The 144,179-nt window shown below is 42.3% G+C and overlaps 2 protein-coding genes and 1 long non-coding RNA gene across 6 annotated transcripts; 1 reads left to right on the top strand and 2 right to left on the bottom strand.

Moving 5' to 3' along the window:
- Positions 1–19,458: 19,458 nt before the first annotated feature.
- Positions 19,459–27,022, bottom strand: LOC143329167 (uncharacterized). 3 transcript variants are annotated; one of them, XM_076744939.1, is made up of 17 exons: positions 26,314–27,022; positions 25,679–25,799; positions 25,389–25,475; positions 24,960–25,167; positions 23,618–23,969; positions 23,292–23,524; positions 23,023–23,201; positions 22,847–22,939; positions 22,369–22,713; positions 22,117–22,234; positions 21,949–22,040; positions 21,719–21,836; positions 21,446–21,562; positions 21,084–21,272; positions 20,792–20,944; positions 20,127–20,326; positions 19,459–19,809 (listed from the first exon to the last, which is right to left on the bottom strand). In XM_076744939.1, the coding sequence occupies exons 9-17, from the start codon at positions 22,624–22,626 to the stop codon at positions 19,741–19,743; spliced, it is 1,314 nt and encodes a 437-aa protein (XP_076601054.1). In that variant the 5' UTR covers positions 22,627–22,713; positions 22,847–22,939; positions 23,023–23,201; positions 23,292–23,524; positions 23,618–23,969; positions 24,960–25,167; positions 25,389–25,475; positions 25,679–25,799; positions 26,314–27,022; the 3' UTR covers positions 19,459–19,740. The 3 variants fall into 3 exon arrangements, with proteins under 3 accessions (XP_076601054.1, XP_076601056.1, XP_076601055.1); XM_076744941.1 differs by having other exon boundaries at positions 20,127–20,206; XM_076744940.1 differs by lacking the exon at positions 21,446–21,562.
- Positions 27,023–46,245: 19,223 nt separating this feature from the next.
- exoc3 (exocyst complex component 3) lies at positions 46,246–142,816 on the top strand. 2 transcript variants are annotated; one of them, XM_076744932.1, is made up of 16 exons: positions 46,246–46,533; positions 48,498–48,701; positions 51,304–51,523; positions 53,087–53,259; positions 64,845–65,057; positions 111,651–111,829; positions 112,858–112,974; positions 113,801–113,918; positions 115,561–115,686; positions 116,564–116,664; positions 117,701–117,811; positions 132,141–132,282; positions 140,295–140,417; positions 140,677–140,838; positions 141,084–141,205; positions 142,378–142,816. In XM_076744932.1, the coding sequence occupies exons 2-16, from the start codon at positions 48,558–48,560 to the stop codon at positions 142,580–142,582; spliced, it is 2,256 nt and encodes a 751-aa protein (XP_076601047.1). In that variant the 5' UTR covers positions 46,246–46,533; positions 48,498–48,557; the 3' UTR covers positions 142,583–142,816. The 2 variants fall into 2 exon arrangements, with proteins under 2 accessions (XP_076601047.1, XP_076601048.1); XM_076744933.1 differs by having other exon boundaries at positions 46,247–46,303.
- LOC143329861 (uncharacterized) lies at positions 88,394–90,464 on the bottom strand. The gene is made up of 4 exons (XR_013077906.1): positions 90,368–90,464; positions 89,883–89,933; positions 89,013–89,092; positions 88,394–88,483 (listed from the first exon to the last, which is right to left on the bottom strand). It is a non-coding gene; the product is annotated as an uncharacterized LOC143329861 (long non-coding RNA).
- Positions 142,817–144,179: the final 1,363 nt, after the last annotated feature.

Below are 144,179 nucleotides of genomic sequence, written 5' to 3'. Positions count from 1 at the left end.
AACCAAAAGAGAAACAATATCTCTGCACTCAAAATTGATGATAACATAATCACTAACCATTTGGATATCTCAAAATATGTTGGTTCATTTTATAGCTATATATACAAGTCCAATTCTAATATCGGTGACTGTGATAGATTTAGTTAAAAATTTTATACCCACTATCTCAGAACACTTTAAAATTAATTGTGAATGACCCATCACAAAACCTGAAATTTCAGAAGCAATCCAATCAATGAAAAAAGGCAAATCTCCAGGCAGCAATGGACTCTCGGTAGAATTTTATTTACATTTTTGGGATATCATTGTAAATCCTTTATTAGAATTATTTAGAGAATGCCTTGATAGAAAAGAAATGTCCACAAGCATGAAACAGGGGGTTATAACCTTAATTCCTAAACCTGACAAAGATCACCTACTGATAGAAAACTTGAGACCTATTACCAGGGTTCTAAATTAACTTTAGAAGATCACCAGCCAATGTGGCTGGTGATCTTCTAAAGTTACCAGCCAATCAGAATTTCCACTAGCCAAATTTTTTCCCGGTGAAAATAAGAGATTATGAGTGCCACTGAATACATTTGATCATTTTATTTACATTGTTGGCATGAAAAATGCACAGAAAATACAACACATGAAACAAAATATACACAGAAAGTGCAAACATTTAATTTATACAAACAAAAAATGCTGTCAGATTTATTATTTTATAAAAGACATTTTTCCAGTAAGTATTTAGTATCATGACATTCCTAATAAAATGTATTTTTCCTTTCAACTTAAAGTGTTTCTACTTTCCTTCTTTAATAAGAAATATATATAAGTAACAGCCATGACTTAAACACTTGCAAAAAATTGCATTGATAATAAATTGAATTATGTATGTACAACTAGAAAACACAAATAGTGCAGCAGTCAGTACTGCAGACTCCTTCGGCTCTCCTGATGACTTCGGGCACTCTCATGGTCCTTTACTGCCTCGACTTTAAAATTATTAGTCCCCACCACAAAATTATTCGTCTTGTTTTTTTCTTTCGTGTACATGCGGCAGTCCTTACAAAACATGACGGCATTTTCGTGATCAAACACAAGCCATTAACGACCTGTCAGCCATTTAGCGTTAAACTTTCTTTTCTTCGTTTCGCACGCTTTATCGACATTCTCATCCCCTGCCTCCTTCCTCTTCTCGCCCCCAGACGTCTGTCCCAACCACCGCAGCATTTAGTTTAACTTTACTTTTTACTTTTAGCTAGCTCAGTCTCCTTTTTTACAGTTTATACGGCGCCGTTCATTCTTCTTCTTCTTCTTTGTGTTTGCGTTTCTGTGGTTTCTCGCGCCGGTTGCACTACAGACTGTAGTGTGCATTACGACAGTGTTCATGGGAAATGTAGGACGGACTGTCCGGGGGACAAATGACCAAGAACTGTAGAGCGGCTCTGACTGACATGATTGCCTAATGCATTACCGGCCAAATTGGCTAGTAAGTTTTTATTTACACCCGCCAATATGAATTTTAACCCGCATTTGGCGGGTTGGCGGGTGTTAATTTAGAACCCTGCCTATTACACTCTTAGATTATAAAATTATCTCATTTGTCTATGCTAAAAGTCTGAAAAAAAATCTTGAAGAGATCATAGGTGAAACACAAACTGGATTTATGGCCAACCGTCATATTAGTTCAAACGTAAGATTTGTTCTTGATTTATTAGACTACTCTGAAAATATTGATAATGACTGCCTTATTGTTTGATTTGATTTGATTTTTATAAAGCTTTCAATATGGTAGACCATTATTTTTTATTTAAAGCACTCCAAACTTTTGGTTTTGGTCCAAACTTTGTGTCAACTATCGAAATGCTTTATAAAGATATTAACAGTTGTGTCATACTATATCCAAACACTACCAAAAGATTCCTAGTCATGAGATCCGTCCGTCAAGGTTGTCCAATTTCGCCTTTTTTATTTTTGATTGTGGTTGAACTACTTTCACTACATATCTTAAATAACCCGGTAATTGAAGGTTTATCTATTTTTGGCAAGGAAATCAGACTGACCCAACTAGCGGATGATACTGCATTATTCTTAAAAGACAAAAATTAGATTGAAAATGCTATTTCATTAATAGATTAATTCTCAGCTGCCTCTGGGTTAAAACTAAATAAATTGAAATGCGAAATTTTATATTTGTATCAAACGAATGTTAAAACCTTATATGATATTCCTGTCAAAAAGTGTGTTAAATAACTTGGTATTCATGTCTGTAAGAGTGTTATGGAGCACCAGCAACTCAATTTCTCCCCCAAAATGAAAAAAACTAAAACTGTTTTGAACTTATGGCATCAAAGAGACTTGTCAATCTTAGGAAGAGTCCTCTTGACTAAAGCCGAAGGTGTTTCCAGATTTGTGTACCCTGCCCTTTCCCTCAATGTCTATGACTCCACGTGTAAGGATATAAATAGCATGTTTATTAACTTTGTATGGAAGAATAAGCACCAGCATCTGAAAAAAAAAAAAACCTTGCTTTCTGGACCTAAAGATTATACATTTAAGGTGAAATGACTAAAAGAATGCTTGAAAGTTCCAGAATCATTATGGCATTTCATTCCACACAACATATTTGGGAATGTTGGAGGTCTTCAGTTCTTATTGTCATGTAATTATAGCATCTCAAGGTTACCACTTAAGTTGTCAGAATTTTATCAACAAGTATTGTTAGCATGGAAAATATGTTATTCACATAACTTTTCTCCACATAAATCTATCATCTGGAACAACAAATATATCACTAGAAGGAACAAGTCACTCTATTTACAGAATTGGATTAATAAAAATATAATTTATGTAAAAGACCTATTAAACTCTAATGGCCAACTACTTAGTTATAAAGATTTTCTTACAGAAAAAGCATTCCCTATCAAATTTAAAGAATTTAGCTCAGTAATAAACTCAATTCCCAGCAGAATGATAGAGTTAATGAAAAGCTATAAAAAAACAGAATGTGCAACATACAACTGTTAACACTCTTTATATAAATGGTATTGACATCTTGAGTAAAAAATGCACTAATAAACATATTAGAGAATGTTTCTATAATGCTAGGAAAATAACAGCACGAGGAAAGTTTTTTTGGAATGCTCTTTTTGTAAATATGAATTGGCATAAGGCGTGGCTTATTCCTTTTAGATTTTGTATCACAGACAGAGAAGTAGTAGAACAGAGAAGTACATTTAAAAATACTACATAACATATATCCATCTAACACATATATTTCAAGATTCCGTAACATTGATAACAACTGTACATTTTGTAAAACTGAACCTGAAAGTGTAACTCACTTGTTTTATGGTTGCTCATGTAGTAGTGCATTCTGGAAAGAACTTGAGAACTATTAAAACTGCTTCGGCCTACCAACAGAAAAAGCCTGCTGGCAGCTAAAGCTAACTAGCACCAAGATGCCTCCTTTCTCCACAGATGACCTCTGCAAACTTCTGCAGCAGGTTGCAGTGTTGGAAACTAAAGTTCAGCGTCTGGAAATAAACGCAGAAGTGAACGGACCTTGTGGAAATGACAGCACTTTGCCACTGACTCAAAACAGCGGACTGGAGAATGCTAACATCCAGCTAATGATACAGCTCCCACGAAACTAAAGGGCTGTGTACCAGGTAATAAATCTGCCAGTATCAGTCCTCCCTGGAATGCTCTCGGGGCAAAGCCCAAGAGTAAATCAGCTGATATGGGGAGACATCCAACAGGTAGAACCCAGTGCCCAGAGGTCTGTGATGCGACAGGCTGGCCTGCGTTATCATCCTCCTCAACACTTGTGCAGAGTAAGACACAGCTGTGGATAAAAGCTAAAGGGAAGATGAGCAACAAAGCTCCCAAACCAGCTAGTGTGCAGTTAGAAAATCGGTTTGCTCCTCTACTGCAGGACCCTGGATCTCCAACTGAAAACCTGGATAACTTCTCGGACTCACAGAGAAGGGTAAAGCCTGACAGGAAGTCAGAAGCTAGAAAGCTACAAGGAAAGCTACTGACTGGTCCTGAGACTCTGGTTGTTGGTGATTCTGCTATTAAAGATGTGGGAAGCATGTACAGCAGAAACACAAAAGTGTTGTGCTTTCCTGATGATACAGTCTCCAACATGACTGACAGAATCCTCAGTATTGTTGCAGAAATTTCAACTTTTAAATACCTTGTACTGCACACAGGGGCAAATGATATTGTGAAACAACAATCTGAAGTGCTCAAACGAGATTCAGATAAACTGCTAAATGCACTGAGCTCTCTGAATGCTGAGGTCTTCTTCAGTGGGCCTTTACCACCAGTCAGAGGAGGAGGAGGAGAGATTCAGCAGATTGTTGGCAGTAAACAGATGGCTTTCAACTGCATGTGATGTCCACTCAGTGTATTTTATTGACAACTTCAACTTTTTCTGGGACCGCAAACATTTTTTCAAGGGAGACAGACTTGCCCTAAACAAGCCAGGAGTAAAACTTTTTGCTTCCAACCTGTCTTTCTTCCTGCATAACACTGTTCCCACTCCCAAGGACAAGAGACAAGAGGAATCCAAACAAAAGCAGCAAAAAACAAAGCATGAAGGAGAACCAACTCTCCCCCCGCCTGTATGCTCGAACCATGAGGGATGCCAGAGCAAAAAAGGGAATGCCTCATATCCTCCACCAGAGACCACTGCTCGTGAGGATTCACCGACTCCAACCACTAAAACTCCTCCTAGGTCACCATCTCCAACCACTAAAACTTCACCTAGGTCACCATCTCCAACTGCCCAAACTCCATCTAGCTCATCATCTACACTGGGTATCCCATCACCCTCCTCCCCCCTGCTGGAGTTTACTGACCAAATGAACAAACTTGTCAGGGCTGGTATCAGGCTCACTCCTCACCAATCTAGGATCCCGTCCCCCCAAATTCCACCCTGCCCCATACAACCACCCTGTCCCCCTCCACCACCTAAGCGCCACACCACCTCCACCCCCTCCACGGCTTGATCTGAACCTACTCCAGTCCCCAGAGCCCAGCACAGCCACCTATTTGTGTTGGTAACTGATGTGTTCTGGGTCCAGCTTTTAAGGCAAATGTTATGCCTGACTTTTCCCAGGAAAAGCCAGGGCTCATTGGGCCGGAAGCTTCATTGATTCATGTCTCAATAGGTAGGAGGAGAAGATCGGCCCATCTCTCCAGAAACATCACATCATCGAATTTAACATGTATTCCATATCAGCCACAGTATGTTCTAAAACATGAGGATGTTGGACTTTTTAGCACATTTAATATAGCCCGTTTAAATGTTAGATCTTTGGCAGGCAAATCATTCTTAATCAATGACTTTATCATCAAGCACAAGCTTGATTTTATGTTTTTAACTGAAACTTGGTTAGGACAAGATAACAGCGCAGCAGTTCTCAATGAGTCAGCCCCTCCGAATTTCAATTTCATAAGTGAAGTAAGAATGCATAAAAGAGGAGGTGGAGTCGCCATTTTGTTCAATGATAGCATTCAATTCAATAGAGTCTCTTATGGTCAGTTTGAATCTTTTGAATATGTTGCCATTCAATCAAAGTCTCCCTGTCGATCAGTCTTCGTAACCATCTACAAGCCTCCAAAATACAATGCAAAGTTTTCCGATGAGTTTGCCAATCTACTGTCTGTTGTTTGTATTGATTTTGACTGTGTTGTGTTAGTGGGTGACTTCAACATTCATGTTGATAATCTCAAAGATGGATGTGCTAAAGAACTTTTAAACATCCTGGATCATTTTGGCCTATCTCAGCATGTAACACATTCAACACATAACAAAGGGCATATATTAGATTTGGTTATTTCCACAGAGCTTAATATCTCTGAGGTTGTGGTGATGGATGTTGCTCTTTCTGATCATTACTGTGTGTCATTTAAAATGGCCACACCTGCTATTCTTAACAAAAGTGGGACAGAGGTAATCAAAAAGCGTTATATTAATGATAACACCAGTCTTTTACACCATCACCAACACTGCCCTCAGCTTCAACTGATGACCTTGTAAAATCGTTTCAGTTCCAAAGTTATGACTAGTATTGACTCCATCGCCCCAATTAAGACAAAAGTTTTATCAGGAAGGAAAAGCACACCTTGGAGAAACACCACACTGGTCAAAGTCCAGAAAAGAGTCTGCAGGCAGGCAGAGTGCAGATGGCAAAAAACCAAACTCCAGGTTCATTATGAGATTTACAAAAACAGTCTCCACACCTATAACCATGAACTAAAGAAGGCAAGGCAAGCATTCTTCTCAGAGATTATCAACAGAAACTGTAATAATGCCCACACTTTGTTTTCTGTTGTGGATAGACTGACAAACCCCACAGCATCAGTCCCTCCTGAACTGTTATCCAACAAGTCATGCAATGAATTTGCAGCCTTTTTTACAGATAAAATTTCAAGGATAAGACAGTGTGCAGGTCCAGCTCAGGCAAAATGATAAGTCCATCTGTGCCTTCTTGTTCTCCAGTTAATCTAGCACATTTTAACCTTCTAGATCATTCAAGGCTGACAGAAACTGTATCACAGTTAAAATCCACAACATGCTGCATTGATACTCTGCCAACAAACTTTTTAAAAAATGTCTTTAATTGCATAGCTCCAGATGTGTTGCAGATAATAAATAATTCTCCTCAGTCTGGTCACTTTCCCCAGGCCTTGAAAACTGCAGTAATAAAACCTCTCCTAAAAAAGACTAATCTGGATGCTTCAGTAATAAGTAACTACAGGCCAATATCAAATCTTCCCTTTCTGGGAAAAATTATTGAAAGGGTTGTTTTTCAACAAAAGCATGCTTTCATGATGCAGAACAATCTTTTTAATGCATTTCAGTCTGGATTTCGTCCACACCACAGCACTGAGACTGTACTTATCAAAGTTTTAAATGACATACGTCTGAATAATGATGCTTCCAAAACCTCAGTCTTAGTATTATTAGATCTCAGTGCTGCCTTTGATACAGTTGATTATGACTTACTTCTTGACAGACTGGAAAAGTGGGTGGGACTTACTGGCACTGTACACACTGGTTCAAATCTTATTTGCAAGATAGAGACTACTTTGTGTCAATTGGTGAGCATGTGTCTGAACGAAAAAAGATGATGTGTGGGGTGCCACAAGGGTCCATTCTCGGACCACTTCTTTCAATATCTTCATGTTGCCCCTAGCTCAGATTATGGAGCATCATAATATTTCATATCATACTTACGCAGATGATACACAACTTTATATTTCTGTGTCATTACATGATTACTGTCCCTTACTTTCACTGAGTGAGTGTATTCATCAAATCAATGAGTGGATGTGCCAGAATTTTCTTCAGCTTAATGCAGATAAGACAGAAGTGATTGTATTTGGGCCCCAAAAATGAAAGGTCAAAGATCAGTGCTTATGTGACAAAATAGTGTAATCAATCACAGAATAATTCATCTCCTCCAGGTGAAATTTTTGATTTAAACAAGTTTTATTTTATCATTCTTTCGTACAGTTAGTACCCCGTGTTCATAAGTTACCTGTAATACTTGTTATCTCTAAGATACACAGCTAGCAAAACACATAGACGGACACAGATAAAAGATGCAGAGTGGTTTGATTGCTCTGTGATCTGTTAATAATGCCTTGGGGCTCCGTAGAGGGAATCGCGCTCTGCTTCCTCATTCAATACAGATGAGTGAGCGGAAGAGCTGCATTGCGTGGTTTTTCCTCATTCCTCTCCTACAACTATCCCCCTTATTTAAGGTAATTACTCTACACAAAGCACTGTAAACTTGAGAACACGTTATCAATGCTTTTACATGTGTTATTGCAATGCTGTATGAGAGAAAAGTTATGTTATATATAGTCATTGTTAAAAAGAGTTTCGTGCTAATTTTCATCACGTGTAAGCTAGCTCCTGGAGACCACATGGCGGCGCGGCCGTATTAGACTGTCAACTTCAGCAACTGTGCTGTTGAAGCAACTTACTGTTCTGTGTTTACTGCTCTGCTGTAATGTAACATAGTTTATTTTTGTAAGATTTGATGTGACATTTAATAAGTTAGTGGGTTAAAAGAGCATTTCATAATACACCGGTTATATAATAATTTAGTTAAAAAGACATTTTGAATAATTTAGAGAATGTTAAAAAGATGTATTTGCGGTGATATCTGCCGTCCTGATATTTAGTGTGTTGTAGTGATGGGAATTACGGCTCTTTTTAGAGAACTGGCTCTTTCGGCTCGGCTCACTAAAAAGAGCCGGTTCTTTCGGCTCCCAAACGGCTCTTCAGATTTTTTTGTTGCTTTAATCGATATATTACCAATAATAATGTAACATTATGCACAAAATGAATGAATAATGTAAAAAAAATGTATTATACTACTATATTATAAATATGCCTTTATTTTTTCACTCTACACTGAACTTTTAACTAATTTAAACTTTTAACTTTTTTATACTAAGCAACTTTAAAGTCAAGCAACACAGAATCCCTGAAAAACACGACACAACAAAATGTAAATTAAAAATATTTACTTTTCAGTGCAACAATAAATAAACTATGAAATACAAGAACAAACTTTTAGCTTTTTTATACTTAAGAAATTAAAAGTCAAACACAGGATCCCTGAAAAACACACAAGAGAAGAGCAAGTTGCAACAATGCACAGTCTGCTGAATGATGCTGTTGACACTGCAGCAGCAGCAGGGAGCAGCAGCAACAGTTGCAGATGACACACTGGCACCTTCATTAATACCAGGTTCAACTGGTTGCTTCTCCAGTGGAACTGTTGGATGGACAGTTCTTAGGTGCCTGTGGAGGTTGTTGGTTGAGCCGGCTCAATATGAAATTTTTGTCTTGCAGACAATGCACTCTGCTTTGGAGCCATCAATATAATTAAAGTGAGTCCAGATTTGGCTCCTTTTCCTGCTTTCACTCATTTCTGGACTTACTTGTTGTTGGTAAATGTCCTCCGTTTTGCACTCTCTCTCCTCTCTTGACCCGTTCGTGTGCTGCTGCTGTGTGTGTGTGTGTAACTGCCGCCCCTCCCCCCTCTGCTCAGCGCACTAAGCAGCGCAGACACAGAGACGACACCACGCATATTGACCAATCACGTGCAGCTTCAAGAGAAAAAAAGCGAGAGAAAAAAAAGCGTCCCATCGTTCACTTCAAAGAGCCGGCTCTAAGAGCCGTTACGTTCGCGAACGACACATCACTAGTGTGTTGGTGTGATTGCCTGAGCATAAACTAGTTTTGTTTCAATTATATAAAACATCATTCAATACAGATGAGTGAGCGCAAGAGCTGCGTTGCGTGGTTTTTCCTCATTCCTCTCCTACAACTATCCCCCTTATTTAAGGGCACAACACTAGATGCTATGGCGTAACACAGCTGTGCGGCCGGAGGAGCGACCTGATGTCCCCCGCGAGTTAAGGAGGAGGATACGGGTGTGCCGCGCTGGGATCAAACGCCGCGACAGGAGGAGAGCTTATAGACCAACTCTCCTGTCCGTCATCATGGGGAACGTAAGATCTGTCTCCAACAAGATGGACAAGCTAGCGGCATTGACCCGACATTATCAGGAATTCTGGCGGTGCAGTATGCTATTGCTTACTGAGACATGGCTGGGAACGCAGCACACAGACGTGACTGTAGCGCTGGAGGGATTCTCACTCATACGGGCAGACCGGACAGAGAAGAGCGGTAAGAGGAAAGGAGGAGGGCTGGCAGTGTTTGTGAATGAGAGATGGTGTAACTCCAGGCACATCACTATCAAAGAGCAGCACTGCTGCCCGGACATTGAACTGTTGGCTGCTAGTTTGAGGCCATACTATCTGCCACGGGAGTTCTCACATGTCATAGTGGTGGCTGTGTATATTCCTCCCTCTGCAAACGGCAATGCAGCTTGTGACGTCATCAACACCGTGATCAGCAGGCTGCAGACTCAGAAACCACAGGCCCTCTTACTGATCTCCGGGGATTTTAATCATGCCTCTCTGTCCTCCACTCTGCCCAAATTCATCCAGTATGTCACATGTGCCACCAGAGACAATAAAACACTGGACTTATTCTATGCCAACACCAAGGAGGCATACCAATCATCACCCCTCCCCCCTCTGGGAAGAGCTGATCATAACCTGGTTCATCTCCTGCCTGTATACAAGTTCCTTGTTAACAGGCAACCAGCTGTGTCCCGCACAGTGAAGAGGTGGTCTGATGAGGCGGAAGAGGCTCTGAAGGACTGCTTCAATACAACAGTGTGGGATATATTCAGTGACTCTCATGAGGAGGACATTGACAGTCTGACAGACAGCATCACGGACTACATAAACTTCTGTGTGGAGAACACTGTACCCACCAGGACTGTACGGTGTCACTCCAACAACAAATCCTGGATCAATCCTGAAAGACTCTCTTAAAGGAGAAGAAGAGGGCCTTCAAGTCAGGGAACAAAGAGGAGCTGAAAACTGTTCAGAGGGAGCTAAGAAGGAATATCAGGGAGGGGAAGGACAGATACAGAAAGAGAATGGAGGAACAGCTGCAGGAGAACAACACCAGGGGAGTCTGGAGAGGCTGGAAAACCATCTCAGGTCACCAGGAGCCAAACTCCCAGGTGGCTGGGGATCCAAAGTGGGCAGATGAGCTGAACACCTACTTCTGTAGGTTTGAAGAAACATCTGCCCCTCCCCCAGCTGCACCAGCACTGCAGCAGCCCTCTTTTGATCTGCCAGCATCCTGCCCGAGTAGGAGACTGGGAAGGGTGCCACGTCTCTGGAAGACATCCTGCGTGGTACCTGTGCCAAAGACCCCACATCCCAAGGACCCTAGCTGCTACAGGCTGGTGGCCCTAACATCTCACCTCATGAAGGCCCTGGAGCGGCTGGTCCTTGCCCACCTGCGCCCCCTGGTGAGCTCGTCCATGGACCCGCTGCAGTTCGCGTATCAGCCTGGCATCGGAGTGGACGATGCCTTCATCTTCCTCCTCCATCGAGCTCTATCTCACCTGGAATCGCATGGGATAGTGGACTACCTTTCCAACCGCCCACAGTATGTGAGGACACGGGACTGTGTGTCAGGGACTGTCCTCTGCAGTGTGGGGGGCCCCTCAGGGAACGGTGCTGGCACCGTTTCTCTTCACCCTCTATGCAGCTGACTTTTCCCACCTGTCACCCACTTGCCACCTGCAGAAGTTCTCTGATGACTCTGCCATTGTCGGCCTCATCACAGATGGGGACGACAGGTCATACAGAGGACTCATCCAGGATTTTGTGGACTGGTGCCAGCAGAACCACCTCCAGATTAACGCGGGTAAAACCAAGGAGCTGGTTGTGGACTTTCATCGGCGCCTGCACTCTTCACCAACACCAGTGAACATCCAGGGAAGGGACATTGAGATGGTGACATCTTATAAGTACCTAGGTGTTCATCTGAACAACATGCTGGATTGGACTCATAACACCACTGCACTTTGCAAAAAAGGACAGAGCAGACTCTATCTGCTCAGGAGGCTGAGGTCTTTTGGGGTGCGTGGGGCACTCCTAAAGACCTTCTATGACTCTGTTGTGGCCTCTGCCATTTTCTATGGTGTAGTCTGCTGGGGGAGCAGCATCACTACAGCTGACAGGTAGAGGCTGGACAAACTTATCAGGAAGGCCAGCTCTGTCCTGGGATGCCCTCTGGAACTGGTGGAGGAGGTGGGGGGGGGGGATGACAGCCAAGCTGTCCTCTATGACAGACAATGACTCCCACCCCCTCCAAAACACACTCACTGCACTGAGGAGCTCCATCACTGCCGGGATGCTACATCCAAAGTGCGTGAAGGAGCGGTATCACAGGTCATTCCTCCCTGAAGCTGTCAGACTATACAATAAAAACTACTCCAAGTAATCAGTGCAATAGTCTGGTCAATAAGCTGTGCAACAAAAACATGTACATAACAGTCTGTAAATACTATCTACAATTTCTTACAATTTTTTACAATTTCTTTCTTTTTATTTTTATTTAAAATCCTCACTCTTTTGTATATACTGTTTTTGTTTCTAATTTGCATGCACTTCTTATATTAATCTTTACTGATGCTGCTGTATTCTGGAATTTCCCCTCGCGGGACAAATAAAGGAATATTGAATTGAATTGAATTGAATTGAATTGAATTGTATACCTTACTATACCTGTAAATAACTCAAAATGCCCCCTGTGAGACTTGTTGGGATGTGGGATGGATCAGTCTGTGTTTGATTATGTCAGTCAGAGTGTATTTGCCTATTCTGAAAAAGGAAAACAAAGAAAACCCTTGTTTCAGATCATGGGTCATGCTAACAGGCACATTAGCATCACAGTCAATACTTTATTCATGAACCCAAAGGTGTGTTATTCATGCACCCAAAGTTGTGTTATTCACCTGTGGGTGTGTTATTCATGCACCCAAAGGTGTGTTATTCACACATTATTCAAGCACATCATCAGGTTGGTGTGTTATTCAAATTAATAGCAGATGCTCACATTACCATATCTAAACCTCCCATTACAGCTTATAATATGATCATCTGATCTAACATAAGTTTCGATGTGCATATCATTTGCATTTTAAAACGACAATACTGAGCTACCTAAAAACAATGTAAGGTATAGCCAGAGCATCTAGCATGAAAGAACAGTTTGTAATCCCTGTATGTGACTTTGAATGAACACTAATGTAACGTTCAACAGTGTATTAATCAACCACAGAGCAATATACAGGCATGTATGTGTGTGGCAGAAGTATTCAGTGCAATCCCTCAAAGTGACAGTCCGCCCCGGTTTTCCGCACAGTTCAGTTCAATCCAGTGTTTTCCTTATCAACGAAAAGTACATTCAAAGATCCGCTCCGAGTTTTACCACGTATCTTCCCAACGAAATCAAAACAGGAAATCAAAATGTTGCATACCAGGATAGCGTCTCTTAGCACCGTGTTGGGAATCAACATTCAGCCATTATGGTCCGAAGCTTTGGAACAGCCTGCCAGAGGGCATCAGGACCGCAGAGACCGTTGGTGTTTTTAAAAGGAGGCTCAGGACTCACCTTTTTAGTTTGGCTTTTAATTGATTTCTTTTACTCTTTTAAATTAGACCTGTTTTACCCTAGCCTATTGTCTTTTAGCTTTTAGGTCATTTTATTCTATTCATTTTTAGGCTTTAGGTCTTTTTATTCTATTGTCTTTTAGGTTTTAGGTCTTTTTATTCTATTGTCTTTCAGGTTTTAGGCCTTTTTATTCCATTGTCTTTTATGTTTTAGCTCCAGTGCTTCCTCATGGGGGGCCTCCACGCTGGGAGGTGTGTCTGGTCTGCCCGCCAGGGTGTCGTCATGGGGACTCCTCGGGCCCGGAGGACTGGGGGGCTCTGCCCTGTGTGTGGAGTCCACCCTGGTCCACCCTGGCACTATGTGTGGGGTCCACCCTGGTCTATCTGGGTCGGGGGTCTCTGTTGCGGCGGTGCTCCCTGTGGCCGTGGGCTGTGATCCCTTGCAGTGTGGATGAGCTCTCCATATGTGGTTTTTTCCTCTCATGATTCCTCAGTGCCCTGCCATGTTATTACACTGACTGTTTCGTTGGGGTGTGTGTTTGTGTGTGTGTGTTTGTGTGCGCGCGTGCAAGCGTGCGTGTGCATGGTGTGCTGTGGTTTTGTAGGTCTGTGGGTGTGTTCTTCTTTCTATTGTGCTACTGTTTCATGTTTTTATCTTTTGTCAAGCACTTTTTGTTGCATTTTTATGTATGAAAGGTGCTATACAAATAAAGTTTGATTGATTGATTGACCAAAGAAGAGAGACATGAAAATGAAAGATAGAGAAGCTAACGTTTGCAACGATAGCATTTACAAAGCTATTCAAACAGTACTGCAGAGATTTGTCACACAGGACAAGTGTCTCAAGAGTTTTGAACTCCACATAGAGGCTAACACACAAGCGGTTAAGGAAAACAAGGAGGAAATTGAAAAAATGAAAAAACAAAAAGCCTCCCTGAAGAAAGAAAACAACATTTTGACAGAAATGTGCAAAGACAATGCCAGATACAAGAGGAGATGGGATCTGAGGCTACTGGGCTTGCCGGAGAAAGACAACGAGGATGTAAAAGAGGCTGTAATTGGGATCCTGACCAGAGTGATTCCAGTGGCAGTGGACAAAATCCGGGAGTTGGTCGACACGGTTCATCGTCTGGGCAAGAAAAATGATGCAGCGTACAACAAAATGCTGAGGCCCATCATCATTCAGTCTGCAATGCGGACAGCCAGGAATGACATCTGGAAGAAGTCCAAAGATGCAAGAGTCTGCAAAGAACTGAACATCCACTTTAGGGAGGACTTTTCCAAAGAGGATCGAGAGGCCAGAGCCAAGTTGTGGCCGAGAGTGGAAGGGGCCAGGCGTAACAGCAGAAAGGCTTTCCTGAAGGAGGGATATGCTATCATCGATGGCATACGAGTTGAGCCCTGACAAATGGACAAAAAAAGCAAAGGTCTTTATCTCAGGTAAGTGAGATAAAGAAGTAAGTTAAGTGCTAATAACAACAGAACTGAGGTTTTACATTATAATCTATACTTGTGTTAGATAAGTTAATGAAAGGGGGAAAAAACGCTCAGAGAAAAATGTTTTCTGTTTGAAATTTTGTTTTCAGTGGAGAAATAGTTTTCAAAGAAGAATATTTTCAATTTAGGACTACATAAACATTTCTGCGTCTGGTAGGGTTAAAAGGCACATTCTAATAGGAGTTTTTGGAGTTATAAATGTCGGCATCTTTTGTTTCTATAAATGTCAAACAAATTGGGGACATACATATGGCTAAAGGATGGTAACTTGTTGATTGTCTGCAGGAATGAAGAGCAGAGAGAGAGTGGGCTGGCAGGATTAAAGAAATTGGACGATTTTAAGTGGTAAGTGTGAGTCGTATTGACAGTGGAGGACAATGGGTTAAGGGGATGATTTAGGGAGTGCCAGTCGGAGTCTCCATGGAGGAAATTAAAGCTAATTTAAAGGAGGAATTGTGAGAGGTGCTCGGCGGTTCCAGGTAACCCGAGAAGGGGTGAGGAAAGAAAGTGAGGGCATTGTGCTGGATTTTGCGGAAGAATTCCTCTCAAGGAAAGTGACTCTAGGCTTCCTGAGTTACAATGTAAGGGAGTACATACCAAGGCCAATGAGATGTTACAACTGCCAAAGATTTGGTCATACTGCCAAAACATGTCAAGGTAGGATAAGATGTGCCAGATGTGGAGAGGATCATGAATATGGGCAACATAATCATGAACAACTAAAATGTTGCAATTGTGGAGGCAACCACAGTCTGGCATATGGAGGTTGTGTTGTGATGAAAAGGCAAGTGGAAATACAGCAGGTTAAAACTCAGAACAAGTTGTCATATGCAGAGGCTGCAAAGATGGTAAACGAAAGAAGAGGGGCAAATTGAAAAAGAAGAGCAGGAAATCAAATCTCAATCGCAAATAGTGGCAGTCAGGCAAATGAAGGGAAAGTAATGGTGGATTTAAAGAAACTAGTCACTTTCATAGCCGGAGTAATAAATGCAACAATGGCGGTTAAATCCAAAACCAAAAGAATTCAAATAATTGCCAAGACGGCAACTCATCACTTGGATCTGAGTGAGATGACATGGGAGGAGGTGAGGAATGACCTCAGTGTTCAAGCAAGCCAGGATCAGGCATGGGTTGGTTCCTAGCTCTGATCATGGTCCTCCTGGTGTGATGGAATGTAAGAAGTTTGCTGGCTAACAAACAGGAATTTAAAAAGTATGTAGATCATTTATCCAGTAAACCTGTTGTGATTTGTGTGCAAGAAACATGGTTAAAGCCAAGGCTTGAGTTTAGGATGGTTGGGTATAATTCCATTAAATGTGATAGGAGGGATGGAGGAGGGGGAGGCTGTGTAACATTTGTGCAAGAGGAAATTTCATTTAGAGAGGTAGGTATAGGAAAAGATCAGGAATATGTATCAGTGGAAAAATGAACAGGTGAGGGAGAATTTGTCATAATTAATTATTATAATCCATGCAGAAAACTTTGAGTAGGTTAGCACAAATTGAGGGGATAGGTGGTACCAGGGCGCTATGTGGGGACTTTAATGCATAACACGTTATGGGGGAGGAGTGAGAACGGGGTGAGGTGATTGAGGAGTTACTTGATGAAAGGAATATGGTGTGTTTAAATGATGGAACAGGGACTAGATTAGAAGTGCGCTCAGGGAACACCTCAGCATTAGATTTAACCATAGTATCACAGAATTTAGTGGGAATATGTGAGTGGGCTGTATCAGAGGGTTCAACAGTTGGTAGTGATCATTTTCTAGTGTTATACAGTATTCTACTTAGAAATGATAAGAAGCAAGGGGAGGTACTGGGGAAATGGGTGTTTAGTAGTGCAAAGTGGGAAATGTTTAAATATACATTCAAGTATGAAATGAACAAGGTAGAATTAAATTAAGAAATTGAGGAGATTGATAAAATGATTAAAGCAACATTGATAGAAGCTGCTAGTCGGACAATTTCTAAAAGTAAAGGGAAAATGAAGGGAAAACCAGATGGACAGATGAGTGTGATAAGACAGTGAAAGAAGGGAATAAAGCTCTTAGGACAGTGGCGTAACATCATGGTGATAGGCCCCGGTGCAATTTTTTTTTTTTTTGGGCCCCCCCCCCAGCCGAAACACAAGTGCTCGTGCACACTGCACACACACAGCCACTTGTAGGCTAATGTTACAGGTGACTGGCCACACACTCATCCTGCATACCAGCTTTTCAGCACCACAGACAATGGCCGAAGCTCCATATCAACACTCAGCCTGCCCTGACCTGGGCTCAAACTACCAGAACCTGATTATGCCTTCAAACTATCAAACAAATATAGTTGACAACAACAAAGCTTCACAAAGATATATTGCACAGTATGGCCAAAAGCATAACCATCAAGAAAAACACAGACTTAAAGCAGGCTCTGAATGCAAGGAGTTGGTCGGGGAATATTGAGGATAAATCCCTGCTGTAGTGGGTGCCGTGCGTCCTGGTGAAGTGCGTCATCCTACTTTGCTCAGTGTGACCGGGTGGATAGCGTGGAACACCTTGTTAGTTTCACACACAGAAATGAACCTCTGTGAAAGCTGGCCGATAATGATGTCCAAGCTGGTGTTGAAGACATTTATTCTGAAATAGCTTTCACCATCACTAAGCCTTTTATCTTCACAGAGTTCATCGAAGTAGCATTTCACTCTTCCTTTGCGCATTTTCATGAACTCGCTCTGTGCTCCCCATTTTGCCGCAAGATTTTGAGCGGTATGCTTGACCTGGTCAAAGTCATGTCGGAATGCAGAGAGGGTCTGAATTGTCGACATCTTTTGCCTGCAACCTCTTTGACACTGCATTCACGTTTTCCAGTATTTTTGTTTTAGGACTAGGAAAATAAAGCAGAAATTTTCCATTTGTTTTTTTAGGGCTATAGCTTCATCCCGTTCCTCTCTTTTTTCGCTGGCGAGGGTGATTTTAGTTAAAGCTTTCATGACATCTGCATAATGGTACCTCAGGGCAGCAAGGGCATCATACCTTGAGGACCACCTGGTGGGGCAGAAACTTTTTAGAGCAATGTTACCATGCTGTTGTTAGGCAGTGCTCGGTTTCCTCCTCTCTCTTCGTGTTTCCCTGTGTTTCCCTCGGACCCCTTTATTGTTTTTACAGGAGCTTCCACCAGCTGGTAAGCCCTCAGCCCAGCCCTGCCTTTGCCTGTGAGAGGAGTTTGTTCGCGACCCGCTTAGAGTTTTTTCTTGTTCTCTCTTTTTGTTCCCATTTTTGTGGACACCCTTTATTAAAATAAATCATTTGTTCTTGTTATCTGCCTGTCCTCCCGAGTTATCTCTGAGTTCATCACTGTGAGTTGCCTCATTCTGGCCCGAGTGTGTTCCACACACGTAACAGCTGTGAGAAGTCGGATGAAATTATTCCAGAAAGGAGTGACCATCTCTTAATACTTTGGCCGAAAAAACTATAAAGACCCCTCAACAGTGTCATAAAATTGACGCATCTCTGCTAAATTTTTTACAGAGTCATTTAGTGTCAGATTCAGGTTGTGTGCAACACAGTGCACATATTTGGCAAGCGTCTCTATCTCCATAATCCTGGCCTGCACACCTGAATATACTCCACTCATGTTGGCCGCGCTGTCATATCCTTCCCCCTGACACTTGCTCAGGTCAAATCCGTTACTCCGTATGCTGTCCAGAATTTTCTTCTGCAGCTCACGGGCTGATGTGTCCACTATTTCCTTGAAACCTAGAAAAGCCTCATTTATCAGGATATCTTTGGCGTTGTTTTCATCCCTCTGGATAGTCACATACCTATAAACCTGGCTCAGCTGGTCTCTTTTGGAAATAACTTGGGTGGTGTCCATAATAACAGAGAAAAACGGAGCACTGTTTATTTCCTCTTGAATGTCGTACTGCACCCGTTCTGCAATAATGTAGATGATTTCGTTTTGAATAGCAGGACTTAAGTATTTAACAGAACCTTGTGGTCGCTCAAAAAGTTCTTTCAGAACTGGATCATAACGTGCTAAGAGCTGTATTATACTGAGAAAGTTCCCACTGTTAGCCTGTCAAATAATCTCTCTGTGTCCTCTAAAAGACAAGTTACAAGTGGGAAGAGTGATTATAACATTCATAATACGCTCAAGTACCTGTCTCCAGTAATTGGCGGCGTTCCTCACGTCTTTCTCCATGTTTGTGTCACTTCTCCTGTTTCTCTTCCACTGTTCATATATGACACACGCTCCAGTATAAATCTGAGACTCTGCATATGAGTCAATCCTCGCAGATAAATGTTGCCAGTCTCGTACTCCCTTGACCCACGCATCACTGTAGAAAGGCACACTTCGGACTGCAAACATCCAGCAGGGCTCACAATATGCACAGTCCACTGTGGGCGAATAACACAGCCATGGTCGCGGGAGTTTGATACCTGCCTTGGAAGTGGTGGTGTAGTATTTCTCTGAGAAACACCTGTTTCCTTGCTTTTTGTCTCTGGGGAATGGTCCAGTAGGCCTACATGAACCAGTTGCTATTATATAGCTTTTGTCTTGGGCTCGGGAGGCAGATTAATGTTGTAGAGTCCTCGATCTGTGTTCAGAATAATCCCTGCAACAGGTCCACTTGTGGGCACAGGTCCACTGGTGGGCACAGCCAAGTCCGCCGCCTCCAACCTCTGAGGCTGCGGTGGCGGGGAAGTCTCCCTGTGGCTGCTCGGAGAAGCGGGACGCAGCGGTAGGGTCGATGCCGCTGCTTCATTTGTGGAGCTAGCTGGCAAGCTACTGCTAGCCTCCGGCGGTAGCTGGAGTGGGACGCAGGGGCGGACTGGTACAAAAAATCGGCCCTGGCATTTTGGACCAGACCGGCCCACCACATTCGATAACACACACCTTTTCAGTCTCTTGAATGTGTATACCAACCGTGCACCTCTTTAAACCAAGTACCTTAAGCCATGCAATGAGTTAAAGGGAATCAGCGAGAGTGGACACATTAAATACTTCCAAAAAGTGTAATTTATTAACACTACAAAAAAGTATACTCCACCACTTCATCACAGTAATGGATCTTTAAGCAGAATTCACCCTATTGGGTGTACCTATGTGTTTCAGGGAGGAAGAAAAGAGAAAGAGAAAGAATAGAGATGAGAAATGATGGATCAGATGCTAACTCTTCCAAGAGTAGTACTCAATAAATTGTGAACTTACCCAGTCCAAAAGGATGAACGTAGCTGAACTCCTGAATGAACTTTGAACTCTGTGTATGTATGTTTGAGAGAGGGAGAGAGAGAGAGAGAGAGAGAGGTTTCATTACTGGTCAATATTCAAAATAAAAATAGCAGTGTAGAAACTGAAAACTTAAGAGGGATGATGACACATGAATGAGGGAGAGGGCTACATACACAATGTCTTATAAATACCTGTGTATACAGGTATTACAAACTCACTGGAATACAAACTAACCTGGCCATAGAACATTAGCCAAAAATATGTATTGACGTTTTATCATTATCAGATTTACCAAGGGGTTGGGTTGCTCTACTCATTACAAGTGTTACAAGCAGTCCAGCTTACCGCAGGTTTTACTGCATGTCCCTGATCAATGTCGCCACCACCACCACCACTGTCATTGGCCACGGGAGCTGATGAAGGCCCTGCCATGGCAAACATATCAGAAATTTTTGCGCATTTGGCAGCATTGGTTTGAAGAGCAAGCTTCTTGTCTCGCAGTTTCTCTGCACCTCCTTTTCGTTTTCTCTCCATTTTTGAAGATCCTAACAGATTACGTTACCGACACAAAAGAGGCGAAGTGTGTCATGATATGATCGGGCATGTGTCAGTGAAGAAAATAACCTATGGGCTGCAGACCAGTGTGTGTCGAAGGCAGGTCAGTGGTTATGAACAAACTCTTGCGCTGACTTTTTTTTTTGCTGAATGCATTACGCCGGCAGGACCAAAGCGAAAGGGGTTGGTGTTTAACAATGTGATTGGGCCAGCCTAATGTCAATCAGGCCGCTGATCAACTGTCTGGTATTATGGGCTGGTCAGACCAATATTTAAAATTAAAAAAAAAGTTCCGGGTACTAGAGGTTCAGGAACTAAAGGTTCCTGGAACTTTCGGTGGAAATACAGCTTAAGATGTCTGTCTGCTGTGACTGACACTGACTTCGACTTATTTCTTTTAATCTTGAAATCTTAAAAGCCACGCTTTCAATAAATACCTTTTTGTTTCAGCTTACCATTCTCAGCCACCTTGTTCTCAAGCTCCTCTGCCTGCTTCTGCAACCATGTACAATGTTGCGCCATCTCCAGCACCAAAATGTTCTTTTCCTCTTGCAGTCGCATTGTTAGCATCACCTGGTCGTACAGTCTCTTCTTTATCGTGATGTTTGCTGAACACAGTAAAATTAAAATACATCCACAAACCTAATGAATATCAAAACACTTAATATGTTATTAGCATGATTTCATTCAGTTCTAAGTAGAAGAATTCAAAATCAATTCTTTTGAAGCTTTACAAAACTGAAATACCATTGCCATGAACCTCCCAGGGCCACAGAAGGGACACAGTGCTTTCTCCAGCAAATGCATTCTCCACAACAGCCACATCAATTGCTGCAGAGTCTGGTACGAGGCTGTTGTACCTTTGCATCGCCTGAAGAAGTAGTTTTTTGTCTTCTCCCAGCCTCCTTCGAAGGCGGTGGCGAAGCTTGCTGCTGTCTAAAGAGACATTAAAAACAAGAACCCAATCTAGATTATCATAATCAATGATGACAGTTTAAATAATGGACAGATATAGTAATTCATGAATTGCACGTACATGCTTTTGTTGGTGGAATATTAATACTATTAAATACAGCAGATGATTTTATGAACTTATTTTACTGTTATACCATTCTGGCGGTAGAGGGTTTGCTTCCATTGCCTGACACTAAGGTAGAGTCCCACAATGGACTGCTGAAGTTCGGTCTGTGTGGTGCCTTCAGTGGTATGAGGTGCGTTTGGTGTCTCTATAGAATAAAAGTTAAAGTGAATTCAGTATAGCAGAACACACAACACTAAATGTAAGTGTTTGTTTTGGTCTACATATAAAAGCCATTTGGCTGTAAACCATGCTATGTGCACTCTCTGCACACTGTTGATTTCTGTTATCTGGTGTTGCTTACCTCCAGCTGCCCATTCATTCACCTCAGGGATCCACTGTGATGCCATTTCATCTGAGCAATGGAGCTCTGTTTTTAGCACAGCTAGCCTTGCAGTCTCATCTTGGAGCCTTTGACATGTCTGATAAACAGTGTTGTACAATAATCAGGTTAAAGCTCTTTGGGATTGACAAGCCAAGTGAACAACAAATGTGTCGACAAATGACTCAACAAATCCATAAATACAGACTTACCTTTACATATCTGGTGGAAAGTGCCTGGTGTAGAGAGGCCCTTTTCTTGTGGTTCCACCCCAAAGCATGCAATGTAAGCATGTCCACACGTGCTGATGAAAACAAATAATGAGTTTATGAAATGCAATCTAATAAAGGGTGCAAAGACATGGTAAACAGATTAATCACCTGCTTTCGACATATATTTCGTCGTCAGGGCACAACGAGATAGGTAGCTGTTCACTTGCTCCACCTCCTCACCAGCAGTTGTCCCTGCTCCTTCCTGGTTCCTACCACTCCATTTGATCTATAAGTAAGTAAAGGTGTTAATATTAATGCAAAAGGCTACATACCATAGTTATACACAGGCTTAATTTGTATGTTATTACTGTGCTTTTAAATATTAAAAATGCACACATGACACAAAAATATTACCAATACCTCACACTTTGTTGCATGAGCCCTTGCATGCATAACACTAAGGAACGGCTTCATTTTTGTCAGCTCCTGGAGGGCAGGAAGGGCACTGGCAGCTTTTTCTAGGTAGGGCCAATATTTGCAGGCCACATCCATGGCAAAGAATTGAGGCTTGGCCGGCATCAGCTCTTTTTGAAGGTACAGGGGGTAAGCAAATATCTCCCCCCTGTACATATTAAGGGCTTTCAAAAGGAAGCCATGGCGACAGACAGCAACCTCCATCCCCTCTTCATCCAATTTGGAAGCCCTCTTTGAACTCTCCCTTGCTGCTGTCCACTGGGAATCTCCACATTTCCCTTTTCCATGTGTCTATGACATACACAACAAACATAAATAAAATGAATGTAATTGGGTCTGCTATAGAGGCCAGTGTTTCTCTCAATTCAATTTCGGTAATATTTCAGTAATACAGCTATTTTGTCACATTATCAATAATACTTGCATTTTCACTGCTTTTTGGATGGTCTCGGTAAATGTGGACACTTCACTGTCTTTTGCCACAAAGAGGCCCTCAAAAAAGGCAGGGTCATCAGAGCTGAATAAGAAAGAAAAATAGACAGATCCATTAAACACATGGGAATATCAATTAATCACTAAAAACACTGGAGAAAAAATCACCTTCCACTTTGGCCAAAGCGATATAGCTTTCTGTTTCCATTTGCAGAAACAGCCAACATTTCAGGTGTGCAGGCTGGGCAGGTGAAATCAGCACCACAGCACAGCTGATTTTCCTCAAACGAAGAGTATGAAAACTCTAAGAAGCTGCGCTGCAGTGCATCTCCGTTGATATGTCCAGACTAGAAGATACAGAGAATTATACATTTTTGTGATGTTGTCTGCCTATGTAAACAAAGTTTTTTAATATGGTTAGGAACAAATAAACTTACTCTTCCTCCGCACTTTGTGCGATGCTCCAGCAACTTTGCAAAGGCCTGTCTGGCAAAACCAGGAGAAATGACCTTCAGTTCCTTAAAGGAGCTCAGAAGGTCCAGCGTGTACAAAGTACACACATTAAGAGAGGCCGGCCAATATCCGCTCCTAATGAGGTCCTTTAAATCAGGAGTCCACTGCCTCTCGCATGTTCCACACGTATATAGAGGCTGATGCAAGTCATAACGCCCTTGGAACATAAAGCAAATAAACAACATCATGAATACATACCAACCACATACTTAATACACATGATCTGTGTAGTGTAGTAATTTGTTCTTACCATTGATGGTAATTAAAATCACTGGTTTCCCAGGTGATGTGATGACATTTGTGCCCTCACAAGAACAGCATGTTGCCTTCACAGCTGGCAAAATGCATGCTGACAAAAACAAGAAACCACTCCATTACATTATTTGTAACAAGCTAGAAACACATATGGAAAAAATAAGTCTTAGATTAAGACATGATGAAGAGTGCAATATCCATCCTCCTGTTTAATGATGTGGGTAGTTGGAGGAATTGCTTTAAAAAACCCATCAATAACGGATTCCCTGTTGTGGAGTGGCTGCTTTTTGTGATGCAGTACATCACAGTCGCCACAGAACCACTCCTCGGGAAGACAATCTCTGCACCTAGGAGGGAAAGACAAAATGACTATAAATAAAATGATTTCATGAGAATAGTGATAAGTAGGGGTGTCAACATCTACATGTGTAAACGGGTACACGGATAACAAATCATAACTGTTTAGAAAAATCAATAACCGTGCACATGTAATTTTTTTTCTCCTCCTCCTCGTTCATTTCTCACCTATTTATTTATATAGTATTTAGGGGTGATAATATTGCCTGAAAACTTCAGGTAATAACATTAACTATACACTTACTGTAAATGTTCCCACTAGTGAAGTTATCCGCATACATAATAGATGCATGGGGCGCAATGTTACGTTGATATAAAAAAAACACCGCAGCCACAGCCAGTGATATGATATTACTTCAATTCAAATTGACTCGAGGATGTGATGGCGGCGAACAAGAAGTGGAGCACTGTGTGGCAGTTTTTAAAGTTAAGTTGTCGCTGAGAATGTTTTTACTGAATGATCTGTGTATTCTGTCAGATTTAGGATGTGCGCAAATGGCCCATGCCTGTATGCGGTGCAGAGCGATTACTCGGTGCAGTGCTCACTGCTCACACCAATAACTACATTTTGTAAAATCCCTCAGGATGTCAGGATGATTTCGCTTTGAATAAACATTTGAATAATGGTGAATAACGTTTTTGTCTGATAACTACTGGAATGGCTTTGATTTAATGGGATTAGGAGGTATTTGAATGGAGACAGAACCCTCTAGTGGTTACAGCGCAACTGCGATAGAAAGAAATCATTAATCCCCGACGTGTAACTGGGTACACAACGTTTAGCAGGCCCGTGTACACGAGTAGAAAAAATTGTAAACGTTGACACCCCTAGTGATAAGTACTATAAATTCAACTTAAGATATTCTGAATTAGGTGGGATACAAAGTTTTATTAAATTGGGATATGTGCCTCAGGGTTTAGTCCCTTACAGTTTCCCTTCTGAAATTTTATAGGTTTTCTACCAGCTAAAGAATACCAACCGAATGACAGCAGGCTCATTGTAGAGGCAGCACAAAGGATGACCAACAGCCTCTTTCTCTATGAGGCATTGGAGGTTGTGTGGTCTCGACGCTTTCCAGAGTTCTGAGGCTTTCTGCTGACGAAAAGACCAGGAAGTTGCTGAACTTTTTTGAGGCTCACCAGAATGGCATGACGCCAAAATAGCAGAGAGCCTCTCCATATTTTTCTCTGTAAAGAAAATATAAACTTGAGTTATACAAGATGATTTAAATAACAACCATTAAAATAATTAATAAACATACACATAGTATACACATATTTTCACTATGAAACTGGCTCTAATCATTAGTGTTCATATTCAACTGTAAATGTTAAGGTTTGTTTCAATCTTAAATTCAGTTATACACAGAGATTTGAAGATTTAAAATTCTTTCATCACTGTGATTTACCTAATGTCGTCAGAGGACTTGCTGAAGGTAAACTAGGCAGATCTTCCACACTGGATGACAGGGAGCACTCAGTTGGAGGCTGTGACACTGTAAATAAGCACATAGAAGAATAAGAATGGATTAAGGTAGGATTAGGACAGCAATCGTGTTTTTTCTACGTACATATTAATTAACAATAAAATACAATCAGACAAACTATATTCACATGAAAGACTTGGTCATGACATTTACTGTAATGCCACTGAAAAAATTATCTACTTTTCGATACATCAACAATTTACACAAATAACCTGTAGCTGAGGCTCTGCGTCGACCACCACGCCTCCCCCTGGGCTTGCCTTGTCCTTGCCTTGTCCTCTTTGATGGAGAGTCTCTTCCAGGGCATGCCCGTTTCCTGATCTGAGCTGCTTTCTATGTTAATAAATAACAGTCTTGTCAAACCGATGTGGTTAAAGGTACTGGAATCAAAAACAGGTGACAAGTTAAAGCAAACCCCAACATCTACTGCATTGAGGGATTTATACACTATCTGACCCTTACCATAATATACCTAATATGTATCCCCCTCTGTAGTTAAGGACAGTTACATTTGGAAAACTTGCTCTTCAATGTTTTGCATACATATTTCACTAATGCAGAAGCACTGCAGTCATGAAAGGTCTGCCTCTGGCATCAGTTTCCTCATTTGTTTAGTGAAGTCTTCTCCATAGATCTAAGAGCACATATTATTCACTGCTGATACAAAGACAGCATCATCTGGGCCTTTTTCATCATGTCTAAACATGCCATAGAGCATGCTTGGATGTTAAATACTCAACTGCCTTGTTTAATAAAAAAGTATAAAATCTTAGGCACTCATATTTCTACTAACATTTAATATAATTTGTCACCCACATGTCAAGTAAAGTATGATATAAACACTAACCCTGGCTTCAGCGAGAATCTGGTCATGCCTCAGTTCAGCAGCCATTCGCCTCCCCTCTTTGTATTGGGGATTCTGGCCGTCAAGGGTATATCTGTCCATAGTACACAGACAGACAAACAGGCAGACTAACAAACAGTTAACAGATAGAGATAGACAGAGAAACAGATAGAGGGATAGGGGGATAGATAGATAGAAGATGGCTCTTAAAAGTGCCTTTGGGTTTATTTAAATGGTTCAGATGCGGTGCTGGGGGATGGGTTGACAGAAACTAGGAGGAGAAAAGAGACAAATATTTAGTACTGCAGGCTAGCTATAGTCTACCTGTGTTCCTATTCATACAGAAAGGTTTAAAAAGTGTATGCAACTGATTGGACCATGATTATCCCATCTTTTGAATGAATACAAAAGGTCACGTTTTTTCTAAATCAATACACAGTGTTTAAGGGGGCCTAATGAGACATTATGCCTCCTGTTATTGCATAACGTTAACGTTACTCTTTGGTGATGCGGCACACACGCGGGAATACCGTTACAGTATGTACAGTAACTATTAGCGTACACATAGCTGTCTTAAGCTAGCCAGACAAAAGTTACAAGACACGGCTATTTTTCCCCTCACAAGTCAGAAGGTCGTTTTCATAGTCTTGTGTTTAATAATGAGAACACTGTTAATCATCGCTTTAATATGTAAACCGTGTGAATAATGGAAAAGTAAGGCATCAGCTCAGAGAAAAACCACACATCTTACCTTGGGAAGGGTTAGCGGTAGAAGGGCAGAATGCTTCCGACAGCAGGTGGCGCTAACCATGGGGGGTGGGGGGGGGTGGGGGGGGGACTAGGATACTTTCACAATAAGAGTAAGAAAATAAGATATTAAACTAATATCAGATGGCATTGTAAACGTAGTGGTACCTTAAAAAACGTAGTGTATTTGCCGTTTATGAAAAATAAATGCATTTAGGACAAAGCAGGATACAGATATTAACAATAACTACGGTGGCCCTGAAGTGCAAAACGCTAACGCAAAAGAGAAAACACGAACGCAAAAAAGAAAACACAAACACAAAAGAGAAAACATGAACGCAAATGAGAAAACACGAACGCAAAAGAGAAAACACGAACGCAAATGAGGAAACACGAACACAAAAGAGAAAACACGAACGCAAAAAAGAAAACACAAACACAAAAGAGAAAACACGAACGCAAATGAGAAAACACGAACGCAAAAGAGGAAACACAAACACAAATGAGAAAACACAACAACATTAACTCTAACGGAAGAGGTAGGTACCTTCGGGTGGCATGACTTGACGCTGATTGGACGACGTCTCCTGAACAATCCAGCTTCCTTTAAACGACTCTTCAGTGTACACAAACTTATTTTAATGTTGTGAAAAGTTGACAGCATATCTAGTATGACGTCATATGTATGCCCGGCATCAAAGTACTCTTTGATAATACCAACTAAGTCTGAATCACCAATCGCGCTCATGTTTTGAAACCGATGCGTTGAGGTAGGTTTACTTCCTGGTAAAGAGACGGGCAGTGACGTCGTCCAATCAGCGTCAAGTCATGCCACCCGAAGGTACCTACCTCTTCCGTTAGAGTTAATGTTGTTGTGTTTTCTCATTTGCGTTCGTGTTTTCTCATTTGCGTTCGTGTTTTCTCTTTTGCGTTCGTGTTTCCTCTTTTGCGTTCGTGTTTTCTCATTTGTGTTTGTGTTTTCTCTTTTGCGTTTGTGTTTTCTTTTTTGCGTTCTTGTTTTCTCATTTGCGTTCGTGTTTCCTCTTTTGCGTTCGTGTTTTCTCATTTGTGTTCGTGTTTTCTCTTTTGCTTTAGCGTTTTGCACTTCAGGGCCACCATAAAATAACAAATAAAATAACAATAAAATACTTTTTTAATCACAAAATGCCTGAATCCTGTAGCCAAAAAGAAGAATAAAAGCATTAGATCATAAATATGGGACCTGGGACTTAAATGTACAGGCTTGAAGTTATATTAAAGCTCAGGGAAAAAAATACTTATGAGCTAACGACCGGAGATCGCATTCAGCAGTACGTGAGTGCATGTGTAACCCAGTGGTTATTTAGCCAGCCTGTTATTCAGTGTCAATAGGCACACTGTCCCTTTAAGAGCCGCAACAGTAAGCTCTGCTTTACGGCTGTAGAGCAGCTATCTCAGAGCAGGAGGGTTCGCGGGTTGCACTTGAATAATGCTGAGAGGGGAGAAGACATGGCCGAGCTGTAGCCAGTCTCCACTAGCCGTCTTGCACATCAAGTCACCAATTATACTTTTTCCTGCTAGGTGAGCACATATATTGATGTTATGTGATTGTGCTTGTGTTGTAAAAGGAGGCTGCTGGTGTATGTGTAAACCTGAATGTGTTAAAGTGTATTTTTCGATGTTAGACGCTAATCGCGAGCTAACCGCTAATTCATAGCTGAGAGCTAACAGTAAGCAGGCTTGTAAACGAGTCACTGTAATGATGCAGTTGTTTATATGTATTTACTATTGTAAACACGGTATAGGGTTTAAAACTTTGCACTTGAATAATGCTGAGAGGGGAGAAGACATGGCCGAGCTGTAGCCAGTCTCCACTAGCCGTCTTGCACATCAAGTCACCAATTATACTTTTTCCTGCTAGTGGGTGGACCGGAGCCAGGCAGAGATCGCTGTGTCCCAGGACTTGCCGCCAGCCATTACCCAGCTCTGCTCGTGGACAACTTGAGTATCAGAAAACCTTTTCTTTCTATAGAGCTCTTTAGTATTTTTTTTTTTTTTTTGGGTACCCAAACTTTGTTTCCTTTGCTAGGAGTTTTTTTTTTTGCTAGGAGTTTCCTTTCTCCTGGATTAAGAAGTAACAAATTGCGGATCGCCACAATTTGTGGAGAGGATTGACTATTCATTGCTCAAAATTAAAGGACTGATTTACCTTTGATAAACACTGCAAAGAGACTGACTGAAAAGGGACATTTCACAAGGTTTTGATTTGTGATATTTCATTTATATTGCTGGCAACTATTTGTGTTGCGGGACTGAGTCAGGTAATTTATTTATTTTATTGTATTTTATTTTTTTAATTTTTTTAACATTTTTTTTTTGTGCTTGTGTCACTACAATGAAAGAACATATTTTGATTTAAACAAACAGACACTGATTTAAAGGGAAGGTACATTCCAGTCCATAAAATCTTTTATTTTATTTTATTGGTAGCATACTACTGCCAGACCCAGAATAAATTCCTGCTGAGTACATTTAAATCTGCTCTCATTTTTGTTTGTTGTTATTGAAAGAGGGACAAATTGATACTTGGTTACACATGCATGTCTACTTCCAAAACACAGCGGTTGCTATGGAGTTCAGTGCGTTTGATTTAATGCACTGACCCTCTCCTGGACCCCCTGCAGTTTGCCTACAGAGCCAACAGGTCTGTAGACGATGCAGTCAACTTGGCCCTCCACTTCATCCTCCAGCACCTGGACTCCGCAGGAACCTACGCTAGGATCCTGTTTGTGGATTTCAGTTCTGCCTTCAACACCATCGTCCCAACTCTGCTTCAGGAGAAGCTCTCCCAGCTGAGCGTGCCTGACTCCACCTGCAGGTGGATCACAGACTTCCTGTCTGACAGGAAACAGTGCGTGAAGCTGGGGAAACACCTCTCCGACGCTAAGACCATCAGCACCAGATCCCCCCAGGGCTGTGTTCTTTCTCCTCTGCTCTTCTCCCTGTACACGAACAGCTGCACCTCCAGTCACCAGTCTGTCAAGGTCCTGAAGTTTGCGGACGACACCACCCTCATCGGACTCATCTCTGATGGCGACGAGTCCGCCTACAGGTGGGAGGTTGACCATCTGGTGACCTGGTGCAATCAGACCAACCTGGAGCTAAATGCTCTAAAGACAGTGGAGATGGTTGTGGACTACAGGAAGAACTCAGCCTCACCCGCCCCCATCACCCTCTGTGACTCCACTATTGACACCGTGGAGTCTTTCCGCTTCCTGGGAACTATCATCTCCCAGGACCTCAAGTGGGAGCTGAACATCAGCTCCCTCATCAGGAAAGCACAGCAGAGGATGTACTTCCTGCGGCAGCTGAAGAAATTCAGCCTGCCAAAGACAATGATGGTGCACTTCTACACAGCCATCATCGAGTCCATCCTCACCTCCTCCATCACCATCTGGTACGCTGCTGCCACCGCCAAGGACAAGGGCAGACTGCAGCGTGTCATTCGGTCTGCAGAGAAGGTGATTGGCTGCAATCTACCATCTCTTCAGGACCTGTACGCCTCCAGGACCCTGAGGCGTGCAGAAAAGATTGTGGCTGATCCCTCTCACCCCGGACACAAACTCTTTGAGCCACTCCCCTCTGGCAGGAGGCTGCGGTCCATCAGGACCAAAACCTCACGCCACAAGAACAGTTTTTTCCCGTCTGCTGTCAGCCTTACCAACAAGGCCCGGAACCCCCCCTGACACTCTTCACATTCCACCTCGGACTCATTCTGTCACATTGAGTGATATAAATATAACTCTATGCGTTACATTAACGCTCAACTGGGACTTCTTTCTGAAAAACAGTACTGTGTTTCTAACAATAACAGACTTCTGTATATATATTTAAATTGTTATTTTTTATGCTCTTATTTTAGTAGATGTGTCATATTTTAGTAGATGTGTCATGCACCAATTTCACCAGAAAAAATTCCTCGTATGTGTAAAAGCATTCTTGGCAATAAAGCTTTTTCTGATTCTGATTCTGATTTTTCTGATTTCCACAACTGGTCCACAGACATCAAGATACGCCGCTTGTGTCGGGACAGGACGAACAATAAATCTGACAAGTTTTCATAAACAAGCTTTACTTGCCTGGATGTTAACAAATTATGTTAACAAACATAATTTTTCACCACATAAGTGTCTAATTTGGAACAATCAAAATGTTAGATATAAGAACAAATCTTTGTTTTATTAAGAGTTGGTTTCATGAATGAAAATGGATATCTGTACACCTGCGCTGCGCTGTCCCTTGTTCTGAAATGGTGCGGCGTGTTGCACTACAGGTAGAAGATTTGCCCCCTCGCAATTTTTAATTGCCCCCTCAATAACTTCATCCTGGCGCCAGGCCTGAGCTATATTGCAGGCTATGGGAAAAAGGCAGGAAGCAAAGATTAAAAATAACCACAAAAGAGTTGTCTGATCATAATACCTGAATCCGCAGCAAAAAAGAAGAATAAAAGCATTAGATCATATGACAAGGAAGCCTGCAATGAATTCATGCTTGACGTAAAAAAAAAAAAAAAAAAAAAAAAGTAATAGCCTACCTGATGATGGAGAATGTCGTATTTAGTTGCTCTCAAGGCTCAAAAATTCAATAAAATCGAACTCCTCCTGTACGCCGTGGCATGTGATTGCCGTGCTTGGACGCACAAAATAAACTTCCCATTGAAATACATTAGTTTGAAATGCGTTCTGGGTAGCACGAAAAAAGTGAGAACATCGTGTTGGCACGCACGAAACAATAGATTAATTAACGTGACAGTTTCACGACTTCCTGTGAGACTGGGTTGGATCCCAAGATACTTAAACTCCTCCACTTGAGGCAGGATCTCTCCCCCAACCCGGAGGGCAGATTTGAACATTTCTATTTTAAAAAAAACCTTGTCAAACTGTTAACAGCAAACTCAACTATGTTCTTGTACATTATACAAGTGCCTCTGTGATAATTTAAGTTGTTTTATACTTAATATACAATGTTGTTAAGAATAGTTAAATTTATGTTACACAATGAGTGGCTTAAAATTGACCCTGTGATTGGTGATTGGTATCTTCCCCAAAAATCCTGATTGGAGCACCCTTAGTTGTTACGTTTTATACATTCCCATGCTCACACCCTGCATGTTGTTATTGGCTGGGGGCTACACATCACTGCCCAAAGACTGACGCCCAGACTTGTCCTGAGCACAGCAAAATAAGAAAAAAATACAGGCAGAAGGTGAGATGCCGCCACACACTTCTAGTGGGTCTTAAGTGATGACTGAAATGGATTCTATACATTGGTTTCATTTTTGTTTTTTTAAGAAAATCCTACCCATTCTATCTTTAAGAAGATATACTATACAGGATTTTCCAATAGAAAAGAAAACTGAAGAGACCCTGCCCTCTGCCTGTATTTTTCTTCTTATTTTGCTGTGTTCGGGATGGCTCTGGGTGTTAGCGATTCTGGAGAAAGACAGCTGATTGTTGAGTCTCACTCCCAGGTGGGAAAGACAGTTGACAATCAACTGTCTTTCTCCAGAATCGCTTAATGTACCTTTGAATGGTGTGTTTACAAACAGCAGCTGGCAAATCCTACATAGTGTGTTAATTACCACTCAGATGGTTAACCAACCTTTTATGCAGATATGCCTTTTTAAGGTCACCATACGACTTGATCCAACTGAGTAATCAGCCAATGGACAGTTGTTATTGAGTTCACTGAGTGCCACAAGCTTGGTTTCTCTTGATGGTGACAAGTTTAATAAGGCTCTGCAGTGTTCAGTGTACCACCCACACAGCATTTCCACAATGAGGAACAACTCCTCATTTATAACACACATCTGCATGATCTCAGCAAACTCTGGTAATCCACTTACTGAACCATGGACAACTATCATACCTTTGCTGTAGGCTATACCACTACTTGATGCACTCTTGGCAAGATGCACTTCAGATGTGTTGGGGTATTTTGACTTAATAGCCTGAGCCACTTCCTCTTTCAGTACATCAACTGGAACTGTGGACACAGTAGATGTAGGCTAGATTTACCATAGTCAAGTCAGAGGTACATTCTTATAGCAACTTCATTCATTCATTCATCTTCTATACCCGCGTATCCCTTTCAGGGTTGCGGGGGGCTGGAGCCTATCCCAGCTGGGAAATGGGCGAGAGGCGGGGTACACCCTGAACCGGTCGCCAGCCGATTGCAGGGCAACATAGACAGACAAACAACCATTCACACTCACACCTATGGACAATTTCGAGTCACCAATTAACCTAATGAGCATGTTTTTGGTCTGTGGGAGGAAGCCGGAGTGCCTGGAGAGAACCCACGCATGCATGGGAAGAACATGCAAACCTCACACAGAAAGGCCCTGCCCGACCCGGGGATCGAACCAGCGACCTCCTTGCTGTGAGGCATGCGCACTACCTGCTGCTCCACCATGCCACTCTTATAGCGCTCTTATAGCAGCACGGTGGCGCAGCAGGTAGTGTGCGTGCTTCAAGATCTGCTTAAAGAAGCTATGTTTGGCTTCAAATTGCATCGTCCAGAGTGCGACAAGTGGGCCAAAACACCTTACCATCTGAGGGTAGTGCTCAAGATAGTGGTGCTTAGGTAGAAGTCTGACACCAGGGAACAGCTCCTGGTACCTCTATCTGTGCTCAACTATTTTGCTTTCAAGGTATGAGATGGATTCATCAGTACCCACAGGAGCAACAATCAACTCAACAATATCTTTTAAATCCATTAACACTAGCCATGCTGGCTCACTTTCTGGCACCAGAGATCCAATCAAAAATGGGAGAAACCTCAGTAAACTCCAGTTTTCATAAGATAAGATAAGATAAGATAGACTTTATTTATCCCACAATGGGGGGAAATTCACATGTTACAGCAGCAACAAGACAGAGTGCAAGAAGTCAGAGGACAAGAAGACAAGAAAAAGAAAGAAAAAAAGTGTTATATACCCTATATATATATATAATATGTACACCCTTATTTACTTATATATACTACTCATTTAAAATGATGATTGCACATGAAAACAGGAAAAATGTGAGATGTGATCAGTACAATTTTCATGGGCATTGCCTCCAGTAGTTTTCCGATCCAAAAAACTCTGTGGTACAACATGTGGCTTGTTTGTTTTGTGCAACCATTTATAGGAGAAAGTCAATATGGCTTTATTCAGGTCATCTAATGTAAATAACTTCTTTGATATCATTGATGCCAGTAAGCCAGCTCGACCGGCACAATACCCTCAAATGCATCATGAGCAACGTCAGGAGGAAAACCAGAGACAACGTGAAAATGAAACAGATTTCTGGTTAAAACACAATCAGCCACAACACTATGCACTGTACCTGTAGCAGTATGATATGCTGCTGGGGCTGAATACAGGTGGGTCGGCTGCTCTGTATCCTACCTGGCGCATTAGCCTATCGGTGCAGAGGGCGAGGGTGTGTCCCTCCCTCATCCTCTCTCACTTCCTGGCTCGAAGGCCCTTCCGCTTCCTGGCCTTCCACTTCCTCCTGTGTTCTCCCTATGTGGGTAGGTACGCGGCTGCATTACCGGCAGGTTACTCTTAGCTCCTATTAGCTCATTGAATGGTTCAACTGTGTGTTTTAGTGGTCCATCGTGGTTGGAGGGATGGTGGCGATCTTCTTTGTTTGCCATAACCACTAATTAAACCATTTTCAAAGTTTCTGTGGTGAGAGCTACAAGAAAAAATGGACCAAGCCGAAGAAAGAATTATCGAGGAGGTACGCAAGTACGACCACCTCTACAACTCCTCTTCGCGGCAGTATAAAGACTGCCAAATGGCCAACAATTTGTGGAGGGAATTCTCGCGAACCACGGGGATCCGACAAGAGCCCCCCGAAACCATACAAAGACACAGCCACACCCCCCTAGCGGCTTGGCGGTGAATTGCGGAGCAGTGCGTTCCCTCGACGCAGAACTATGAATGCTCAGTGACGGCGTGGGGTGTACGCCGTAGGTACGGCGTCGCCGCGACGCAGAAGCATAAACCAGGCTTAAAGAGACAAGGTACGGACACATTAGTGTATGTTCAGTCCAGCAATAGCCTGCTAGCCTAGGTGTCAAACATTTCGCCAGTCTGTTTCCACAGCGGATCCACAGACGCTCCCCTTCGCACGGAGCCGTGCAGAGTCTCCTCGTCTTTCTTCTCACCGGGAAGACGCTGGCTGATCCGGACCAGTGGATGGACTCTGAGACTCTAGATGGGATTAGGCATTATCGTCTGTTTCTTTTGAGTGTATTGTGTTATTTTGAATCCATTGGTTGGTTAATTATCATTTAGTTTCATTTCGAATTAAAGTTTATGTACATTTGTTTAGTATCTCTGGCCAGAGACTTGTGTTCTTTGTTTCCTTTTTTTTTCTTTTTTTCTTTGTTTGTTGTTGGTTTTCCTTTGTTGTTTGTTACTTAGTGTATGCCTTTTGTGGCTTTTAACAAAAACAACCAATAACATTGTAAACTGTGTTCTCCCCTCTCTTTTAGTTGTTGGGAGCCGATGGTGGTGGTGGTGTCCCGGGTGGTGGTGTCCCTTGTGTGTGGTGTGATCCTGGAGTTTAGTTTGCGGTGTATTTCACTTTTGGGCTGGGTGTCACGTATGAGCGGATAGCACTTTAGTTTCCTTTTTAAGTCTTGTTTTTTGTAATCTTGAGTATTACCTGTTGAATAAACTTAAGTTTTGGCGACATTGAACCACACCTGCTGCCCTTCCTTGTATTACTTACCTGCGTGCCTCTCTACTACAACCTCTATTTACCCAGAATTCCCTGGGTGAAAAATCCCAGGGTGGCGTTGTCAGTTTCCTTGTCCAAAATTCATATACTCAGATCTTGTCCATAAGACTGTATCAGCCCTCGTAAGCCAGCTCGACCGGCACAATACCCTCAAATGCATCATGAGCAACGTCAGGAGGAAAACCAGAGACAACGTGAAAATGAAACAGATTTCTGGTTAAAACACAATCAGCCACAACACCAGTAAACACCACAAAGCTTGTGTTTCTTACGAGAGGTGCCTAAGGGATTGCAGGTCTCAAAATCATCCACGTACAGACGCAGTGATATTTGTAATTCCTCTGCATTCAAAAAGCTGTTTTCTTTAAAATGCAAGCCATCTCCAGGGGACCTGAATTCATAAGAAGGGTCAAGTTCAATATCCTGCTGTCCTCTATGATTTTCAATAATCTTATCAAGAATGACTTTGCAATTTAATATTTGCTGCAAGGATTTTAACAGTGGGACATACCGAAAGGTGCGTTTCTTTTTATGATCAAGTATGTAGGTAATTGGTTCCACAATGCTTAATTTTTCCTTGTAATATTGTTTACGTTGATATGAAGTACTGAGAGGGCCACCTTTTCCAATTGCTCTTTGAAATGGGTTAGCTGAGCAAACTGCTATGGTGATTTCTTTTACTACAGAGTCATCAACTTAGAGGTTGTGCCACTCAAGGATTTCACTTACAACACATCTAAATAATGGAAAGGATGCAGAGCTTATCAAGTAAAGTTCTTGTAAGAATTCATCAATAGCTGTACCTGGCACATGCACTAAATACTCCAACTTTAACAAGGCTGCTGCAAGCTGCTGCTCAATTACACCTGGGAGTGCCTTGTGTTGACCTTTCCAATCTAGGGATGTATCAGAAACTTCCTCTTCCACACACTCCTCGTCCTGGTAATCAGAAAATGAATCATGTAATGATGGCGACGCTAATGCAGTCATTTTCTCGATACCTGGTATAAAATCAATTAGGGTGTGAGGTGTGTGTCTGCGACTCTTATGAGACTTAAAGGTTCCATAAATATTGGTTTGAAAACTACAGCCAACAAACATGCAACACAGAAAGGCCCTCCTCGAGCAGCAGGCACCGAAGGCATGGTGGAGGACACACCCGGTGCCCGCAGCGAGATTCGAACCCGGGACCTTCTTGCTGTGAGGCGACAGTGTTGCCACCGTGCCACCAGACAAGTAGACAACTGCTTTTGAATCTGACTAACTTGTGCGGGATGAACTCTGCTTTGATGTACGATTAAAGCATTCCATGTCTTAAATGTGCACGGACATTTCAAATATGTACATGGATAGTGGATGGTGCATCCAGTGGATGTTTGAGTTTGTAATGGTTAAGCAGTTCTGACCTACTTGCAATGACTACTGAACACCCCTTACACTGCCACATTCACTGGGGAGGAGAGAGAGAGACAAATTACAGGCGAACCAACCCAACACACATCCAACACAGCTTTTCCCACAGAATATATCTAACACTGCTTCAGTTATTCTGTACTGTCACTCAAATGCATAAACTCACTTACCAGTTTATTATGTGCACCTAGCTAAAGCTAATGCAGTAAAATACAACAGTCCTGCAATAAATCCTACCTTGAAGGTTATAATGTTCAGTGTTTGTTGGAACGGTTTTTATAGTGGTGTTGATTCAACAAGTCATTTTGGAGGCTGTAGTATGTGGTGCAGTTGAATTGTTTTTTGGAAGAATTTCTAATATTAAGTACACCCCATTTAGAACAGCCAGGCTACACTAAATATTAGACATACCTCTTTAAAACTGTTTCTAAAAACACTGAACACTACAAGCTTCACAATGGTAGGATTCATTGCAGGACTGGTGTATTAGACTGTATTAGTTTTAGCTAGGAATGTGGACCCAGTACATTTGAAAATATGCATATTCTTGCAAATTTTAATAATACTCACCATTTACTCCAGAACCTTTCTAACAGTGCTCAAAAGTGGAGGTCACCGGTCTCTCAACTACAGGAACACCAAATACCTATCCAGAAGAAGAAAAAAACTAAATAAATTAAATTTTATATATACACTCCTGATCAAAATTTTTAGACCATTTGAAAAATTGCAAGAATTTACATTTTGCACTGTTGGATCTTAAGAAGGTTCTAAGTAGAGCTTCAAAATGCAAAAGAAGAAATGGGAGTGAGACAAAAAAAAATTGAGTAAGCAAATTTTTTTTCTTTGTTATTTTTAAATGTTCCTACTTCATTTACTTATTTACTTTATTTATTCACTTTATTTTGTTCCTTGGCTTTATTTTGTTCCTTGGCACAGCAGGTAGTGTGCGTGCCTCACAGTAAGAAGGTCGCCAGTTCAATCCGGGGTTGGGCAGGACCTTTCTGTGTAAAGTTTGCATGTTCTTCCCGTGCATGCGTGGGTTCTCTCCAGGAACTCCGGCTTCCTCCCTCAGACCAAAAACATGCTCATTAGGTTAATTGGTGATTTCTCTGTCTCTATATGTGGCCCTGCAATCAACTGGCGTCCGGTTCAGGGTGTACCCCGCCTCTCGCCCGTTGACAGCTGGGATAGGCTCCAGCCCCCCTGCAACCCCGAAAGGGATAGTCGGTATAGAAGATGAATGAATGCTCCTTTATTTCTGTAATAAATTGTTGTATGTATACTCTACCGTTTACATTCGATGCTGGATTTACAGAACTGTGGGGTGGGGTGGGATTGTGGGAGGGATAAAAAGATAGGGAAAAAAAAATGATTGAATGGAAGTCTTCTCTGTCACATTGTACTGTCATGTTGCTACCTGTGAAATTGCTTCCAATAAAGAAAGTCAATTAAAAAAAAAAAAAAAAGAAAAGCTCAAGCTAATAAAGAATCTGTAATGGCTGTTTTGTCAGATGTAGAGAAAGCATATGATATGGTTTGAAGGAAGAATTATTAATAAAATTAAATGAAATAGAAATATCAGGTAGAACATACAATTGGATTAAAGATTTTTTATTTAATAGAGTTATACAGGTAAGGATAGGTACGGCACTGTCATAAAGATATGCTGTGGATAATGGTACAACTCAAGGAGGTGTCATCAGTCCAATTCTGTTTTCCATTATGATAAACAATGTATTTTCTCATGTTGAGGATGATGTTGGATGGTCATTGTTTGCTGATGACGGAGCCTTGTGGAAAAGGGGGGAAAACATTAAGCATATAGTGAGAAAAATACAAGAATCTGTAAATAGGGTAGAAAAATGGTCATATTCCTGGGGGTTTAAGTTCTCTGTTGATAAAAGGAAAACAGTGTTGTTCACAAAGAAAAGAAATGTGGAGACACAGGTTAAGATGCATGGCCAATTAATAGAATAGGTGAATGTCTTTAAGTTTCTTGGTGTGTGGTTAGATTCAAGACTTACTTACTTAATATTAACATATTAATAAAATAAATGATAAATGCAAAAAGGTCCTGAATGTAATGAGGTGTCTAACAGGATCAGAATGGGGAGCGAGCAGAACTGCAATCAGACATATTTACATATTTACATAGCACTGATCAGGTCAGTGTAACCTGTGTATTGCTTATGGGTCAGCAGCAGAAACATCACTTAAGAAGCTGGAACTGATTCAAGCCCAAGCTTTAAGGTTATGTTGTGGTGCTTTTAAACAACTGCTGTGTCGGCTCTGCATATTGAGATGGGAGAAATGCCACTGCATCTCAGAAGAACGCAGCTTATGCTGAATTATTAGGTAAACCTACAAGGCCATGCTGAGAACCACCCTACAGCAAAGGTCCTGATCCCATGTTGGGAGACAGAAAGAGCCAAGCGAGAATGTTTTGCATGGGTCAGTAGTGAAATGGCTGGAGACATGAAATTAAAGCAGAACAGATTTACTCTGACAGTTTCATTGTCAGTAACACCACCCTGGCTGTTTACCCCAGTGTTGGCTGGTTTTGTTTTATGGATAAGGTTTGTAAGGGAATAGGACATATTACTGCTTTAGTTGAAGACAGGTTGTAAACAGTATACCAAACTTATGTCCCAGTTTTTACAGATGGATCCAAAGATTCTGCCACAGGCAGAACAGGATTTGCTGCTAGTATTCCAACATTAAATGTCTCTGACAAAAGCAGAACTACAGATCATCTTTCGGTATTTACTGTGGAGATGTTGGCAATATTAACAGCACTGCAACGAATAGAAGAACTCTGGATTAAGAATACCATTGTTTGTACAGACTCATCTTCTGCTTTAATGTCATTGAACTCATATTCATCACAAAGTAGACAGGAGATTGTTAATGAAATATATGAAATGTTGTGCCGATTTAAGAGTTTAAATATAGTTATAACTAGTGCTGCACGATTTGAGGAAAAAGTGCGATTGTGATTATTGTGGACAATATTGCGATTTGGGATTGCGATTGCGATATTATAAATGAATGGTGTCATGAGTCTACTTGCTTGAAAATCAAGGACAACACAGAGAGCAACGATATTTTGTAATTAATTAATTAATAATTTTGTTAAATTATTTTAAAATTTTTATTTTATTTAAGATTGTGAAAGATTCTATTGTGTCTTTTTGAGGTCTTTTCGTATGGCCTTACACTTGCAGATGTATTTGTGCGTTGTGGTTGTTTCTTGCGGTTTCCAGTTCTGTTTCTCACGTTACTTGGTTGGGCTTTGATTTGTATGCATTCGTCGTATTTTTCTCAGTGTTGTTTCAAATGTTGATATAGACTGGTCGTATTGCCTCGGGACGTGGCGACTTTAGCTTTGCATGTTTTACACAGCACATCTTGCTGTTCAGTGTCGTCGTACCTGAACCCATTGTATCGCCATACAACAGACGTTGCATTTTTTTTCGCCACCAACTCCGCTTGTCCCTCCTCGTTTTTCTTTTCGGCGTCCATGTCGGTCCTGTCTGCTGAAAGCCGGGTAGTCACGTGACATACCTGCGGCTGCGTGTGGATGTGACGACACCGCGCTCCACACGCCACAGGAGAAACAGTCACAGGCACACACGGGCGTATTTGTTTACGTTAAATCGCAAATTGCCGTCTTTTATGCGGTTATGTAATCGCACAGGGTCATATTGCGATTGCAATTCGATTAATCGTGCAGCACTAGTTATAACCTTCATGTGGGTACCAGTTCACAGAGGGGTAAAGGGGAACGAAATAGCCGATTCACTAGCAAAACAGGCCCTTAATCGGGAGATAAGCATGGACATATTTCTCAGTAAGAGTGAAGCAAAAGCATAAATTAAAAAGCACATTATCAAAGAGTGGCAGCACAGTTGGGACACAGAAAGCACAGGGCAACACTTCTATTCAGTATAGCAAAATGTGGGTACAGTGAGGACAGACAAAAGATGCACAAAAGAGGATAATATTCTAACCAGGCTGAGAGTACAGGGCTGGACAAAGCTCTTCATCTAATAAATAAACACCCCACAGGGCTGTGTGAACAATGTCAAGTAGAGGACTCAGTGGAGCATGTCATTCCTCATTGTCAGAAATATTCAAGACTACAAGAAACTTTGGAGAGGGAAATCAGGAAATTGGGAGTTGAACAGATCACCTTAAAAGACATTTTTACCACTGGAGGTAGTTTATTCAGTTATCTCACTGAAACAGGGCTGATCCAAAGAATTTACTGTTTTTTGCTTTTTTTTTTTTGTCTGTTTGGGTTTGTTTGTTTTATGACAAGGAGTAGTTACTCAGGTCCACACTCCAACATAGTAATGCACCATAACACTGGTTGCCACTCACCATAAAACAGAACAAAGAAGAAGAAGAAGAGTTCATAGGAGGAAGCGGATGCGATGAGCCAAAAGCGGTAGGATTGAAAATCGAAAATTATTTGGCGGATTTGCATAAACTGTACTCTGACTGTAACATCATGTCAACTACGTCAGATTGGTGTAGTGAGAATGAATTTGAGTGGACGATATCTCGGTCTTCGAGGCTGAAAAAAGACTTGAGAAAAAGAGAGGCAAGATAGAATGGAAAGTTGGTCAGAGGGGAGTGTGTCGTGGCCTAGTAATTACAAAAAAATCAGGGAAAAGCCTGACTAAGCAGATACAAGTGGATCAAACATGGGAAAGAGAGTTGAAAGTAATGATTGAATTCAATCAGGATGGTGGGCACTACCATCCAATCAAACTCACAAAAGCAACTGAGAAAGAAATGGGGAAAATCAAGTACGACAAGTTTATGAATAACAAGCGAGTACCAATACCTGCCGTTAGTTGACAACAACAGGAAAAGATACTCAGAATGACATCACTTGAAGGGGAAAGGATGAAGGCCTATATCCCTGGAGCACTAGCCAAACTGAGAGGTGTAATCTCAAGAGTACCACTGAGTATGACAATGGAGGATGTTAAAAATTAAATCAAATGTGGTAAAATAAGTGAGGCCACAAGAATTAAAAGCAAAAGGGATGGTGTGCTTAAAGAAACATTGTCAGTTATCCTAATGTTTGAGAAGTCACTCCCTAAATCAGTGCAGATGGGGTACATGAACTATAATGTGAGGGAATACATCCCCAAGCCACTCAGGTGCTATGCATGCCAGAGAATGGGACACACAGCGCGACAATGCAACGGAAAGCTAAGATGTGCAAGATGTTGAGGGCAACATGAGTATGGGAAATGTGAAAAAGATGCCAAGGTAAAATGTTGCAACTGTGGAGGAGAACACAGTGCAGAATATGGAGGCTATATAGTACAGAGAGAAGCCTGAGAAGCCCAGAGAGTTAAAATAATGGAAAAAGTGTAATATGCAGAAGAAAGTTAGAAGTGAGGGAGCAAAGAGCAGGAATGATGGTGGCGTGACTCAAAGTAATGCAGGACAAAGGAAAAGGAATGCACAGGAAAATCAGTCTCCAATCCATTTAGCACCAGTTCACACTCAGAGTGCCTGTACACATAAATGCAAAGTGGATGAAAACATAATGGTGGTGAGAAAGGTCAACTTTGTGGCCTTTATCTGTCACACCATTAATGTCGCAGCAATGATGAAAAAGAGAAGTGATAAAATGAAACAATTGTGGAGGCAGCTGTAAAATTCCTTGACATGAAAGACATCAACGCAGAGCAGATACATGCTATGTTAACAACAACCGAAGTAGCAGAGAAGGTTCAAGATGAGAGTTGAAGCCTTAATCATGGTTCTGTACATATTACAATGGAATGCAAGGAGCCTCATAGCCAATGGCCAAGAACTTAAAAAATATATGGTATGTGTGCAGGAAACTCACATATATGACCTCAGTTAGATTTTGTAATTCCCAGATTTAGTACAATAAGACATGATAGAGCTAACAATCAAAATGGCGGAGGATGCGCTACATTCATTAAAGATGGGTTGGCCTTCAGGGAAATTCCCTCCCCAGAAGACTCAGAGTGTGTGATAACTGAGATTTGTAGCCTAAAGAAAGATGGCAATATAAAGATAATTAACTTTTATAATCCATGTAGAAATCTTACCGTAGACATGTTTAGGGAAATAGCTGGGACAGTACACAGATGAGAATTATGGTGTGGAGACTTTAATGCTCATAACAGCTTATGGGGCAGCAATCACTCAGACAGCAATGGGAAATAATGGAGGAAATGATGGATGAAAGATCACTGGTCTGCCTTAATGATGGACGGGGAACAAGAATAGATATGAGGAGAGGGACAGAGTCATGCCTAGACCTTACACTGGTATCAGGTATATTGGTGAATGCCTGTGAATGGTGTGTCAAGAGTGACTGCGCTGTAGGGAGCGACCACTACCCAATATGCATACAAGAGGGCTATACATTCACCAGGTGTTGCTTTGGTAAAGCTGAGTGGCAGAAATTCGGGATATGCTGTGAGGAGTCTGCAAAGTTGATAACACTTGATGGATGCATTGAAAAATGTACAACACAAGTAACTGAACATATTTTAAGTGCTGCAAATATGAGTATCCCAAAAAGAACAACAAAGGGCGGGAAGAAGGTGGTTCTTTGGTGGGATGATGAGTGCAGCAGAACTGTTAAAGAACGAAACAAAGCATTCAGAGCTCTATGGAAAAACATGACGCAGGAGAATCTGATTGATTATCAAAGGAAAAGGACAGTGGCTCGTAGGACAATTAAAGATACAAAAAGCAAAACTTGGAGAGAATTCTTCTCCACCATAGGCAGAGGAGTTAAATTAGGAGATGTCTGGTCTATGTTTAAGCAAATGAGTGGGAAAAGGAAGTCAGTTAAAATCCCAGCACTGGTTAATGGAGATCAGCTAGCAGTGACAGATCAAGAGAAGACAGAGGTACTAGGAAAGACATTTGCAGCAGTGCATAATGGCGAACACCCTGACAACATCCACAGGCAGCAGAAAGAGCGAGTACTCAGAGAGAACAGAAATGTGAGGGAGAAGAGAGAGGACTTCAGATCAACATTAGACATGGATTTTACAATGAGAGAACTCAAAATAGCATTACAAGGTACCGGGTACACAGCCCCAAGACAAGATCAACTTTATTATGCCATGTTCAGGCAGCTCCCAGAAGCGTCACTAAAGCTAGTACTGAGACTCTTTAATAACATCTGGAGAGATTGGATGATACCAAGTTGCTGGAAAAGGGCAATAATCCTACCATTCAACAAGCCAGGGAAGGACCCTTCAAATCTTATTAACTATAGGCCAATAGCACTGACATCTCACATGTGTAAATGGTTGGAGAAATTAATAGTGAGTAGGTTGACATATGTAGTGGAACAGAGAGGGCTGCTAAATAATTATCAGTTTGGGTTCCGAAAAGGTCGTTCCACTGTGGATGCACTTGTCAAAGTGAGCAATGACGTGGAAAAATCACTTGAAATGAAAGAAACAATGGCAATAGTATATTTTGATATAGAAAAGGCATATGATTCAATGTGGAGGGAATGGTTACTGATCAAGTTAAGTACAATAGCTATTGGGGGAAGGATGTACAAGTGGGTAATTAACTTTTTGACAGACAGGAAATTAGAGTCAAGGTTGGAGCAGTTTGTTCAACGGATTTTGAGATCAAAAATGGCATCCCACAGGGTACTGCAATTAGCCGGCTGTTGTTTAATATCATGACAAATGACATATTTGAAAAGGTAGATGGATGTATCAAATCAGCGTTATATGCAGACAATGGCGCTATATGGATGAGGGGAAGAAATGTCTTACATGTGATAGAGAACATAAAGAAAGCAATAAATAAGGTAGAGAAATGGTCATATGAGTGGGGTTTCAAGCTGTCAGCAAGCAAGTCATGTTACATGATATTCACAAATAAATGCAAAGTCGATACTGAGAAGCTAACACTGTATGGTCAGTCAATGGAGATGGTATCGGAATTAAAGTATTGGGGTCTGTGGTCAGATTGTAAATATTCATGGAAAACACAAATGAAACACTTGGAAACAAAATGTAAAAAAGTAATAAATCTGTTGCAAGCAGTGGCTGGATGTGACTGGGGGGCAGACAAGCAATGTTTAGTAGACATCTACAGAGTACTTATGAGGTCAGCAATAGATTATGGGTGCATAGTGTATGGAGCAGCAACCAAGACAGCATTACAGAAAATAGACCGATTACAGTACAGAGCACTTCGTATATGCACTGGAGTCATAAGAACAACCCCCATAAATGCAGTACTCATAGAAGCAGGGGAGACACCCCTGGAGCTAAGGAGAGAAAAGCTGGCATTAGCTTACTGGGTAAAACTAAAAGGAAGTGGGGAAGAAAACCCTGCAACAAAAACAATACAGAGATGGTGGGAATACTCCAGATGTGATGTGGCTTTGGATGGTCAGAGGAAAAAATGGCAAAAAGTATGGCCTGGAGGCCAAAGAATTCACAAAGTCCACTCCAGTTAGCAGTGTACCACCATGGCTTGTCCATGATGTTAAGGTAGACACAAGTGTTCTGGAAAAGAAAAGAAAATGGCATTTGAGTCAAGTGGGAGTCCAAACAAGTGTGTACCTGAAAAACGCCTTCCACGGATATCTCAGAATATATACAGATGGTTCTAAGAACAAGCAGGGGTGTGTGGGAATTGGTGTGTACATACCGGAATTCAAAATATGTACCCCACTGGTCTGTGCGAACACCAATCTAATGCTCCACACTCCAGTCCGGTAGGTGGCTGTAATGCACCTAGAAGCTGGTTTGCCAACCGCCAATAAAAACAGAAGAAGAAGAAGAAGAAGAAGAAGAAGAAGAAGAAGAAGAAGAAGAATACGTAATTGACATATGTTGCACACCCTTGTACAGTAGGTGGCGGTATGCACCTTTCAGCTGTTTGCGATCCGCCAAAAATCGGAGAGGAGCAGGAGAAGAAGGAGAAGAAGAAGAAGAAGAAGAAGAAGAAGAAGAAGAAGAAGAAGAAGAAGAAGAATTCATAGGAGGAAGTGGACCCACAACATCGTAATATTAATGTTACATTTATGAAATGTGTTTAATCTTCCCCATGTTTATCCCTTGAGTGCCCGAGATAAGAATCTTTGTTGGGTTTGTAACGTGTTGGGTTTGTAAGGTTATAGGGTGTTTGTTTCACAAGCGGTGAGATAGTGATAGCTTTTTCTCCTCTGTTCTTGGCGTCGCGAGTGCTATTAAATTTACTGAGCTGGGAGATTCATTGGAAATTCATTTGTGCGGTTAGTTAATGTCTTCTTTTACACGTTATATGTCACATTGGATAGCTTGTGTGCCTGCTGTTTAGCACCTGTCAAAACAAAAACAACGCCAACGCTAGCTTGCTAGCTGTCATTCAGTTACATCGTCACCCTGTAGTTAATAGCGTTACTCGATGCTACACTGAAACTAGCGAAGCCGTTTAACAATATTTGACAGCTGAATAGCTCGAAGAAAGTTTGAGACAGGCTGCGTTATAGTTTTCCCTTTTGTGAAAAAAAGTGTCTTGCTAACTGTCTGCGGTCAGTAGGAGCCCAGTCGGATAATGGTATTAATGGTGTAACATTAGCTATTGTGTAACATCTATGGTGAAAGAAAAGTAGTAGCTACAAGCAACACGAGTAACACTTATTAAACCAGCCTTATGATTTCACAGAAGACAGCTGATCGTAAATAACGTACCCTGTCTTGTTTCGAGGCGATCCATGTCTTAGTGGCGAGCGACCATTGCGAGTGGTTAACCCTTTCAAATTAATGTCGAATGAAGGCTTTATTTCGAACATGTAAAAGCAATACAAACAGCAAAATCAAAAACAAATGAAACCATATTAACATGTTCGAAAAGGAGTAGGAAGAAGCAAAAGCTTATTTAATCTTACCCCTTCACCACTTAGTAATTAATATGTCTACTTCCTCTGTATCCTGTGGGGTTTTTTTGTGAGCACATATTCACAAACACAATAGATAAACATATTTGCCTGTGCCAGCAATAGAAAAATAAATAAATAAACACATAAACAAGTAAACAAACAATATGTGAGAACCCTAGTGTTTGTCACACCCTTCTTCCTCCCTGTACATTGTGAATACCATATATGTGTACTGCTGTTTGGACTTGCTCATGTTTGGACATTGCCTTAGCTCCACCGACAGATTGTTCCACAGTTTCACTGCACATATAGAAATACAAAATGTTTTTAAGGTTGTGCAAGCACAAAGAAGTTTGATTTTCAGTTCCCCCCTCAAATCATATCCCCCCTCTCTTTGAAAAAACAGTTTTTGAATATTACCTGGGAGTAGGTTGTTTGTTGCTCTATACATGATTTGTGCTGTTTGAAAATGAACGAGATCAGTGAATTTCAATCTTATTGATTTTAAGAGGAATAGAGGAATAGAGGATTTGTGTGTTCTCTGTAACCAGTGTTATGAATTATCCTCATGGCTCTTTTTTTGCAGTATAGACAGTGGTTGTAATGTACATTTATAAGTATTGCCCCAAATCTCTGCACAGTAATTCAACCGTAACATAAACGTCAACATTCAGCACCACAGCGCTGAAAGTTAGTTACTAGGTTAATTCACAGGACAATAACAGCTACGCACCTTTGAAAAAAACAAAACGACAGTCATCCAGGAGCAGCTTGGTACAGAGGTCGTGAATCCATTCGCTAACAAGAAAGTTGTATGCCTCCGTGTCTCCGTTTTGTATGCTTTCATTTGTTTTCTAGAGTAGAATGACGTCTGAATGACCAGGTAGTTGTTTATATATGCTGCCTCAGTAACAAGCAAAACTTTCAGTTCACCTGTAAAAGGGTCTCATTCAACGTATGTTCTGATTTTCTGTGTGTACCTGTCTCTCATAATATCATATAAACTAATCCAGTAAGAACTTTCCTTCATCTCTCCCATTTCAGTTTTCCCCTCAGCCCTTTGTCTGAATTTAACGTAACGTGACTGCAAACAACCTATTGATTTTTTTTGTTTTTTGATTATTGGTGTGACATTCATTCAATAAAGAACAAGAATTATTCCTTTTCAGTCAAAGTTGCATGTATCAAAAGCTGCCAATGTGTTGGTGTATAAAAGTGTATAATTTGAACAAAGAGTTAGTTTTCAAGCGTTCAATATGTGATCGATGTGCAGGAAATGTACAGATGAAAAGCCATTCAGACTGAGACATATGACATTCTGTATTTTTCTCTTTCAGCTCAAGTGTTTGCATCAAGTTTTGGGATATGAGTGGTACTTTATACTACTGAGCATTACTATGGAGGAAACAAGTCGGGAGGCGGTTGCCACGGCAGTGCAGCGTGTGGCAGGGATGCTGCAGCGATCGGACCAGCTGGACAAAGTGGAGCAGTATCGAAGAAGAGAGGCCCGCAAAAAGGCCTCTGTGGAAGCTAGGCTGAAGGTGATGTGTTTGCACACAGTACACTACTTTTCAGTATACTAAATTTTACACATTTGTTCAGTCACTGCTGTATTAAGCAACAACTATTTTGTCAGTAAAATGTCAGCAGGCCAAACCTCAAAGATAATCCATTTAACATTAGAATCAAATGGAGAAAACCAGCAATTCCTGACCAGTCCTCAGAAGTTGGAACCACGGAATTGTTGGTATTTTTGCTTGATGAATGATCCTGTGTTCAATATCAAAAATTGTTGAAAGGATAATTTATGAACAAATAGACAGTTATTTAGCTGAACAAAACCTCTTATTTGACTTCCATTCAGACTTTAGAAAAGCCCATTCCACTGATACCTGTCTACTTTATCTTACCGATTTTATTAGGAAAGAGGTAGACAACTTTTGTGGCATGGTGTTAATAGACCTTCAAAAGGCCTTCGTCATGGTTCAGTACGATATCTTTTTGAACAAACTCAAAGCTCTTGGATTTTCCCATTCATCTCTTCAGTGGGTGAGGTCATACCTGGTTGGCAGAGAACAGGTGGTGGATGTGGAAGGGACCTTTGTTGTTGGTTATAAGGTTCAGACTGGAGCCACACAAACCACAAGGATGCAGAATTGCCTGGACTTAATACTTGTTTATTATGATTTTAATGCTTGGGTTGAGAGGTGGTGTCACCGAGCCATGGTTCTATAGGAATAAAAGAAAGAAAGGAAACAAGTAACTCATGCCTGCTACATATAACTAAAGTACCATTAAATTAGAATACAATCCATCTTATAAATTCGTGATCCATAAACAGATCAAACCAAACGATTAGGCATGTTACAATTCTTAACTTACTTAAACTTAATGCATTAAAATAGGTTTGGATGTACTTATAATGAACTGAGGTCAAATACGCATGGCAAGGTGAGCACCACCAGTACACACGCACACACAATCTGGAGACAAAGGGAAAAAGGGGGGAAGGCCTCTACTGAGCCTCTATTTGTAGAGTGGGAGGGACAGTGGGAGGTGCTCACATGCATCTCCTGCTCTGCTCTTCTGCAGACAGGAGTGCTCCGCCTTGGAGTTTGTGACATTTGTCCTCACCACTTAAATTAACTTGTGGAGTTCCCCAGGGGAGTATTTTGGGCCCTCTCTTTTTTTGTTATATGTTTATGATATGCAGTCAGCCATAGATTTTAATTTGTTTTTATTTGCAGATGACTCAGCAATTCTAGTTTTAGTTTTAGTTCTAGTAGTTTTTTGTCTTGTTTTTACTTGCTTGATTTCTTTCTTTCTTTCTTTCTTTCTTTTTTTTTTTTTTAATTTTATTGAACATTATAACACACATTCTGCATACAACTGGTACACAATGATTGAGTTTTTTTCTCTTCTCTTCCTCTTTTTTCTTTCAAATGCAATATCTCCAAATTAAACATGATACTCCAGGGAAAAAAAATCCCCAGTCTTTTACTTACTATTTTTTACTTTTTTTTATCAAATAAGGAATAGCCATACCTTTTCATATACACAAATAAAATTATTCCCAGGACATGGTGGTCACCCACATTCTACCATGTATTCTGATCGGTCAAACCAACGATACTCGCTTGATTTCATTATTGGTTGACCCCTCTTCTCTTTTGTCCTCAATGTTTTTAGTATATGTGTTGTTACTCCCTTTCCATCTTTGTGGACCACAATGGAAAGAAGCCTTTGGGCTTTATTGTGTTATTGTCCTTTTGAACGCTTCTTGCTGAATGTTGTTCAATAATGTTTTCAATCAATCAATCAATCAATCAATCAATCAATCAATCAATCAATCAATCAGTCAGTCATGATTAAAATTGTTTTGATCCTTTTTTAATTAAATGAAAAAAAAAAAAAATTAAAATTGTGTAACCAATTTAGTGCTAAAAGACTTTATTGAGCAGTCGCAAAAATTTGATAGTTGCTAATAAAATGAAGTTAAGATTATCAACAAATACATTTAAGGTTAGTTTCATGTCACTTTTTTGTTGTATTGGAACAAAATCCTCTCTCCTCTTGCTCTCTCTCATCTTGCCATGTTCCCTCCCTGCCTTTTGTCATTGCCTGTTGCATCCATCATGATTCTGACTAATCCACTCAATTCCACTTGAAAAGGGAACACCCTTTTCTGTCTGGTGGGCAATACTTTTAAATGTGGATCTCCAATGACAACAGGAATATGTTTCAGTATTTTTTATTCTTTTTTTTAAATTCCATCCACTTCTGATCTTGATGTCACAATGTTATTGTCCTTCCATCAGATGGGAACCAGTGGATTCCAAATAGCATGTCACCCTCTAGTGCAACCTTTTTTCCATTTGTAAACAGTCTTTCATTTTTGTATCTTCCTCAAAGTTTGTATAGAGATGAACCTTATTTGCGCTTTATTGCAGCTATGTAATAATGCTTGAATCTATTTAAAAGTGACCAAGCATACATTATACTGTGACACATGCTCAGTAATAAAGCAACCATTTATCATATACCACATTAGTATTAATTGACACAAAAGGTGTAATACTAATAACAGTAACTTTAGTAATTAATAATAATACCTGTCTCTTGATGGCCCATGATGTTCTTCAGGCAGCCATCCAGTCCCAGCTAGATGGAGTTCGCACTGGACTCACCCAGCTGCATAGTGCCCTGCTGGACGTCAAAGACATCCAGAGCTCACTGGCTGATGTGAGTAAAGACTGGAGACAAAGCATCAACACCATAGAGAACCTGAAAGATGTCAAGGATGCTGTAGTTCAACACAGTCAGCTGGCCTCCGCTGTGGAAAACCTTAAAAACATTTTCTCTGGTAAGCCAAGCTCAACCCTGCCTAAAAGTCAATGATTGTGTTTCCCTTAGGGCTGCGACTAACGACTGTTTGGAGAATGGATGAATCTATTATTGCTTCAATTGGTTATTAATTTGATTATAAAAACGCTAAAGGCTTTCCAGCATTTCAAAAAACACTTATTCCTTTTGGTTTTTCTGATGTATTGTTAGTCTCTGCCTCTGCCATTTTTCAAATGCTTATCCCAGAGACAAAGCAGATGGTGTCATTTCCTGAAATTCATCATGTGAGCTACAGAGGGCACGGCATTAGCTTGTGACAACTCGAATAAGTTGCACCATACGTCATCCTCTGTTTATACCCTGGATGCAAATGTTCTCTCACCCCATTCGCTCCCAGCTCGCGGCAGTTTTTAAATACTTCCACATCCGCCTCCACTGAGGGGGGGCTCAGAGAGAGAGAGAGAGAGTGCGGAAGCGTCGGAGCAGCACGCTCGTAAAGTAGATGTAGTAGTACGGTAGAAAAAAAATCTGTTTTCTCATGTCCGTACACTCGCACCAGTTCGTGCGCCGTCTCCGTTCTGTCTCTCGCCGATCAATTTGATTCGTCATTGGATCACTCCGCTGTTGTCGGAGGCCAGTCAGCTTTCCACGCCGGACGCCCAGCGGCCAGACCCGGACCGGATTCCGGACTGACTAGACTGACTGACTGACTGACTGACAAGCCGGTGTTAGTGAGTAGATGATTTCTTTTTGTTGATATTTAAAAAAAAAAAAAAAAAAGGCCTATGAACTGAACTGGACTGAACTGAACTCAAGTGAATGTTTTTTGGTTGTTTTGTAATTGAACTGAATCGTTTTTTTCTCCTTCTTTTTGATTGGGCTGTTGGAAAAACCCGGAGGGGAATTTTGAGTTGGAGTTTTGCCTTGGTTGTGGATTGTTGTTTTTGAGTTGGACTTTGGGGGAGGGAATTTGAATGTTTCTGCCTCGGTTTTTTTCTCAATATATGATTTTGCATTTGAATGATTTGAGTGTGTGTTTTTATTGTGTGTTTAATGTGCAGGGGGTCTGTATAACTATACTGGCATCTTTTGTGTAGGTTTGACAAACATGAACTAAATAATCAAAATAAATTTAAAAGAAAAACTGAACTCAACCGACTGACTGATTCAGTTAACATCTTAAATGCCAGGAGAGATACCTGGCTGGCACCCCTAAAATCACCGTCAAAAATAATATGAAATTAGAGTTTCCAGACTAAACCTGTCACAAGCTGGCTTACTGCCTAGCCTTATTAGATGTTGCCACAGTTTGTTTCGTGCATCATAATACAGATTCAACTAATTGATAATGAAATTAGTTGCCAACTATTTTTATAATTGATTTTAATCAATTACTTGTCGCAGCCCTAGTATCTCACCACAGAAAATATACTGTCACTATAGAAACATCCTGGGGTATTCATAAAGTTTAACTCGTGAAGGAAGAGTTCTGGTTTTGACTATATCATTGACAAAGTTTTCCCCTGCTTTCTGTTGTTCTTTGTACTCTTTGTGTGTCTTTGTCACTTTACTGTGTGTACAGTACCAGAAATTGTGGCAGAGACGCAGCAGCTGATAGAGCAGGCAGAGCTGCTTCAGGCCCACAGGAAACTGATGGAGCTGGAGTGTTCACGGGATGACCTCATGTATGAGCAGTACCGCATGGACAGCAAGAACACAAGTGACATGAACCTCATCTCCATCTACTTTGAAGATGTAAGTTCCAGTGATAGAGTATTAGAGTGTTTTAACATAACTGTGACAGATTGTCATACGTATCATCAATATTGTTGGGATTTACCAAACTGACCTTTTTCTCTCCCCAGACACTGATTACAATATAGATACATAAACTCTGGGTATTCTCTAAGAACACTGATCTGATACCACTGCTGTTCATTTGTTATATAATTTAAAATATCAATTCAACATGTGAAAATTTCATTACTACATAGTGCCATCCATACCACAACAGCAGAGAGAACCAGGTACACTGATGCTATGCCATTGGTGTTTGAGTGGATGACACTCGTAATGAGCAGGCTTAGCTGCCGTATGAATGTGTGTGCAAACGGGTAAATGCAGATTTGAATTGTTAGAGCGCTTTGAGTGGTCTTCAGATTACTGTCTGAGTGTCTGGACACATCATCGGTGATGTGCCTGGTATCATTGGATGTTTCTGGTCTTTCAACATCATACGCCCTCCTCCAGGTGACCCAGCCGGGGATGATCAGACCCCTGCTTGTGTCCAAATGGCTAACTAGCTACCATTACTCCATGGCTGTCCTCTCTTGAGCCACAGCCATCTTGAGGCCCTCTCTGCCGCATCGATGGTACTGCGGATGGCTCTCCTCCTTCTCTCGCCCTCAATGCCCAAACTGCTAAAGGCCCTGATCAGGGAATGGGCTGCAAAGCCCCTGCATCCAACCTCCACTGGGAGACACCTTGGTCTCCAACCAGCCTGCTGACAGTCACTGACCAGTCCCACGTACTTGGAGAGCTTCCTCTCAAAGGCTTCTTCCAGGCGGTCTTCCCATGGGATGGTGAGCTCCAGCAGCACTACTTGCTTGCTAGACTCAGACACAAGGGCAGTGTCTGGTCGCAGGGTGGTGACTGCAATGTGGCTGGGGAACTTCAGCTGATGTTTGAGATTCACCAACAGCTGCCAGTCTTTTGCAGAGGTCAGGATCCTTGCAGATGTTCTTCTGGCAGGGGTTGGCTGTTCCCCAGCTCTGACAAAGGCGATGGTTTTCTTGGAGAGCCGGAACCGCTTCGCCCACCCAAGTCCTTCGCTAATGATGTCAGCAGTGGTCTTAAGAACTTGGTCATGCCTGCAGTGGTACCATCCATCTCTAAGTGCCCTTGTGCAGCAGCTGAGGATATGTTCCAAGGTTACTCGCTTGGAGCACAATGGGCATGCTGGTGTCTCGGCTATACCCCATGTGTGCAGGTTTGATGGGCTTGGAAGCACATCGTATACTGCCTGGATGAGGAATTTAATGCGGTGAGTCTCGGCTTTTCACAGCTCAGCCCAGGTCACTTTTCTCTCAACTGTGTTCTCCCACCCTGTCCAAGCTCCCTGTTGCTTCATTCCCACTGCCTTGATGGTTCTTGTTTCTTCCACTGCAGCTCTCATCCCCTCCTGAACAAGGCGGCACCTTCCTTCCTGCTGGTGTTCATTTGGGGAGTTGGAAAGGAGCCTAGTCCAGCTCTGCCTCATGTGACCACTCCCGCCAGGCTTCTTTGACGCATCCTTGCCTCTGCCTCTTGAGCTGCGTTCTCTGCCCTCCACTTCCTTCCAGTCCTCAATTGGATCTTTGCTTTAGCCACCTTCGGATCACGTGAGTCCCTGTACTGAACCACTTCTCTGGCTCTTGTAACCTTAAACTCGTCCTCCAAGGATTTGAAGGGCAGTTGCAGTTTGTTGGTGTTCCCATAGAGTGCAAGACTGCTCAGGCTCTTCGGTAATCCAAGCCATCTCCGGAGGTGATTACTTACCCTCCTCTCTAATGTCTCCACTGTTGAGATGGGGACTGCATAGACAAGGAAGGGCCACAGAATCCTGGGAAGAATGCCATGTTGGTATGCCCAGGCTTTGAACTTTCCAGGTGGGCCTGACTTGTCCACGGATTTCAGCCAGCCATCCAACTCAGTGCAGGTCGACTGGATGGATGTTGAATCTCTCAGAGAGCTGTCAAAAACCTTGCTCAAGCTCTTGACTGGTTTCTCTGTGATGGTTGGGATGGCTGTGCCTGATGTTAAAGTGGAACTTGTCTTCCACCTTCCCTTTCCTCAGCACCATCGACCTTGATTTGGCTGGTTTGAATCGCATCCTGGCCCACTCCATCACCTTTTTGAGTCCCTTCAAAATCCACTGGCAGCCTGGGACTGATTCTGTCATCACTGTGAGGTCATCCATGAATGCCCTGATGAGGAGTTGCCGTTGTCCTGTTTTTGATAGGGGCCCTCTGCACTCTGGCTCAGCAGACTTGGTGAGCATGTTCATGGCTAGGGAGAATAGTGTCACAGATTGTACACCCTGTGATGATACTGATCTCCACCTTATGCCACTGTGATGTTATCGCCCCACCTGAGGCATCATTGTGCCTACTTCAAGCTCGAGCGTTCTGCAGGAGCTTGAGGAGTCTGCGCAGGATCTTGGCTGTTCCCAGGAGTGCGCTCTTCTGGACAGAGATCTCAGATGTTCTTCCTGGTATCTGCTGGAGCCATTCTCCCAGCTTGGGGGTTACTGCTCCAAGTGCTTCGATCCCTACTGGGACCACTTTTGGCTTTATGCCCCACATCTTCTCCAACTCCTCCTTGAGACCCTGGTATTTCTCCAGCTTCTCGTGCTCTTTCTTCCTGATGTTACTGTCACTTGGGATCGCTACATCCACCACTGTGACTGTTGTCTGTTCTTTGTCTACCACCACTATGTCTGGTTGGTTCGCCACCAGTTTGTCTGTCTGGAACAGGAAGTCCCACAGGATCTTGGATCGGTCGTTCTGGATCACCTTTGGAGGCATCTTCCACCTTGATCCTGAGACCTCCAGCCCATATTCGGTACAGACGTTCCTTTGTACGATGCTAGACACCTGGTTATGACGCTCCTTGTTTGCCTTCCCTGCCAGGATCTCACACCCCACTGTTATGTGCTGGATTGTCTCAGGGGCATCTTTGCACAGCCTGCACCTGGGGTCTTGTCTGCTGTGGTAGATCCCGGCCTCTATTGACCTTGTGTTCAAGGCTTGCCCTTGTGCAGCCATGATCAGTGCCTCTGTGGTATGTTTTCAATATGTCACCCATTTCCTCAAGCTGTTGATGGTACATGCCATGTTGTCCATGCCAACCCTTCTGGCTCCTCCTTACTGGACTGTGAAGGTGAGGTGAAGTTGGTGCTTGACACATCTACTAAAATTAAGCTATTAAAAAAGTAAAAAAATATAACAATATAAATATATATACACAAGTCTGTTTTTTTCAGGTGCTTCCTGACAAGGGGCTTCCTTGTCTTGATATCAGTGGCTTCCATTTGAACGACCTCCATTAGGTTAGCTTTTTGAGCCAGTAGGTGTGGATCGTGTCGGGCCCAGGTGCTGTCGTGCTCTTCATCTTAGACACTCTTTCTTGGATGTCTGCAGTGGTAATTTCTACTGGTTCCTGTTCTGGGAGGCTATTGTGTTCTGCTTTCAATTCGAGTGACCACTGGGCATTGGTGTTATGCGATGCCTCCTTCTCCCAGATATTCTTCCAGTAGAGCTCAGTTTCTGACTTTGGTGGGTCTATCTGGGTCTTCTTACTACCCTGCCATTGAGAGTAGACCTTAGCTGAGTTGTTGGAGAACAGTCTATTTATTCTCCTGGTCTCGGCTTCTCTGCTGTATCTCTTAAGGTGGGTAGCCAGAGCTGTGAGCCTCTGCTTGGCGGTCTCCAGAGCTTCATCTATGGGCAGCTTGTCTTATCTCCTTGGCACTTCCTTCCTGGTCTTTACACCTTTCTGTAGCTCAGTTAGCAAGCTAACCTCCCTCCTTGTTGCCATGATCTTGCTCTCCAGTCTCCTCTTCTATGGAGGGTTCCCCTGCTCCTTCCAGCTACTGCTGTTCATCTTGTAGCCTAGTATGCGCAAGGATGACTGTTGCCGCTGCATACATCAGCTGATTGGTCTCGGTGATGGTGTCTGTGGATATAGTCATCAGTGCCATGTTCACATCTTCCAGTAGAGATTCATCTGGTATTTTGTCTCTTAGCCTTGGCAGGTAGGTAGTTGTATTCCCCCAGGATTCCGTTATCTGTTCTCTCAGGTCAGCTGCCCTTGTGTTCAGGGTGTCTGTGCTTCTTGGGGCTAGGTACCCAATCTCGTTATTCGGGGATGCAGATGTCATCCCTGCACTGACCTGTTGTCCTGGCTCCCCCTTGCCGTGGCATCTTCGTACCGTGGACGAGGCACCTTGTACCTCATCAATCTCTAATTGCGACAGTAGGTTGTTCTTACATATATATTTTTCATGCTTGTTATGCAAATAAATTGTTTGGCTTGTTAACAGATCAACTAATATTTGTTTAAAAATACCATCAACATAAAGTGACTACATTTATTAGGTAATTGGGCTTAATAACACATGGATACTGTGTAATACGTTTACAAGTCACCTGTAACGAGAACAGTGTTGTGCTCAGTGGTAGCAATGAGGTTGCACTGTGGCCTGCAGGATGGCTGGCAGGTTGGTAGTCAGTTTGGTGGTTGAGATGCGAAGGATGTCACAGAGATGGTCTTCGGTCTTTTTGGTTCTCATCTGCTTTTGTTCAGCGTCATCAGAGAGATTGTTTGCTCACATACGTATGTTGAGACAAACAGACTGATCATTCCTTTGGTGTGGTGTCTCATCAGAGGAAACTTGACTTCTTCCAAGCTCCAGTAGAAGTCAGTGTGGGGGAATTAGGCTGTAAACTTCTAAAGTAATGTTGCATTCGTTAGTAAAATACGGTGCACCAACCTTCCTCAGCTAAGAAGGATTTTATTTATCATGTCTTATAATGCTGATGTAGTGACAACGAATGAACCAACAGTAGATCAGTCTGATAATCTAAGGCGTAAATTGTCAGCACAGGGATTGTTTATATCCAGCTCAAAAGGACACCGTGTGACCACGACTTGTATGAAAAGGATTACACAATAATGAAATTAATATGAATAATGGATAATACGACAGACGATATGGCTGATGCGAAGTAACACAAACGCTGCAGAGAGAAACTTACTGCAAAATAATGGCAGAATGAGTTTGGCCATATTGAGAAGTAAGTTTTAAGGGAAAAATGGGGATGCGAATATAACGTTAATTTGTTGAATGAAAGATTGAGAGAACTTAAACAAATTGACAGGATCTTAACCCCACAGACCAGCTCTTATTCAAACCCGTTTAAGGATGCCTACTTTGCCAGCGACACTCCTGTAGATGTCTGCTCCGAACTGACAGGAAGAGGCTTCGCGCTACCGCCAGTATCTCCGATCTGCGCCGTGGTTTGCCAGACGAATCAAGCAAACCACGATTGAGAGCCGGTGTTGGACATAGATGTCTCGGGAGCTGAGGATCTTCGGTGTCGGCTGCAGACGAGGAACGGCTTCTGATGGTTATTTAACCTGAACCAACGGGTCAGTAGCTGGCTGCAGGTCTTCAGTGCGGACAGTTGGTTGGCGACCGTTTGGCAAGGCTTTAGACAACTAATAATAAGATCGAGAAACTATTCGATGGCCGGTCGAAAATGTCTTCAAAATTATTATGTGACTAGAACTTAACAAACAAAAATTCGATTTATGCAGCTTAGTGTGGCGAGCAAAAATTTAAAGTTTCAAGAAGAGAAACTAGAAACATGAGTTTTCTGTAGAATTAAATCAAGCTACTCTGTGTGGCTATGAGCAGCGACATAAAGACTGAGAAAACGATGGAGCGGAAAAATAACTGAAAAAGACTAAAGACAAAAAGAAGACTTAAGGAAACTCTGCGGAAAAACAGCTGAAAGAGACAGAAGAAAGATCAAGATTCGAACTACTACTACGAATACTACTGAAGTTTGCTGCGCGCTACTGAATTTATTAGTGCTCCAGGGCGTGTCTAATCAATAGGCCATCACGCATGTGGCATGGTTCATGGATGAGTGACAAAATTTCACCCTATGGAGTGGGAATTAATTAATGAGTCATACGAGGGACTCATCTGCTTCTCACTATGGTCAATCTGATATATTTTACAATGATCAGTTTTCAATGGCACTTCACCAACAACATGCGTGTTCACAACATGCGTTAGACAAGTCTTATGAATAGATGACAACGTTAAACAATATTCATGATAACAATTTCTAATACCCATCCTAATATACATGATGGTTCAGGGCATAACTAACTTAACATAACAAAGAAATAATGAAAGGCAGACTATATTTGTCAAAACGATTATCACTATCACGGTTACTTAATACCAAATGCTGCAGAACCTCTTTCTAGAGACCAGCAGGGAGAACAGACCATGGTGGCGGTGTGAGGAGTCATTGATGATGTTTTTAGCACGGGACATGCAATGTATAGGTTTGATGTCCTGAATGGAGGGGAGAGAAGTCTTAATGACTTTCTCCGCTGTCCTCACCATGCTCCTCACATTCCTCCAGTCGGCGGCACTGCAGCCTTCACACCACACAGAGATGCAGCTGGTCACAATACTCTCTGTGGTGCTTCTGTAGACTGTAGTGAGAATGGGCAGGGACAATGCAGGCGTTGCTGTGCCCTCTTGACCAGTGACGCGGTGTTCACAGTCCAGGTGAGGTCATCTTTAATGTGTACTCCCAGGAACTTGGTGCTGCGAGAGAGTGGAGATGACGTCCTCAGTGGAGCGGTTTGGTCGGTTGGCAAACTGGAAGGGGTCGAACGTGGGAGGGAGTCTGGAGATGATATGTTCCTTTACCAGCATATAACGGGAGTGAGTGCGACAGGCCGGAAGAGGTTGAGTGATGTGATTTGAGTATTTTTTTTTGGCACTGGGATGGTGGTGACAGTCTTGAAGCATAATGGGACTTTGGCTTCATCCAGTGAGGTGTTAAAAATGTCCGTTAGAATGTGAGCCAGCTGATCTGCACATTCCCTGAGCCCCTGACCAGGTATATTATCAGGGCCCGGGGCCTTCTGTGAATTGACTCTTCTCAGAGACCTCTGCACATCAGCTGTGTCGAGACAGAGTGCCTCTTCATCCTGCTGGGGAACAGCTTTCTCTGCAGGAGTGCTATTTTATGCATCAAACCTCCCAAAGAAGATACTGAGAGCATTGAGCATCATCAGCACACACAGGAGGGGCTATCTTGTAGTTTGTAATAGCCTGTATGCCTTGGCACATATTCCCCGTGTTGGTGGCATCATGGAAAAAATCTTGGATTTTTTGACTTTGTTAGTCTAATGGCACGGTTCAAGTTGGCTCTTGCTGTTCTCAGTGCCTCCTCATCTCCAGACTTGAAGGCTGAGATCTGTGCCTTTAGCATTTTCCATACATCCTGAGGCCTCAGGGTTTTTGGTTGGCCCGGGTCAACGCTGATGGCGCTGATGTCATCCATGCATTTGTTGATATAGGCTGACACAGACATGGCATACTCATCTATGTTGGTGTGATCATTGTAAGTGGCAGCTTCCTTGAACAGTGCAGTCAGAGCAGTACAGTCCCGTAGTACCTTCATAGCCCCCTCAGACCACACCCTCACCTGCCTCACTGATCAGCAGGGGCTTGTATGCACGAATTAGTGTAACAGACAAATAGTTTGGAGAGCCAAGGTGGGCACTGCTCTGAATGCATCTTTGATGTTGGTGTCTTTGATCGTCAAAACATCAACATCTTTGATGTTGTCTAGTGTGTTCGCTCCCCTGATTGCACAATCCGCATGCTGGTGGAACTGTGGGAGAACTGTCTTCATGTTACAATTACAATTCCAGTATGATAAGCAAACCCTTCTGGATCTTAGACCAAACCGGGATTCTACTATACCAGGCTTTTCTCTGACCAGACTTAATTTACCTGTCCTACCTGGACGGAAACGCCGCCGGAGAAGAGGGAAGAGAGCCGGTGTCGTGATCAGGGTTAGGAGCAGACAACACCGCCCTCCACTTCCTAGTGTCCTTCTAGCAAATGTTCAATCCCTTCATAACAAACTGGATGAACTAAGGGTTAGACTGGCTTTCCAACTGGACATTAAGAAATGTAATGCCTTTATTTTCACGGAAACGTGGCTCGATCCCACCGTCCCGGACCCTGCAATCACAGTGGGAGGCCTCTCCATTCATTGCCAGGACCGAACAGTGGAGTCCGACAAAAAAAGGGGGTGGTGTCTGCATTATGGTGAACAATCGGTGGTGTGTGGACATTAAAACTATCGTCTGGATGCTCCCCTGGTCTCGAACACCTAACGATCTCATGCAGACCGTTTTATTTGCCCAGGGAGTTTACAGTTGTGGTTCTCACCGCTGCTTATATCCCCCCACAAGCAGACACCACATGGGCACTGGAGGAGTTGTACAGAATTATCGACCAGCTTGAAACTTTACACCAGAGGCTGTTTTCATCATGGCTGATGACTTCAACAAAGCCAACCTGAGGAGAGTTCTGCCGAAATATCACCAACATGTGGAGTTTCCTACTCGCGGCGATAACACACTAGACCATGTTTATACTCCATTCAGACATGCGTACAAAGCCTGCCCGGCCTTCGGCAAATCAGATCACTCCTCGGTCCTGCTGCTCCCATCCTATAGGGAGAGACTGAAGTGCGAGCAGCCCGTGACACAGGCATCACAGACTACAGGGGAAAGAGCTGCAGCATGGGGGAGGTGTCTGCTTCTCTCCCAGAACTGAGCTGAGCTGAACTCCTTCTATGCCCGTTTTGAGGACAATAGCAAGCAGGGGGTGTTGCTGGAACAAGGCAACTGCCCTTTCCAGCTATCCCGGGTTGATGTGTGTAAAAGCCTTAAAAGGGTGAATGCACATAAAGCTCCTGGACCGGACAACATCCCAGGCCGTCCTCAAAGTGTGTGCAGACGAACTGGCAGATGTCTTTACAGTCATTTTCAACCTTTCCCTGCTCCAGTCTGTAGTCCCCACATGCTTCAACAAAACCACAATCATCCCGGTACTGAAACAGCCTAATGTGAGCTGCTTAAATGACTTTCGGCCTATAGCACTCACCTCCACCATCATGAAGTGGTTTGAAAGGTCAGTTAAGGCTCACATCTCAGCCTCCCTGCCCTCCACACACAACCCTTTGCAGTTTGCCTACAGGCCTGACAGGTCCACAGGTGATGCAATAGCATTTGCACTCCACACTGCCCTCTTTCACCTGGACCAGAGGAAGCCCTATGTGCAAATGCTGTTGATCGACTTAAGCTCTGCTTTTAACTGCATCAGCCCATCAAAACTCGGCATGAAGCTCAGGGCCCTGAACATCAGCTCCTCCCTGTGCAGCTGGATCCTGGACTTCCTGACGAACAGACCACACATCAGTGCAGATCGGCAACATCTCCTCCTCCACACTGACTCTGAACACTGGGGCCCCCCAGGGGTGTGTCCTTAGCCCTCTGCTTTTCTCCCTCTATTCCCATGACTGTACGTCCAAGAACAGCTCCAACACCATCATTAAATTTGCTGACGATACCACCATCACTGGCTGCATCACAGGTGGTGATGAGTCGGCCTACAGAGAGGAGGTGAGAGCACCAACGTCATGGTGCAGTGACAACAACCTCCTGCTTAACGTCAGCAAAACCAAGGAGATGATCGTGGACTACAGGAGGCTTCAGGGAGGAGGACACACTCCCCCACATCGAAGGAACAGCAGTGGAGAGAGTCAGCAGCTTCAGGTTCCTGGGGATCAACATCAGCGAGGGCCTGAGCTGGACTTGCCACACAGACCTGATTGTAAGGTCAGCAAGACAGCGCCTCTTCTTACTACGGCGTCTGAAGAGGTTTGACATGAACACTAGGATACTGTCAAACTTCTACAGATGCGCCATCGAGAGTGTCCTGGCTTGAAACATCACTGCCTGGTATGGCAGCTGCACCGCCCTGGAGCACAAAGCACTGCAGAGGGTAGTAAAATCAGCCCAGCGCATCACCAGAGCAGAGCTGCCAGCCCTCCAGGTCCATCTAAAGCCAGCGCTGCAGCAGGAAGGCCAAGGGGATCCTCTCTGACCCCAGCCACCCCAGCCACAGTCTGTTCATGCTCCTGCCGTCTGGCAGGCGGTTCAGGAGCATCTGGACTAAAACCTGCAGGTTCAAGGACAGTTTTTACCCACAAGACATCAGACTGCTAAACAGTTGAACTGCCATACACACACACACACACACACACACACACACACACACACACTCATACACACACTTACATACTCACACACACACTCTTGCACTTTGTCATATATTCAGTTTTCAGTCCCTACTCTAGTGTTTTTATTCTATTTTTATGCTACCTCTATTTTATTTACTCTTGCAAATAGATTTTTTTTTTTTTGGATGTATTTTATTCTGAGTATTGCACCGTGAAGTTGAGTTGGCACTAAGCACAAAACATTTCACTACTGGTGACGATGTTACATTGTTACAAGTACATGACAGTAAAGAATCTTTGATCTTGAATCTTGAATTACAATTCCGCTTTTATCCAAAGCGACGAATTCACACAGCATCAGGGGCAGTTTTGGGGTTCAGTATCTTGCCCAAGGATACTTTGGCATGTGGACTGCAGGGATCGAACCACCAACCTCCTGATTGGTAGACGACTGCTTTACCCCCTGAGCCACAGGCACCCCATGTTGGCCTGGTTAAAATCCCCAGCAGCAATGAAAAAGCCCTCAGTGTGAGCGGATTGAAACTGACTGATAGTCCGGTAGAGGACACTCATAGCCTCCTTTGTGTTAGCGCTGGGGGGCACGTACACAGCAGTGATGGAAACTAAAGTAAATCGCACAGTTTGAAATGAAACATGCATCTTGGCTGAAAGCATCTTCTCTACAGTTACACTTGAAAAGAGTAAAATAAAAAAAAAAAAATCCCTCTCAAAGCAACATTTTTTTTCTCTAAACAGACAAACAAAAAACATTTATTTTAACTCCGGCAGTAATTCTGTATTTATGGACGGGGAGGCCAATTTGCATTAGTGGTTCAATCAGTTCTTTGCTTTAATCAATGCATTTTCCACCCAAAGGCACAGTCCATTCAGGCTCCTTTCAATCACTGACCCTAATACTTACCTGAGCAAGGTGGGGGGAAGTTATGTATGTAGATGAGGCTGCTGCTGATATCAGGGATGCACTGGGAGAGGAGGTTATGTGGAGTAGTAAAGCCGTCAGGTCTGGGCACTAGTGGGTGGGGGAAAAAATGGGGTTAGAATCAAACCTGTTGAAAAACAGATTTGTTTGGTTTGCCCAGTCCCGATCTCCAAATTCTGGGCCCCTCCCACTGATTTTACCATGGCCAGAGATTGTTTTCAGGCCTTGACAGACCTCTTTTGCACTGTTCCCCTGAGATGTTCCTCCAGCTTCCTCTTGTAGCAATCCTTGCCTTTCCTTATCTTCCTTTTCAGCCCTGCACCCTCCTTAGCTCATATTTGTCTCCAGTTCTAAAAACCCTCTTCTTCTCATACAATACGGCTTTTAGTTCCAGGTTGTACCCAGTGTTTGTTATTTGGGAAACGTATCTTTCTTGTAGGCACAGTGTTTTCCACACAGTGCAGGTTGTTAATATCAGTTTTCAATGTCTTACTTTACACTTCCAGGTTCAGGGATTATCAGATGAGCTGGCCAAACAGTTGTGGATGGTCCTACAGAGGTCCATGGTAACTGTTCGGCGTGACCCTACCATGCTGGTGTCAGTGGTTCGCATCATTGAGCGGGAGGAGAAGATTGATCGGCGTATGGTTGACCGCAAGAAACAGACTGGGTTCATTTCACCTGGGCGACCCAAACAGTGGAAGGACAAGATGTTCGAGGTAAAAGCAGTGATGAAGGAAAGCTCTTAGCTTTATGCTCTTTATGCCCTTTGCCTTCTATCTCTTTTTGTTCCTCATTTGACTTTTCATCAGATTTTTGCTGCTGTTCTGCTCTATTCTCTCTATTTTCTATTTATCCTTCCACTCACATGGTTGGTAACTGTTTTTGCTAGACTTTTGAAGACTTTCGTCTCCTGGCTCTGTTCTCAGACCTGCCAACGTGTACGCATTTTGCGTAGCAAGTGCGCAATTTGACATCTAAATACGCTGGTACGACTCGTCCCTCCAAACTATGCAAAAAGCTGCGGACATGTGAGTTCTGTGGCAAATGTGCATGTGTGGTACTCATGTCTGACAACACGATGCAGCCAATCATTATAGAAAAGCAGATAATAACGAGTCTGCCAAACTTATAGCGTAACATCCCCGCCCCCCCTCCTCCCTGCCTCCTCCTGCCCTCTGCCTCCCTCTCCGTCCTCCGTTCCCCACTCGCTGCAGTTGGAGCTTAAAAAGGTAAGTGTGTCAGCAGACCTGCCAGCTTTTGGTAAATGTGAACTGTTACGCGTAACGTTACTTTCACTGTGGAAACATTCGAGCCGAAGTCTAAGTGAAAAAAAAGGAAAAAAAAGATTTGCGAGTTTTTTTTTCTTAGCAAATCTATCAATCCTGTTCCCCTAATGACCCCAATACATCGTCAAAGAAAAAAGAGAAAGAAGAGGCAGCGGTGCATCTGTGTGTGTGTGTGTGTGTGTGTGTGTGTGTGTGTGTGTGTGTGTGTATGTATTTTAGCCTTTATATATCCATTGCAGATAGAGTTGGCCTGTATATAAGGAGGAATGTGATTATTTATACAGTTTAAACACGTAGCCAACAAATCTTTAGCAGCAAGTTTTGCAACCACTATCATGGCAGATGAGGAAGACAAAGACAGGGAGGGACAGGGCAGCAGACCTGCCAAAAAGAAGAGGATCCATGTCCCCCAGAAGTTTTTGAGTAAATGTCAAGAACAGTGGCCATGCTTCCGACCCTCTAAAGTTCCTCATCATGCATTTTGCACAGTGTGCAATTATGATGTGGACATAAGCCACCAGGGAGCTGCAGGTAATATATAATTTAGCCCCGGTGATGTGTGCATATGTGCTGTAAGCCAATTTAATTATTGCATTCTTGAAAACAAAAACACCTATTGCAATATACAAAATAAATTATTACCACTTTAATTAAATACATATTAAAATAATTTTTAATTAATTTGAATTAAATAAGTATTGAACACTGACATGATCAGTGCTTTGGTGACAAGAAAGGTGAGCATGGCTGCAAAAGGGACCATCTATCACATGGAGGGTTTCAGTGATGCTCTATTAAAGAAGGCAAAGTCAGCAACCTATGAGGCAAAACAGTCCAGAGCAAGAGTGGTGGCTGATGCAAAAACTGTATTTAAAAGGGCATCAGGGTCAAGGTCAACAAAATAAAAGTTACCTTGTTTTGAAAGTGTTTCTGTGTTCCATTGAAAGGCTGTCATGATACAGTATATACATGGCTTAGAAGGACATAGCATTTTTTGGTTTTCTAGAAGAAAAAATAAAAGAAATAGTTAAAGAATGTAATTACAGAGTGCAAAATGTCTATATTTTCTTTATTAAAGGTATTGTAATCAAAAATATAGGTTTTATTGGGTTTTTTTTATAACCGATTTCCAGCCAGTGAATGGGGAAATTACTGTGTGCAAAGCAATGGAGTTGCAACCCACCCAGCAAAAATTGGTTGAAAAGATGTTGAAAAGACATCATTTAAATACGTTGAAACAACATTTAGATTTGGTTGAAAAGTGAAAGATGAAAAGCCGTCATTTTCCGGTCGTTGAAAAGGCGTCTCAATAAAGACGCCCCTTTGCTGTCTAAATTAGGTTGAAAAATGAAAGGTGAAAAGCCGCCATTTTCAGGTCGTTGAAAAGACGTCTCCATAAAGACGTCCCTTTGCTGTCTAAATTAGGTTGCAAAGTAAACATAATTTCAACCTATGAATTAATTATTATATATAATCATAAATTCACGACTGAATTTTTACCCAAAAAAATGAGACGATTTACAAAAAAAGTATCAATAAAACATTTGTTGTTCTCACATGGACTTTGAGAACCTAACTTCTTACATATACACTTGCAAAACATTTTAAATCTGCCACAAAACGCCCCAAAAAACAATAACAAAATAATCATACATCCAGAAGAACATGAAGAAATAAAACTGGTGTGGACTGATGAACTCAGAAACAATTGAAGTTCCTCCCTGAAGTTTCCTCTTCACTGCTGCACTGCGAACATGAGGCAGGTTATGTTTAATTCTTCACATTTTGACATGAACTGCACTTATTGTGTATTTGAAATCTGAGCTCATGTATTTTCTAAACAGCATTTGCAAGCAGTTACTTATTTACACATCCAGTGCAACATTATAATTCATTTGGAGTTGTGTTTGTCACCCGACAAATGTCCAATACTAGAAAATTTACATAGAAATTTTCGTGTGCGCCTGATTCTTGGTGTGCATCCCAATACTACCATTAGGCCTACTAAGTAATATTAATAGCAGTGGGTCATTGAGGCCATTAAGCCAATCAGTCACCTTTGTCCTTTTCTGCCCAGCGACTGCTGAGTCACTAGTTGCTACTGTGATTGCGTGGCCCACAGATGAACATGCAGCACCCGGTCGACAGCTCAGTTAATTTGAAGTAAAAATACCTCTCAAATTCCTAGCGTAAAGACCAGGACTGTTACTGCCTTAATTTGGAAGGAAGAATAAAAATATATTTTGGGAATAACAACAATTATTATTATTATTATTATTATTATTATTGGAATTTCCCCTCGCGGGACGAATAAAGGCATATTGAATTGAATTGAATTGAATTAGTGTGCAAATGTGCTCTGCACATCAGGCACACTAAAACACTTGAGTGCACAACAATAACAATACACAAAAATCTGTTTAATAATTAGCCAACTTTCGGTTTGTTGGACTCCTTCACTTATTGTGGACACACCCGTTTTGTTTTTTTGAAGATAGCCTCCGCCACCAGACCGCCCAGGAGCATGTTTGAAATGGTCTGCCATAGTACGTGAAATTTCATGGCTGTGGCTTTGCTGTCCCACTTTTTGACAGTAGCTGCAATGACAAAGAAAAACATATGTAATCAACATTTGTTTATTCCTAATTACACAATACAATCAAATGAACAACAAAAAAGTTGTACAACTCCTAATATGTACCAGTCACAATGGTGTAAAGTGCTGTCGGTTGGAATGTCCTTTTGGGACCGTGGCCCTTCATATTGAATGCTGACATGAGGGAGTTTGTCATCAGCCTGAAAAATTAGCACATGAGGTATCTACACTTAATCAGTTAAATTCTTGTACTGTTTAAGAGCTGGGGAGGGACGATTAGTGGTGAGGCTTGGGGGATAGAGGGAGTTGATAGGGAGGTAAAGGTAGATGGAGGGGATAGAGATATTGAGCAGGGAGGGAGGGAGGGACAAGGAGGGTAGAGAGGAAGATGGATATGGGGGAAGAGATAGATGAAGGGAAAGAGATGTGAGGTAGGTATGGAGGGAAACGGAGGGAGGGAAGGAAATAGAGTGAGAAAGGGATTGTGCGCTGGGGGAGGTATGGAGATGGAGAGAGGGAGGATGGAAGATGAAAATAAGGAAGAAGTGAGGGAAATAAAGGAGAAAGGGAGATTGAAATGGGGATGGAAGGAGGGATAGAGGGAGGTACAGAGAGCATTTCACCAACAGGCATTTATTTTACCATCAGATAATCTCAGCTTTTATACTGAAAGGAATTACTGTGATTTGAATGTGATGTTTGCATTTGGATTCTCAATACCTGTCCAAGATCTTTGTTGTGCAGTCCCTGATGTTCTTACCTCCAACCTTACTTAACTGTGAAATCTATGTGAAAAGAGTTATTTTTAGTATATCACTATATTTGTAACAGACATTTTACAGCCCTTGAATGCTAGACTTTTAAAAATTAGCATCATTCCAGCTAGCACAGGGGTGGGCAACCTTTTTGGGCATAAGATCTACTTTATCTGTGTGGCTGGGGATGGTAGATCTGTGCAGCCTCAGAAAGGGGCAGAGTGAAAATCACCAACATTTTAAAGTCTAATTATAGCCTACATAATAATATGCAAACATAGTATTGGTCCATATTTTTATATTAATAATAATGTGTGAATTCTTCCTATCTGGGGAGACAAGCATATGCACATTGATCACTGATAATATAAAAAATGGGAAAAAAGGGACCTTTGAAATGGGACTTGCTTCAGTTTCCTCATTAGACCCCTCTGTATAGGCCCATTGTAAAAATAAAATCGTGGCAACTTGGTTTTGAGATTTAAACCCGTAAGCTTGAGTTTGATTTCTTGAGTGACAAAAAGAGAGATGTCTCTGTCTGGGTTTTCCAGCTAATCCAGAGATCTACTCAGACCCCATTTGAGATTTATTGGTAGATTAAAAAGACATGGTTGCCCACCTTTGGGCAAGCACATCTCCATCAGAAATGACTGTTTCATGAAATTATGTTTTACCAGAAGATGTCTCGCTTCATTATTTTGAAGTTCGTCCTCCAACTTATCAACTTCCTCCATCTTCTCCATTCTTCTAACATGGTAACTTGAAGCACTGGGTTCTGCACACTCAATGCGCTGTACCTCCTCTGTAAGCTCCACAAGCTTCTTCAGGACACATTTCTGGAATTCTTAAATGGTATGGAAACATTTCACAAGAATATTAATTCCATTGTATGAAAATAAAATGACTATGATCATACACCAAATGAGCATATTTAAAATACAAATACAGCGGTAAACAATACACATTAACTACTTACTGGCCATGGGCATTGACACACACAGTGCCAAATGTCTCCCACTTCAGTGGCATTTAAAATGTGGCGTGGTTATTGAAGATGTGATCAAAAGCTTCAAAATACACAAACTATTTTTTGGACATTGTTTTAAATACTGACCAATAAATTGTGCTCAGTTTTGACTGTTTTCTGGGTGTTTTTCTTCTTTAGACTAGTCTTAATTAAAAATTTCATTTAGTTGACGGGGAAATTAGTCGCCAGGAACATCCCTAGTTATGATGAGGATAGAACTGTTCGATCTTACCATGTCTGGATGTTGAGTGTCCTGGGGTGGAATGTCTAGCACTTCCATGACTTGATCGGTGATTGGAAGAGTTGGGATGCTCCCTTCTAGAGCTGGACTGCCCTGTAACACCAACATGGCACATGTGGGAGAGGAAGACAGGAAAAAGCTTTGAATGATTAAGTACTGAACTGGGGAAAAGCCATGCATGAAATCAATTTCCATGACTTTTTCAAGACCTGGAAATGAACCTAATGGCCATTGGTAGTATTCTAGTAGATAGATAGAATGACAGTGAGAGCATATCACCAGGATTATGAAGTGGACTGAAGTGCACTTCCATGACTTGATCGGTGATTGGAAGAGTTGGGATGCTCCCTTCTAGAGCTGGACTGCCTTGTAACACCAACATGGCACATGTGGGACAGGAAGACAGGAAAATGCTTTGAATGATTATGTACTGAACTGGGAAAGAGCCGAGTATGAATTCAATTTCCATGACCTTTTCAAGGCCTGGAAATGACAATTTTGTAATTCTATGACTATTCCAGGGTTTTCATGTATGTAGGATTCCTGTATTAGTGCACTTTGTTTCTACCCCCTTCCCAAAAAATAGGTTGCTGACAATGTTTTCTAAGTTGATTATCTTACCATATCTGGAAGATGAACGTCTGGGAGTTGAGCCCACTGGTGATTGAGAACGAGAAGTGGAGCATCCTCCATCACTTCCATTACTCGATTGGTGATCGGGGGAGTTGGAACGCTCCCTCGAGCTCGACAGCCCTGTAACACCAACATGGCATATGTGGAACAGGAAGACCGGAAAATGCTTTGATTAAGTACTGAACTGAGAAGAAAGTGCAACGCATTAAATAAATTTCCAGGACTTTTCCAGGCCCGGAAATACCCATTTTCTAATTCTATGATTTTTCTAGGGTTTTTGTGACTGTAGGAACCCTGTAATAGTGCATTTTGTTTCTACCACAAATCCCATCATAAATGTGCTTTTTGAAAACTGGAAACTCACAGCAGTCAGCTACACATTGAAATTGTCAACCCCCCAAAAAATGGTTGCCAACAATATTTTCTAACAAGTTGATTATCTTACCACTTCTGGGAAAAGAATGTCCAGGAGGTGAGCCCAATAGTGATAGAGAAGTGGAGCGCCCTCCATCACTTCCATGACTCAAGTGTTGACCGGAGGAGTTGGAACGCTCCCTCCTAGAGTTCGACTGCCCTGTAACACCGACATGGCACTTAATTTTACCTATGTTTACAAGCACGGCTGCAATTATCTTCGGCAGCTATGGTCGAGTTGTAACCATGCTGACAGTCAGTATAACAGCATTGGCTCCAATTCGAGTGGTGGAATAGTGTAACGCTGTGGTCACATGTACACAAATGATGCAAATTGAAAATCGCCTGCCGGGGCAGAATGTGGGCAGTATAGGATGTGACACACACTGACATCAGTCAGGGTTCCCGAAGTATGGCGTGTGTGCAGTCTCCTCCCTGTAGCATGTGTGTGCAGTGATCAGTAAAAGTAAATCTTAATCTTAATCAATCTTAACTTCATCACATTAAATCAGATATTATTGTGCTATAAACAACCTAGATTATGTTTTGTGATGGCAGAAATATGACAAATTAAAGGAAAACACAACAAAGTTAAATGTTGTGTCACCTGTCTGTAAGTAGACATCCTGGGCATCCTGCAAAACCTGACTGAGCTGATAGAAAACAATCACTAGACAAATAACTTCAATTTCAGTAAAATCTTTACCACTTTACTTCTTCCTAATGATGACCTACACTAGAATGTGAATAGCAGACTAGCCTAAAACACACAAACATTCTGCTGGCTATGATCCACAGAGAGGTTCGAGTGGAATCATCTTCATTTTGAGTGAAAGGCAGAAGCAACCATCCTCTCTGATTTAATTTCTTTATCTAAAAAGCAAACTCTCCAGTCAGATTAGCAATTTATTATGAAAGTAATGCAATTACAAATACAAGCACTTTATCCAGAGTCCAAGCACTTTTCAAACCTTGAAAAGACCACATTAAAATTCAAGCGTTTTCAAGGATTGATCAGTGTACTGGTTTGTGGTCTACTTGAGGGGTCAAGCATACATGATTTGGTTGAAGCTGCAATTTTGCTGCGAAGCTGGGAGATGATTTGCTTTGCCACCGGAAGCAAATGTTTTATTTGCCGATTCACTCGATTTGAATGGAGGTGGACTGGAGGTGAATATTTGCCACTGGTATATTTGTATGTGTGACAGAAGCCTAATGATTGCTACAGAACACATCTTACCATGTCCACTGTCATGTTCACTTTCAGCGTTCTCTGAGGATGAATTTGGCAGCCGTTTACTCCAGGTCAACTCGTCATTATCCATGGTGGATTCTGTAATCAAATTTCAAATGCAGTGTATGAAGCTTACATTTCACACCAATTCAGATGTCCTGACTTGTATTCAAGCTTTGAATTCAAGTCATATATAACTTTACTGTATATTATGCAGTGTGATTATGTACACCAGGCCTATTCAAATGGCGGCCCGTGGGCCACATGCGGCCCAGAGGCAATCCCTGAGTGGCCCGGCCCATGGCCCAACCAGAAAAGCAGAGAAAAACCGAGAAAAACGTGCTCTGCGAGCCTACAGATAATCCCACAAAAATTCCTACAGTAGGACAGACCATGAATGCAACACTAGCAACATTCAACCCAAAATACAGCACATTGTGAAAATGTGTGACTAGTAGTGGTAACATCAGTAGTAGACGTTTCGGACAAACTTTCACATGGGATTACAGGAGAGGGCCGCAAAAGTGCAGAGTTTGATTGCATCGTACAACCGGAGCTGCACTACCATGGTGTGTTCATGCACAGCCCAAGAGAGAGCTACAGCAGCTGGCCCAGCTAAATTTCTTGTTCTGAAAATCTGGCAACGTTGAATTTGTAATTGAATAGCCCTGATGTACACAATATGTCAGGCTTGTCACAATATCAGATTTTCAACTCATGTTTTTCGTTCACAATAACAATCTCGATAATTATTTCCATATTTTTAGAAAATTAGAAAAATAATCACAGTGCAATCAGTCAAATTAATCTTTAAATATATTTATTGTGTGTTTTGATTCATTTTAGCAAATTAATTACACTTAAAATATAAATGTAGGGAGGTGGAGAGAGTCTGTAAACAGAACTGTAACTGATTTAAGAGCATACACTATGTTTACGAGGCGCTGGATTATTCACATAATATATCCTTGTGCTGAAGCAGATTTTAATTAATTTACTTTTTTTAAATATGTTATAAAAATAATCTGTAAAATCTATCTGTCGTGTCGGTCTATCGTGGTAGCCCACTTGACTTACCCTTAGGAGTGGTTTGATCAATAGTAGCAGAAGCTTCGTTCTTCTGGATTTCAGGAGGCTTTGGATATGCGTGCAAACCTGTATTGTTATCTAGATATAAAATAGTCAAAATAGTATTCATACATTACTGCAATATTTTCTGATAAAGTAATTATTTGGAAAAAAAAAAAAACCTTAAAAAAATCTGATTTCCACAAGTTTCAAGCAATGTATATCCACTCACTTGTCTTTTTCTCAGCCGCTGAGACATCATCTTCTGACAGAAATTGTCCTAAAATTGTTACATAAATTAGCCTACTTTTTGCAAGTGAAACAATATATAACATATTTTAAATTGAGAACATTTACCATCAACAAAATCATCATATGTCCTCTTCTTTACATGTCTCTTCCTGATTTCTTCTGGCACAATGGTGGAACCCTCATGGTCAGTTTGGGCTGATGAAGTGTAGTTATAATCTTCACAGTCTTTCTCATTGTCTAGAAAAGACATGACTGAAGTTAGATGGATTCACATTACTAAAACTTCTATGCCTACACTACTATGCACTCAAAGTGAAAAAAACTACAATTACACTAAACTTAACTAACAATACTAAGGCTGGCTATCGCCACAATTTCTGATACAATTCCCAGCCTGATACCCAGCCCTAATCAATACCACTTACCTCACCACCAGAGATGTACCCTCTTGCTGACTTGTACACAATTTGTAGGTTGCTTTTGATAAAATGACTAAGTGTAAAGATAAATACATTTTTCTGTGCCAAAGTTACTTGTTTTCAGAGCCTATTTCTATTTCTCACTTGAGGTGTGGTTTGACCAACTGTCAACTCCTCACAGAATGTTTAGAATCTTTTCTCAAGCAAAGCAGCTCAACCACAAGTAACCACGCACTCCCCATAATTCTATACAAGACAAAGATACACAACACATTCGAACCTATAACAAATCGACCGGATCTGCTTTCATTTTCCAAAGGTCATACATCTGTAAGATGCACCAAATGCCAAAACAACCTTTGACTCAGAATTGGCTGCTTTCCAGCAGTAGTTTATTTATGCTTCATAAAAAATTTAAATGACATACCTGATATTGTCTTTATTTTCACAAGTGGGAACGTTTTCCAGTTATCCTCTGGGTCCATCCTCTTTTTATGGGCTGAATGCACACTATTTGGCCATCGCACAACATTTCTTTCTTCCTGCATCCAGTTTTTTGGGATGACACCTTCAAACTATATGTCACCCTCAAGCCAAACAGCCTTTGCATAAACCATTGTCTGTAACATATGCAAGGAGAACTGCAAGTGAATAAGAGAAAAAAAAAACAAAAACAATGCCAGTGTTTCACTGTCTTATTTGGGAGAAGAAGCAGTTCAGTGATTCACTCAATTTCATGCAATAAAGGGAAGATGGCACATCCTCCATTGTGTGGTAGACACACAGCTTTCCTTTTCAAGTCCTGGCTTTGTAGTAGCTGTGTTTTAGCCATGCTGTGGCGACTGCCAACAAAAGCAATGTACAGGAGTTTTGACTGGCAAGGCCTCTCAAAGAGGTTGGAGGTTAGACGATCCGGAATCACACTGCAAACCAATCAGTTCTTTTCTTTGTTACAAATGCAACACTGTTGTCCTTCAGCAGAAAGCAGCTGTCTCTCCCCTTAACCGACACAGGTAGCAGTGGCCTTTGCTTCAGTTTCTTACTTTTTTGTGAACGCTCTTTTTCTGCCATACGCTTTGCTACTTGCACCAATGGGTTATGGCTGGTCTTCACAAGCTTTTTGATTGTTTGAAGATGGTCCTCAAAGGGGAAAGCAGATATGTCATTTAATAAGCAATCAAAGTGTGAAACATCTTCATGGAGGTGTTTTAGAGCATGCACATTGTAGACGGTGAGTTTGTCTCCATACACCTCAGCGCTGTTGACCACAAAATGGTTGAGGAGCTCAGCTGCATAAGGCAGAAGCTGGTTTCTTCTATCACGATCTGCTGTGAGGAGGATCGACATTCCAACTGTAAGGCAGAGGAAGTGGTGGTACAAATCTGGGTCCACAATTCCACGGAGCACCACAGGTCCGGTGTACAGCAAAAATTGTCGAAACTCAGTGGCTTTCCATCTGTCCAAGTCGTGAAGGGATCTAGGCTTCCTGGCTACATCACTAACCATTGCATTCCTCAATCCAACAATTCTATTGGAGAGTTCAGCTCTCTGTCTTGGAGGGAGTCTACGAGGGTTGGAGGTCCGACACAACTAATATAGGATGCGCCTCACTACTACTACAAGGCAAAGTAGGTGCATATAATCAAGGACAAATGAGCTGACACATGGGATACCTGCTCTGATCAGTGGCGTCTCCCCATTTTGATGTTTTCCTTTGTAGGCCATCTGGCTGAACTTTTCATCTGTCCTTCTTGGGAATGTATCCTTACTGTTGAACACTACTTTCCCCAACCATTCACTTCCCCCTTCACACCTTTCATAGCTCGAATATCCAGTGTGGTAGATTATTTTTTTTAGGAAAGCCCTTGCTGGAGCATCGCATATAAAGGCTTTTACATGCAAATGCAGTGTATAACTCCTCCATTGTGCTGTACTCCATTTTCCTTGAGCCTCATAATCTCGTCTACCAAGTCTTTGATGTAGTCTTCCAGTGGTTCTGGTTTTGCCATGCCACTGAACAGACCACTGACAAACGGCTCAAATCCATCTACCTTTGCCAACATGCGCCAGAACTGAGCGCCACTAGATTGGAATACTGGTACACCATCAACATTAATAAGGACATTAATGTCTTCTGTAGAAGCTGGGGCCTCATTTATAAAACATTGCGTAGAATCCATACTAAAAGTGTGCGTACGCCCAAAAGCTGAAAATGGCGTACGCCAAAAAATATTCAAATTTATAAAACCGTGCGTACTCACACCTGCACGCCATTTTCCCTTTATAAATCACGCTCCACCTGGAAGATTGCGCAGGTGGATTCACCTCACATCCCGCCCCCGACACACCCACATTTTACCATGAATAGTCAATGCAAAGTACCTCATGAATGGCTTTGCATATGAATATGCCTGCTGATCAATGGCATTTTACGTTCGATCATGGCAGAGAAAAGAAAAGGAAATTTTACGGAGACTGAAATCGAGGTGCTTGTGGGTGAGGTGGAGGCCAGAAAGGACATTTTGTTTGGTGGTCACAGTAGTGGCGTCACGAATACAAAAAAAAAAAAAAAAAAAGAGTGGCGGCACGTCGTCACCGCAGTGAATAGTTCCAGTGCCACAGAGCGACCTGTGGCAGAAACTACAGATCCCTACACTACTGTGCGTCAGGATGAATGAGTCATGTGCTGACCCAGGCCACCGTGCCACTACATTCGTCAAGATCATGTCCGAGGTACAAATAATTTGTACATTGAGTGAATGCACATTTTTTCGATTCACATAAGCAAATTCATTTTCACTCGGAGCCCTTATAGCAATGTGAGTGCAGTCAATTGCGTCGATTATATTTGGGAAACCGGACATTGCTGCAAATTGCCTTTTAATGTTGGCCTGTTCACCCATAGTGTAAGGAAACCTGATTTATCAACTGGTCATTTTTATAATGCCATCCAAAACGGCTGGCATTATGGCGCTGAGGGATGGCTGCGATGTCCCAGACCTAAGGACATAATTTAACTGAATTATATCATACCCAAAAGGGGCTTTAGACAGACAATGTAACATTATATAATATTAATCATATCAAACACTTACCTGTCGGCTAATTCCCGCTGAAAGGAGCCAGTCGCCAGAAACCCCAGAGTGGTCAGAACCTGGATATGCACCGGGATGGCGCGGTTCCGGAGGGGGGGTCCATCTAACACTGGGCCCAGTTCAGCACATAGATCCAAGAGCACCGCTCTAGGGAATCTAAATCGGCTTATTAGCCAGTCATCATCATGGGCCAGGGAATCTCCGTGGTCCCTAAAACTTCTCTCCATCCTGATCCTACCATGATCTTCCAGCAGTGCCAGTGCATCCATTGTGCAGCATTACGCACGAGTGTCACCGCACTATTTATATGCTTACTCAGCAAATTGAATGATTGTTACACACCTTGTCAGAATTAATACTAATCCATCAGTGCCATCCACCGCTCTGTATCATTTGAAGATGGAAGTATGATATATGAACATTGTGCATACAGTAGTAGGCCTAACGGCTCATTAAAGGAACACATCTATAACACTGCAGACTTGGGTGTTTATGATTACGCGGGTCTATAAGTCTGATATGTGATGACATTAAATGTATGAGATCAATCTGGCTTTAATTCACCACCTCACCATCTGCACCGCCAGTTTCCCCGTCTCCAAAATGTTCGTACGCAAGCATCAAAGTTGGCGTACCGGTGCGCACATTCTCACGCTAAGTTTATTTTTATAAATCACAACCTTTGCATGGAAAGTTGCGTACGCAACTTTCAAGCCCCGTTTTGTGCGTAAGCAAGTTTTATAAATGAGGCCCCTGGGCATTGTAAAAGTGTGCGGCGTATTCCACTTTCTAGGCCATAATAAGTGTATTCTCCATCACATCTTGCCTGGCATTGAACTACTTCTGGAGTGGAGAGAAGTGTCCGGGAGTCCTTGGGTAGTTCATCATGCCCATGTTTTCGAAGGATTTGGAGCAGGGCATTAACTAATTTGTGTGTTTGATTACTGGTCACTGCCCAATCTGCCAAGTCACTGCGTAGGTCTAATCCATTGGCTATTTCAGTTGGATCTTCCATTTGTTCATCTTCTGAGTCAGAATATACACTCTGTCTTTCCTGATCCATGCCATCATCCACTGACTGGATTGCTTCCTCACCCAGAATGTTTTGAATATCTGAATCCTGATCCATGAACTCATCTTCACTCTCATTCTCAGCTAATTTGTTGACTATGGTATTGACCTTCCTCCATTTTTGAAGATAATTTGAGGCCATCTTTTGACAATGATGCAGGGGTTTTCACAGGGAGCATGTAATTCAAAGAAGACCCACCTTAGTGGTTTGTTTGTCCTGCTCCAGGCTCTGATCAGCCTCACCGTCTCACAGCCTCACAGCCTCACTCTCCACCTGCTTCTCTCGAGGAAACCTGTGACAGGAGACCATGAGTCATGGGCGTTTTGGGCAGTAATGACATTTAGTATCAAATACAGTGACAGACACTTTAAATACGAGAATATACCAAATCAGTGTAGCATGGCTTCATTTCATGTAGAAAGATGACAGCAGTGCTAGCTCTAATATTTGCAAAATTATATTATCAAGTGGCAGTAATGCCAGCGATATGCTTTATTATCTTTCTACAGATCATGGGTTTAAGGTGCTTTAAGTGGTTGCATTTAGCAAAATACATAAGTAAATAAATGAATAACTGTTAAATAGCTATATTGTGAAAGCCATCACTGGTTTAGTGCTACATCAAAATATGGGCCCTCCACTCTGCAGTAAACAGAAAAGACATTTTCTGATATCCTGTTCCCTCTTTCAGGCAATCAGGAGAGAGAGCTCCTCAAATTTCTTGTCTGTTAACTGGAGAGCAGAGGGGACAAGGAGACACATGTTATGGACCAAACACTATAACATCAGTGATGGCTGTCAGAATGTAGGGCTATTTAATACTTATTCACAAAAAGTAAATTGCTTACAGCACATTGAAATTCCAGGAATGCCAAGTATTCAATACTCTGTGCATATTGCTTCCCAAAGAAGCAGTATATTCACTACAGACAGGGTTCTAAATTAACACCCGCCAACCCGCCAAATGCGGGTTAAAATTCATATTGGCGGGTGTAAATAAAAACTTACTAGCCAATTTGGCCGGTAATGCATTAGGCAATCACGTCAGTCAGAGCCGCTCTACAGTTCTTGGTCATTTGTCCCCCTGACAGTCCGTCCTACATTTCCCATGAACACTGTCGTAATGCTACGTGATGACATTAAGACGCCCATTGGCTGTGCGCAGGCACACTACAGTCTGTAGTGCAACCGGCGCGAGAAACCACGGAAACGCAATCACAAAGAAGAAGAAGAAGAATGAACGGTGGCGTATAAACTGTAAAAAAGGAGACTGAGCTAGCTAAAAGTAAAAAGTAAAGTTAAACTAAATGCTGCGGTGGTTGGGACAGACGTCTGGGGGCGGGAAGAGGAAGGAGGCAGGGGATGAGAATGTCGACAAAGCGTGCGAAACCAGGAAAAGAAAGTTTAATGCTAAATGGCTGACAGGTCGTGAATGGCTTGTGTTTGATCACGAAAATGCCGTCATGTTTTGTAAGGATTGCCGCATGTACACGAAAGAAAAAAAACAAGACGAATAATTTTGTGGTGGGGACTAATAATTTTAAGTAAGTAAGTAAGTTCAAAGGAAAAATACATTTTATTAGGAATGTAATGATACTAAATACTTACTGGAAAAATCTGACAGCATTTTTTGTTTGTATAAATTAAATGTTTGCACTTTCTGTGTATATTTTGTTTCATGTGTTGTACTTTCTGTGCATTTTTCATGCCAACAATGTAAATACAATGATCAAATGCATTCTGTGGCACTCATAATTTCTCTTATTTTCACCGGGAAAAAATTTGGCTAGTGGAAATTCTGATTGGCTGGTAACTTTAGAAGGTCACCAGCCACATTGGCTGGTGATCAAAAAAGTTAATTTAGAACCCTGACTACAGAGGGTTATTATACTTTATAATTATCTTGCGCTAATGTTATAACAATAGCACGCCAAAAGAAGGCTTTCATCCATTTTAGACGATGACAGGTTGTGGCTATAGCTAGCTCACAGGCTACAGCTGGGCCTGTGTAGGACTACTGTTTTCCACACAGAAAATTAATCAGGAATCAATAAGGGGAAATCAAATCAGTAGACAGAATCTTAGCTAGTGGCTTGTGTGGATGAGCTCCCCATGGGTGTTTTTTTCCTCTCTTGATTCCTCAGTACCCTGCCATGTTATTATACCAACAGCTATGTTGGGGTGGGTGTGTGTATGTGTGTGTGTGTGTGTGGTTGTGTGGTTGTGTACTATTTTGCACTATTTTGCACTATCATGGGTGGGTGTGTGTATGTGTGTGTGTCTGTGTGGTTGTGTGGTTTTTATCCTTTGTCAAGCATCTTGTGTTGCATTTTTATGTATGAAAGGTGCTATACAAATAAAGTTTGATTGATTGATTGATTGACAATAGAATTAAGTATATAAGTATTTACAGCAATTAATTTCTGCAGTTTCAGATGATAAATAAATGTGAACAGTGGACTGTATGTGCAATATTGCAGTAGTGCACATAATATGTAAAATATTGGGGTTTATGAGATTGGTGGATTAACTGTTTAAGTTGCTATTGTACTGATGGCTCGTAGCAGGAATGATTTCCCGAAGCGGTCCTTGTGACAGCGGAGATGGAGCAGTCTATTGGAGAAGGAGGTCCACTGTCTGTCCATGAGGTGGTGATGAGGATGTTCAGGTGCTGTTAGCTCCAGTCTAGGAATGGTAATTCCCATGATAAATACACTGCATGGTTGTGCGCTGTCATTGCACAATAGCAAGTAGGTAACCGTTCCATAACCAACCTCACTTGCGTTGAGCAGAAGTCACAGCTCCGAAGCCTGTGGGCTTGAAACACCTGCTGACTTTGAAATCCTCCAGTAGGTGGAGTTCTTGTATTCATTTTGCCTACTCCATTGCAATGGGTTTAGATATGATGTCATCCCACCCAAGGCCTTTCCTGCACAGATCTTGCAAGATTAGTTTGACTTTCAACACCACTGGCACCAGCATTCCTAATGGGTCGTAGATTGCACTGATCATAGACAAGACCCCCTACTGGTCAAAGGTCGATCTTGAATCGTTATCTTGAATTTAGATGCATCAGGTTGAACACACCACTGCACACCCAATGCCTGTTTAACAAGGAGTGAATCATAATCCAAATTCAACTCTTTCACTTCCTTTGCCCTCTCTTCTTCAAGTATCATAGCCAGCACATTTCAACTGTTGCGTGCCCACTTCTGTAGCTGAAAGCTCCATCTGGAGCAAATGGCTCAACGCTCATGATAGAGAGCTACAGTCTGAGATTCAGAGGGCACTGAAGCAAGACAGTCATCCACGTAGAAACTGTGCATAACGGTATCCACTACCTGCTGACTGAAGGAGTTGATGTTATCCTCTGCACACTTTTGAAGAGCAAAGTTCGCACAGCTTGGCGATGAAGTTGCTCAAAAGACATGGACAAGCATCCTGTTCTCCATGGGTCGAGAGAAGTCTCCCCTGGGCCACCACAGAAACCTTAGCAGATTAGAACATTCAACTGGCACTCACACCTGATAGTACATGGCCTCAATGTCTGCCATCAAAACAACAGGTTCCTTCCTGAATCTGGTTATGATGTCGATCAATGAGTTGGTAAGATCTGGTCCTTGCAGCAGTTGTGTATTCAATGATGTACCTTGGAATGACACAGCACAGTCAAACACCACCCTGATCTTCTTCTTTTGTGGATGGTATACACCATTAATGGAATATTTTTCCCTGACCACATGCCAGATCTTTTTTTCAACTGTTTTATTAATATAAAGAGGAAATAACCCAAATTTACCCAACTCCCACCCCTGGTGGCAACCCCATACCCTTACAATTTGGCCTTACAATTTGGCCATAGCAGACTGAATCTGAGAAAAAGATAATAAAATAGAATAAAATAAATAAAACTAATGGCTAAATAAATAAGTAAATAGAAAATAAATTAATTAAAAATAAAAAGGGAAGAAATAAAAATTACAACATGGTAGAATTTATTTAATAGTAACCAAAAATGAACTATGAATCCAAAAGCCCTTTTAATTTGTCAGTAAAGGAGATCCAGACACTGACAGTTGATTGTTTAGCATTATGCATTTTTGCTACTGACAACTCTATATATGCAATGTCCAACAGAGATTGTAGCCAGTGATTCCGTGACAGGGAGTGAGGAGGCTGCCAGTGAAGGGCTAGCTTTTTTTTGCGCTGTCAGACCAGCTAAAAGCACATACATTCAATGAGATGGAAGACCTAGAGAGGAAGTATCATTCAACAGTAGCAGTTTACGACAACATGGCACTTTAACATCAAGGAGATTAGATAACATTGTGGATATTATTCTCCAAAAATGTACTATCCGTGGGCAATTCCAATACATGTGCAGAAAAGACCCTGTTTCTACATTTGAGCAGAGCTTGCAGTTGGGAGAAGGTATGTGCTTCATCAGATGGAGTTTTCTAGGAGTTAAGTACATCCCATGCAGAAATTTAAAATCTATCAGTTTATGGTTGGGATTGTTCGACAAATCATCATCAAATTGTTGACCAGCAAATGTTATCTACAGAGCAGCCAAGATCCCTACTCCAGATGTGTTTGATTGCTGGAGGTTTGCAGACAGAATTTAAGAGTAAATATATCCTTGTTACTAAGCCTCTAGTCTGACCATCCACGTTTAGAAGAGAATGGAATGAATGACTTGTTAAGGGTACATCCCATAATTGCTGCCATCTTAGATTTGCACTGTCTTTGATGTATCTTGTATATTACCAAACACAGGATCAGCTGCAATTTTCGCCTGACGCTCTATGAAGTTCACAATGTCAGGAAAAGTAGCTCTTAGATGACGTCTCTCTTGAATATCACAAGCCACTGATCTCCACTTGTCTCTTAGCCTAAATAGCAACTTCTTGATTACTGTCAGCATATTTGCAGGGGTTTTGAGCTCAGCCATGTACTGTATTTCATCCATAGCATGAGAGCATCCTCTTAAAAAGAGCCCATAAGTCTGGAGTGATTTGACATCCTCTGCTTTAATTTTGGCCATGAGAGGGCTTTGTTCAAGTATGCTAATGTCTAATCTTTTGCTCATTTCCAAAGTGTTCTTCCAGCAAAGCCTTTGCCTTGTTATAGCCTCTGTCTGCACCCATTTGTTGACAACTTCTAACAAGCTCTCGTGGTTGCCTTCTGGTGTACTGTGCCAGAAAGTGCAGACAGTCTCTTGCATCACCTGTTCTCTATTCACCATTGCGCTCAAAGGACCAGCATAGCAGTTATTTCGTTTTGTTTTGCCATTATGAATAACAAATTCTTACTGTCACCAGTGGCCAATACAGGAGCATGTGCACCTACCAACTGAGATGTTGCAACATCAGTCTCCATATTATGAGCCATCCTGAGCATGGTCAGTCTCTGCTGAAAGTTGGGGCTCAACATCCACAGTACTCTCCCTAGTCAAATGAGACTCAGGAACTCTTTTGGCTGAGATTGAATCTTCATATTCTCGTTGGTCAAAAGGCACAATGAATCTGCGTCAGTATTAAAAGCAGCATGGGCCTTGGTCTCCCCTTTGTTAAAATAGGATTCCATACTATCCAATTTATGAGATATGCTGCCACTACTTCTTGACGCTCTTAAGACATTCACTTTAGCCTTTGATGCAGCTATCTCCACTTCAAGCTCAAATCGCATTTTCCTTTTTCTTATTTCCTCCTCCTGCTGCTCCAGATCAGCATCCTGCTCCTGATTTGAGGAATTTATGAAGATGCAGCTCATCCAATTTGCAGGCTTGGAGGATTTTCCAAATCCATGTTTGGCATTCCCCCCAAGTTCTCCTTTCTTATATGTCCTGAGACCAGTCTTTCATTTTCAGAGACCCATTGCTTCACATCCTCAATAAACCCTTTGTTATATTTGTTGATGCTTGTGAACCACCCATTTTGTTTCTGCTGCTCCTCATGAGGTATCAAAAATATCAGTGACTCACGCAGTGAAACTGCCTCCTCCAAAAATTGCATCAGAACATCCAGCTGAGTTTGCACTTGTAGAGCCTCATCATCATTTTTCACGAGCTCTTTCAAAGCAGTGTTAACATCCTTTATTTTGTTTTCTCTGGATTGGCGTTCTTTCTGAAGCTTCTCAGTTTTACACTCCAAGCCCTTTGCAGTGAGTGTAACTTTTCATGTGACATTTTCAGTATCATCAACCTCATTTATATTTGAACCAGCTTTTGACCCGCACATATTGACATCAACCAGCAGTGCACACACAATAAAACATCAGAGAGCATCCACTGCAATCCATGGCTGCTTCAATCATCCAACTCGAAATTCACCACTTTACATCCCAAAGCCAGCGATCCAAACATGTCTCCAACACATGAATTCAAACTTGAGCAAGGTCAAACATCCACATCCAACTTCGGCACTGTTACACCCGGCCTAGGGGTGCACAGACACAACACGAAGAGTCCCCATCTTCCCCAGGTCACAAGTAGCCACAGATCCAGAGCACAAGTTTATCACAGAATTACTATATTTATTTACAAAAGAAAATTAATGAACAAAAGGTTCAAGGCAATAATTGGCTTCAGGGTGGACCAAGGCCAAAACAACAAACAAAACGATTCTAACTGGGGAGGATATATCTTACCTAACAAAAGCAAAGGAACCAAAAGACACAGAACTTACCTCCCTAACTTAGCAAAAACAGAGGATAAGAGTGGGTTTAACAAAACTGGCAGTCCACCCCTACTAAAGAATATCACAAGATTTACTTAAGCAAAGCAACGTGTGGCTGGTTGGGAGAAGAGGGAGATGAGGAATGCCTGCTGCTGTCCAGCCGCCGATCGCCATCTTGGACCCTTTTATAGCAGGTTCCTCCGGAAACAGCCAATCCGCCAGCCAGGATTGAAAACCAGTGACCAATCACCTCTCCGCAATGACACACTGCAATCTGCATACAGAAAACTACATAAACACAGACAAGGAAACGGAGAGCACACAAAAACTAACAAAAAATACGACTGCAGTCGTAACAGGCACACAATGCCTACAACCGAGTGAGCCACTCAATCAAAGTCAGACTTGAACAATGGAAAGCAATGTGTCAATCATTAATCACGGCAGCCATATCCATTCAATATTATGGTAACCATATTCAAACTGTGTCCAGGCAAGAAAAAACTCAAGACAAACCATGTCACCGTATGCTGTGGTTGTCCATTCATTTAGTTTTTACTCACAGTCCTCTGATGGTTGAGTGAATCATCATTCGGCGTGCACTGTGGTGTATTGGAGCCAAGGCCCCAAGCCACCTGGACAATAAAAATCAGCAGGAGTCAGGATTCTGGGTAGTAAAGGCTTTAATGCCAGGCAATTAAAGGAGAACTTATTCAAAATGCACACAAGGAGCACCAGAAGAGCTCTGAACTGAAATGGCTGGTTCTTCTGCTTTTATACAATTTGGAACTGGTTGTCCACGCCTCTAGGACCTCCCCTAGGTATTTTCCAAAGTCCCTGATACTTAACACCATTAGGTAATCTCTTGGCAGCTGTTCTTCCTTGGTTTTCCGCTGTTTTCCCTGTTTGCTTTGCCAGCATGAGGTCATCTTTGGGTCATTCCTTTTTTATTTTCTCACTTTCTGTTCCAAATTACACCATTATTTCTTAGCCATTTTTTAAAAAGAACAATAAAAGCATAGTAAAGAATAGTATTTTCATTAAGTGCACTTTAGGATTACATTAAGATTATGGTGAGGTTATGTGGACAATCAGTTCATTGATAGGTATAGCAAAACACATGATTATGAGTTATAATAAAAGAGTACATGGTTATGAGTCTTAACTTGTGACCTTAATGTGCTCCCTTAGTTTCACACAGTGTTTCAGCATATGACCAGTATATAAGATTTTCACATGACATTTCTTCATTTTCATCACATATCTACAGAAAAAATTATACTACATTTCCCCCCTTCGTGACTGTAAAGTCATGAAATGGTTGATGGTTCAAACTGGCTACTATTAACAGTGATCTGAAACAACAGCAAAGAAAATGTAACCACCATTTCCTTTGAGAGGAAAAATGCAGCAAACTCCCCCAAAGACAGTGAGGTGTAAACGCTTGTTATCAGGTTTCTGTTTAACAAACAATGATACTATACTTCAATATGTGATACTCAGTGGCTTGGATTACGTGTCTTAGGTGAATATACAGTGCTTTAGGCATGCAAGGTATATAGTCTGTGATATCAGTGCAAGTGGTATTGTTGCTTATATAGTTTGTGACATAGTGCTCTTGTGTAAGTGATGGTGATATTAAGGTGTGTTAGTTCACGGGGCTAGGTGGAGAAGGAGTAGTGGGAGAGTAGTCAGGGGCATCTGGCAAAGGTGGCAGGTTGGCTCTCCCATCCAGTATCCGAATGATACCCTCTTTAATGCGAGTACCTTCCTTCTGCTGTTGGATGGCTTCATCCAGCTGACGAATAAGGTCGTTTCTCTGTCGAATGGTATAGTCCTTCTCATCAACGATCGCTGCCACTTGACAATTGAAGGCTTCCTTGAGGTCCTCTTTGGAATGCAGAAGGGCATCGCTTTCCTCCATCCATTGAAGTTTCTCCTCAGCATACTGTCTAGATTGAAGGCGGGCCCTTTTTGCCCCTTCATGGGAGAATAATTTTCGGTGTTGGGCACGAAGATAAGCAGATTGTTCAGGTGTTTTGTTAACCAGATGGAGCCTGAACTGGGCCAATAGCAGGGAGAGCACAGTCTCTGGGATTGTTTTGTCTTGAGTGGATGCACCAACCTGAGCCATAGCCTCCCCTTCTGCAGTGGCTGCTATTTGTGGGGCTGTCATAGTGCTGCTAATTTGTGGCTGTGATGGCATCAACCCTGCTGGCTGGGCTTGAGGCAAGTCTGATGTACATGCATAGGAGTGCATGTCTGTGCTTCCAGTGTAGGTGTCATCTAGACTTCATCCTGTGGTCATCAGGGTTGTTTGCATCGAGCCGTCCATTGGTCTCGGTGGGGGTTGAGAATACCTCAGGTGGCCTCTCCAGTTCCCTCGGAGCCCTGAAGTGGAAGGCATGGATGGGACAGCCGGATGATGTGTGCACATTGTTTGAGCTGGACCTGCAGTCATCATCCGCGCTTGCCAACCGAATGGATAAGGCGGAGGAGGGCATATAGAACCACTTGGCGTCTGTAGGTCACACTGTCAGTCAGCCCTTGGACGGTCAGCCACGTCTCTCTTTTTGTAGGGTGATATGAGAAGATTAGTGGACACACAGGCCCTAATGAATCTGCATCTATTATGTGAATCCGCCTGCCTATTCTACAACAACCTTTGCCTGCACACACATGTGTGTGTTTATCTATTGTAAAGATACCTCTGCCTGGACACACATACTTCGGTTATACTCTTTTGACTTCTGTTTGTTGACTTGACTTTTGACTTCTGTTTGTTGACTTGTCTGTTTGACATCACAGAATGGTTCTTTGAGGAACCGTTTCTGGTTCCTTAAGGAACCTTGTCAAAAAAGGTTCTCTGAAGAACCTTTTGGAAAATGGTTCTTGGTGGAACCAATTGGTTCAATGAAGAACCATTTTATGATGGTTCTTCAGCCAAGAATGGTTATTACTAATTTTATTTAATTTCTTACAAACATTTTAAAACAGTTTCAAAACATAAACATGAAATCAAATTTTAACCCATTAAGACGAGCATCTGTGTCATTTTAGATTTGAGCTAAAAAGCATTATTCAGTGCATTCGCTACTCTCTGCACAGCTATTGGTACTTTGGATGTTGGAGTGTCCATCTTTAGGATAAAGGCCTCAATGAATGAAAATGTCTTCTTTACCTGGCTGGGATATGCTACATTGTAGACATGGTAAAGGGCCAATGTAACACCTAAGGCCAAAGAAATGTCCACCTCTCCATTGTCCACAATCATGCCCTGGCCGTCCATTTTGACGTTGACTTCGGCGCTGTGATTCAGGGGCTTGTCGTCGCTGCTACTGATTATTATAGTGGATGTTGGGTTCAGTGGCTCCTGAAAGAATACATTTCAGACTTAAAATACTGTCCTTTTCTGTTACTACTTTTATTGGCACCACAATAAAGAAACAATGTCCAACGAAATTCTCTGCACATCCTATTACATGTAATTGAAACACACCACAGTATATAGAACTCATTTCATGCATACAAACATCACACATTTTAAATAATGTATAAATACAGTAGGTCAGGTCTTCAACAGGGGGTCCAGGACCCCTTGGGGGTCCTCAGAGGTACTACAGCCAGGCCATCAAATGTGTGGGAAGGAAGCTTTTTTTAATTTTCCTGAAACGCTTGAACCCTAGAATCCCTATTCTGAGGGGAACATTAACCGAACATAGTAGATCTACAAGCTCATGATAATGCTGTCAAACAAGTCTATGAAATCTCTGAAAAAGTTTAATCTGCAACACAATTTTATACAATATGTAGTGGGAGGTCCCTGCTTCATCTGAAAAATGTTATTCATGTTATTCTTTCTTATTGCACCCCTGCACCCTGCAAATCAACTCAAAACTAACCTTATTAATCACAAACAGCTGCGATGCATTCTCCTTGAAGACTGACGGTAGGAGAAGGATGGCTGTGTTCACCATCAGGCCTACAAATGACACAAATGACAGTGAATGCTATGGTTTTACCAATTACATAAAGCTGCAATCTTTTGTTTAAAAAACACTGGGCTCTCAGTGGTTTGTGTTGTAACTAGATTCAAGAAATGTAAAATAGAATTTAGAGTTGCTTGCGGCTAGATTCTACCATTGATAAAAAAAACATACATAATCTAAAAACACAATACATATATGTCCATTGGATTACAATTATACATATTAAATGAATGAATGAAAATTCAAAATTAGAAATTGAAATTGGAATTAATCGCACAAACACAATTGAGACAGTGAGTAGTGAATTTAACTTCTGCATTTAACCCATCCTTTTTACACACAAGTGTTAGTGAACACACACACCAGGCGAAGGAGCAGTGGACAGCACACATTACTGCGCCCAGGGAGCAGTGGGAGTCAGGTGCCTTGCTCAGGGGCAGCCCTTGATCTATCAGTCCTGGGATTCAAACTGGTGACCCTCTGGTTACGAGCCCGCTTCTCTAACCACAGGCTGCCGTATGAATTACAATGCTATACATACTGCATTCTCCATATTATTGATATTTAATTACTTGATCACAATGCTAGTCTTTCATAATGTTAGTCCTGCAGCAATTACTTTAATATCTCAAATGCAATGATTTTTTTTTTTTTCCATAAATCAAAGCCAACTATAACTCCAATGGACAAACACAATGAAATAAATTGATTTTAGACAACTTCATGGCAACATTGCACATCAGACTCAAAATTAGCATTGGAGGGGTGTGTGTGCCCACTTACTTTGCCTTCACAGTGCCTTCACATATCAGAACATCACACGGTTTCTGTATTCTGTAAGGAAATACAGAGCTCAACTCAGTACATTTAAAATGCTGACATGCTCACTGACTGCCTGCCATGAAAGGGTGGCCGTTGTTCATGGACTGACACTGTTTGGCGCCATGTTTAAATACATTAACCTGCCATAGACATTTACATAACACAGGCCACATTACTCATAAGGCCTTCAATAACTTAACAGAACTTAACTTTTACACTAGTTTACATTCAAGTAATCTTCAACTATATGCCTTCTTAGCTTTTAGCTAACATTTGCTAGCTCAAATTAATGTTAGCAGTTAGCCGCAACTACACACAATGGCGTCGTGTCTTCCCTCTGCCTCTGAGGTTATAGTCACAACCAAACTTAACGACTACAAGATCTACATCGCTGTGAAACATTCTAACATCAACTAAAACACGTTCAAAGTAGAAAAGAACCTTACCTCACTTCCACTGTCTTCATATAAATGTTAATCCAGACGACGAACAGGTGCTAACTAGCCATGTAGCTCAGAGAGGAGGAAAAAGTGGGAGGGGCCGACAGAAGGCGCAATTTTGTTTGTGTGTGTGTGTACGTGCGTGTGTGAGACAGAGAGAGCGCGCGATAGAGAGAGGGAGAGAGAGAGAGAGAGAGATTTAGTTCATAATGCATCACATCTCGTTGTGAGCCTGTATCAAATCATAGGTAGACATGTAATGATATGCCCAAAGTAGGATTATGTGAGGATCGACATGATGTGAGTCACACATGCGCAGTCGGTCCACAGGCAGGTCCGCCATTTTTGGAGCTATGCCACTCTCTCTCGATCCTCCTTTAAGCCAATTTTAATATAATTGTTGTATAATTCTTTCCACCTCCACACCACAAATATAATGAAGACAGTGCTAAATAGCCTAATATAGATTGTTAATATAGATTGTTAGATTGCCCATCATTAAATAATTCAAATAAGAATCAAGAACCTTTTAAAATTCCAAAGAACCATTTGAGGAATCTGAAGAACCATTCACCAATTAAAATGGTTCTTTAGTAGGTGATGGTTCTTCGAAGAACCATAGACCATCTTAAAGAACCATTTAAGAACCATTATTTTTCTGTGTGTGGCCTTGAATTGACAGAGCTCTCACAGGACCTCAGTCAGAGCGGGCCCCGACTTCTGGATGTATACACATTTTATCTTCTTGGGCTGGGACTTGCCCCATACAGAGTGTAGCTCTCTCCACGACAACAGACACAGGTTGGTTCTTTTGCAACGGGCATTTAATACATGAGCTAGTGTCTTATGCGTCCTTGCCTTCACGCCGTGAGAACTGCATTAAACCAAATACAAACAGTACATGTCACAAAATAATCTCGTCATATCAAACATATGCAAATGAAGCTTAACGACGTGAAAGACTAATTAACAACTTGTAAAAATATACCTCGTTGGCTGCTGGCTGTGAAAAGAGGTCCTTAAAGTCTTTGAAATCTATCTGACTGTTGGCTTCACACTTAAACAGTCCATGTAAACAACGTGCTGTGCGTTCACAACTTCCTCCTCTGTCCTTCAGTTAATACTGTCGTAGCCAGCACAAAACAAGAAACTTTAGTTCCGCCATGGGAACAACGAAAACATACACAATACATTCATTAACCTGTAACTTATTTATCAGCTCATTATAATAATTTAACACCTTTTAACCTGTTTTTTAACCTTCAATGAAATAAATTATTTATTTATTAACTAAATTAATGAACTGATTTAAGAACTATGCTTAGTGCATTCCTGTAACAGCACTTACACAGAGTTTGGACTTACATGCGATCTCTCATTGGCCAGTTATTTCTGACGTGAACAGGTCAACCAAATTTCACGTGAACCAACTGAAATATAATGCAAAAGATGTGTGTGTTGGTTTCAAGGCATGCATCTAACAAGACAGACTTAATCTTGACAGACATGAGAGGATTCTGTGGGCACATCTGGTGTCCGTCTTATCAGGTAGAATGCCAGTGTTCAAACTAAGGAGTATGATTTGCAGGTTCACATGAGTACATAGTCAGATGATTTGCAGGTTACATGAAGATATTACATTACATTTTACATTACATTTTCTACTGGTTGAGAGAGGAATAACTGCAGTAGATTGACTTGATCTAGGGTTAGGGTTATGATCTATTGTACTGTCATGATGAGTGAATATTGTAGAATAATTCCACACTAGTATCAAAAGAGGTTTGCATGGCTCCAGAAAATGATGCTGTTTACAAAGAGTCACCTGTGATTCTAATGAAGTGAGGAATCAGAATGCTACAATGCTCTGGAACTACAAGGGATGTATGAATAATCTTGGTGTCAAAAGAAAGCTAAGACCTGTTAGATTACTACAGAAGTGTCAACAATCAAGAAATGTGTTACTCTGTCACAGTAAATTCATCTGGAAGACAGTAGAAAATTTAAATTTTTATTTCCGGCTTAAACAAAACAAAACAAAACAAAACAAAACAAAACACTATTTATTTAGAGTGAAAACCACCTTTAAATCAGGGGATAGTAGCCAAATTCACCGAGGAATTAGTAAAGTAATATCTGATGAGTAACTGCAAATGTACATGCTTAAAAAATTAACCTGAGCAGTTTTACAGATGCTTTAACACAGGTATGTCCATGTGCTCATTTGGGCACATCTGGGCTGAGTACCGTTATCTCGTCCAAGCATACGGAGAACCTCCTCTGGTGAAAACACTTTTTCAGCCTTTTTTCTGCTTGCTATTGCTCGTATCTCTCATAAAATGATGAAATGCAAATAAAACAGTAAAATAACACCTCGGGCTGGTCAGCATTGTCCTCTGTGAGCGCTCTGCCCATTCATGTGTAAATGAGACGGAGTAGCAAAACTGCACGCATCTCAGGCTGCCCCCTGTACAGGGGGCGCTCATATTGGTACAAGTCGGGGATTGCAACTTGGCTGAAGTATTTTCTGCTTGGTATTTCATACCTGGGATCCAATGTCTGGATCATCTGCCTGAAGCCTTTGTTTTCTACAGGTTTAATCGTGACCATGTGTTTGACTAGGTGGATAGTGATAGAGTTTATAATCTCAATCGACCGTTTGCTTTCCCCCCTAGCAAACGCGTCTTGAAGTGACATTTGGCTCGATTTTTTCTTTTGCGTTTCCCATGTTACCTGCTGATGTGGAGGGCGCTGATCTTAACTACATACATTCTTGATGTTCCAAGACATGCTTACAGCTAAGGTGCTGAAGCAAATTGTTCGTGTTGCCGCCTATGGCGACAACTTTAACCCGTAAGCCGTAAGCACTTGCTCCAAACAGCGGACACAGCTCCTATTGTTGGCACAAGTTCTTCTTTGTCATCATATTCTACTTGTTCTGCAGCTTTAATTTTGTAACTTTCAATGTCTATCCCATCTATCTTCACCGTAACGTAACACCAGAGCACTACAGTTTACCCTCACCACGCCTCGCACTATACGTGTTTAGAAGCGCAACATTGAAAAGGGTCCTGTCTGAAACAGTGTTGTGTGGCGCAACGTTCCAAACGTTGTGTAATGAAATACACCAGTATAGCTGTATATTAAAAATTCATATCATAACAAAAATATACACCGGTTATTGGCGTGAACTGGTATACTGGCCAGCACTAAATGGAGGGATGAATAATAGTAGTAGGTGCAGTGGATGTCTGGCAGGGTCGTGGCAGAAGACGTAGCTGTAATCCATAATCCAGGTTCAGACACTATCCATGAGAACCTGCGGGACGACAAAGCACAAATACTTCAGGGAAGAAGCTCAGTTAGAAACATGCCTTGGCGGGTGCCCCTGTAGCTCAGTTGGTAGGGTGTGCGCCCCATGTATTGAGGCTGTCAGTCCTCTGCAGCGGCCGCAGGTTCCCCCACGGGTCCCTCGCCCCCCCCCCCCCCCCCCCCCCAAAAAAAAAGTAACATAAGTAGGACATGAAAAGCATGGAGAGGGAGAGAAGAACAGAGGAACACAGTGTGTCTTTGGAAGCCTAAAGCACCATGACTAAGAAATGGTCTAAGGCAAGCCTTAGCCAGCCCTAACTATAAGATTTATCAAAAAGGAAGCTTTTAAACTGACCCTTAAATGTAGAGACAGTGTTTGCCTCCCGGACAGACTGGAAGATGGTTCCACAGGAGAGGAGCTTGATTGCTCAAGGCTCTGGCTCCCATTTTTTTGGAGACTTTAGGAATCATTGCCTGCATTCTGGGGACACAGTGTTCTAGTGGGATAATAAGGTACACTGTAAATTCTAACAAGTTAAGTTTACTTGAAAGAATTTAGGAAACCGATTACCTTGGGAAAAGTAAGTAAATGGACTTAATTGTGCCAAGTAGAGTGAAATTATTATATCCGAGTTAGCTGTACTTCTTTGAAAGTTGTGAGTACTGAAAATATCTCGGTATAGGTAACTTCAGATCAAGCTATTACAACTAAAATTCTTTGAGTCAAATTAACTTAATATATTCCACCAAAAAAGTGGGCATTACTTGTCATTAGTAATACACTACACTTAATGTATAAAAGTGTAATCAACTTCAACAAATGACAGGAACTCAATAAAGATGAGTCACATGGACTTCATATCCTGTGTGAGCAGTACTTAATATTAAGTAAAATGCACTTAACACAGCCTACTTTACCTTACTTTAAAAAATAAGCACACAGAAATGGCACTGTGAAGTCCACATCATTTATTTTTTGTGTCCATATTTGTAAACAACAACAGTCATCAAAGGTCCTGTTTGGCTGAACAACTGGGTTGGGCGAGGTACATGAATTCAGTAAAAATCAATGGTTAGTAAAATAGTATTGTTATACTGGCAATAGATGTTCTAATACAGTACAGTTTTTAGGTTAAACCATCTGTAGCACCACAACTGTTAGATTTCAATGAGGTCTGTGAAATTTGACCATTATCAAAAAATTACAAATTGTAATAACAATACTTACCCATATAGCAAATTTTTTTGGTTAATATTGCCAAGTAATTGTTCACCCCAGCCCAAACCCTTCTGTTACCAAGAGAACCAGACCAGTCAATAAGAAGAGGGGAGGAAACGGGAGGGATAAATGATCCTAACCAATTAGAGACTAATATTTATTTTTAGTTTTGTTAGTTTTGTTCAGATTCTGACCTTTTTCTAAATCATTTTCTCAATATTATGAGTGTTTGTGAGAGAGATTGAGTTTTTAATCACACGTGTGTGCAAGTGAGGGAGTGTGCAGGTGAGATGGTGTCTGTGAGTATGAGTCAGAGTACATGATGTATGACATAATGAGTGAAACCTATGATTGAAAATGAGTGTAAGTGAGGTGTATTAACTGGTCTGGGAGTAAGCTAACAGAAGACTCTCAATTCACAATGGACACTAAGTGTGTCAAAGCAACAAACAGATCTGCAAACGTGTCTGTAAAAGCTTAAAACCTGAGAAAACATGAAAAAAATTGAATAATTTGACAGCATTTGACAACTTCAATATCTATTCAACCTGTGTTCCAAAAGCACACCACATTCTAATACTAAACACAACACTTTTTTTTAAATACTTTCTAACATCAAATGTGAGAAAACACTGAACACATGCCCCCCCAGTAAATACACCCTTTCTACAATTATGTAGTAGCACTCAAACAACTGAGCCAGATGAGCGTTATGAGATGAGGCTGCACCCCAAAAAAATAAATTGTTAGTTATTTTGTCAAGTTATTGCCAGTTTCGTTATCAAAAGGTTACAAAAAAGATAATATTCAAAACAGTGAAAAAAAATATATATATACATATAGATATATATGAGGCATACTCAAAAATGTGTGGCTTAATTGTTGAGCCCCATAATACTCACTCATCTGCACAACCGGTCAAGCCAACCCCAGCCACTACATCTATTTCAAAAGAGCATTTTTTAATGTTTGAAGTTTTGGGCTGAGCTTTTGTTGTCCAAGGTTCAAAAACGTCTTCTGGATAAACTCAAATGTGTTCTTCATACCTTTGGGGTAATCCAGATGGAGTGCATAGATTAATCCAAACAGAAGACAAAGTGCTTGAGAGGTTGTGGGAATCTCATCCATGACAAGGTTTCCTTCGAGGATGATCGCAATGCTGTTGAGCTCTGGTGGTGTGTCGTCAGTCATGACTCTAAGAATCCCAACAGGCACCTGGCTGAAGTCACTTGCGGTGTCGGAATCCTGCATTAAACATAACAGAACATAACACACTTAAATTTAGTTTATCAACATCAAATTTGTTTGTAACTCCCCGCTGATTGACAATATCACACTTGTTTAATCTCCACTTACATGTTTATTTTTTCACAGTGTAAATACAGGTGACAATATCTAACTTGACATCAGTGTCTGGGAATTTTACCATTTTGTCTGAGGCTGTTTTGCCATTAGCGAGGCTTGGAGCAAGTAAGGACTTGTATGGCTGAAAAACTGCATGTGAAAATGAAATTTGTACAATATTATTTTCAATAAATTAATTTTTTATGTTTGGTTTTTGTCATTTTGGCAGCAGCTGTGTTTTTTTTTTTTTATAATCCAGGTCTACTAGATGCAAGCCTTGATAAAGTGTTTTGTTTTACACCTGATCTGAACAAACCTGAACTATTGTTTTCTGATATGAGACAACTGAACCCGAGTTCTGATGATGTATAAAATGTAAACTGTACATTCATGTGATCATCATGTATGTACTTACTGAGCAGCTGAGGAAAAATTCGCTGGAATTATCTCCAAGATACAGGGGCAGACATTGCAGGACAGCAGTGCGTGTTGTGGTGATGTCATTGGTCTCATGGAAAAGATGAAAAAACCCAATAAACAGAGACTCCATGAAAGGAGAAGTTATTGGGGAAAACAAAATTCTGTGCATTATTAAATTCTTAAAGAATTACTGTAATAGCACTAGTACTCATTGTACAAAGTTTAGCAGCTGTAAGCCTACTTGATCCAAGCAAGCACTCTCCCGAAAAGTGGTAATGCAGAATCAGAAACACTTACTTGTGTATTTATTGGCTGGAGAAGACGATCAAGTGACTGGCCTACAACTCCTTTCCTGGATCTGAAGAGGTCAATGAGACCAGTGGTGTGGTGGTCCAGTGCTTCATAGAAGTCTTTCTTGAGGTTCTTACTGGCAACTCTGTAGAACTCTGCAAACACCCAGAAGAAGAAATACAAAAACACATCCAGTGAATTTCTTACTCCACCAAGGTAGTCATTTAATGCCAATCGTCTACTTGGCTATCATATACATTTCTCAAAAAGTAATGATCAGATGCAGAAATTGATTAAGCCTACTAAATGATTAATCAACAAGAGTGATCTGTAATGATTACTTGAGATGTGATTCAGTAGTGCAGTGCAAGTGGGCCATACCTGACTTTCTGTGAACAGCGCAGGCCAGCGTTCCATCATCCTTCTGACTGGAGGCTGTTCTTCAACAATTTCTTTGCGGCGCAAAGAAAATGTCTGGTCCATCATTTTCTTCACATTCACTGAGTCTGGAAGCCTTTTCTTTGCTTCACTTTCAAGCTGTCTTCTAACTGACTCGAGAGTATCTTCAGTTTCACCTTCAGGAAAATTTGGCAAGAAATTTGTCTCACTTCTTTTTGGTCTTTTTATGTTACTGCATGATGGCTCTCCTTCAACAAAATCCCTCCTCCGCTTGTTGCCATTCACTGTAACATCAGCCATTCCAGATCTTCTCATTTTTGTGCGAAAATTCCCCATCTTGAATTTAAAGCTGTTCTTCCAACCACAATACCCAGTAGGTGATCCAGCTTCTTTGAGACATGGATGTTTTGCAATCAGTGCAGCGGCCACTTCTCGACAGTGTTCTTCCGTGGGGTATGCCGTGTACTTGTGTACGGTTTCTGCAAGTTTCTCCAAGATCACATGTTTCATGTCACGAGAAACATCCATCCGTGTTCCATCTTTCATGTAGGCAAGGTCTCCTTGTCTCAGTCGAAAATTTACATCCACAGAGAATTCTGGAACATAAAATGTAGAAGGCCAAGGCTCCGGCCCCATCAGTTGAGATTTTTGTTCCTCTGTATACAGTATCTCTGTATCAGATGTGTCTGGTGAGGACCGTGTGCTAGATCGGGAAGAGATGGACTCAAGACTTATAATTTTCAGTGTGGCTCGATCTGGCAATTCTGACACGTGTCACGTTGCAGAGGGCATTGTTAAACATCGGGTCTTCAAACTGTAGTTTAAAGTCATATGGTAGTGCCAGTTCAGCTTTCAAGTGATCCAAAAGGGACTCAAGGTTGCTTGGTTTCTGATCAAGACTGATTCTTCTAATGTCATCATCAGCGATGATCACTCTGATTTGCCACTTCTGTTCAAACATCCTAAAAAAAAGAAACATACCATGAAGTTAGTGCGGCTAGCACAATATGTAATGTTTCAAAGAAACAACCAATGTGCCTCTCACTCGATACGGTGACAAAGGAAAGACATCATTGAATTCAGACAACTGGGTGGCAACCAAGTTTGTACTGCTATGTGTCAACTCATAAGCACGAAGATGCTCATGATACCATGCAGTCATTTGTTCGCACAAGAAAATAATGCTAGCATTAAGCACCAGCACTTGCTTAATCTGTCTGAACTCAGGAAGTCCTCCACATGAACCTACGGAAACCACCATATCTGCAGTATAGTTCACTCCATCAATATTGACAGACACAGCGGACAGTCCGTGTTTTTGAGACAAAATCGTTGATGCAAAAAGTCTTGAATGTTTCCTGGGAGGGAAGAAATCATTATGCTCTTGACATTGTTTGCTTGGAGTTCTGGTTTGAAAAAGGAAGCACAGTCCAAATGGTACGCCATCATCCTTTGATGTCGCCTTGCCAAAGTTAGGGGAACATTTTTGAAGTTTTGAGTTTCATGGATGACTTTTTTGAAGAACTTGTGCTTTCCTTCGAATCTCATTGTCCACACGTCTATGAGAGGTCCAAAGACTTTTGTAAGGTGAGGATAGTGCTCGATATAATGATGCTTTGGACGGAGTGTGCAGTCTGGAAAAGCATTTAGTAATACCTCTCTATGCTCTGATAATTTAGACTCTAAATAGAACAAAGACTCATCTGTGAATCTCCGAGATACAACCAATTCAAGGACATCTTTTAATACCATGAGAACCTCCCATGTCTCATCTCCCTCAGGTACAAGATGGCCAATCATTAAGGGAAGCAATCTGATCAGACACCAGTTTTCATGACCATTCCCTCCTATTGTCTTTTTGGAGACAAATGTCTTTGGAACCGGTTGAGGTTTGTCAGTTTTATCGGAAAAGGAGTACGGGAAGTCTTTGATGGCCTCATTTAGTATCTCGAGTGAGATGTACTTCTTTTTTATAAGGTCTTGAAGGCACAGGTACAATTCAAATGGGACCACTCCCTCCAAAAAATCATGGAGAATATCTGGAGGAAATCCGTCTATAGCATGAAAACATTTCAAGCTTTCCCTAAGCACACATCCGCCTTTGACTCCATACTGTGCTGTTTTAGAAGGGTCCTGCTTCACTTCAAGAACTTGTCTGTCATGAGCCTCTTTGGTTCTGAGTGTGTAAAAACCTGAGCTGACATTTTTTGTTTGGATTTCGTCTCGTGTGGCCATACAAAATCGGCACATTTTCGGCACAATAAAGCTCTCTTGAAATCCCGCCAATGCATGAGCAGCCAAGTTATCTGCTGCAACATACAGCACAGTCCCCTTTACACTTGCTCCCAACTTTTCAACATAAACTCCATTCTCATCAAGCAAGACTAAGTCATCACTAAGTGGACGGAGGACTTCATGATACCCCTTCTCTTTAACTGTGTTTACCTTGCATAAAACAGCTAACTGTATGGCATGAAGGGATGAGCGATACTTTGGGTGTAGATTGGCAAGAACCCAATATATTGCACACAGCTTATGTTTCTTCTTAGAGGTCCCTAGTGGGTTTGCAACCTCAAAGTCGTCAATATACAAGCTCAGGGCAATTCTGAATTCGTCTTCTGCTAAAAATGGCATTTTCCATGAAGTGAGAACCATCTCTATAGTTACTGTACTCACTTCCTTTAGAGCTGCTGGAGGTGAGAGCCTTGTCTAAAACATCATCTTTGCTCAACAGTGCCTGAAGCATTTTAAGCACTGGAACATAAACTATATTTTGACCCTGCTTGTCAGTGACAAACTCCACAGGTTCCACAACAGGAAATTTTTTCGCTACATAACTAGCTCTTCTATTGGAAGTTGAAAGTAGGCCTCCAGCTGATGTGTGTTTCAAGAATACGTTTTTGTCGGTTAATGCAGAAACAACCTCCTTAACTACAGCATTATCAATATCTGGGTAGTGTTGTCTAAGTATCTCCTCAACCACAGAAAACATCAGAGGTTCTGAAAGTTGAAATATCTGTCTTATTTGCTGGATTATTTCTTGGACAGCATTTTCAGATATGTGTAATATAGTCTACATTTTCAGGAAAAGCGAGGCTAAATTATGCTCAAGCTGAGAGTCAAGTTCATTTACATCAACACCAACATCTGTCAGCTCCTCTTCTTCGAAACTAGCAACATCTTCAGCTGGAAGTGCTTCAGCTGAAACAGAGGTGCTCTCTTCAGTGCCAGAGAAGCGCACAGCTATTCCTGGTTTAAGCTGCAGACTAGATGTTGAGCACTTCTGGTCATGATTCCTACTTTTGTGTGTATTAAAAGTAGAATACACATTTGTCTCAAAATCACAAGCCAGAAAGGGGCACTGCACTTTTTGCATCAACTTCAGATGCTTGCATAAATGTGTAAAAAAATCACTTTCACTGCAGGGCTCATTGAACTCACACACTTGGCAATTAAATGTTTGCACATCATCTTTTTCATTGGTCACATGTGGGTGAAGTCTTGATAAATGAACTTTCAGGGCATTGAACGATTTAAACATGTAAATGCACTCCTGATGAAGGCATGGTATTGGGGAGGTCCTTGTAAAGCCACCATGCGTTAATCTGTAATGTTTTAATAGCTGGCCTCGTTTTGGAGAGACAAAAGTGCAGTATTTACATGTCCACTGCATTCCACTTGCAATAAACGCTTGAACAAATACAGGAGGAAAATCAGTTAGACTAAAAGTAGGTCCAATTGCAAAAATGTTGGGGGAAAAAAGTTTAACTACCCCTTTAAGCCTCACTAATTACCAGCATTTCTCATCTACAATAAATGAAAAATAGTACTTACCTTCGCCCCTTTCTTCTGTGCTGACTTGTCTATTTCCAGAGTTACCAGGGTCTCATTACCACCTGCATGAAAGAAAGGTTAAAGTCACGAGAGCCAGGTGTCCAATATTAACAAAAAATTGAATTATTCAATGAGTCAAATGACGTCTTAACTCGGAGATATTCTACGTCGCTGTCCATAAATTTATTTAAATTTGTCACAATAGCTTTCCTGAAAGGAAATGGGAACTGTTCATTTTAAGTGCAGTTGAAGGCAGATGCATGATAACTCCTGATTCAAAGAAATGCTAAGTGTTAGCGTTTGTGCTACGATCATGACACCGCTCTTTTGACTGGTTACCTTCAAAACAACTAGGAGCGCGCGCTACTCCGGCAGCAAATAGACGGCGGCGGGGCTGCTGTGGCAACGTCGTGTTGGTGCACCGGCCCCGCTGTCTCCTAACGACCGGGAGCTGCAGCTAACTTCCGGTAGCTAACAGAGTCAGACTGCGGGCGGACGGCAGCTAACGTTAGCCGCTAACGTTAGCTACGTAACTGCCGTGAGTCGGCTGGCGGCCGGCGGTAGCTAATAGGCCGGTGCTTCAACCGGAGGACGCGACAGTGACGCTCGCACAGGACATGCCATCATGTTGAAAAATTTAGAAACAAAAGCATTACTTACCGAATTCAGCGCCAACCTTTGGTACTGGGGCTGTGCGCGCCTCTTCAACAGCCTCTTCAATTTGCACGCCAGTGCCTACTTCCTATTGGTTGGTAAATAAGCGCGAATCGGAAGTGGCCACAAAAATGCTACACACTCAGAAAAACCAAGTAAACATTACTAAATAAAATAAGTATGTGTGTGAAAAGTAGAGAAAACTTGGACTAAGAAAGTAAATTTGAAAAACTAGAAAGAATCAAGTTTAATGCACTATTTATCCTAAGTCAGGACATTGTTGGCATTTACAGTGTACTATGAGCTCTGTAAGATAAGATGGTGCCTGACCATTTATGGCTTTGTACGTCAGGAGAACAATTTTAAATTCTGTCCTGAATTTTACAGGGAGCCAGTGCAGAGTGGCTAATATCGGAGAAATATGATCTTTCTTCCTCATTTTTGGGAGAACATGTGCTGCAGCATTCTGGAGCAACTACAGAATATTTAGCATTGAATTTGGGCAGCCTTGTAGTAAGGAATTGCAATAATCCAACTTGGAAGTTACAAATGCATAGACTAGTTTTTTTTTGCATGGTTTTGAGACAGGATGTGCCTGATTTTTGTAATGTTACATAGGTGATAGAAGGCAGTCCTCGAAATTTGTTTTACGTGTGAATTAAAGGGCATAACCTTATCAAAGATGCAGGTCATCCAGGTCTTAACGTCCTGAAGACATGCTTGTAGTTAACTGATTGGTTTCTCCTGGCTTCATTGATAAATATAGCTGGGTATGATCTGCATAGCAATGAAAATTTATGTGTTTCTTGATAATATTGCCCAAAGGTAGCATATATAGGGTGAATAGAATTGGTCCAAGCAAAGAACCCTGCAGATCTCTGTAGCTGGCTTTAGCGTGCACAGAGGAGTCATCAGTAACGCTTACAAACTGAGAGTGATCTGATCTGAAAAGTAGGATTTAAACCATCGTAGTGCAGTTCCCTTAATGCCAGTGAAGTGTTCCAGTCTCTGCAATAGGATACCATGGTCAATGGTGTTGAATGCAGCACAAATGTAATCTAAAAAAAGACCAGTATAGAGACAAGTCCTTTGTCTGATGCAATTAGAAGGTCATTTGTAACTTTAACCAGTGCTGTCTCTGTGCTATAATGCACTCGAAATCTTGACTGAAAATCTTCAAATAAACTATTGTTGGGTGGAAAGTCACACAGCTGATTAGCAACTGCTTTCTCAAGAATTTTTGAGAGAAAGGGGAGGTTAGATGTAGGTCTATAGTTGGCTAAAACCCCTGGATTAAGAGAAGGCTTTTTCTTCTTATTGCAGCTACTTTAAAGGGCTGTGGTACATAGCCTGTTGATAAAGACAGATTAAATATCAAATAAAGAAGAGCCAACTAGGGTCTAAAATACAGGTTGATTATTTTTTTTATTTTTTAAAAATCTTTTTATTTCACAAAAGAAAATAATCCAGATACAATCTGATGGTAAGTCTTACAGTTTTCCTTTGTGCCCCCCCCCCCCCAAGAGAAGGAACAAACAAGGAAACAAACCAAAACAGGAAAAAAAAAAAAAAAAAAAAAAAAAAAAAAACGATAGGGGCAACAAAACTCAAAGACAAATAGATGCATAAAAATAAATAAATAAATGACAGCAGTAGGGCAACATGCAGCCTTCAGCATTTCTCCAAACAAGAGAACAGAGGGAACCAAAATTCATGGAATAGATGACCACGATTGTATTTTTCCAAGGATAGTTTTTCTAAGGGTAAGAATGCTGACAATTGATCAAGGAAAATCTTAAAAGATGGAGGGGAATCATTCTTCCCAAATAAAAGTATACATTTCTTTGCAAAATAAGTGACCAGAATTAATATCCTGCATTTTTTGTAATCTAACTGTAACTTATATGTGTCATTTAGTAAATATAAACTCCTGTTTAACTCAAATTTTATGTTCAAAACTGATTGTGTGAGGGAATGGATTGAGTTCCAATAACTTTTTAAAAGATCACATTCCCAGAACATGTGCACGAATGATCCCTCCATCTTTTTACATCTAGGACACTTTGGTGAAATATCCTTTGATATTTTATGCATTTTTGTTGGAGTTAAGTAGTATTTATGGATAAATTTGAAATTAGCTTCCTTAATTTTATTACTTGTGAATGGAAAATGTATTCTTTCACAGATATTTAACCAGGCATTGTCTTCTGAATTTCTCCCCAACTCCTTCTCCCAAATATTTTTTAACAATAGGAAAGAGGATTGGCCTTCTCTTGATAAGATATTATAAAAATTGCTTATCTTTCCTTTAATTGTGTTTGAAGATAACAGATTGTCTTCAACTTCAGATAATCCAAGCCGTAATTTCTTTTCTTTAATAAGTGAATGAGTAATACTCCGAATTTGTAAATATTTAAAAAAGTGCTTGTTAGGAATGTTATATTCTGATCTTAAATCAATGAAAGATTTCAACTGCATATTCAAATTTAACAAGTCTTTGAATTGTGTTACACCCGAGTTTATCCATTGACCTATATTAACCATTGTAATTTGAGTGTTCAAGTCTGGATTCTGAAAAATCGGAGAATAAATAGAGGTACATGATGTGATTCCACTTTTTTTTCTACAGTCTCTCCAAGTTTGCAAGGTATTAAAAAGAGAGAAGCATTTGTCCATGTTTTTTATCTTTTCCAAGTGGTTAATGAATAGTAGGGAGATGAGAGGCAGAGGTTCAAATGGTTTTGCTTCCATCTGAACCCACAGGGACTCATATCGTTCCATTGACCATGATATCAAGTTCCTTAATTGAGCCGCCCAAAAATAATATTGAAGGTTAGGCAAACCAAGACCTCCCATAGATTCTGGCTTTATGAGAGTCTTTAAACTGATCCGAGGTTTTTTATACTTCCAAATAAATCTTGAGAGGGAACTGTTTATTGATTTGAAAAACTCCACAGATAAAAAACATGGAAGCATCTGGAAAAGAAAATTAAACCTAGGAAGAACATTCAATTTAATTACATTTATCCTCCCTAAAAGTGACAATGGCAGGGAAGACCATTTTAAACATTTTAAACCATTTTAAACATGGAAGCATCTGGAAAAGAAAATTAAACCTAGGAAGAACATTCAATTTAATTACATTTATCCTCCCTAAAAGTGACAATGGCAGGGAAGACCATTTTAACAGGTCTGATTTGATCTTAAATGTGAGGGGGGTATAAATTTCTGTTAACAATTTATCCAGAGTTGGAGTAATAAATATACCCAAATACTTAAATCCCTTTGGTGTACAGTTAAAACCACAAGATGTAAGCATTTTTTCCGTTGGTGTCATGTGTAAGAAGATAGCATTAGACTTGTTAAAATTTATCCCATATCCTAAATAGCTTCCAAATTGTTTGATTGCATTTTGCAAGTGAGATATATATTTCTCAGGATCAGTGATATATAAAAGGATGTCATCAGCATATAGGGAATTTTTGTGTTCATTGTTATCAATTTTAAGCCTTGGATGTTAGTGCTGTCTCTTACACATGCTGCCAGTGGTTCGATCACCATATCAAAAAGTAATGGTGACAGGGGGCATCCCTGCCTTGTCCCTCTAGTTAAAGAAAAAAACTCAGAGCAATGGCCATTAGTTATTACTGCAGCTTTAGGGCTATTATATATAGTTTTAATCCAATCAATAAAATTACCACCCAGGTTAAATTTATGGAGAACAGAAAAAAGAAAACTCCACTCAACCCTGTCAAAAGCTTTCTCTGCATCTAATGATAACAAGAGAGAAGGCTTCAGCTGGTTATTGATACAATTTATTACATTCAGGGCTCTCCTTATATTATCAGCTGCATATCTCCCCTTTATAAATCCTGACTGGTCTGGATTGATCAGCTTAGGTAGGATGGACTCAAGCCTTCTTGCTAAAAGTTTTGTGATAATCTTATAGTCATGATCCAAGAGACTTATAGGCCTAAAGGCAGAGGCTGCGGAAGGAAGATGGCCGCTTGAGCTCAGAGCTCCACATTTCCTCAGTGCCTAAACTGAAGTTTTAGATCTTCACCCAGTAATTTATAGAGCTAATTTCTGTGACCCTGTGACTATAAACTACAAGGATCATGCCGGAGGAAGGAAAAAGCAGAAGAGACCTAAGGAGTGTTAAATCAAAGAACAAAGAAGAGAGTGAGCACCAAGACGGAGACAACGGGTATGACCTGGCTGATATTATGGCAGAATTAAAATCTCAGCGTCGTGATATAGTAAATCGGCTGGATGGTATTGACAGTCGTTTGGAAAATGTTACTTCTGAAGTGACAACAAGGAAGAGTGCACTGTCTGAGACAAATGAGGCACTCAACAAACAATTTCAGCATTTGGACGCAGGACAAAGGATCTCAGACCTGGAGGACACTCTGCATACTACCGAACGGGACCTACACCGAGCCCAAAAGCTGATTAAAAACCTCGAAGCTAAGACAGACAACTTGGAAAACAGAGGAAGGAGGAAAAACTTGGTTTTGATGGGACTCCCTGAACAATCTGAAGGCCAATACCTATTCAAGTACATCCAACAGAAGATACTGGAATGGCTTAATTTAATGTTGGATCAACCGCTCGAAATTGAACGAGCACATCGCTCCCTGCAACCTCGCCCAGAACATGGTAAACCATCGAGGCCAATTCTGATCCGCTTTCTGCGGTTCAGAGACAGGGAAATGATATTCCAAGCTGCGAAAAAGAAGACTGCTCTTTGCGAGGGGGAGGCAAAACTCACCTTCTGCCAGGATCTATCTGCAGAAGTCCGCCGTAAACGCAAGGAATTCTCTGGGGTGATTGAATATTTCCTCAAGAGGGGTATGTTCAGAGGCTACGCATACCCACATCGGCTCCGGGTACTCCATAAAGGTAATATTGAACTCTTTGATAACCCCTCCGAAGCGAAAGCTCTCATCAACAAGTTGGAAAGGCGTCTGACTGAAACAGACTCCGTGGAGTCTGATCATTAAAAGTCCATTAACTGAGCGGAGGTAAGACACGCTCTTTTCCCCACTTATGATGAGTGATGTCATATATGATCAAGAAGAGAGAGATTTTTCTTTTGACTATGTTGAGTGGTGAACCCTCTATTTTTTTTAGTTGCTAGTTTCATAAATTTCCGACGCTCATGCCGGTACCGGGGTGCTTCCGGAAACAAAGTGTGATGTCACAGCGGACGGTACCACTTGCAGTAACCAGGGTGGGGGGGTCTCCATAAGAGGAACTCAATCGACTGTTTTGGGAAGAATCCCCTAGGAAGTACTCAACTCCTCTTTTGTTTTCTATTAATAAGATCGATCATGACTCATTATTTAAATGTAAAAACTCTTAAGACCTCTGGGGAATATTGTGCTCTTGCTTTTTTTGCATTAAACATAGGCCCAAATGGGTGAAAAACAGATGGATCATTCTACGAACACAAGTGTGTAGGTGTATGTGTGGGGGAACAGAAACATAAGACTATTTTTTTTTTTTCTCTTTATTCTGTCATGGCGCTCTCTCTTTTTTTTAGAGCTACTAAAGGAATTTATTCCATTCCACCCTTACCTATCACCTATTACTTGCATTATATTTGAAGAAAACTTGATGAACACTTTTTTTTTTTCTCTTTTCTTGGTCCCCTACTTACTGGAAAGCACTGAGGAAGGGTGCTCCAAGCTGCCAGAGCTATAGAGAGGACTCATGTTTATTTTTTCTTTTTTGTCTAGTCTAATTTTCATGGTTATGTTTTCATGTGATCTTTACTTTCTTAGGCCTATTAGGAAATTTTTGTTGTGGTTTTCACATCATGGGGGGGTTAGGGCACTTCTTATAATTGTTTTCTTTTTTTATAGTGTATCTTATGTTTGTTACTTTTGGGCAACAATCTATAATAAAAGCAGTAAAATAGTAATTGTTCAGCAGTATGCATTGACAGCTGCACTAGTGTTGATTTGTAGTTATGTATGATTTGAATATTATTTCATGGAATATTAAAGGTTTAGGTAACCCCTCTAAAAGGAAGAAAATACTATCTGTTTTGAAGGAGGATAAAGCAGACGTCGTCTTCCTACAAGAAACCTATCTTTCTGACAATGAACACAGTAAACTTAAAACAGAGTGGGTAGGTCAAGTTTATTTTTCCTCATATAAATCTCACAGCAGAGGAACATGTATTTTAATAAATAGGGAGGTACCTTTTATTTTAGGAAATTTAGCTACAGATCCAAATGGTAGGTTTGTTATGATTTCAGGCACCATCAACGGCACCTCAATTACTTTTTTAATTCAATGAACCGACATTTATATCAGACATGGTACTAATGTTCAATGAAAACTGTAAAGGGCTGGGTGTCTTGGGGGGAGATTTCAATGTAACACTATGCTCAAACGATAAATCCAATCAAGCAAAGGCATCCAACCCTAAATCTGCTAAGGTTCTTTACAATTTATGTGCGGACTGTGGTCTTACTGATGTTTGGCGGGAGTTAAATCCAGGTGTTAGAGATTATACTTTTTCTCAAACGTCCATAATTCCTACTCCTGATCCTTAAAGATAATGAATTTAAATCAAATATGCGTGTGTGGATAGCAAACTATATTAAAGAAAATAATAATCCCTCCTTAGAGCCCAGCGTTATTTGGGAAGCAGCAAAAGCTACATTAAGAGGACTTCTTATCTCATATGCTTCTTTTAAAAATCCTGAAAAAATTATCAAAACAAAAGAACTAGAGAGAGAAGTAGCACATTGTGAAAACCTTCATAAAAATGCATCTACAGAGGACAACTGGAGACAACGAACTGCTGCCAGAGCAAAACTAAACATTATGATATCAGATGAAATCACACAAAAAATGAATTATATTCGACAAAAGGAATACGAATTTGGAAATAAACCAGGTAAACTATTAGCTCATCAAATTAAGAAGGAGCAAGCTGAAAAGACTATTAAAGCAATTCACCTCAGGGAAAATAAGATAACCTACCATCCAAATGACATAAACCAAACCTTTTTCAACTTCTATGATAATCTTTATAAATCGCAAGGGGGATACTCACAGGAAGAATTGGATAATTACCTCAGTAACATCAAGTTACCTGAAGTTTCTGCTCAGGACCAATAATTTTTAAATTCACCATTTACAGAAACAGAAATCTTGGCCACAATTAATTCAATGCCTTTAAATAAAAGTCCGGGACCAGACGGTTTCTCAGTTGAATTTTATATAGAATTTTGGCCTGAGATTCAACTATTCTTTTCTATTCTTTATTCTATTCTATACTATTTCTATTTTCATGGCAATGGTGAACACTTTTTGCAAGAAAAAACTACTCCCTCAGACAATGAACTTGGCTCATATTAGTGTTTTACATAAAAGTGGTAGAGACCCTTTGCAGTGCTCTTCATACAGGCCCAGGTTGATTATTTTGATGACAAAATTATTGAAATTAGTTGGTGAAGGTCATCAGGTGAAAAGTGGTCTAAAACTATTATGCGTTTAGTAACATTTCTATGTTTTTTGTGTTTGAAAATAAATCAGTACCTATGGAGGGCAGGAGGTGATGAACTCTGTCTTTAATAGTAAGAATTTTGTCATTAAAGAAGCTCACGAAGTCATTACTGCTGAGAGCTAAAGGAATGCATGGTTCATTGGAATTATGGCTCTCTGTCAACCTGGCTGCAGTGCAGATTGTTCTTATTTTCCTCTATTAATGAAGAGTAACAGGCTGCCCTAGCACTGCAGAGGGCTTTCCTGTATGTTTCAAGACTGTCTTGCCAGGCAAAACGAAATTCTTCCGAATTGGTGGAATGCCATTTTCGTTCTACTTTTCATGAAGTTTGCTTTAATTTACAGGTTTGGAGGGTATACCATGGAGCTGGAGGGTATACCATGTAGCACTATCAACCAGGTAGTCAATTTGGGAGGGACTAAAGTTAGCATAGGATTCCTCTGTTGTATTGAGACATGGCATTGAATTAAATGCTGATGGGATAAATTGAGCTACAGCACTATCAGATAGGCATACACTGTGTACACAACATCACTGTCATTGATTGATCATGAAATGGTCAAGCTGAAACAAATGCATAATTCAACATCATGGTATCGGACGTCATTTTATTTGTTTGTTTTATTTTACTTTTTTTAAAAGATGTTTATGTTGAAATAATATAAAGAAGTAATGTGTGACAAGTTTTATTGGTTTTATGGACAGAATGCCCAAAATTCTTCAGGAATACTGGTGAAAACTAGATTGTCTCTCATACTGTGGACTTGGAAGTCCAGAATGGTTTCTTTCATGGCTTTGTCGTTGGCGGTGACAGAAATGAGCTAGGTGATAAGTGTACTGACAGAGTGTGGTTTGTTAGTTAGTTTGTTTTCCTTATTGAGTGTCTACTTGCTCCTGTATGAATTTCAGGCTTTAGTGCAGTGGTTGAAATTCTATTCCTCCAATGAATGAAATTCTGGAGTAAAGTCTGCAAAGTTTATTTTACGATATTCCAAGATGAGTATGTCACCTACCTCTGTGCAGCATGATGATTTTGGGGATGTGGATGGTGTACCAGGGCTGGAGAGTGATCCTGAATGGAGTGTCGTGCTATTTGAAGTGAAATTGGCTTTGCCTTGTTATGATCCCGAGTTACCCCTGTACAGTACTGGACCAGCTCTCTGTTCAAAGGGTCCAGTTCTCAATCCTACAAGTAGGTTGGAAATCTAAAAACTTTTTTAAGCTGGTGATGAGGAGACACACCTAGCTTCTTATTGCCCACATCTGCACAGCTATCCTGCTACCACTGCCAATGCACACAGCTGCATAACTCCCTTGAGTTGGGTGCAGTCACCAGCCACTGTACACCTCTCCTCTAAATGAGCTTAGGCTCTTGGTAATAGTGCTAGGATAAGGTTTAGTGGCCAATGTGCACCAAGGATATGTTAATTTTCTGGAGTAGTCTTTTATAACTTTCAGGATGTTTATCAAACAACAATCTATGTTTTCCTACCATCAGAAAACTGTAAAAAGGAAAATCCAACACTTATTTATTTGCAATTGAATATGTATGTAATAAGCAAGGGCAAGCAAACAACTCAATTACACTTAAATCTTTCAATAATAATGTAAAATCAGTCAGTATAAAATCAACAAATACAGTAAGGAAATCTATAATATGGCTGAAGCTGATCTATAACTCATCTAATAGAAACTGAGATAGATTGGTCTTCTGGCCAGTGCGACCTTTCCCTTCCTGCTGAGGTGTGGGACTTGAAGAAACTCACAACTTCTTGCAAAGTCCCTTAGTCCTTTCAAAGTCCCATCGTTGTAGTGGTGTGAGAGAGGAGGAACTTAAACTCCAAATTATAATCTATAGTAAACTGAGAAATGTTTATTTTTCCTCTGTTCTATGCTCTTGATTTGACTGTAGAAATTGTAGAAGTCCTCCTTTGCAATGTCGGGCTTCTCACATACTCCTTCTCTACAGGTGGCTTGAGGTTGAAGAGATGAAGGAAGAAAAATGATGTTCTCTCCTTTGTTGACTATTTTATACCCTTTCTCTGAATCCCTCCTCTCCCCATTGCACATGTTCTTTTAGACACCAAACTGCCAAAATTTGTGCATGTGCAACTTTATGTGTATATATCCGCCATCTTGGATCTCGCCATCTCACCCCCAGACTTGTGTTCACAGCCTCCTCTCTCTCAAGTGTAGTTTTAGTTACCTTCACCTCAGTAAGAGACGGTTTCTGGCCAACCATACAGACTCAACCCCTAAACCAATTTGATCTGTTTCCTCTGTTGTAGGTGTTGGAGGCCACAGTCAGCACCCGCATTGAGGGTACCCAGTCAGTGACGAGAGAGGCTGATAAAATGTGGCTGGTTCGCCTTCTTGAAATAACCAGGAAATACGTTCTGGATGATCTCATCGTTGTCAAGAACCTCATGGTTCAGTGCTTCCCTCCACATTACAATACATTCAACAGGTAACAAGATTATTGAACACACATATTCAGAACAGAAAGACCTTTTTGTCTGGATACCAAACTTTCCTTCCACCTTTCAATCACTTCATTTACAAAAGCAAAAGCTTTATTGTCCACATTGATTAGCCTACTATGCAAAAACCTGCTGCATTCTCAGGAGCGCCATGCTGTACCACAGTCTTAGGTGCAGATCCTAATTAGTGATACAGTGCTGAGCACTGAACACTCTTGTTATTCTGCGTGTTTCTTCTTCTTATTATTATTGTTGTTAGTTATTCAGTGCAAAGTGTTGTCTACTAACACAAACACAAACACACACAGCTGAGTTGTGTGTGTTTCTGTGTGTGTGAGAGAGAATCAGAACGGACCCCTGTTTGTCTGCCCCTGTCTATCTGCCTGGGGGGCCCCTATCATCAGTGGCAACCAGCTCAAGTTGCCGTGACAACGTCTGAGCCTCAGTACTTTTCTGAGCACTCCTCTCCCACACACCCAAACACACATATGAAGCTTCATGTGATTACAGACACACACACACAGACACACACACAAACACCAACACACATGTAACCAGGGTTAAAATCCTCAAATGTTGCCCAGTAGACCTCTATAGCATTTACAAGGATCTCATGCAGTATTGTCTGTGTTGTTTACTAACACAAACACATGCAGCTGAGATGTGTGTGTTTCTGTGTGTGTGTTTTAATAGCACTGCAGTGCTATAGAGGTCAGAGTTCTGTCTTTAGTACTGGACACTGACCTCTATAGCACTAGCCACACACCCCGGCGTTTGCTCACTGTATCACTCTCAAAATTCCCGCCGGGGGGAAATTTTCTAGTTGAATTTATTACCTCAACAGCTCATTTGAACAGTTGAATTTTAGAACAAACTGAAAATGGAAATTGTGTCAGTACAATGTATTGGCCAGAATCTGGCGAGAAAAGTCTAAGTGTTCAGTTGTACATTCCTTCCACAGTCATTCAACAAATTCAGGCAAGTGTTTGCTCACATTTATGTATGCGTGTTTCAGGTTTTTTAGTCTCTACCACAATGCTGTGTCCACTCGTGTCAAAGAACTGGCATCTGAGGACTTGGAGGCTAATGAAATTGTATCCCTGCTAACTTGGGTCCTCAACACATATAAAAGGTACAAACACATCAGACATCTACATGGTGACCTCTGTAAGGTATTAGATAATGAAACAATAGGCTTAACCCCGGTATATGGGTGCTGAATCCCCTAAACCAAAAATGAAAAATCAAGAGGACAGCATTCTGCTTAGATTGTTCATTTATGCTTTATGCTGATGTTTTGGGCAGATGCCCTTCCTTAGTGTACAAACCGGCAACGGTGTCACCATTGTAAGCTTTCACTTTGGCATTGAGGTTCATGCTAATCAAGTCAAGCTTGACCTTTATTCATTGCACATAGTACAGTAAACAAAATTTCCTCAGTGTTGTGACAGTCATTCAGTCTGTTTGGAATACTGATTCCTCTTCTGCAACATTTTAACAGAAAACTCCCAGATAAGAAACTTGCCAAAGCTAAGGCACTCATAAAATTGATTTTTTAATTTAAACTGTTTCCCATCTCTAAAGTCATTTGTTACATTTCGCTACATTTTATTGCTTTCAGCAGTCATGTACATACTCTTTAAATTTCTAGACAGGTGTCCCTCCTCTGCATGCCCCTCTGAATCATCTTAAACAATCCAATGGTATTACAAACTTTAACACCTGGTTAAACTGACAGCTGACATTGTATATGCCATCACACACCACAAGTCCATTTAGCTTGACGGCAGTATTTCGCCCCCATTAAGTTGCTGTTCATTTGATTTACCTTGTGCATCTTGTTTGCTGTTTATGTTGTTGCAAAACTTGTTCAGATTCATCAATTTATATATCCACCCAGCATGAATAAGAATGCTTCCCAAATGCTGAAATAATGTGTATGCATGTGTATCTTACAGTGTGGAGATGATGGGCCATCCGGAGCTCTGCTCAGAGTGTGACATCAACCAGCTGGAGCCTCTACTGCCTCAGGATGTGGTGGACGATCTGCTCAGCAAATACGTCAAGACCTTTACAGTAAGCACACACACACACACACACACACACACTAACAAGGACGCTAATAGATGTTCTGCCATAAACACACTGACAACAGAGGTTAAAGTAGCAAAGAGGTGCTACACCAAAGAACTGGAGGACAGCTTTTCAGCCGGTCTTCAGTGTGGAGAGAACTGCAGGACATTATGAACTACCATCCCCTCCACACAGCTGAGAGCCATCAACTGGCTCATGACCTGATTACATTCTGTTGGAGGTTTGATTGGCCCACATCAGCACCCATCAAACACCCAGACTTGGACATGAAACCACTCGCACCCCCTGCACAACTCTCACTTCTCTGCACTGACCCCCCACCAGCACTCTGGTCTGCAACAGAGGACGTACTTCCTGCGTCAGTTCAACCTGCTTCAACAGCTGCGGATTCAGTTCTCCACAGGAGTAATCTAGTCAGCTCTATGCATGTCCATCATAATTGGTTTGGGTCTAGACTATAAGGTCTGCTGAGAATATCATTGTGCCAACCTGTCCTCCATTCAGGATTTACACACCTCCAGACTGTGGAAATGGGCAGGAAACATGACTGGACACAACCTGCTTTTGTTTCTCCCTTCTGGTAGACACCACAGATCGCCAAAACAACCAGACACAAAAACAGTTTCTTTGGACAAGTCGTGACCCTGATGAATATTTAGCCAGTCATACAGTGTCACTGAACCTCTGATGCCAAAACATCCACTGACTGGCCATTTATAGTCAAATAATGCACAGTTTTTAACATACAGTTGTCGCTCATTGTCACTGTTAACCTAAACCCCCGTGTTATGCCCGGCCTAGGGGTGCACAGACACAACCCGAAGAGCCCCTATCTTCCCCAGGTCCCAAGTAGCCACAGAACCAGAGCACCAGTTTATCACTAAATCACGATATTTATTTACAAAAGAAATTTAATGGACAAAAGGTCCAAGACAATAATTGACTTCAGGGTGGACAAAGGCCAAAACAACAAACAAAACGATCCTAACTGGGGAGGATATATCTTACCTAACAAAAGCAAAGGAAACAAAAGACACAGGACTTACCTCCCTAACTAAGCAAAACAGAGGATAAAAGTTGGGTTTAACAAAACTGGCAGTCCACCCCTACTAAAGAACATCACAAAATTTACTTGAGCAAAGCAATGTGTGGCTGGTTGGGAGAAGAGGGAGATGTGGAATGCCTACTGCTGTCCAGCCGCCGACCGCCATCTTGGACCCTTTTATACCGGAAACAGCCAATCCGCCAGCCCGGATTGACAGCCAGTGATCACCTCTCCGCACTGTCACACTGCAATCTGCATACAGAAAACTTCATAGACACAGACAGGGATACAGAGAGCACACAGAAACTAACCAAAACATACAACTGCGGTCGTAACATCCGCACATTGTAAATTTCATTGTATATATTGTTTATTGCCTCATCATTCTTTGTATATATTGCTTATTGTTTATTTTATATTATTGCACTTCTTAACTTATTGTTCAGTCTTTTGTTTGTTTGATTTTTGTCTTTTTGTCCTTGCTGAGCTTTATGTCTATTTTCCTATACCAGAGTTGAATTCCTTGTATGCACACACATACTTGGCCAATAAAGCTGATTTTCATTCTGATGTCTTCAGTCTAATATAACAGGCTGGCTGCGGAAGGCCCTGGAAACAGACAAGAAGGACTGGCAGAAAGAAACTGAGCCTGAGGCTGACCAAGACGGATACTACCAGACTACACTGCCTGCCATTGTCTTTCAGGTAACACAGGCACCCTTCTGATGAACTATTCCCGACGCTGAATAGGAATGAGCAGAAATAGAGAATCACTCAAAAGATTTTCAGTGGGCTGGAGGTGTGCAGGTTCAGAAGGGGCATTCGATGGCATTCAGACTTTTCCTAAAGATGCTCCCTTTTGACCATTGTCTTGCCTGCTGTCGGGTGAAACTTTCCCCGTACACTCCTGCAACATCATAGCTTGTGGCCTCTCAGAACCTGGTTCTCTAATCACACTGCTGACAAGCAACCCCATTACACATGGATGCTGTAAGTGTTTCTGCATAGGAATATGATCTTCCAGATGATGAACTGCACAACATTTTTGCCAGATTTGGCACTTGGCTCGCAGGCCAGATTTGTCTCATCACACTGCACACCAGATTCTCAGACTGTGTGTGTGTGTGTGTGTGTGTGTGTGTGTGTGTGTGTGTTGTGTTGTGTTGTGTTGTAATGTTTCCCAGGAGTTGGTGTACACCAAGCTTAAAGCTTTGCAGCTTAAAGGAGAGTAAACGTTGAACTTACATACATTCATCAGGTCACCAGAGAACTTGATGTGTGAATAGACAATTTGCTAACATGTTTGCCATATCAACTTAAAAGGTTGAAATATGTCAGTATTGTATTTGCAGCTGCCCCCAAATGCCCCCAAACACTCTTTATGCAGGCATAAGTTTAAAGGACAAGAACTCCAGTCAAATTCTGGAAACATGTCAAGGATGAAGGTTTGTGAATACTTACTGAAGCCACTGTATGTTTACTTCCTGATCACTGTAAAGAAAATAATTTATTGGAGACCACAGTACTCTTGTCACTCATTCTCTCTCTTATTTTAATGTATCTTCACTCCACTCTTCATCAGATGTTTGAACAGAATCTGCAAGTTGCTGCCCAGATTGATGGGGATTTCAAAGAGCAAGTTCTGAAGCTCTGCTTGAAACAGATGAACACTTTCCTCATCAGGTAATTTTTTTCATACTTATTGACTTTTTCTGACATGAAAAAAGTCTCTTAAACATATCCTTTAAATTTATGGGATTCATTTCACCACATACACCACATGCACGTGTCAAAATCTTGTTGAATTTCAGGTCAAATGAAAAACATCTAGTCAACAGCATAGTCTAACCTGGGTAATTTTCAAACTCTCCGCATTTGTGTACTCTCTACATTCACACAATGAGCTCTGCTGTCCATAATTTATCCTTAAAGCTGCAGTAGATAACTTGTGTAAAAGTAATTTTTGTCATATTTGCTAAAACTGTCCCTATGCCCAGACAGGAGTACATCAAACATGTAATCTGTGAAAAAAAAAACAGGCTCCATTGGTTCCCCCTACAGCTCCTACTGTGATTTGCAAGAATCCACCACGCTGACACAAAACAACCAATCAGAGCCAGAGGAGCGTCTGAGGGAGTGTCTGACATCTGTCAATCACCACTCACACACGCCGCGAACCGCCCCCTCCCTCCGCTCATGCTGCCAGCTGCCGCTCAGTCAAACAGCTCTGTGAGTGGCGTCAGGAGACTAGTGAAAGCTGTGGCGCAGCAACAGCCACCCGCAAAGGAGAAACTGCCCATACCGCCGCTGCCAACAACAGCATATACAGCTAAGACAACAAATAACCATATAGCTAATATAGTGATTGTTACAGTAACACTCCGCAGCGCATACGGTATGTTAGCGATTGTGATTTAGCAGCTGGACAGAGTTAGCTTATTTCCAATGCTAAGGCTGACGTTACTGGTTGTCATGGCAGCCACGCAGACGCCACAGGGAATAGGGGCTTGGAGGCAGGGCATGAGTGAAGTGGAGAGGGAGGGGGAGTGACATGGAACTTGCGTTGGTTCAAATTTCCAGGCTAAGTCTGCTTCTCGATCTTACCTACTGCAGCTTTATATTTTGGTTCTATCAATACAGGGATCAAGAGAACAACCTTCTGCAATAATCCCGACAATTACTGTGTAAACCTAACAAATGTGTGTATTGTTGTCTGTAGGTACAGAGAGGAGGCGATTGTCTACAAAGAGGAGCACCTGAGAGACAGACAGCTTCCTCAGTGTTATGTACAGTACATGATAGCCATCATTAACAACTGCCAGACATTCAAGTAAGATTTAATTTACACATGAACTTGTGTGTACACTTTAAGTAGATGATAACTTTAGTCAAATTGTTTGGCCCTCCCTGTCTCACACTGGGAGGGCCAAACAACATTTTCATACAGAATGCAGTGGTGACTGTTGTAATTGTCACCTGTTGTAAATCTGATGGCAGCATGGTAAATGGAATATATTAGCCTCAGAGTGTAGCAGCATGTCAATAAATGACATCTCCATAAATTAGAGCTGAGAGGAAAACCACTTGAACAACCTCTTACTACAGGTCATAATGGAAGCTGCATTTGTTTCTGTACCAAAGGCAGTTTAGGAAGGAGGAGCAGTGCATAGAAAAAGAGTTGCTTTTTGTAATGTGTATTTGGATATTTGGTTCCTAATTCTTCTCAACTTTCACTTGAGTAAAATTTTGAGTGCAGGACTATATGTGTTGTTACTCTTACTTAAGTAAAAGACCTGGGCACCTCTTCCACCACTGATTTACTGTATGTGTGTGTGGATATTTTTGTTGTACTTCTATGGTCATAATTACAATTAATTACTATTATATTACCATATTTTCCGGACTATAAGTCGGTCAGGAGTATATCTTACGTCAGTCAAAAAATGCGTCATGAAGAGGAAAGCCCAGGGCTCTCAAGTCTCAAGCAATGGGCGTGAGACACACGCATTTCAACCATTAACACGCCACATCTTGTATTTCATTCATTCATTCATCTTCCATACCCGCGTATCCCTTTCAGGGTTGCGGGGGGCTGGAGCCTATCCCAGCTAGCAATGGGCGAGAGGCGGGGTACACCCTGAACCGGTCGCTAGCCAATCGCAGGGCAACATAGACAGACACCCATTCACACTCACACTCACACCTATGGACAATTTAGAGTCACCATTTGTAAATACTAAAAAAATAATAATAATAACTTATAAATAATAAATTAAATTAATAATAAATTATCGGGATAACACCCACCAAGTTGCGCTGCTATTTTTTTTGACAGTGGAACAGGTAGAGGAATTAACGATGTGTTGGTTTCGAATTTATGTGTCATTTATTAGATCAGAGCCCCCCCCAATCGCTGCCGTCACCAAAATCTTACTCTGAACTGAGTTCAAAACTTGAGAACCCTGGGAAAGCACAGGACTATAAGTCGTATTCACTTAGATTTTTATTTCCCAAAAAAAAAAAACGGACATTCAACAGACACATCTGGCTGAATAGGTAAACATAAAACATTAACAGATAATTAGCTACACAATAGCATAAAAATAACATAACTGGAAGGCTGAAAACGTTAAATTAACATAACAAGCCAGCAAGTTCACCAAGCTCCCGATCTCATTCCACATCACTGAATCCACTGAAATCTTCATCCTCGGTGTCGCTCCTGAACAACTCCGCCAACTCTGGAGGAAGATGAAGCGGCGTCTCTGCCAGGATGTCATCAGATTCAGCATCAGTTCCAGTTATTCTGGCCTTTCCGAATCCCGACAGGATGGTTTCGGTTGTCACGAAAGCCCATGCTTTGTCGATCCATCTAAGGACTTGCTGGAAAGTTGCATGGCGCGTCCTCCCTGTCCGTGCTCTAATGGAGAGGCGGTTGCTTTGTATGAAGTGGTAACACCAAGAAGGCCCGCCTGCAAAGTCATTTAAATTCATCTCCTTGGCAACTGCCTGCGTGTGGAGACGTAACTGCACCGTTGACAAGCCTCTCCCGGCAGCACGTTGTTCAAGCACCCATCTGTGGACTCGTTTCTCCAGCTTCTCCATCGTGCTTTAAGCCCGCAATTCGATTCAGAATGCCTTTATTAGTCCCCCGAGGGAGAAATTTCATTTCAGTTACATCCCGTCCAAGAAACACAAAAAAGACAGTGAACAGGGGAGGACAGGAGCAGGAGAACTGTGGGTCGCACACATGGAGAGCGCCCCGTTTACTTAGATGAGAAAGAGGAAAAACAAGAGGGAAGAAGAGGGTAAAAAAAGCAAACACTGGGGGCGCGTGCATGCAGCCACATTTGAGTGCCTCGCAACTGCGACAAGGGAGGGAGGGGGGTGGGAGCCACGAAGGCGTTGAGTTGGAGGGTGTGGAGGGTGTGTGCGTGTCATGTGTCTTCGTGTGTGTGTATGTGTAAGCCTGTGTACTTCATCTCCACTCAGTCCCAGCCCATTGTCTCTGCCGTCTGATAACTGATGGTGGCACCGTGGCACGGTGGCAACACTGTCGCCTCACAGCAAGAAGGTCCCGGGTTCGAATCTCGCTGCAGGCACCGGGTGTGTCCTCCACCATGCCTTCGGTGCCTGCTGCTCGAGGAGGGCCTTTCTGTGTGGAGTTTGCATGTTCTCCGGGCGCCGGTCTGGCTGCCCACCGCTCCTGGTCTGCCGCGGAGGAGGGACGACCAGGATGGGTTAAAGGCGGAAGTCACCTCGTTCACCTCGTGTGCCGTGTGCCGTCGTGCTCGCATGTGTGTGTGACAAATAAAGGGGAATGTCTCCCCCCGATTCTTCTTCTAAAAATGAAGACAGCCGTGGCCGTGGAGACGACCTCGGAGAGATCCAGATACAAAGTTCACAGGAGTAGGGGGGTGATGGGGGAGGAGATAGGGCTGGAGCATGTTGTCTGCATAACATCCAGGAGAGTGGAGAGACACCGGCCTTGGGAAGGCCGACTATCTCAGGGAGCCAATGAAGATCACAATTGTTTTGGGTCAGGCCGACACTGCAAATTTTCTGTCTGCCTTTGAGTTTCTCTGAGTCTCCCGGTGTCTCTGTTCAAATATATCCAAATTCGGTGGCCAATTTCACTCAAGCCGAGCTGAAAACTTCTCCAAGTTGGCATCCATCCTGCAAAAGAGTTCAGGAATCGCATCCAGCCTGCGATTTTGATCAAGAATCGCATCCAGCTTGCAACTGAGCTCACACATCACTTGAGTCTGAGTGCTTACAGCCCTGCTCATTCCCTCAATCAAGACGGGCAGCTTTTCGATTGCCAAAAGTGCTGCCAACATCTTCCGAACATCGCAATAGATCAGGAAGCTGCCAACTCCAGGCAGCAGAAAGCCTGTTATCATAAATCCAATTATGAAGACGTCTTCAACATCCTCAATGGAAAGGATCAACAGGCACACAATCCTCCACTTCTCCCAGGAGTCCATCGTGTATCCGGCTGTAAACGTTCCGTCAGGGCAGGCAGGCTCTCCTTTACCTAGTCTCTTTGTCGAAAAAATTTGGTCAATTGCGTTGAGAGACCAGCTGACCAAATCCATGATTTAGGTTTCGGAGAGAAATGCAGAGAGAGGCTCCGATAGATCAGACAGAGACAGCACAAGACAAAGAGCAGCAGCAGGGCAGATAAGGGCAGGGAGGGAGCAACAGAAAAAGCGTCTGCCTTCATTGAGAGCCAGAAGAGAATTAGCTTTCTTTGTTTTTTTCATTGCAGTAAGAGAAACCTGCTTTGCGCCACTCCCTCACAAGTTTCTCACTCACTCCATTCTGCTGCACGATTACAGTTTTTGGCTGCATATTTTACTACCTGCAGTTTGTAACCCGCGATATAGGATGTTCTTTTTGGGGGCATTTTGTTTGTGTTCAGTCTTTCTCAGTTGTCTTTTTTTCAGGTAATTTGTGGTGCAGGAGTTGTACAGGTGCAGCATATAGTTGTCACAAGCCTAGAGTGCCCTCACGCAGCTGTAGACGGTAATCCATGTCAGTCAGGACAGTTTGGCGTAGTGCAGCAGTAAACTGTGACCTCACCTGACTATAAGTCGCAGGACCAGCCAAACTATGTGTGAGGGGTCTGGAAAGCATCCCCCTCACTAAGGTGAAAACTGATCATTATTGTCAAATAAGAAAGAATGGACTAATGCAGGAAGTTTGTTATTTTGGTTTGGTGCTTTATTTTGACTAACTTCTCTCTCTTTGAGGTTGACTTCCGGGTGGGGTGTGTTTTCATGGAGTGCACACATGAGAATGCAGCCACAGGACTTCAGCAGTTCCAAATCACCTCGTTAGGGCATACCAAGGTGGAAGGTAGAGAGAGGGTAGCAAGGTGTTAAGTTGGGCTTTTGTTTGTTGTTTCTTCAGTTTATTAGGTACTTTAGGTTAACCTGTGTTAGATAAAACTTCTTAACATTTGGCAGAAAGTGGTATTTGACAACACTGAATGAGAACGGTATGTTTTTAAACAAGTTGGTGTCGGGAGGGGGGCCCCTTCACATGAAGAATGGTACGGGCAAAACTCGAGTAATGAGGATAGCCTGCAGGTGAGGGAGAGTCCTTTTGTTTTTAGTGAGAAAAGGTAGACTGGTATTGTCAGTTATTGCGGGCTGCCCAGTTGAAACCCTCCTTTGTTCAACATTCTGCCAACCTTTGGGTGAGACTGGATTTTTTTCTTGTTGCATGTTTGTGGTCACCATCAAATAAAAAAAGAATCAGAGCTCTGAAGGGAAAACCTGGTTGTCTCATGCTGCTTTTTTCCACACCACGCTCTACACCTCAATCCGTCCGGCTCTCATCCTGTTTGTAGAGGTTCACCACCATCAAAACTCTACACTATGGAAAAAAGTACGACTTATAGTCCAGAAAATACGGTACTCATCCTAAGACATTCACATAAACATTCACTGCTTAGTTCAAGCCAAGAAAGAAATTTGGTCAATAGTGCAAAATAAACAAGGCAACCAATTGCATTTAAAGAAACATTTTATTATATAGTATATCCAGGAAGAGGGTAGGTAAGTTTTTCCTTGAATGGGCAGTCTTCAAAGAAACTCATTTGACCTTCTACACAGAGAAATAGCAGAAAGTAGGCTGTGAATGGTGTGCAAGTGTTCAAAAATAGTAATTGCATTCTTCCACTGCAACAGTCACATGAAAAAGAGATCTGCAGACCTGGCTGTGAGAACTCAGTAAACTCAGTACTTCACTGGTTGATCACTGCTCAAAACATTTCTGGAATCGTACCACACCGTCAACAGTTTATCCATACAATGATAGCAAAAATATTTAGGCAATGCACCACAAGTAATGCTACATTTACTTGAATTTTTTGATGACAGCATCCCACTACCAGAAGCAGACCATGTCACAGGCCTTCGAAGAGATCAGAGCGTGACAGGGTTCTTGTGGGTCCTGGAAAACAGTTGAGCAGTTGACCAACTGAAAAATTAGAGAAAAAGTAGGAATTTCCTGGAAAATCTGTTGTCCTGGAAATTATTTTAGTGTTCCACGTGTTTTCCTTTACTTGAGAATGAACTACTAGGCAGTGTGTCAGAGTTCCCCAAAATGGATAACATTGCCCTGAAAAACAGTTATGTTCAGGACCATATTAATGTTGAAACGGTAGTTTATGCATGAGAGTATTCTGAATAAGCTGCTTTCTGTTATGTTGTAGAAACGCTGTGAACACATCCCCAAGTCACATCACATGATAGCACATGTAGGCTGGATGACATTACAACTTCAGAGTTAAAGTTACGTTATTATGTTTATGTTTATATTAGTCACAGCTGGCTGGTAACTGTGGTGGTTTTTGTCAGCTTTATAGATGAACATTGCTTTCTTCCTGACTTGTCTTAAATAATTGAATAATGTTACATTTCGTAAGCATGTTTGGTTCGGTTGCTAAAGTTGATGTGCTTGCTAGCTTGTTTTGCCTGCAAACATTTAAAGGTTCTGTATATGAGATGCTGAATATTAATACAGCAACAAACAACTATTTGTGATATAACTATATGATGGAGTAATGGCATCCTGAGCAGATAGTGATGTCACAGTCCCCATGTGTGTTGTAAACTGAGCTTCTTTGGTCTTTGTTTTGGTAGCTGGGCCAGACACATGTGCAAGTGAGTCCCTCCTTGTGAAACTGCAGTAATGAATTAGAATTAGAATTAGAATGTCTTTATTGTCATTGTACAAGTACAACGAAATTAAAAAGATGCAATCCTTAAAAATATTGTTAGCCCTCCTGAAGCAGCGGGAACTATACAGGTCTTCCAGGGTGGGGAGAGGGCAACCGATGATCTTTTGGGCTGTGGTGACGACCCTCTGGAGCGCTTTCTTGTCTGCAGCTGTGCAGCTGGGGAACCACACACACAAGCAGTACATAAGGATGCTCTCTATGGAGCAATGATAGAAGGACACACGCAGTCTCTGAGTGGGGTGGTTTTTCCTGGGTACTCTCAGGAGGTACAGTCTCTGTTGTGCCTTCTTGATGGTAGCGTGGTGTTGCTGCTCCAGGTTAGGTCATCCTCTATGTGGACACCCAGAAACCGGAAGTCTATCACCCTCTACCCTTTTTTGGGAGTGGAACAATAGTGGAAGACTTTAGGCAAGGAGGGATGGCAGCCTAAGACAGTGACTGGTTGAAGATCTTGGTGAAGACCCCAGCCAGCTGGTCTGCACAGTCTCGTAGCACCTGTCCCAAGATGCAGTCGGGTCCCGCAGCTTTCCTCAAGTTCACAGCCCTCAGTGTGTGCCTCACCTTGTGCTCCTCCACTGTGAGGATGTGGCTGCTGTGGGCTGTTGGATGTAGTGTGGCTGTGTCCAGTGACTCCACCTCGAAGCGTGCAAAGAAGTGGTTCAGCTCCTCCGCCAGTGAGGTGTCACCGACAACTGCCGAGGTATTGCTGGATCTGTAGTTGGTGATGTGCTGGACCCTCTGCCACACCTGCTTGGAGTTGTTGCTCTGAAAGCAGTCCTCAATCCTCCTCCTGTAGACAGCCTTGGCCTCTCTGATGCCTCTCTTCAGGCTCTGGCAGCACTGTATAGTGCCCCATCACCAGACCTGAAGGCGGTGTTCCTCTTCCTGAGCAGGCTCTGCACTTCTTTTGTCATCCAGGGCTTCTTGTTTGGCTAAACACGGATGCATTTATCCACAGTGACACTGTTCGTGCAGTATTTGATGTATCCCAGGACAGCTGTTGTGTACTGCTCCAAATCTTGGTGTTCGAAAACATCCCATTTGGTTGACTCAAAGCAGTCTTGCAGCTGTTCAGAGGGACCTTCGGGCCAGGTTTTTCTGGTTGTGGTAGGAGCACTTTTCCTGAGGGGTGTGTATGCTGGAATTAAGAGCAGGGACATATGGTCTCACTGGCCCAGGTGAGGAAGTGGTTTAGCCCTAAAGCCCAGTTTGATGTTCGAGTAGACCTTGTCCAGTTTGTTTACTCCCCTGGTAGCACATTTAACATGCTGATGGAGTTTAGGGAGCACTGCCTTTAAATTAGCATGGTTAAAGTCTTCTGCAATGATGTCAACAGCCTCAGGGTACATACTCTGCTGGCTGCTACTAGTGTCATGTAAATGTCCCGGGGCCGAGCTAGCATTAGCATCCTGTGAAATATACATAGCCGTTACCATCACAACAGTGAACTCCCGAGGAAGGTATATGGGCCTGCACTAAACAGTTACATACTCCAAGTCCGGGGAGCAGTGACTGCTTACAGTCTTAGTGTTAGTACACCAGCTGTTGTTCACATAAATGCATAGTCCCCCCCCTCTGTTCTTACCGGATTCCCTGTTCCTGACTCGTGATGGTGTGCTGTGTGGCCTGCTAGCTCGATAGCTGTATCTGGAATGGATGAATGAAGCCAGGTCTCTGTGATGAGCAGAATGCAGCTGTCCTTCACACCATTGTTTGCTGCAACCTGTAGATTAAGTTCATCCATCTTGTTTGTGAGGAATCTTGCGTTGGTGAGGAAGACACTAGGAAGCAGCGGTTTGTGTGGCCGCCTCCGTAGCCTCACCAGTACGCCGGCTCTGCAGCCCCGCTTTTGCCTCCTCTCTCTGCGCTGCCTTCGTCGCCTTCCCGAGGGGATGGAAATTCAGTTGTTACAGACAGCAAGAATAAAAAAATGCAACATAGAAACTGAACAAAAGAGAATAAAAAAGGAGACAGAATAAAATCAACTACATATATGTACACTATAAGCAATAGTATAAATAGTATAAAAGTCTAAAAATACTATTGCCTTAAAGTGAACTTCTGTCAGGGAGCGAACAGAGATGTTGCCAGTTATCCTCTCTAAACTCCAAATTCATGTCATGTTGGATCTTTTGGCATCCTGTGAAGAAAAACTTGCTCTGAGGTCCTGAAAAACGACTTTGGCTTGCCACTGGAGAAAATGGGCGATAGTCACTCCCAACATGTATTCATGTCAGGCCCCATTCCAACCTCTATTTTTACCTGTCACTTAAATTTTTTAAATGATAATAATGACATATTCAATAGCATTTAATTTTCATTCATTTTTAATTAATATTCAGTCCGAACAAGCTTAACAGTGAATCCACACTGTGCCATCGCACATCAAGCAGATGAATATGTAAATTTTCTCTGCAGTGACAAAAACCACTGACTGTGGCCCCAGTAGCTACATATGAACAATGCAATTAAACGATTGCACTTAAAATGTGAGGGTCTGTTGGGAACGTCTGGCGGAACCCGCTGTCAGGGAGGTCTTCAACTCCCACCTCCGGGAGAGCTTCGACCAGATTCCGAGGGAGGTTGGAGACATTGAGTCCGAATGGACCATGTTCTCCACTTCCATTGTTGATGCAGCCGTCCATAGCTGTGGCCGTAAAGTCACCGGTGCCTGTCATGGCGGCAATCGTGGTGGTGGACACCGGAAGTAAGGGATGCCGTCAAGCTGACGAAGGAGTCCTATCAGGCTTGGTTGGCTCATAGGACTCCTGAGGCAGCTGACGGGTACCGGCAGGCTAAGCGGGCAGCAGCTCGGGCGGTTGTAGAAGCAAAAACTCAGGTCTGGGAGGAGTTCGGGGAGGCCATGGAGGAGGACTACCGGTCGGCCTCGAAGAAATTCTGGCAAACCGTTCGGCGCCTCAGGAGGGGGAAGCAGCTCTCCATTAATACTGTTTACAGTGGAGGTGGGGAGCTGCTGACCTCGACTTGGGATATTGTTGGGCGGTGGAAGGAATACTTTGAGGATCTTCTCAATCCCACTGCAATCCCACTGTCATGTCTTCTGCAGAGGAAGCAGAGACTGGGGACTCGGAGGTCGATTCGTCCATCCCCCGGGCTGAAGTCACTGAGGTAGTCTGCAAGTTCCTCGGTGGCAAAGCTCCGGGGGTGGATGAGATCCGCCCTGAGTACCTCAAGTCACTGGATGTTGCAGGGCTGTCCTGGTTGACACGCCTCTGCAACATCGCGTGGCAGTCGGGGACGGTGCCTTTGGACTGGCAGACTGGGGTGGTGGTCCCTCTGTTTAAAATGGGGAACCGGAGGGTGTGTTCCAACTATCGGGGGATCACACTCCTCAGCCTCCCTGGGAAAGTCTATTCCAGGGTACTGGAGAGGAGAATCCGGGCGATAGTCGAACCTCGGATTCAGGAGGAACAATGCGGTTTTCGTCCCGGCCGCGGAACACTGGACCAGCTCTATACCCTCCACAGGGTGCTTGAGGGTTCTTGGGAGTTTGCCCAACCAGTCCACGTGTTTTGTGGACTTGGAGAAGGCATTCGACCGTGTCCCTCGCGTCTTTCTGTGGGAGGTGCTCCGGGAGTATGGGGTTGGAGGCCCTCTGCTGAGTACAGCCGGAGCAGGAGCTTGGTCCGCATTGCCGGCAGTAAGTCGGACCTGTTCCCGGTGCATGTCGGACTCCGCCAGGGCTGCCCTTTGTCACCGGTTCTGTTCACTATTTTTATGGACAGAATTTCTAGGCGCAGCCAGGGGCCGGAGGGGGTTCGGTTCGGGAGCCGGCAGATTTCGTCTCTGCTTTTTGCGGATGACGTTGTCTTGTTGGCTCCATCGAGCCAGGACCTTCAGCGTGCACTGGGACGTTTTGCAGCCGAGTGTGAAGCAGCTAGGATGAGAGTCAGCACCTCCAAGTCCGAGGCCATGGTTCTCGACCAGAAAAAGGTGGCTTGCTCCCTCTGGGTTGGGGGAGAGATCCTGCCTCAAGTAGAGGAGTTTAAGTATCTTGGGATCTTGTTCACGAGTGAGGGAAGAATGGAGCGTGAGATTGACAGGCGGATCGGTGCAGCGGCAGCAGTAATGCGGTCACTGTATCGGTCCGTTGTGGTGAAGAAGGAGCTGAGCCAAAAGGCGAAGCCCTCGATTTACCGGTCAATCTACGTTTCTACCCTCACCTATGGTCATGAACTTTGGTTCATGACCAAAAGAATGAGGTCCCGGATACAAGCGGCTGAAATGAGTTTCCTCCGCAGGGTGGCGGGGCACTCCCTTAGAGATAGGGTGAGGAGCTCTGTCACCCGGGAGGAGCTCAGAGTAGAGTCGCTGCTCCTCCACATCGAGAGGAGTCAGCTGAGGTGGCTCGGGCATCTCTACCGGATGCCCCCTGGATGCCTCCCTAGGGAGGTGTTCCAGGCATGCCCCACTGGGAGGAGGCCCCGGGGAAGACCCAGGACACGCTGGAGTGACTATGTCGCTCGGCTGGCCTGGGAACGCCTCGGGGTCCCCCCAGATGAGCTGGAGGAAGTGTCCGGGGAGAGGGAAGTTTGGGCATCCCTGCTTAGACTGCTGCCCCCGCGACCCAGCCCTGGATAAGCGGGTGGAAATGGATGGATGGACTTAAAATATGAACAGTTCACCTGCTGTGGCCTGAACGCAGTCTCACACCTTCCTCCTGGCCCGCATGGACTTGAATTGCGTACCCGCTTGTGCGTAATCAAATGTCTCAAGTGGGATTGCTGCAGAGGCTATTGTCATGAGGTTTTGGACTTTTGCCTCGGACAGACGACTTCTCATGGCCGTTTTGATGTTGTTCTGGAGGCTGAATCCGCTCTCTGCTGCCACACTGGAGACTGGAATTACAAGAGCCACTTCAGCCAAAGTTTTGAAATCAGGGAACATTTCTCCAAGTGACGTGATCAGAAGTCGGCAAGACTCTCTGAACGAGGGTTTTCCTCATCCCGCAAGGACTCGCTTCAGCTGGAGGAAATCCCGCAGCATGCGCTCCTTCTGCACCAGTGGTTCAGCTGCACTGGTCTGTGACCCGTAGTGGTCAGACGCGCTCCAAAGCCTCCTGTCGATAACTCTTCAATGCACTGTCAGCACCTGGATAGCGATGCATTGAGTCCAGGTCAGAGATGATGCTCAGATGCTCTGATGGGAATCTTTTTTTGATTGATTTGGTTACCTCCGCGATGTACTCTGTGCGTAAAGTTTAAAATGTCTGCGCGTCTGCATGTGTAAGTGTGACGCCACAGAACTTGCCATCTTGTGAGGCCTCATTGAATTTTTTTCTCCGCCTCACCTGGCCCATTCATCAAGTCTTCCAGACTGGCCACAGTCATGCTCACGACAGGTGAGATGGAGGAGATGTTAACGTCTTCTTTTTGGAAGGTGAGGTTCATACGGTTCACCATGGGCAAAACGTAAGTCAGCAAGTGAGTCAAAGCAGGGAACATGTATGTTTGAAGGTGCTTTCTGATGCCCTTAGCTACCGGGCAGTATTTCACATCTTCCTCCTCCTTCAACTCCGAAACCGGAGCAGCCCAGTTGGCACGTATGCCCTTAACTGCCCTCTCCAGTGACAGCCAGCGTGTAGCCGATGGTTGTTTTCGGCTCAGCAGGTCGTGTTCCCCCATTTCTTTTTGAAGTTCATTTAGTCTGTATGTTCGTATGGGGGAATTCTTGTAATATGTGTATATGTCATTAACAGTGGTGACATATGCACTTGACACACAGCCGTGGAGGCATCACGGGCAGCAAGCGCTGTCCTGTGCGCACCACAGTGAATGTTTACAAGGAAGGGACAGTCATTCTGGCGCAACTGCCGTGCAACTCCGGCCTTTCGACCCACCATCACATTCGCTCCATCACTTCCAAGTCCAACAACCCGAGCTATAGCAACCCCACGGCCCGACAGCTCATCTTTTATTTTTGCTGTGATGCATTCAGCAGTGCCAGGGGGAATTGCGTAATTGCCGATAAACGCAGTTTCAGGCTCCCCTTTCTGTTGAAGTGTCAGGTATGTGATTAGCATTTTCTCCACCGTGATATTAGTGGTTTGATCTACTATTATTCCAACATATCTGCTGTTGGCGTTGCGGTCATCAATATCGCTGGTTATGGTCTTCGCTAAGGCCTCCTCCATCTGACTGACTGTCTCATGGTGGGTGTATGTGTGTGCACTGTTAAGGTTTGGACAGCCGGCAGACTGTAAGAGGTTTATCAGGTCAGGATACAGGTGGCTTGGGGTGTTTAGCCATATGCAGCACAACCTTAAGTTGTGTTTTTAATGCCTTGTTGCAGGCAACCTATGATTTCTCCACATGCTTAATCATAGCCACACTCTGGTTGAGCACCCTTGAAGCCTCGACGTGGCTGTGGCTATTTTGGTGGTCAGTTAATGCTGATTTCCGCATGTTCGTGCATCCTCGGACAAATCCGTTACTCATATTGGCTTTTTTACATATGTCGCAGAACATTTTTCCATCCTCCCTCCTCAGCCAGGAGAACTCCTGCTCCCACTGAACTTTGTACTCCCTCCTGACCTCCTTGCTGCCGCTTGCTCGCTCTGTAGTTACCGAGGGCTGATTACTTGTTTGTCCTTCATCCTCCACTGCATCAGTCGCTCTTTTTTCACCTCTTTTATCAACACCATCATCGTTATTGGGCTTTTTGAAGAAACTTCGGACACTCAGCTGCCGTGACATTTTTACGAGTGAAGCCAACAAGGTCATGCATCAAGAGAGACAACAGCTAATTAATATGCTCGCTCGCCACCAAGATGTCAGGGGTGTGAATTGCAATCTGTCAAAATGACACATGGCCTTCAGATTTTTCCGTCACCGTTTTAAAAAACCGGTCAACAATGGAATATATTCGGTTAACGCGACCCCTGAGATATATATATATATACACACACATATACATATATGATATGTATATATATATATATATGATATTGTGACCAATTAACCTCTATCCGATGAATATGGATTTTAACAAGCCGAAACTCATTTATTCAAGGAGCCAACTGCTTGCTTTGACCATCAAAGGAGACTGTGTGAAGATTGTATGGACCTACAAATACCTGGGAGTGCAGCTGGATGATAAAATGGACTGGACTGCCAACACAGATGTTCTGTGCAGGAGAGGACAGAGCCGACTTTACTTCCTCAGAGGGCTGGCGTCCTTCAACATCTGCAAAAAGATGCTGCAGATGTTCTACCAGACTGTGATAGCAAGTGCCTTCTTTTACGCAGCAGTGTGCTGGGGAGACAGCATCAAAGAGAGGGACGCTACACGTTTGGACAAACTGGTGAGGAAGGCAGGCTTTGTTGTGGGCACAGAGCTAGACAGCCTGACATCTGTGGCAGAGCGATGGGCACTGAGCAGGCTCCTGTCAATCATGGACAATTCACTGCATCCGCTGTACAGCGTCATCTCCAGGCAGAGGAGCAGCTTCAGTGACAGGCTGCTATTACAGTCCTGCTCCACTGACAGACTGAGAAAGTCTTTCCTCCCCCACGCCATGCGGCTCTTTAACTCCACTCGGTGGGGGGGGACGTTAAACATTAATTTCAACATTCCTCAATGTTCTCAATGGAATCTGTACACTATGTTCAACATGCACCTTAACTTGCTTTCTGTTTGCACTGGACATTTAAACTCTGGACATCCCATGTAAACTCATTTAAACACTTGACATTTAAACTTGCTTTCTGTTGCATTGAACATTTTTACTTTTACTTCTGTTTGGACATTTTTACCTTCAATTATTTTTGCACTGGACGTCTTTAATTTTAACTCTGTTTGCACTGGACATGTGGACATTTTTACATTTTTTACCTTTTAGCTCCTTGCTTGCTGTGCTTTTAGATTATTTATTGCATGCCTTTTACTTAAAATTTGTGGAATACGCTGGAACTTGTGAATTTCCCTTTGGGATGAATAAAGTATCTGTATCTGTCTATCTATCCAAAGTTACTAGCCATCACTCAATCTGGTTGTTTAGCCTTCTGGCATTCAGTCACAACTTGTGATAGCATAGCTTCATGTTTGATATTGGTAAAGGAAACTTATATAAATCGCTGAATTCAATTTGAAATGTCAGGGTCACAAGATGCAGAGGAAAATCTCGTCATTCTTTAAAAAAATGACTGAAAGCCTGTCCTAAGTCGGGAGGTTGTTGGTATGAGGTTGGTTTATTGTCACATGTACCACAATTACACTGAAGCAGTCATTGGCAATGAAAATCTTAGCTCTCAGGCTCCCTGCAACAAGGCTCAGATAATACGTATAAAAAAGAAAAATAAAATGGTGCAGAAGTCATTCAGTATTGAACATTTCAGGGTTTCATATGTATAACAAATTGATGACAGATGTCCCATGTGTTCCTCAGAGAGTCCATCAACAGTCTGAAGAGGAAGTACTCTCAGTCGTCAGAGCCCGCTGACAGTGATGCTGCCATAGAGAGGACACTCAATGATGTGGCCAAGGAAGGATGTCAATTCCTATTGGATGAAGTCTTCCTAGACCTTGAAGTAAGAAGGGCTCTTATTGGACAGAACTATATTTAGTCTATGTTTAAAGGGTGTTGTATCCTCAGCGCGTGCACGCGCACACACACACACACACACACACACACACACACACACACATATATATATATATGTATATTTTATTTTTTTTTTACACACACACACACACACACACACACATACATACATATATATGTATGTGTGTGTGTATGTATGTGTGTATATATACATACAGTATATACACCGATCAGGCATAACATTATGACCTCCTGCCTAAAACTGTGTTGGTCCCCCTTTTGCTGCCAAAACAGCCCTGACCCGTTGCGGCATGGACTCCACTAGACACCTGAAGGTATGCTGTGGTATCTGGCACCAAGATGTTAGCAGCAGATCATTTAAGTCCTGTAAGTTGAGGTGGGATCTCCATGGATTGGACTTGTTTGTCCAGCACATCCCACAGATGCTGGATTGGATTGAGATCTGGGGAAATTGGAGGCCAGGTCAACACCTCAAACTAACCAAGATGTTAGCAGCAGATCATTTAAGTCCTGTAAGTTGAGGTGGGATCTCCATGGATCGGACTTGTTTGTCCAGCACATCCCACAGATGCTGGATTGGATTGAGATCTGGGGAAATTGGAGGCCAAGTCAACACCTCAAACTTGTTGTTTTTGCTTTGTGGCATGGGGCATTATCCTGCTGAAAGAAGCTACAGCTACCAGGGAATACCATGAAAGGGTGTACATGGTCTGCAACAATGCTTAGGTACGTGTTAAAGTAACATCCCAAGGTTTCCCAGCAGGACATTGCCCAAAGCATCACACCGCCTGCACCGGCTTGCCTTCTTCCCATAGTGCATCCTGGTGCCATGTGTTCCCCAGGTAAGCGACACACACGCACCTGGCCATCCACGTGATGTAAAAGAAAACGTGATTCATCAGACCAGGCAACCTTCTTCCATTGCTCCATGGTCCAGTTCTGAAGCTCACATACCCATTATTGCCATTTTCAGTGGTGGACAGGAGTCAGCATCAATCAATCAATCAATATTCCTTTATTTGTCCTGCAAGGGGAAATTCCAGAATACAGCAGCATCAGTGAAGATTAATGTGCATGCAAATTAGAAACGAAAACAGTATATACAAAAGAGTGAGGATTTTAAATAAAAATAAAAAGAAAGAAATTGTAAAAAATTGTAAGAAATTGTAGATAGTATTTACAGACTGTTATGTACATGTTCTTGTTGCACAGCTTATTGACCAGACTATTGCACTGATTACTTGGAGTAGTTTTTATCGTTCAGTCTGGCAGCTGCAGGGAGGAATGACCTGCGATACCGCTCTTTCACACACTTTGGATGTAGCATCCTGTCAGTGATGGAGCTCCTCAGTGCAGTGAGTGTGTTTTGGAGGGGGTGGGAGTCATTGTCTGTCATGGAGGACAGCTTGGCTGTCATCCCCCCCCCCCCCACCTCCTCCACCAGTTCCAGAGGGCATCCCAGGACAGAGCTGGCCTTCCTGATGAGTTTGTCCAGCCTCTTCTTGTCAGCCGTTGTAATGCTGCTTCCCCAGCAGACTACACCGTAGAAAATGGCAGAGGCCACAACAGAGTCATAGAAGGACTTTAGGGGTGCCCCACACACCCCGAAAGACCTCAGCCTCCTGAGCAGATAGAGTCTGCTCCGTCCTTTTTTGTAAAGTGCAGTGGTGTTATGAGTCCAATCCAGTTTGTTGTTGAGATGAACACCCAAGTGCTTATAAGATGTCACCATCTCAATGTCCCTTCCCTGGATGTTCACTGGTGTTGGTGAAGAGTGCGGGTGCTGACAAAAGTCCACAACCAGCTCCTTGGTTTTACTCATGTTAATCTGGAGGTGGTTCTGCTGGCACCAGTCCACAAAATCCTGGATGAGTCCTCTGTATGACCTGTCCTCCCCATCTGTGATGAGGCCGACAATGGCAGAGTCATCAGAGAACTTCTGCAGGTGGCAAGTGGGTGACAGGTGGGATAAGTCAGCTGTATAGAGGGTGAAGAGGAACGGTGCCAGCACCGTTCCCTGGGGGGCCCCCACACAGAGGACAGTCCCTGACACACAGTCCCGTGTCCTCACATACTGTGGGCGGTTGGAAAAGTAGTCCACTATCCAGCATGTGAGGTGTTGGTCCACTCCCGAAAGCTCCAGCTTGTTTCTCAGGATGGCTGGCCTGATGGTGTTAAAAGCACTGCTAAGGTCCAGGAAAAGGACCCTAACCAGGTGATTCCAGGTGAGATAGAGCTCGATGGAGGAGGAAGATGAGGGCATCGTCCACTCCGATGCCAGGCTGATACGCAAACTGCAGCGGGTCCATGGGCGAGCTCACCAGGGGGCGCAGGGACCAGCTGCTCCAGGGCCTTCATGAGGTGGGATGTTAGGGCCACCGGCCTGTAGCAGCTAGGGTCCTTGGGATGTGGGGTCTTTGGCACAGGTACCACGCAGGACGTCTTCCAGAGGCGTGGCACCCTTCCCAGTCTCAGGCTCAGGTTAAACAGATGTCCAATGATCCCGCGCAGCTGATCAGAGCAGGATCTGAGGAGCCTGGGACTGAGGCCATCCGGTCCTGCAGCCTTCCTGGTCTTTAACCTCCTGAGTTGATTCCTCACCTGGAGAAGTGTGAGGGACAAGTTGGAGCAGGGGGGCTGAGTGTCTTGTGAAGTGGATGGGGGGCTGGGAGGAGCAGTGTGGGGTGGCGTTGATTGCGGTGAATACTGTGGGGGGGGGGGGGGGGTACTCAGGCAGGGTGCTGGCAGATCAAGAGGTCTGCTGCAGTGCTGGTGCAGCTGGGGGAGGGGCAGATGTTTCCTCAAACCTACAGAAGTAGGTGTTCAGCTTATCTGCCCACTTTGGATCCCCAGCCACCTGGGAGTTTGGCTCCTGGTGACCTGAGATGGTTTTCCAGCCTCTCCAGACTCCCCTGGTGTTGTTCTCCTGCAGCTGTTCCTCCATTCTCTTTCTGTATCTGTCCTTCCCCTCCCTGATATTCCTTCTTAGCTCCCTCTGAACAGTTTTCAGCTCCTCTTTGTTCCCTGACTTGAAGGCCCTCTTCTTCTCCTTTAAGAGAGCCTTAATGTCAGGATTGATCCAGAGTTTGTGGTTGGATTGACACCGTACATCCCTGGTGGGTACAGTTTTCTCCACACAGAAGTTTATGTGGTCCATGATGCTGTTTGTCAGACTGTCAATGTCCTCCTCATGAGAGTCACTGAATATATCCCACACTGTTGTATCGAAGCAGTCCTTCAGAGCCTCTTCCGCCTCATCGACCACCTCTTCACTGTGCGGGACACAGCTGGTTGCCTGTTAACAAGGGACTTGTATACAGGCAGGAGATGAACCAGATTGTGATCACCTCTTCCCATAGAGGGGAGGGGTGATGATTGGTATGCCTCCTTGGTGTTGGCATAGAATAAGTCCAGTGTTTTATTGTCTCTGGTGGCACATGTGACATACTGGATGAATTTGGGCAGAGTGGAGGACAGAGAGGCATGATTAAAATCCCCGGAGATCAGTAAGAGGGCCTGTGGTTTCTGAGTCTGCAGCCTGCTGATCACGGTGTTAATGACATCACAAGCTGCATCGGCGTTTGCAGAGGGAGGAATATACACAGCCACCACTATGACATGCGAGAACTCCCGCGGCAGATAGTATGGCCTCAAACTAGCAGCCAACAGTTCAGTGTCCGGGCAGCAGTGCTGCTCTTTGATAGTGATGTGCCTGGAGTTACACCATCTCTCATTCACAAACACTGCCAGCCCTCCTCCTTTCCTCTTACCGCTCTTCTCTGTCCGGTCTGCCCGTATGAGTGAGAATCCCTCCAGCGCTACGGTCGCGTCTGTGTGCTGCGTTCCCAGCCATGTCTCAGTAAACAATAGCATACTGCACCGCCGGAATTCCTGATAATGCCGGGTCAACGCCGCTAGCTCTTCCATCTTGTTGGAGAGATCATGGGGATCTTACATTCCCCATGATCAGAATCAGAATCAGAAATTGCTTTATTGCCAGGTATGTTTTTACACATACGAGGAATTTGTTGTATTTGTTGATGATGACGGATGGGAGAGTCGGTCTATAAGCTCTCCTCCTGTCGCGGCATTTGATCCCAGCGCAGCACCCCCGTATCCTCCTCCTTAACTTGCGGGGGACATCAGGTCGCTCCTCCGGCCGCACAGCTGTGTTACGCAGGGCTAGCAGCTGATCCCTACTGTAAACAATGGGGGCCATTGTCTCACGGACCCACAGACGCGTAGAAAGTTGCAAGAGTTGTAAGTGATGAAAAAGTAGCACCAGAGTTACCGTGCTTGATGTCTCTGATGCACCAGAGATTTACAAACACGCAGAACTGAAATGGAATAAAAAAGACACACAAGAAAACAATAAAAGAAGAAAAACTAGAGAGCTGCTGTAACAGGCTACCGCTAGTACGGCGCCACAACACCTAACATAACAGCATGGGCACCCTGGTCTGTGGCTATGTAGCTCCATACGCAACAAACTGCAATGCACTGTGTATTCTGACACTTTCTATCAGAACCAGCATTAACTTTTTTTGGGCAATTGGAGCAACAGTAGCTTGTCTGTTGGATCAGCGTCCCCACGTGCATTAGTGAGCCTTGGCCCCATTGACCCTGTCGTCGGTTCACCATGAGTCCTTCCTTGGACCGCTTTTGATAGATACTGACCACTGCATACCGGAAACACCCCACAAGAGCTGCAGTTTTGGAGATATTCTGACCCAGTTGTCTAGCCATTACAATTAAGCCCTCTTCAAAATCGCTCAAATCCTTACGCTTGCCCATTGTCCTGCTTCTAACACATCAAATTTCAGGACAAAATGTCCACTTGCTGCCTAATATATCCCAGCCACTAACAGGTACCATGATGAAGAGATAATCAGTGTTATTCACTTCACCTATCATTGGTCAAAATTTTATGCCTGATCGGTGCGTGTATATACAGTGAACAAAAATATAAATGCAACACTTTTGTTTTTGCGTCCATTTTTCATGGGCTGAACTCAAAGATCTAAAACATTTTCTATATACACAAAAGACCATTTCTCTCAATATTGTTCACAAATCTGTCTAAATCTGCTACATCTGTGTTAGTGAGCACTTCTTTGCCGAGATAATCCATCCCACTTCACAGGTGTGGCATATCAGCATGCTGATTAGACAGCATGATTATTGCACAGGTGAGCCTTAGGCTGGCCACAATAAAAGGCCACTCTAAAATGCTCAGTTTTATCACACAGCACAATGCCACAGATGTCGCAAGTTTTGAGGGAGTGTGCAATTGGCATGCTGACTGCAGAAATGTCCACCAGAGCTGTTGCACGTGAATTGAATGTTCATTTCTCTACCATAAGCCATCTCCAAAGGCGTTTCAGACAATTTGGCAGTATATCCAACCAGCCTCACAACCACAGACCACGTGTAACCACACCATCCCAGGACCTCCACATCCAGCATGTTCACCTCCAAGATCGTCTGAGACCAGCCAACCAGACAGCTGCTGCAACAATCGGTTTGCATAACCAAAGAATCTCTGCACAAACTGTCAGAAACTGTCTCAGGGAAGCTCATCTGCATGCTTGTCATCCTCATCGGGGTCTCGACCTGACTGCAGTTCGTCGTCATAACCCACTTGAGTGGGCAAACGCTCACATTCAGTGGCGTCTGGCACATTGAAGAGGTGTTCTCTTCACGGATGAATCCAGGTTTTCACTGTTCAGGGCAGATGGCAGACAGCGTGTGTGGCGTCATGTGGGTGAGCGGTTTGCTGATGTCAACATTATGAATCGAGTGGCCCATGGTGGTGGTGGGGTTATGGTATGGGCTTCCAATCCACTCCGAAGGGGCGGGGTTGCTGAGAGGTTATGGCAAAAGGGATGGAGATGTGAAGATGTGGCAGGAGTGGCGGAGATGAATGAATGGATGCCGTTTGAGGTCCGGGTCACAACTGAAGATGGTGCAGGAATGTAACGGTATGAGAGGTGAGGATTAACGCCTAAATTTTTCTCAGTTACTGCACAGGAGCTCCGACTCTTTGCACTTCATGCTATCCGGCATCAGAACTACAAGTGAGGTGGTGATTTTTCATAAAGTGGCGCCATCACAGCCTCGGCGAATTGGTGCTGCACAGTGCACCAGGGGGTGGTTACGAGGGCGTGGGCAGGCTGGCTGTTACAGTATGTTATGGACAACAACCACAGGTGCATTTTATTGATGGCCTTTTGAATGCACAGAGATACCGTGATGAGATCCTGAGGCCCATTGTTGTGCCATTCATCCACGACCATCACCTCATGTTGCAGCATGATAATGCACGGCCCCATGTTGCAAGGATGTGTACACAATTCCTGGAAGCTGAAAGCATCCCAGTCTTGACATGGCCAGCATACTCACCAGACATGTCACCCATTGAGCATGTTTGGGATGCTCTGGATCGGCATATACAACAGCGTGTTCCAGTTCCTGCCAGGATCCAGCAACTTCGCACAGCCATTGAAGTGGAGTGGACCAACATCCCACAGGCCACAATCAACAACCTGATCAACTCTATGCAAAGGAGATGTGTTGCACTGCGTGAGGCAAATGGTGGTCACACCAGATACTGACTGGTTTTCTGACCCCCCCAGACCCCCCCAATAAAGCAAAACTGCACATTTCAGAGTAGCCTTTTATTGTGGCCAGCCTAAGGCACACCTGTGCAATATTCATGCTGTCTAATCAGCATCTTGATATGCCACACCTGTGAGGTGGGATGGATTATCTCAGCAAAGGAGAAGTGCTCACTAACACAGATTTAGACAGATTTGTGAACAATATTTGAGAGAAATGGTCTTTTGTGTATATAGAAAATGTTTTAGATCTTTGAGATCAGCTCATGAAAAATGGGAGCAAAAACAAGTGTTGCGTTTATATTTTTGTTCAGCGTATATATATATATATATGTTTACATACATACATACATCTTACCACGTGTGTGTGTGTGTGTGTGTGTGTGTGTGTGTATATATATATATATATATATATATGTATGTGTATGTGTGTGTGTGTGTGTGTGTGTATATATCTTACCACAATCTGGCAGATTTGTGTGATGTGCGAGGTTTTGACATTTCCTCTGCTGTGATTTCTGCCATCACCCTAAGTGCAGGTTTCCACCGGACGTGTAATGTCCACATTGTGTCCACGACACCTATGACGGAGATGATAGCTGCCATCGTAGTCAAGGAATGCATTTCCACGGGGCACATAGCGTCTCCTTTTCAGAAGCGTCCCAAAAGTGTATCTATACTCTGCTCCCCAGAGAGAGAGAATCTGGGAGATAAAGCACCCTGTGCAGACTCCCAATCATCCATTAACAATAAATACGCCTACTTACCTGGTGTAGAAGCACAAAAATGAAGAGAAAATGAACAAATAAATACGGCCTGAGCAAGTCAACAAAGCTCGGCAGGCAAAACACTTTGCTTCTTCTTGCACATCTCCAATCACCACGCCAGTGGTGGTGATTGGAGATGTGCGGAGCACGGAGCAAATACGCGCAGCATGCGCTACGTCATGAATACATGCCTGGTGGAAATCCTAGGTAATGCAATTACAGTGAATTTAATTTGGTCTGTGCTGTCTAATCAAAAGCACTGTAAAACTAAGCAGTGACATGCTTTTACAAAATGTCTATCTATGTCAAAATTTCAATTAATGTGGTTAATTCACGTGTACTTCAATGGAGTGAACTACAGAATGTGTGCTAGGAAATATTGTTGTCATTGAAACCACATAATAAGTGGTAAATAGATTGTAAACTTTTTTTTACAAAGTAGAAATTCCTTCAAATTCTATACATGTATTTATTTTGATGTTGCTCCTTTGTTTTTCAAAGCCAGTATGTCAACATAGGCTGCAAAAAAAAAAAGAAAGAAAAAAAAATCCCAATGCATTTAATTGCTTTAATTTTGACATTGAATTGACCAGCATCACCTGAATGAGCTGCTGACCAGGAAGTGGCTGATGGGCTCTCATGCTGTTGACACCATCTGTGTGACAGTGGAGGACTACTTCAATGACTTCAACAAAATCAAGAAACCCTTCAATGAGGTAGGATGGAAGCAGAACACAGTGCTCCTAGTAGGGTATCTCTAAAAATTCTAAATTTATTCCTCTGAAACCTAAGGAAATGTTTGTCATGCAATAAGGAAGAACCAACTTACCGAAGAATCCAACTTGTGAAACAGGAGTCATGTTCCCACAGTTCCATAGCTGTAGGAGAGCTCTGAGCCCTGTGAGCACCATCTTGTGTTTATAAATCGGAGACTATTGATATGAACTTATGGCATGTTGGCTGTGGTATGTGTAGGAGATGACAAGCGAGGCCTTGCGCAGGGTGGTGGTGGAATACATTAAAGCAGTGATGCAGAAGAGGATCGCCTTTAAAAATCCTGATGAGAGGAGGGAGGGAGCAGAGAGGATGATCAAAGAGGCTGATCAGTTCAAGTTCCTCTTCAGGAAGCTGGCTGCTGTGAGTTCACATATCATGGCTTTGCTGTACTGCAACATTGTTCACATTCAGCACCAGGACTGCATTTTTAATGAACAACCAGTTACTGTGTTGAGTTTAACGAATCTGTCAATATATCTGAATAGATATAGTATAGCCACTGCTGGGCCAATGTTGACATGGTGTAACAGTTGGAGGCATAATGATATGAAACCTTTTAAGGTTGAAGGGGCACACCTAACTTTGGTTAACTGCTAATTGTGTAGGGTGAAGACACAGACCGGCTTTGTGGCGCCATCACTGCAATCGCTGAGGTGTTCAAGCTGACTGACCCCACACTGCTGTTCCTGGAAGTCACCACTCTGGTGTCCAAATATCCTGACATCAGGTACACACTGTCACACCCACGTTGACAGCCATTTCTCCTTGCATTAGTGACTAATAACTGATTTATCTTGACATTGAGAGAGTGGGCATCCCTTATGGAATTTAATGACACCCCAGAAATTTTGTCATCATTACTATGGGAAACAGGTAAGGCGGTAGTTAGAGGCCAGATAATATCATACTCAACTGACAAGAAAAAAAAAGGAACAGGAACTAGAAAACATCTGGAACAGATGATTAAGCAGTTTATAGACATGTACTCAAACAATTCCAATTAAGAAATACAAAATTAGCTACAAGATGCAAAATTCCAGCTGGACAAAATTACAAACAAAAAAACACAATTTCTGATTCAACAACTTACATGTGATTATCTTGAAAACAGTAATAAGGCAAGTATTAAGCTACACTCACACACTACACAAAACAGCCATAAAGAATTCAGCTGACAAAACCACCAAAACCCCATAAGAAATAAATATGGTCTTTCAGATATTTTACAGCAATGTTATATTCTTCCAACATTGACCCAGACCCATCAGAGACACAATCCTCAACAACCTGGACCTACCTAAATTATCTAAGTAAGACGCAGTCACTCCAGACACGGCACTAAGTAATAAATCATCCGCACCTTACGGCTTGCCTCCTGAATTCTGTTAACACTTTATGTCTATGTTATTCATCTTCTGTGTCTCTCATTTCATTTTTGTCTTCTGTTTTTGTCATGCTGTTTCAACAATTAAGAGAAAGAAGAAAAAGAGAAAAAATAATAAATCTTACTGTGTCATGCATTGTATTAACATGTCAACATCTATTGTAGCAGCTGAAAAGTACACCCTGAAATACAGTGTCTCTTCTCTCTGCAAAATACTTTTTGGATTGGCAGTAAGCACACACTCCCACACTATTATCCCCCAATTTAATCAAATTGACTGTTTTGTGTTGTACCATCTTAATTTGCAGTTGTAAACGTGATAAAATGTAAAAGTCCAAGGGGCGTGAATACTTATGCAATTCCCTGTAAATGAACTGCAGCCATTGTATTTTGGATGCGTTTCTACATGAATGTTACACTCTGCTTTCTGGGTAAATTCGTGGTAATCACAAAGGAAGTGAATGCCACATTGTCTGCACATTGCTAAGGTTTTTTGTCACTTCTGCTGTTCATAGGGAGGAGCACATCCAGGCATTGCTGGCAGTGCGTGGTGATGCCAGCAGGGAAATGCGCCAGATGATCATCGGGACTCTCAGTGAGAACAAAGTGTCCTACTCTGGTGTGACAGAGCCCATCTTTAAAGATATCACTGTGCCCACCATCACCATGACGACCATGACTACCATGACCTCCATGGCAACTGCAAAGCTGCTCAAATAAAACCAATCACCATGACACTATTTCCATCTTAATCACCTTCAGACACAAGACCATAAACAAACTTCTTTTTCCAGATACTCACTTAATTATAATTGATTAATGCAGCTTGCTGTGTTTTATTGTCCCCACCCTTCCTGTATTTGCAGTTTTAATTGTAATCCTGATCACATGTCTGCTTCAACAAAATAAAGTTATAAGTGTAAAAATGCACTGTGGTATGACTAATCACAGCAGTTGGGTACCTGCTTTTTCTTCTCTTCTTCCTTTTATTTCTTTAGCTTCTTTTTCTTTTCATCCTGTGGCTTTTCCACTGCTGCTTCACTTTGACTTGTCACAACAAAAGTCAGTCAACAAAATTCTCTTTATTTGCCAACACTACGAACTGATGTACAGTTAGTGAACAAAATACAATAAAGTCCAGGAGGATACATTACACAAGAAATCAAGCAGGCACTACTATTACAGTGTCCTTATTTTCATGAGAAAATTGAAATAGAAATTAAGAAATTAAAAGTGGATCAGACCACACCAGACAACAAATACAAAATGCTTTACTTCTAATTTTGTCCTCAAATATCACTCAGCACAGAAATTGGAAACATTGTTATCAAAGTTGTATAAGGAAAATTCTCCCTGTTGATGGTTGAGAGTTGCTAATTCTCTGAAGAATCACAGACTCGATGTGATGATTCAGGTCTCTTTAATACATGCAGCATGGAGGGAAGACTCATGCAGATTATTCTCTGCAGATCTCCACAATGTCTTGGCTTTTATACTGTCCAGCAACAAACAGACCTTTTAGTCACATGTACCTGGTGTTGGTAAATCATTCCCCCAAAATAATGACCATTTGAGGAGTGCACTCATCCTGTTTCCTAGGGTTTATACTATAAAATAAATTCCTCAGGTGCAATGAATTGCACTCTAGATTGCCCCCCTCATCCTGTTTCCCCTCATCGAATGTCCTTTTGTCCTCTCCCTCACGTTAGGGAGAAAGGACCACAAAAACTTGTACAATTCATAGACTGATTCCTGGGATTAGTAAGTCATCTAATTCCTACAGTCAAACATGATGCAAGTTTATCAGAGCAACACAATAGTGTTTATCAGTTCTTTTTTTAATATTCATGACTAATTGACATCAAAAAAGAGTTTGCAGTGTTCATTTTATTAAGATTATACAGATAGCTGTAAGAAAAAATGAAATCAATTCAGATGTCAGCAATTTTTTACATTAATGATGACGAGTGAGTTTTGAAAATTAACATGCTGTATCCCTGTCAATATAGATGAAGTCTGAGGTTACAGGTAACCTAAATTCATAGCAATCAAAATGGTGACTCCACGAAAATGGAAGTAACTAAAGTATGCACCAATTGCTGCCCTGATGACTGATCCTGGGACAGCAAGTGATGTAGGAACTATCAGTTGGAAATGTCTGTGGGATTCATGTTATCGGATGGATTGCTGAGTGAATCATCTGTCAGGAATGATTCAATCAATGCAGGTTTACTGTTTTTCTAATTTTGGCCTTTATGTACTACTGTAATGGAACAAATTGAAATAAGAATCCAAATAAGTTTAACTGGCCAAGTGT

Source organism: Chaetodon auriga, chromosome 12 (assembly GCF_051107435.1).
Source record: "Chaetodon auriga isolate fChaAug3 chromosome 12, fChaAug3.hap1, whole genome shotgun sequence".
Classification (NCBI taxonomy): domain Eukaryota; kingdom Metazoa; phylum Chordata; class Actinopteri; order Chaetodontiformes; family Chaetodontidae; genus Chaetodon; species Chaetodon auriga.
Note: the sequence above shows the minus strand (reverse complement) of the source record. Positions and strands in the feature narration are given on the sequence as shown.

Coding starts and splice junctions, on each gene's coding strand:
- LOC143329167 (XM_076744939.1), bottom strand. CDS start 22,626: ATGGAGGTTGCTGTCTGTCGCCATGGCTTCCTTTTGAAAGCCCTTAAT. Junction 20,945..21,083: donor CTGGGAGGTTCATGGCAATG/GTATTTCAGTTT, acceptor TACTGTGTTCAG/CAAACATCACGATAAAGAAG. Junction 19,810..20,126: donor GACATGCAGTAAAACCTGCG/GTAAGCTGGACT, acceptor ATACATACACAG/AGTTCAAAGTTCATTCAGGA.
- exoc3 (XM_076744932.1), top strand. CDS start 48,558: ATGGAGGAAACAAGTCGGGAGGCGGTTGCCACGGCAGTGCAGCGTGTG. Junction 116,665..117,700: donor ATGAACACTTTCCTCATCAG/GTAATTTTTTTC, acceptor TGTTGTCTGTAG/GTACAGAGAGGAGGCGATTG. Junction 141,206..142,377: donor TCCAAATATCCTGACATCAG/GTACACACTGTC, acceptor TGCTGTTCATAG/GGAGGAGCACATCCAGGCAT.